We start from the raw sequence: 144,179 nt of genomic DNA, 5'->3' as shown, positions 1-144,179 counted from the left end.
TGCCAATGAACTTTCTCAAAGAGCCATAGGTAACGTTTTCCCTGTTTCATAAAATGCTAACTTTCTCTTTGTTCTTCCAACATATTGAAGACCACTGAGTTTTCCTGTATGCCCCATTTGGCAAATACTTCTTTGCAAATAAAACATTACATTTAGAGACTCATCTCTACATTTTATTTAGACTTCAGTAGTTTACTCTAATTCTCTGTATTAAGACAATTCCTGCTTTGAATATCCATAGTGTCTTTTTCTTTGTTATATGAAGTCCAACTGAAGCCATAAACTAGACTCCTCAGGTGTCATGATCTCTGTTTTTATTAAATCAGGAGAGTCATTGCTATGTGTGTGCAGTTGGGGCTGAGAAAGAGAAACGAATTAGGGTGCAGAGGTGACTTCATGTCCCCATCTACCAACACCATCAGAGTGTGGCTGCATTGAGGAACACTCTCAGGCGATGGAGGCATCAGGAGGAGCATCTGGGGCAGCCCAGCCTCACACATCTGCTTCCCTGGGGGTTTTTGTTCAGGTGTGTAACACTGTGGGAGGGTAACTATTATACTGTTGACAGTAATAAGTTGCAAAATCTTCAGGCGCAGGCTGCTGATGGTGAGAGTGAATTCTGTCCCAGATTCACTGCCGCTGAACCTTGATGGGACCCCACTTTGCAAACTGGATGCAGCATAGATCAGGAGCTTAGGGGCTTTCCCCGGTTTCTGCTGATGCCAAGCTAAATCATCACTAATGCCCTGACTGGCTCGGCAAGTGATGGTGACTCTGTCTCCTACAGATGCAGACAGGGAAGATGGAGACTGGGTCATCTGGATGTCACATCTGGCACCTGGGATTGGAAACATAAAACATAAAAACAAAACATAAAAACAAATTCCACACAATTAATCATGTAGTAAGAGAACTCTGAATAGCCATGTAGTACTGAGCACCCTGGGCTGAGTAAACTGCTAGTGTTCTCCATCCTCACCTGGGAGCCAGAGCAGCAGCAGCCCCAGGAGCTGAGCGGGGACCCTCTTGTCCATGCTGTGTCCTGACTGGGTCTGACTTCTGCATGAAGTGTGACCAGCCTATTAAGATGTCTTCAGGGCAGGAGGATGTGCTCTGGGAACATGCAAATGAGCAGGGGGCGGGGCAGATTCAGCAAAACTGCAGGGCTGGCTTATCTCAGTAACTCAGCACTGGTTCAGTGTCCCCAGGTGTCCCAGGTAAGATCAGGGTAGCACAAATTTGTCTGCAGAGAATGTGTTTCTACTGGGGACTATTCGGTTATGAGAAACATTTTTTAGGTATTTTCTGACAATTTGAAATATTCCTCAGGAATCGATGGAGAAATGTATTTTATTGGTGTATGGGGATTATTTAGGGGAATATTTCATTTGTAGGAAACACATAGTAAATGTTAGACGGTACAATTCTCAGGTCTTCAAATGGCTCTCACATGATTCCGGTTAGGGAAGGGGGTACTTTGTCCTATACTTGCAACATTTCTGTGAGTTTAACATTGTTCCTTTCTAAAAGAATTAAAAATAAAATTACTTTTATGATGCTATATATATTCGTAAGTATTAGGTAATAGTGTTACGCCATTTTTCTTATGAGTATAAGATCAAACAATTTACTTCAGATACACAAAGATGATACCATGTTTCTTCAATGCGTGCAGCACTCACAGATCCACCATTATCAAGAGTGACAGGTCTCTTTAATACCCAGAGACTAAATGAGCTGCACCTGTCTAGAACTTTTGCATTTCTAAGTTAAGTACTAATAGATTACTTTTGACTGGAAGACTTAGTGATAAAATAAATAGTTGATTAACACTTTTTTTACATTATATATATTATATACTCTATTCTTCCAATAAAGTATACTAAAGAAAAAAATGTTATTAAGAAAATCATAAAAGTGAGAATATACATTTACTACTTATTGAGTGCGTGCTCACAGGTGACACGCACAAAAGAAAATATAAGTGGATCTGCAAATTTCAAACCCAAGTTATTCAAGGGTTAACTGTACCAGGATGAATGTAGCAGTCCCCATCTGTAGTCTAGGGCTTTCCTCTTTGCTGTACCTCTGCTGACTTCCAATGGCCATGTATACGTCTTATGTTCTTTATGCTCTTGGGCAGAGAACTCAGTCTGCATTCATTGCTGGCCAGATGGCCTGGAATATGTATCTCTTAGGAAAGTGCTATGGTTTGACTGTGTCCTCCAGCATCCATCTGTTGTAAAGTTAATTCTCAGTGTAATAGTATATTGCCAGGTGGGGCCTACTGGGATGTGTTTAGGTCATGAGGGTGGAGCCCTCTAGTGGAATACATTAATGCCACTATAAACAGGGATTATAGGGCTGGGATCTCTCTTTCTCCTGCTCTTTTGTTGTGATAAGACACGGCCTTCCTTCCTTTGAAGGACTCAATGCTCTAGGCATCATCTTGAAAGCAGAGAAAGTGGACATTAACCTGCCCGTGCCTTGATCCTAAATTTCCCATTTGCCTGAAGTGTGAGAAAATAAATTTCTGTGCTTTATGAATTACACAGTGACAAGGAATCTGTTACAGCAGCTTGAAAGAGAATAAGAGAGACAGCTCACAATCAGTGAGGACAGGATGAGGTGTATACATACCCCATTTTCCTCATCTCTCAGGTGGAACAGCCCAGAGGAATTTAGTCCATGTTTCCATATGTGGTTGACCTTCAGTTATCATGAGTCAGGTGGGTTGTTGATGTGTCTTTTACCATTCATCTTCTGTTCTCTCCCTCAATTTCTTCCTTTCCTCCCAGTGTAAATTTGCTGCCTAAACAGGAATCCTCGTTGTGGGTGGACCCAAACTAAGATAGTAAAATAAATCATTCATCTTTTGTATGAGGGGTATTTCTCATTTGAATTCTTAACACTTCTCTTTCTTTGATATGTAGGAATATTCAGGAAGCATCTAAATTTTTTTTACCAATCTATTTTAGATTGAATTTATGCTGATTTTTTTTCTGCGTGTTAAAACAAAAAAAATTAAGTTGTAAGCCACAAACCAGCTGAATGGACTCCTCTTTTGGCAGAGAGAACGTCAAAGAAATCTGAAAAAACTAGGTTAGGCCATGACTGGCAGGTGGGTTTCGATGTGCCTCATTATACTCTCCTCCCTTTGGAGTTCAGACACAACTGACCAGCATTATCACTACTACAGAGATCTTTGGACTGACAAAACAGACGATTTGTAGCAATAAGATACTATATTCCAACATGACAGATAATAGGCCCTGAAGAAAATCTAAATATTTTACCCTAAAAGTATTTCTTTGACATATTCTGAAGTGGCCCTGCAAAGCTGCCTGTTGTGGGGGAAATTTACATTCTGCAGAGAATCTTCTCCCCTTGCTATGTTTTTTCTAAAGAGTTTGACATTTTTTTAAAGGTTGGATAAGCAACATTCACCATCTAGTTTGTCTGTTACCCGTAGGATTCATCTATATGAGAACCTTGACTTCCACACCCCCTTATCTAAACTCAAGTATTTCTTTATGATGAATTCAACCATTTAGGCAGAGCTTAACTCTTTCAACCAGTTGCTAATCAGGAAAGCTTTGAAGCCACCTATGACCTGGAAGTCCCTGCTTCACGACATCCCACCTTTCCAGGATAAACTAATTTGTATCTTATATGTATTGATTTGTGTCTTTTCCTGTAATTTCTGTGTCTCCTGAAGTGTTTAAAATCAATGTGTAATCCAGCCACCTTGGGCACATGTTTGGAGGGCCTCCTAAGGCTGTGTCACAGGCCATAAGCCTTATCTTTGGCCAAATAAACCTATAAATTGATTGATACCTGTCTCAGATACTGTTGTGTTTACACTGGGTCACAAAATTTAACAATCCTCTAAAACTACCTACACAATAATAAATCTACATTAAGACAGTGAAGTCAGCATACCTCAACAGTTAAAACTCACAAGTTAGAGGAACCTGAGTCTAAGATTTTGTCCAGCTCTCTTGCTTCATAAAAATACTTTGTGATTTTTTAAATTTTACTTTAGAGAAGGACAATTTGGGGGAATATATTTATTGTTGGTGGAATGAATAATGGCCCCACCCCAAAAGATGTCCATGTCCTAGTCTCTGTAACCTAAGTGTTACAGGAGTTATTAAGAAATTATTTAAGGCAGATAGAGAGGAAAAGGGGTCCTTAGGATGGTTTTGTTTCTTTTAAAGCAGCTCCAGAAAGTTTCTTTTCTAGCAGGAAAGCCCTGGCTGTTAGAGCCAGGCTTGCAAGCTTTGATATGCAAATGCTGGCCAATAGAAACTAGGTTTGCCCAAACATGGCGATTCCCACCATTTTCTTCCTTGCTCCCACATGTGCCTGGCAAATGGCTGCCCCCACATATCCCCATGTACATAGGACATTTTGGCACCCAACATTTGCATTTGCATACTAAAAGGCTAGGATGGGAAGGCCAGTTATTTCCCAGGCTACATGAATGACATTGCATTGTGGAGCTAATCACATGTGTCCTTAATCCCTGCTCCTGTCCCGGGCTGGGAGAGGCTCGCTGTCCTCACCATACCCAGCAGGACATAGTTGATGCACTAGGCACTAAAGAAGAGGAGAATGGTTTTTGTGCTGCTGTTGTTGGTAAGAGCTTTACTGCATTTTATATTTCACTATAACTCTAAGTAAAGTTGTGTGGGGAGAAGAGAACATATGGACAACTTTATCTGGTGGAGTTGGAAGAGGCCAGACTCTGAGAATGACAATGACTTCATGTTTCTAATTTTCCAGGTGGCAAATGCTAGCTTTAGCAATTGTGGAAATGTGGACTTTGAGTTTAAGAATAAGACAGACTTTCAGGTACTGCAGTAAATGAGGAGACATTTGGAATAGGGTCCTTAGCCCAGGGCTAAGGTCACGCTGGCAGTGCCTGAGAACTTCCAGGTGCTCTCCCTGGGCTATGGAGGAAGCAGCTGCTCTCCTGAGCCACAGGGCTGAGGACCTGGGAAGAACCACAGGCCCTGCCCACAGGGCTGCCTGTCAGGGGCTTCAGGGAAGGAAACTGCTCACAAATTCAGGGGAGCTGCATTAAGCATATATCCCCCAGCCTGGCAAGAATGAAAGTCTCAGAGACCCAGACCTTAGGGCTGGGGCTGTGTTCCTGGGCTGGCTGCTATCAGCTCTGTCCTCCCTTGTCCTGAATGATTGGGACCCTGCTGGAGCCAAAGACGGAGTGTCAGCAAATGTCCTCAAAGTCTTTACTCAGCCAGACTCTGTTCTGCTCGGAAAGAAAAGGAATACAACACATGCTACACAAATGAACATAAAATTATGTGTATTTGTAATATGAATTTCTAATACAAACTTTACATATTGAATACATATATTATTTTAAAAATAAGTTGTATTTATATATTTGTATATACTATGTATCTATGAATAAATATGTGATGCACATTTATATATAAAGAGATATAACTTTGATTTCTAGTATAAGGTATAGTTTTAAACTTTAATAAATTGAACGTGAACATTGAAAACGAGCACTGGGTGGCTCATTTTCAGTGAGCTCGTTTCGGTGGCTCGTTTCCATCTCATGCCCCCTTCTTCACTACAGGGCCTGAGGGTCATAAAGCTCAGGACCCTCTTCCATGTGGCCCCTGGACCAACAGCAGCAAGCTGCCCATTGCCGAGGATCATGAATGACCTGAGGGGAGTCTGCGGAATCACAGAGCAGCAGATGCCTAGGAGATGGATAGTGGGTCTGGGTCCTGAATGGAGGGAGGTTTTGTCACCAGAGCTCAGCATAGATAAGTCCTCTTTTGGTCATTTCCATCAAACAAAGCAGCACATGTAGCTCAGAGGCTGCGTGGTTACAGGATGAAGTCCCTCCATGGCTCATTCCCAACTTCCCCTCTGACTGGGTTGATGTGAGATCTCTCTGCCCAGCTTTCATGGCTCACCAGCTGCTGAGACTCTGTTGACAATGGCCTATGTCTGCTCCATGCACAAGCTTCTCAATAGTTGCCATTTTACCTTCTGGTCTCCAATAACCACAACTTGCCAACCATGACTTTTCCACAAAGATTCATGGAGTGGGGTCAGAACTATGGGTTCAACAATGGGCTGGGGCATGCATGTAAGAGAAACAAGGCATGGACAGCCCATGTCTGAAGTGGGGATGAATTTGCAACATGAATTCGGAGTAGGAGGTGGGAGAAAACATCCTGACGTGCTCCGTGCAGTGATGCCCACAAGATACACTAGAGGTGCCCATAGAGGAGGTGGGAAGGGGGTGTGAGGCAAAGAGGGTATGTGAATTCAGAGGTATCCCCCAGCCTGTTTCCCTGAGAAGATTTCAGCCCCTTAGCAGCCCCTGGGCACTTTGAGGGAAACGAAGGATCATGTAAGGACAAGAATTTGTTCACACACACACACACACACACACACACACACACAATTTGTTAAAATGTGTGAACAATGGCATCACAAAGTGATTATGTATGAACATTTGCTCAGAAAATTAGAAAACAAAGCAATGTCTCCTGAGCTAACAATAAAGATGTTAATTTTTTAACTATAGTAAATACAGAGAACATGAAATTATCTTTTTTTTTTTTTGGCGGGGGGAAGAAGTCAGTTTATTTGATGTGTTTCTTAGTAATGGAATTGTGGGGAAGAACAAAAGCGGGCTCTGGGACTCACATTGCTTTGGGGGAGGCTCAAGCTTCCCAGAATCCCTTGTCCCTCCCCACTTTGGGCACTTAGGGGTGGGGCTGGGGAGTGAGAGGGACAAGGCAGGGCATGATTGATTAAAGCTAACGAGCAGACAGAAGGCACTGGTGGGTCATATCTCGGGCCTGGGAGAGGGAGGGCGTGGGCCAGGCCCCATGTGACACCAGGGGCTCCTTGGCATCCAGGCTTGGCGTTTAGTCCTTTCTCTTCCCTTTCTTGGCTTTGGCCTTTGCTTTGGTCTTGGGGGTGCAGGGCTTGGTGACGCGGATGGTCTCCTGGCACTGAGCATTGTAGCGCGCCTTCTTCAGGGTGCCTTGGCGGACTTTGGTGCCTGTGCCCCCATCACACGCACCCCAGTTCTCAAACTTATACTTGCAGTCGGCTCCAAACTCCTTCTTCCAGTTGCAAGGTACCCTGCACCGGATGCGCTGAGTCTGGGCCCCGCAGGTGCCCTCGCGGAAACCCACGCCGCAATCCTTGCTGCTGGGGGTGCAGGGCCCCCAGGCCCACTCAGCGCACTCGCTCCCCGGGCCGCCCTTCTTCACCTTATCTTTCTTTTTGGCCACCGCGGAGGTGAGCGCCAGCAGGGCGAGGAAGGTGAGGAGGAGGAAGCCTCGGTGCTGCATCTCGCTCGCTGCCCGCGCTGCTTCGCTCCGAAATTATCTTAACCATTTCTAAGAGTGCAGTGCAATGGCATTAAATATATTCACATTGTTCTGCTATTATTACTGATACGATCTTCAGAACTCTTTTCATCTGATGAAAATTAATATCTATACCCCTTACACAATACTCCCCCTCATTTCCTCTATCCCTACCCCCAGCAACCTCCATTCCAGTTCTGTCTCTGTGTCAGTGACATCTTTGAAACGGTTGCACTGTGCACTGATTACGAACGTACTTGAGCATGGGGAACAGAACACCCCCCACAGCAAGTTACATGAAGGGGGTTTATTATTACAGATAAGCAGCAAGGGAACACAAAAGTCTTGCACTTATTATGGGTCAGTCCCTCAAGGCACAGGAAAGCTATGTGGAGCTGATGGAGTCGACTGTGTGTACCCCACATGCACCACAGCTCAGGAACCCAGGAAAGCAGCCACTCCGGGTTTTATATCCTGGGGTAACAAGACACACAGGGCTAACGTGTTAAAGGACATTTCCATTCTATGGGAAACTGGTATAGAGCACAGGTAGGTTGTTCTGGCCAGTTCCTCTCTATCTCAGGATATTACAATTCCAGCACATTCTACAATTATTCTTGAGAACTCATAAAATAAGCAAGAAATTGGAGAGAACTAAGTCAGTCCAGGGTCATTGGAGAATTGTCTTGCAGTTACCCCACCACCTAGACATCCCCCTTAGCAAAGCTAGTGTACTTCATAGGCCCACCAACTTCCTCAAACTGGAGGCAAAAGTTTGTCTTTTCAGATTGATGAAGCACCTTGAGTTACACAATCTCAATGCAGATTATTAAGCCATAGTGAGAGTACATTTCACTGGGCCACGAAAAACTAGTGCCACTGGCAGGAGGATAAGACCCCTGAAAGCAGTGACTAAGATGCTAAAGAGGTGAAAGGGGGATCTTTCAGATGCCCCATTGTCTGCAGCCAGTGAGCCTGCTTTAGGATCACCTCTCCTTGTATTTCTAGGATACCTGAGGTGTTAATCTAGATACAGCAGGCAGTGTTGGGTGTTGATAATTGCATGGAAAGTCCATTGGTTTCCACGAGAATGTGCCCATTGTCATGTTGATTGGACAGTGAGACTGTTTCTTGGTCAGAGTTAAGTCTCATGGAATAACCAAAAACATGACATAAATTCCTCTCAAGGGTGGCCATGATAGCCCCAGTATCTAATTGAGTGACATACATTTAGCTGTCCAGGAAGCAAGCTATTGTCATAGTCCTTTTCTCCACACAGGTGATCCTTTAATAGTTCAGTCACTCAGTTTCTATTTTCCTGACCAGGTGGCTGGGTTGTTGGCAATGGCCCACGATTTAGTGGAAATGGAGTAAAATGTAGTGTTAGGGGCAGCCTGCATGGCTACTATCATTGCATGTAGTTTGTCCCATTGGGCAGAATGGCCATGTTCAGTGTCAGTCAAAAGATGCCATCCCCTGGCTGGATGGTGGCCACACCCAGTGGACCCACTGGCACGTGTTTTGTATAATCATCAGGGCCCCATGCCATACTGATATAGGCATGTAACTGAATCTTTGCTTTATTGTGGCCAAAGAAGCTAAATTGTCCCGTATGGGTCATTTGTTCCCTTCTCGCAAGCTTGCCATTTATTCATGGGGCACATGGGTATTGTGGTATCCTGGTTAGGGCTGATTCTGACTGTATCATTTCTATTTAATAATTTGGATCTGTTGGGCCTGTCCAGTTTTATTGATTGTGTTTGTAGGCACCAAAGTGAGAATGGGTAGTTAAGGTAGCAGCGTCCTGCCTGGTGCTCTGGCTCTGAGATACTCAGCCCCTATCAGTTTCCTACAGCAAGCAAGGAGTTGCCATTCAAAAGAGGCACAACTGTTGACTGCTTCAGGAAATTTTTGTGTCCAAAATCTGAGTCTGGTGCACAAAGTGAAAATTTTCTGTTGCCACAGGCTCCAGTCAGCATGCATAGAAATAGTGGACACCTGGATTTCCATCGAGCAAGCGGGCTCTAAAGGTCTTAAAGAAGTGCCTAGGCCATGCCTTGTTGAACAGATTCCAATTTTACTGTTGCAAAGGGCCCTGTTCAAGGATGGCAACTTCATTCATGATTTTGATTAAGGTGATCAAAGAACACCCAGGCAAGATTAGTACTGTCCCCGCTACCCAAAAATACCTACTAGCTTCTGGGTCTCCTTCTTTTCACTGGGTGCCACCAGGACCAACAGTGATTAACTCTATCTGGGATACTTCCTTGGTTTCCTGTTCAGGTGGCCTTGGCATTCATCCTTCAACAGTCTATCGTTAGTCTGCCAAACTGGGTCGTTCCATTGTGACACCAGGCTTTGTGACATTTTAATCTTTTTGTAGCAACTATGAAATTAACTAGGTAATGTTCCAATCTTCATTTAATATACAGTCCTGCTTTTGGTGAACAATGCTCTGGGGCTTGGGAAGCTTAGGTGATAGGCAGGAGTGGATATGCCCCAATGTCACGCCTTGAATACTTAGCTGTGAGTGGAGATAGCCCCTCAGGCAGCAGTGATGTTTTATGGCACAGCAGCAAAATGTCAATACCTCTATTGCACTCTGCAGTGAGAACCATGGTCACCAGCACCCAACATGGCCCAAAGGGAATGGTCCACATGCAGATAAGCACCCAAGCACATACTCACCATGGACTCCTTATTTGTCCTGACACCTTCTGATGTCATCAGTTTAAGTTTCTCTGAGGGAACCTGGAAATATTGTCATGTGGATTCCTGCATACGAAAATCCCAGAAAAGTCTGAATTCCTTTTTTGCACCTTTTATCTTGAGAGGAATATAGGGCCACTAGCCTCTGGTGGAGACCTTGGCCCTATTTCTAACTGTGCCATTCAGACAAAGACGTTTGGTTCTGCAATGTGGCTTAATGAGACAAACACACCAATCAGGCGGCACAAGACTTCCCTGGCATTTTTCCATGTCTCTTTTATAGAGAGTGAGCCTTCTTTTCTGGGAAGGCCCTTCTTGTTCATTTTGGTTCCTTCTCAGATGCTTCAGGGACCACTGAGAGTATCTTTCTTGTTTCATCCTGGGTGACTCAGGGTCCATCTGATTACCCATGTCCTGACCTCTCTTGCCCCAGGAATGAACAATCATATAAGTGTCACAAATGTCCCATTGATCCTCCCCTCCGCATTAAACATCCATCTGCATGTCCAGGCCTTGCATCCCCAGGCTGATGTCTCTGTCCTGGGCCAGGTACTGGAGAGTATTTTCCTCCAGCTTCACCAATAAGCCATGGATCCCTCGATCCAACCTTCTCACTGCATCAGTTTTGCCAAGAATATTTGCTGTGCACTGGTTGCCAACTTACCCAAATCTAGTGAGACAGAACGCCCATGTACAACCAGTTACATGAAGTAGATTACTACTTACAGACAGCCAGCAGAAAGAGAGAGCAGAAAGCTGCCTGGGCCTGATTGACGCTACACTGTGTGTACCACACAAGGAGTGCAGCTGAGGGACCCTGGAATGCAGCCCATCCTGGGTTTTATGTCTTAGAATCACATGACACACTGGGCTAGAGTGTTGAAGGAATTTCTGTTTCTAGTAGGGACAGAAACAGAGCCCAGCCTGTTCTGGCCAATCATAACGTATCTCAGAATGTTACATTTCCAGAACATTCTACAGTTATTCCTGAAAACTACAAGCAAGAAAAGGAAGGAGACTGGGTTGATTCATGACTAAATGGAAACTGTTTTGCAAATACCCTAGTGAAATCAAAATTCAGTATTTTTGTGACTAAGTTATTTCACTTAGTGTAATGTCCTCTTGTTTCATCCATGTTGTAGCATGTGTCAGAATTTCCCTTTTTAAAGCTAAATAATATGCTATTGTATGTATATACCACATTTGGGTTACCAGTTCCCTCCTTTGTGAACATTTGAGTTGCTTCTACCTTTTGTCTATTGTGAATAATTCAGTTCTGAATGTGAGTATACAAATATCTCAAGTTAATACCTTCAATTACTTGGGTATATGTCCAAAAGTAGAATTGCTGAATTATATATTATTTCCATCATTAATTTTTTGAGGAATCTCCATCTGGTTTCCCACAGCAGGTGGGCCATTTACATCACCACGACAGTGTCCACAGGAGTTCCAATTCCTTAAATTCTCACCAAGACTGGTCATTCTCTGTTGGAGAAAAAAAATCCTAATAGGTGTGAGGTGGGTTTTGTTTTTATTTTTCTAAGGATTAATAATATTGAGCATCTTTTCTTATGCTAGTTATCTCATTATCTCTAAAGAATCTTCTTTAGAGAAATGTTTATTCGTGTACTTTCCTCATTTTTAATCAGGTATTTTATTTTTACTGTTGACATGTAGGACTTATTTTTATATAGTAAATATTGTTAAGCCCTTACCACAAATATGATTTTCAAATATTTTCTTCTATTCCACATGTTGCATTTTCACTGTGTTGATTATGTCTTTTGATGCTCATTTTAAATTTTTATGTAGTCCAATTTATCTTCTTTTCTACTTTTGCTTGTATTTTGGTGTTAAATGTATTAGTATTTAAATGTCTATAAATACTGACTTACTATACTGAGAAGGTCACATTGCACCATCTCTCTGATGATGGAGCTAAGAGTGTTACACTCTCGCATTTTGTACCGGGGGACAGTGCAGCTAGGTGAGAACCCAGTGGCTTTCTCGAGCTTATTTGTCTTGCATTTTTGGTGACATGGATTGCTGTTCACATTGGCTTCCTCTGGCAGGTCCAACTGGAAAGCATTATATTTAGCAAGAAAAACTGAGGCTGTGAATGATGTCCCTGTGGACTGTGTATATTCCCTGTTGCAAATGTCAAATCCACGAAGCATAAAAGGATTTACTAGACGATATTACATTCATTACAAATTGTTGCAAAGCCTTAAGGAACAGGCTACAGGCAAAGCCTCTAAAACAATTCCAAGAATGGCACTGCTGGCGCAGGCTGGGGAGGAGCTCCTGCTGCCTGAGACTCCACATTCAAGCTGTCTCCTGCGGAAAAGAGAGCAGCTCTTCTCACTACTGCCCCTGGAAGGACAGCAGCTCTGCCATCTACTATCTACTACTAGAGATCTAACCCCTTTCTCTGACTGCTCATCAGCTGTGCTACTACAGAGTGGTTTTGGATTGAGATGAGGGAGAGGAAATGCCTGATTTCACTGAAATGTGCTCATTTTCCTGGTCTGGGTCACAGCCAGGCAGCACAGTCCTGTGGGCACAAAATCTTCACTCACCAGTTATCTGTCAAAATGAGAATATCTTCCTTCACTGTGGAAAACACAGGGATGGGAATGGTCAAGAAATAGGAAAAGGAGTACTTGGAGTTGCCTGAGCTGCCACTCTGGTTTCCCCAAATGTTTTCAATCCATTTCATTCATGATAATAAACACCTTTCTGCCTAACCAGACATAATCACTTTTCTTAGATCCAAATGATTCAGTGATAAAACTAAAGAGAAAAAATAAATACACTTTTCAACATTTAAGCTGACCAGGAGGCTGTCTCTGGTGTTTACCCCTCCACATCCCACTATGCATTTCATCTTCCCTTCACCTCACTGGAGATCCAAGTGCAGGGAATGCTTCACATGACTGTGATCCCTAGAACTTCATCCTGATGTCTTTGAAATCTTCTCTGAGTTTTACCAGTGGAAATGGCAATAAACAGAATGATTCCAGGAGGTCCCCTAGGTTCCATATTTTCTGTACTTCCTCTCTAAAACACGTAAAATCAATTCTATTTGATCTTGCTTTATATGGGCTAGATCTATGGCCCAGCACATGCCCTAACACCCTGTGTTGACAGCTTATTCAGTCTAAATGGTCACATGCTTATCATATCATTTCTTCCAATTTAATGAAACAATTGTCATGTCAACTCTTTGGATTAAGAACCATCAACCAGTTCATCCACAATTTGTGAGATAACTTGATATAATTCTAGGATTCACTTTGTCCACCACTGTTTACCAGTCTGAGCTTGCCTGAGTTTTCCTGTATGCCCCATTTAGCAAATATTTTTTTGCAAATAAAACATTAAATTTAGAGATTCATCTCTACATTTTATTTAGACTTCAGTAGTTTACTCTAATTCTCTGTATTAAGGCTATTCCTGCTTAGACATCTATAGTGGCTTCTTCTGTGTTATATGAATTCCAACTGAAGACATAAACTAGACTCCTCAGGTGTCATGATCTCTGTCTATTAAATCAGGAGAGGCATTGCTATGTCTGTGCAACTGGGGCTGAGAAAGAGAAAAGAATTAGGGTGCAGAGGTGACTTCATGTCCCCCTCTACCAGCACCATCAGAGTGTGGCTGCATCTGAGGACCACTCTCAGCTGATAGAGGCATCAGAAGGAGCAGCTGGGGCAGCCCAGCCTCACACATCTGCTTCCCTGGGGGGGTTTTTGTTCGGGTGTGTAACACTGTGGGAGGGACACTGTTATACTGTTGACAGTAATAAGTTGCAAAATCTTCAGGCTGCAGGCTGCTGATGGTGAGAGTGTAATCTGTCCCAGATCCACTGCCGCTGAACCTTGATGGGACCCCACTTTGTAAACTGGAGGCAGCATAGATCAGGAGCTTAGCGGGTTTCCCTGGTTTCTGCTGATACCAGGCTAAAGCACTGCTAATGCCCTGACTCGCCCGACAAGTGATGGTGACTCTGTCTCCCACAGATGCAGACACGGAAGATGGAGACTGGGTCATCTGGATGTCACATCTGGCACCTGAGATTGGAAACATGAAAACAAAGGGGCCACACAATTAATCATGTTGTAAGAGAATTTCCCTGAATAGTAAAGCAGTACTCAGCACACTGGGCTGAGTAAACTGCTAGTGTTCTCCTTCCTTACCTGGGAGCCAGAGCAGCACGAGCCCCAGGAGCTGAGCGGGGACCCTCATGTCCATGCTGTGTCCTGAGTGGGTCTGATTCCTGCATGAAGTGTGACCAGCCTATTAATAAGGCTTCAGGGCAGGAGGATGTGCTCTGGGAACATGCAAATTAGCAGGGGATGGGGCAGGCTGGGTACAGCTGCAGGGCTGGCTCATCTCAGTAACTCAGCACTGGCTCAGTGTCCCCAGATGTTCCAGGTAAGACCAGGGTAGCATAAATTTGTCTCCAGAGAATGTGTTTCTACTGGGAACTAGTTTGTTATGAGAAACATTTTTTGGTTTATTTTTGACAATTTGAAATATTCCTCAGGAGTCGATGGAACAATATATTTCATTGGGGTATGGGGAGTACTTAGGAGAGTATTCTTTTTTGTAGGAAACACAGTAAAATTTTAGATGGTACAATTCTCAGGTCTTCAAAAGACTCTTATATGTTTTGAATTAGGGAAGGGGGTACTTGTCATATACTTGCAACATTTCTATGAGTTTAACATTGTTCCTTTCTAAAAAAATTAAAAATAAAATTTATTGACATGATGCTACATATATTTGTAAGTATTAGGTAATGGTGTTATGCCATTGTTCTTACCAGTATAAGATCAAGCAATTTACTTCAGATACACTAAGTTGATACCATGTTTCCTCAATGCATGCAGCACTCACAGATCCACCATTATTAAGAGTGACAGGTCTCTTTAATACCCAGAGAATAAATGGGCTGCACCTTATTCTTGTTTTGGGCACCTTCATAGTCTACCTTCTTTTCTGCCATTGAGTATTATTTCCCAAAGTTCATCTCTCTTAGTGAGGGTGACCACTGCATGGAGCATGTCCGTGCCATGCACCATCAATGCCACTTTCTTCTACCACTTTTTATCAATGAGTGGGGACATCATCCTGACCCAGACACCAAGCTCCCTGTTAACATCTTTTGGAAAGAGACACTCAATCTTTTATCAAGCAACTGCCCATGTACATGGAGAAATCAGCTGGATCCAGATGAAACTGGACAGAGATTTGCACTGATTATATCTAATATATCTAATGTGCTCAAAAATGTCCCAGCCTGGTTCCGTGGCAGGGTAAGTGGATCCAACTACATCAACATTAGTGGGCTGCAGCCTAGGACTACATAAAATTTTACTGATGCCTGACTAGGGGAGCCAAATCACAGTGCTGTAGCCTGTGCAGAAACCTTCCTGCTGCTTTGTAAGCTGCCTGAATTTTAAGGGAATTTGCTTATATTGGGAAAAAGGAAGAAAGCTCCATTTGTCCTCTAAATGTTTGCTGAAAATAAACTGACAAAAGGAAGATTAATAAGAGAAAAGGCAGACAAAATGCACTTAAAGTACAGCAGGATGTCATAGCAGGATGATTACCCAGATAACTCAATGAGATCCAGTTGTTCATATTTCCTTTCTAGCGAAGAGGGAATTGGGAAACGTAGGCAACCTAGAGAGAATAGATGAGAATAGAAGTGCATCCTTAAAAGAACAGGTAATCACCTGCCTGGGTAAAGTATCAACTTCCAGTCTCTTCTATTTTTGATTCCTGTTTTGTGTTAATCTTCCCTGATATAAAAATTCTCGGGATGAATTTTCTTGAAAATTGGTTTCCTTCTGAAGAATTTGTTTTTAGGCAGATAAGGGATATTTAGGAAAAGCCTTTTTGTGTATTTGCTGCTTTCTAAATGCCTTTGGTTTTACACAATCATCATACAAATGCAGCACAGTTTGAGATGTTATTTTCTGGATTCCTTTACTTGCAACCCACCTGTCAAGATACTGTTCCAGAGAGATGCAGCTACAGACTGAAAGAGCAGTTGACCCTTGAACAATGTGGAGGTTGGGGCACTGACTACGGGTGCAGATGAAAACCTGTGTAGAACTTTTGCATCTCCAACTTAAGTACTAATATCTTACTTTTGACTGGAAGCCTTAGTGATAAAATAGTTGATTAACTATTTTTTATATTATGCATATTATATACTCTATTCTTCCAATAAAGTATGCTAAAGAAAAAAATGTTATTAAGAAAACCATAAAAGTGAGAAAATATATTTACTACTTATTAAGTGCTTGCTCACAGGTAACACACACAGAAGAAAATATACTTGGATCTGCAAATTTCAAACCCAAGTTATTCAAGGGTTAACTGTACTAGGATGAATGTAGCAGTTCCCAACTGTAATCTGGGGCTTTCCGCTTTGCTGTACCTCTGCTGACTTACAATGGCCGTATATATGTCTTATGTTCTTCATGATCTTGGGCAGAGACATCAGCCTGCATGCCTTGCTGGCCAGATGGCCTGCATGCCTTGCTGGCCAGATGGCCTGCAATGTGTATCTCTTAGGAAAGTGCTATGGTTTGACTGTGTCCTCCAGATTCCATCTGTTGTAAAGTTAAAGCTCAGTGTAATGGTATTGCCAGGTAGGGCCTATTGAGATGTGTTTAGGTCATGAGGGTGGAGCCCTCTAGTGGAATACATTAATGCCACTATAAACAGGGATTATGGGGCTGGAATCTCTCTCTTCTGCTGGTCTGTCATGTTAAGACATGGCCTTCCTTCCTTTGAAGGACTGAATGCTCCAGGCATCATCTTGAAAGCAGAGAAAGAGGACCTTAACCTGCCCATGACTTGATCTTAAATTTCCCATTCTCCAGAAGTGTGAGGAAATAAATTTCTGTTTTTTATGAATTACACAGTGACAAGGAAGCTGTTATAGTGGCTCGAAAGAGAGCAAGAGAGACAGCTCACAATCACTGAGGACAGGATGAGGAGTATACATACCTCTGCTTCCTCATCTCTGAGGTGGAACAGCCCAGAGGAATTTAGTCAATGTTTCCACATGTGGTTGATCTTCAGTTATCCTGAGTCAGGTGGGCTGTTGATGTGTCTTTTACCATTCATTTACTGCTCCCTTCCTCATTTTTTCCTTTCCTCCCAGTGTAGATTTGCTGCCTAAACAGGAATTTTCATTGCTGGTGGACCCAAACTGAGATAGTAAATACAATTGTTAATCTTTTGTATGAGGGGTATTTCTCATCTGAATTCTTATCATTTGTCTTTCTTTGACATGTAGGAATATTCAGGAAGCAGTTAATTTTTTTTAACAAATCTATTTTAGATTGAATTTATGCGGTGATTTTTTTTTTCTGTGTGTTGAAACAAAAAATTAAGTTGTAAGCCACTAACCAGCTGAACGGACTCCTCTTTTGGTAGACAGAACTTCAAAGAAATCGGAAAAACTAGGTTAGGCCATGACTGGCAGGTGGTTTCGATGTGCCTCATTATACTCTCCTCCCTTTGGAGTTCACACACAACTCACCAGCATTATCATTACAACAGAGACCTTTGGACTGACAAAACAGATGCTTGGTAGCAATAAGATACCATACTCCAACATGACAGATAATAGGCCCTGAAGAAGATCTAAATATTTTACCCTGAATATATTTCTTTGACATATTCTGAAGTGGCCCTGCAAAGCTGCCTGTTGTGGGGGAAATTTCCATTCTGCAGAGAATCTCCTCCCCTTACTAAGTCTTTTCCAAAGAGTCGGACATTTTTTTAAGGTCTGATAAACAACATTCGCCATCTACTTTGTTTGCTACCCATAGGATTCATCTATGTGACAAGAACCTTGGCTTCCACACCCCCTTTTCTAAACTCAAGCATTTCTTTATGATGAATTCAACTCTTTAGGCAGAGCTTAACTCTTTCAACCAGTTGCCAATCAGGAAATCTTTGAATCTACCTATGACCTGGAAGCCCCTGCTTCAAGCTATCCCACCTTTCCAGGACAAAGTAATGTATATCTTATATGTATTGATTTATGTCTTTCCCTGTAATTTCTGTCTCTCCAAAGTATTTAAATGTGTAATCTTATCATCTTGGGCACATGTTTGCGGGGCCTCCTAAGGCTGTGTCACAGGCCATAAGCCTTATCTTTGGCAAAATAAACCTACAAATTGATTGAGACCTGTCTCAGATACTGTTTTGTTTACACTGGGTCACAAAATTTAAAAATCCTCTAAAACTATCTACATCCATAAGTCTACAGTAGAGACAGTGAAGAGATCATACCTTAACAGTTAAAGCTCACAATTTAAAAGAACCTGAGTCTAAAATTTTGGCCAGCTCTCTTGCTTCATAAAAAATACTTCGTGATTTTTTAAATTTTATGTTAGAGAAAGGCAATTTTGAGGAATATATTTACTGTCAATGGAATGAATAATGTCCCCACCCCAAAAGATGTCCATGTCCTCATCTCTGGAACCTAAGTGTTATAGGAGTTATTAAGAAATTATTTTAGGCAGATAGAGAGGAAAAGTGGTCCTTGGTAAGGTTTTCTTTCTTTTAAAGCAGCTCCAGAAATGTTTCTTCTTTTTTTTAAAAATTTTATTATTATTATACTTTAAGTTTTAGGGTACATGTGACAATGTGCAGGTTTGTTACATACGTATACACGTGCCGTGTTGGTGTGCTGCACCCATTAACCCATCGTTTAGCATTAGGTATATCTCCTAATGCTATCCCTCCCCTCTAACCCCACCCCACAACAGTCCCCGGTGTGTGATGTTCCCCTTCCTGTGTCCATGTGTTCTCATTGTTCAATTTCCACCTGTGAGTGAGAACATGCGGTGTTTGGTTTTTTGCCCTTGTGATAGTTTGCTGAGAATGATGGTTTCCAGCTTCATCCATGACCCTACAAAGGACATGAACTCATCATTTTTTATGGCTGCATAGTATTCCATGGTGTATATGTGCCACATTTTCTTAATCCAGTCTATCATTGTTGGACATTTGGGTTGGTTCTTTTACACTGTTGGTGGGACTGTAAACTAGTTCAACCATTGTGGAAGTCAGTGTGGCGATTCCTCAGGGATTTAGAACTAGAAATACCATTTGACCCAGCCATCCCATTACTGGGTATATACCCAAAGGATTGTAAATCATGCTGCTATAAAGACACATGCACATGTATGTTTATTGCGGCACTATTCACAATAGCAGAAATGTTTCTTGTTTAGCAGGAAAGCCCTGGCTCTTAGAGCCAGGCTGGCAAGGTTTGTTATGCAAATGCAGGCCATTAGAAAAGGAGTCTAGCCAAACATGGCGATTCCCACCATCTTCTTCCTTGCCCCCACATGTGCCTGGCAACATGGCTGCCCCCACATGTCCCCATGTGTATAGAATATTTTGGTGCCCTGCATTTGCATGTTAAAAGTCTAGTGTGAGAAGCCCAGTAATTTTGCAGGCTACATGAATGACACGCCTGGTCAAACCAGTCCCCCGAGCCCTGTGCAAATCAGACACCACCTCCTCCAGCCTCCTCATGTAAGAGCTACTTTTCTGCTGCAAAGGAGTTTTGTCTTTGTTAGAATCCCCCCTCCCTCTGTCTCTGTATGGGGGAGCTGTTTTCTTCTTCCTTCCTTCTTGCATATTAAACCTTTCTCTTCTTAAAACCACTCCACGCGTGTCTGTGTTGTTTTATCCAAAGTGGTGTGAGACAAAGAACCCTGGTGTTCCTCCAGTCAATGAAGCCGTATCATAAAAATTCTACCTTACATAGCAAAAAGAGAACTTGACAGATATAAGTTAAGGACTTTGAGAATAAGCAACCCAGTTATCCAGATGAAACCAATATAATCACAAAGGTCCTGAAAATAAAGGAGGAGGCTGGCAGTCAGAGAGGAGCTGGGACAATGGGGAGGGATGTGGTTTGAGGAAGGAAGGGGCCATGGAACCAGCAATATGGGAGCACCTTGAAGATAAAAAGCAGAGGAACCAGTTCTCTCCTCTGGAGCCTCTAGAAGGATTACAGCCCTACTGACACCTTAACATTAGCTCAGCGAGACTTCTGACCCCCAGAACTACAGGGTAATACATTTATGTTGTGTGAAGCCAATAAGACTGTGGCAATTTAAGCAGCAGCGTTGGAAACTAATGCAAGGGGAAGAGATGTCCTTCACCTCACTGAGTGCATGGTTGTCCTCTATTCTTGGAAATATTTCCGCCTTGTTTTCTGGAGTCAGTTAAAACAAGAGACAGAGAAAATTTTTCTGAGAGAAGAGCTAGCACAAGGATTCTTTTTAGCTAGAAAATCTCTTTGGTAAAATCCCATGATTATCTCTTGTACGATCTGGGTATCATAGAGTTTAGAGTTCAGATCTCAAAGCACACAATAGGAGGAAGAGGCTTTTGTTTGTTGGTTTGTTTTCATATTAGGAGAGATAATTAGATTTTCAGGATACAATCTGAGAGGGAGACTGAGTCAGAGATATTTTAAGAGAAAGAGGAGATGTGGAAGGAGTCAGGGCAATGAAACATGTGTCCCTGCTCCTAAATCTAAAATAAAGTCATTGATTTTAGAAGATGAAGCAAAGCTCTTCACTTCCACCATCTCATGAAGGATCAATCTTTTCCCAGAGTTTCTGCTCCTCCTTCACTCCCCTGACATTGCATTGTGGAGCTAATCACATGTGCCCTTAATCCCTGCTCCTTTCCCGGGCTGGGAGAGGCTTATTGTCCTCACGGTGCCCTGCAAATACAGCTGGTGCGCTAGGCACCAAAGGAGAAGACGATGGTTTCTGTGCAAGCCATTACCACATGTTACATTTCACTATAACTCTAAGTAAAGTTTTGTGGAGTGAAGAGAACATATGGGCAACTTTATCTGGTGGGCTTGGAAGAGGCCAGGCTCTGAGAATGACAATGAATTCACATGTCTAATTTTCCAAATAGCTAATGCGAGCTTTAGCAATTGTGGCAATGTGGACTTGTGTACACATGTGCAACATGTTGGCGGCAAGCCACCCAGGTGCCAAGGCAAGAGACCGAGGGCATGAGCTGTTCCAGTATAATAAAATATATAAAATAACAGGAGTTATACTAGATATACATCATAGATATGATTATATACGAATATCATTAATCATTAGTTTGTAGCAATTACTCTTTATTCCAATATTATAATAATCCTTGCTCTACAGTCATAACCTAGGAAAAACCAGGCCATACAGAGATAGTAGCTGAAGGGGCACGGTGAGAAGTGACCAGAAGACAAGAGTGTGAGCCCTCTGTCACTCCCAGACAGGGCCATGAGAGGGCTCCTTGGTCTAGCGGTAACGCCAGCGTCTGGGAAGACGCCTGTTACCAAGCGGACCGTGGTCTAGCAGTAGCGTCAGTGCCAAGAAAAAGCACCCACTACTTAGCAGACTGGAAAGGGAGTTTCCCTTTCCCCGGGGGAATTGAGAGAAGACTCTACTCCACCACCTCTTGTGGAGGGCCTGACATCAGTTATCCCTGTGATGCTGTGCTTCAGCAGTCACACTCCTGTTTCACTTTCATGTTCCACTCTGTACACCTGGCTCCGCCCTCTAGATGGCAGAAGTAAAATTAGTGAAAGTATTAAATTCTTTGATCTTTCTAGCAACAGCATAGAAGACATAATGACATAAGCTGTCCTCTCTTTCTCTCTGCCTCGACTACCTAACAGGGAAGGACCCCCTGTCTGGTGGACACGTGACTCACGTGACCTTATCAATCATTGGAGATGACTCACACCCTTTACCCTGCCCCTCTTGCCTTGTATCCAATAAATAACAGTGCAGCCAGGCATTCGGGGCCATTACCGGTCTCCGAGTCTTGGTGGTAGTGGTCCCTCAGGCCCAGCAGTCTTTTCTTTTATCTCTTTGTCTTGTGTCTTTATTTCTACAATCTCTCATCTCTGAACACGGGGAGAAAAACACACCGACCCTGTGGGGCTGGACCCTACAGCAACACATGAGCCATGTCGTACCATTAACATCTGCACCAGTGCTGATTCAACTATTGCCACTTCTGGGTACCTGACTCCCCACAGCAGAGACAAATACCATCAGAAATTTGATGATAATCTGCAATATTAGATCAATTTCTCTGGAGGTGGTTGTAACACATTTGTACTAGTATTCTTCTGTATTCTCGATAAATGTTTGCTTTTTCTACTCACCTATAATTGACTACAATGGTTCTCAGAGACTGTAAGTTTTACTGATATGGGAATCTTTCAGAATCAGGGCATTACTACGTGGGGAAGGAAACAAAATAATAGACACATGGTAATGGCATCTATTGGTCCTATCAAATACTTCACCCAAAGAAGTCCACGTGGGTATGACATTCTACTGACTTCAGACATTCTTCCTCAATATGTACTGAATCTTTAAACTGATTACCATGTTAACGTGAAGCAATGGTTTAGGAAGCCCTAGGGCGAAGTAGGAGCAACCTCTCTTATGATTCACAGGAACACAGCTGTGTTACATGGGTTCCCAGTCATGCAGTTTTAGACCCTGCTGACAACAGGGCCTGATACACAGGAGTGGGTGCCTTTACTTGTATCCTCAAATAGAATATATAGAATAATCTAATGTGAAACCTAAAGCTATGTTGATGCAGGGTTACCCAATGTCAATACACACAAGGGCAACCACATAAGAACCTATTTCAGCAAAGTTAAACAGTGAAGCGATCATGAAGTGATAGTTCTCTGTTCTTTATTTGGTGACAGGAGTATGTCAGGGAATATGTCTGGACTGAAAGACAGTGAAGAACACATGTCAAAATCAGGTGATGATTATTCTCAAATTAATATAAAGTAAAACTAGGAGTCATTAAAACAAAACAGATAAAAGAAAACATTTTTAAATAAATCCAAGACTGATATGTGACCCAGCTTTGGCTCTAGCTCTTCCAGAAGATAACAGGCTCCAGGGCTCAACAAATGCATGCACATTTTTTTAGTTTTGTACCAGCAATATGTGTCATGTGTGCTCATTTTCTGTTTCAGACCTTAAGCTACAAATCAAGCTTTTCAAAGTAACCCTAACCATATATTGGAATCAAACAGGAATAATTTAAATTATTGATGTCTGCTCTTACCCTTGCCTATTTGATTAAAAATATTTCACTGGAATTCAGGCAGCCACATGTTGAAAAATTTTCACAAGATACGTATAGGTATAAGTTGGATAATCAACCACTGCTTTAACTGGGTCTCCGCCTCTCTGCAGGCCAGCAGCCACAGCATTGGCATGAACTGGGAGCGTGTTAGACATTCAAAATGTCAGACTCCACACCATAATACAGCACCCAGAAGGTCCACATATCAATCAAAACACACTCTTCATACCAGAAACCAGGAAGATCTCAACTGGAAAAAGAAAAGACTATAATTAGATAGTAATTCATGTGTACTAACTTAAAATTATCTTAAAATGATTTTAAGGCAACTATTATAAAAATGCATCAAGGAACAATTGCAAACATGCTTGAAACACATGAAATAATATAAAACATCAAGAAGGCAATGCAAAATATAAAAAAGGAAAAATATGGAAATTTTAGAAGTGAAAGATAAAATCACCATAATGAACAGCTCAGCGGGTGGCCTAATGGCAGAATTGTGTAGGCAGAGGAAAGAATCCATGAAGTGGAAAGTGAAATAATAGTAACTACCCCATTTAAACAATACTGAGAGAATAGACTAAAAAGAAAATGAGCACAGAATAACACAAATAAATCTGTACCAGGACGTATCACAGTTAAACCTCTAAAACTAAAAACGACAAAATAATCTTATAAGCAAGATGAGAAAAATTATTCCTTACTTTGAGCAGAAAAATAATGACAGTTTCTCTTCAGAAACTGGAGGTCAGAAGGAAATACCACATTTTCTAGTTTTTAAAGAAAAGATCTGATACCCTAAAATTCTATGTTCAGTAAAAGTATTATTTAGAAATGAAGGACAAATTGAGGAGTCCTCAGTTGTAGAAAAACTAAGAGTGTTTGTTGCCAGCAGATCCACTTTAAACATGGCCAAAATGAGCCCTAGAAAGTAATATCTCCTAAAAATAAAGAGGGGATATTAAATAAAATTAGGGACAAAAGGCTACAATAATGAAAAGATAGATGAATATAATGCATTTCTAAATCATGTGTGATAGTTGTGTCAAAGTTGTAACACTTTTGTTTCTGCAGAGAAATTACTTTTTAAAAACTATTACTAATGGGAGAGGAAAAATGACATAAAAGAAGGTAAAATTCTATATTTAATTTAAATGGTAATATATTGACACCAACATACTGTGAGAAGCTATGTATATAAAGGAAATAACCATGACTACAAATTTAAAAATCACTATAGAAAGAGATACCAAAAAATTAGGTAAATTAGAATGTAATTGTAAATATGTTCATGTAACCCAAAGGAAGGCAGCAAAAAGAAAACAGAGAAGCAAAAAAAGATACAGCAAAAAAGTAGAGTGCAGACTTAAATCTTAATATACCAATAATTATTAATATATTAAGTATGTAAATTATGAAATTTACAAAAAGACAGAAATTGATGAATCAGAAAGAAATGTCCCAACTGTATGTTGTCTATAAGACACTCACATCAAATATAACAGTTTAAGTAGATTGAATATAAAAGGAAGGGAAGTGGTACACTATGCAAACAACAATAAAAAGAAAGAATCAGCAGCAAATACTAATATCAGATAAAGTAGGATACAGAGGCAAAGAGTGTTACCAGGGACACAAAGGTACATTACATAATGAAGAAAGCCATTTCGGAAAGAAGACAGAGCAGTTCTAAGTGCGTAGACACCAAGCAACAGAGCAATACAGTACATGTGGCAGAAACTAACAGAACAATTACACTTAGAGATTTCAAAACCCCTTTTAATCTTTGATAGGACAACTCAATAGAAAATCGACAACGATAGAGAAGAACTCAACAAGGTCATCAACTCATGGGATCTAACTGACATTTATAGAAGACTCCAACCCATAACAATAGAAGTTCACACTTTTTCTTTCAAGCGCCCACAGAACATACACCAAGATAGGGCATATTCTGCCCTCATAACCTCTCAACACATTTGCAACAATTAAAGTCATAGTAAGTCTGTTCTCTGACCACAGAGGGATCAAACTAGAAATCAATATTGAAACTACAACCCCCAAATTTTCAAATATATGGGAACTGTACAACATTGTTTTTTCTGAAGAACCAGTCTTTGGTTTGCTTGGTGTTCAGTGTTGCTTTTTCTGTTTGCAATTTTATGGATTTCTGACCTAATATTTATTATTTATTTTCCTCATGTTCTACTTCAGATTTAAATTGCTTCTCTTTATGTAGTTTCATAAGGTGGAAGCTGAAATTATTGATTTTACGCCTTTTATTTTCTGAAAAACACTCATATGCATATGTTAATATATGTGATACACATGCATAAATATGTGCAGATGCAGATGCATACATGTGGTTTTAATACATAAATTACCCTGTAAGCACTGCTGAATACCTATGTGCATTTTCTTTCCTCTGAGCTCAAACTCGACTCACTTGCAAACCCGGCCACTTAATCTGCATGTTTATTGGCATCACAATCTAGAAATGAGCAATAATAACAAACTTTTATTTTATCCTGATGTTCTTGGCTGCTAATACATTTGACATCAGTAAATCAAAATCTATGTAACAGATTAACGCCAAAGCCTCCAGGTCACTCCTAATCTGACTCTTCTCATATCAAGGTGTGTAACTGACATTAATTAAAAAATATGGTCTCATCTGCTTATGTCTCCAATAATCTTCACTGCCCCAAATTTACTTTATGCCAGGATTCACTTTGTCCAGATAAGTATTTCTTCTGCTTCTCATAGCCCAGCTAGAGTCATTACTCTGCTAAAAAATACATAGGACCATGGGGGTACTTTGCTTAAAACATTTCCCAGAATGTCCTGCTGTACTTGAAAGCATTTGCTCCCCAAACAGAAAATGAAGGCCTTATTAATTTCATACCAGTCATATATGGTGATCTTTAAGACACTGAGAGAAAACGGCTCTGACCTGCTCCCTCTCTGACTTCCTTTTTTTTCCCCTGGTTAAGTCACTCTCCTCATAGTGACTTTCTCTGTCCTTCCCGTGTTCGTACTGTGTTCCTTCTAAGAGCCTTGATTGTCATGAACCTCAATGCCCTTCAGAAACTTCTCTTCAGGTCAGTTGTTCTCCTCATTCAGGTAAGTCCCCTCCTCAGAGGAAGCAGTTTCTGCCTTCCCAAATAACTGACTCCATTTCGGCATTAACCACTTCCTCTCCCCTTGTCATTTTTTTTTTTCCTTTATGACCCTTATCTTTTCCTAGAATCTTCCTGTTGATTTATGTTTAATTAAACATGGCCTTTTGTTCACCAGTAAAGATATAGGTAAATGAGAATCAGACACTGACTTTCTCAGGGGTGCAGCCTACACACATTCCTGGTCCAGCATTGTTGCTCAATTAACACTGTATTGAATAACTGAAAAGTGAATGAGCAAGAAACTCTCCAAGACATAATCAACAGTAGTGACCTATACACATTGAAAACAGCCCACTGAATGTAAAACATGGATTATTCTGGGTAATGAGAAGTATGATTAGAGGAAATAGAGGGAAGGAATTGTTTTCTCAGCTGCATTTTTCATTTGCTGGGGAGATAAGAAAGACATCCAAAGTCCATGATAATCAGGTATGAGTATTCTGATCTGGTTTAAAAAACAAGTGAATACGCTTTGCAATCACACAAAAAAATTACAATAAATATGACTACTCTATCACTGAACTCTATTCCCTCCTGTTCATAAAAAGTTTGTATTAGTTAGCTCTTCTTCCAAAATAAACCAACCCCAAACACAATGCCATAAAATAAACATGTACAGTCCTCCCTCAGTATCCATGGAAAATAGGTTCCAGGACACCCTACAGATACTTAAATTTTTGGAGACTCAAAACCTTTATGTAAAATGCACAATATTTGTGTATAACATACACATATCCTCCTGTACAGTTCACACCATCTCTAGCATACTTATAATACCTAGTACGATGTCTACACATGACTTAACTTGTGTGGATTCACCCAAGTGGTACTCAGCACATGGCAAAGTCAAGTTTTGCTTTTTGGAATTTTGTGGATATTTTTTTCTAAATATTTTTGATCCAGGTTTAGTTGAATCGATGGGTGCAGGTCCCATGGATAGAGGGCTGACTGTACTGCTTCTTGTAACTCTGAGGGTCACCTCTGTGGTTCCTCCATTCTAGGCTGGCTGGACTGATCTCTGCTGAACCCACTCATGTGACTGCAGTTAGCCTGTGGTTCAGTTGTGACTGGATGGTCTGATGTGACTTCTTTAACGTATCTCGAGGCTGGTTTGATGTGCCAGTTGGACAACATTTGGTTTCAGTTTTCATGGGTCAGGGACATGGGTCCTGTTCTCCAACCTTTATTAGGTTTGTTCCCAGATCAACTCTGGGATTTGAGTTTCTTCATTGTGGGTTGTGTGGGAGAAATTCTACACAGACCATCTGTAATGAAGAAGCTGAACTGCTGTCATTTATTGCTGTCAGCAGTTATTGTCATCCTCTGAAATGTATCTCATATAACCAAGGTCTCCCCAGGGTGGCCGAACAGTGCAGCCCAGCTCACCCCATCCAATTGCTTCCCTGGATGCCTGCAGGTGTGAGAAAGGCAACGCACTCAGTCACAGGAAAGGCAGGGGCCCACCCTGGTGCTGAAACCTGCAGACACCTTTCACACAGTTTCGTTCCAAAATACAAAGACTTCATTTTCTTCATACTTAAAATAGTTATACATTTTCTTTCTATAATATCCCCATGCTTTTTAACTAATTTGAATGTTCACAACTGGACATATTTATTATTTCTGTGTTAGGTGATCTTACTCACTTATGGCAAGAGTGAGTTAATAGAGACAGGATGTGGATTAGCCATGGAACAATAGAGAAGTGTGTGGATTCAGATAGGATAAAGATCAAAAGGGTGACAAATACATTCTTTTGCAGAAGCAGATTCTCATAGATCACCAGCAGCCAAAGTCCACAATCAAGGAGCAATGGCATGTCAGCCACATTGGACAAATTGTAGCTCTGCAGAGTAAACTTGGCCAGCACATTTTAGGACCAAAATTATATGTAAAGTTTTGGGGAAAACAAACTGTCATAGAAGTGATAGTTTGAAAGAGTTCTCAGTTATTTATACTTGGATATAAAGCAGAACACTATAATGAATGAAGCTACAACCTAGAAACTTTTAGCCCTTTAAAGAGGCTTCCCTTTTCGCAGGGTATTTCTTAACAAATAATAATAAAAAAATTATGGATAAACTACTTGCACAATTAGCTGCAATAAATCCCTTCCCTGCACTCATGCTTTGGTCGGCCTCATTCTAAATGGATGCAGGTGTTGCCCATGTGTCTTGCTCAGGCCAATAGGATAATAGCAGATGTGAACAAGTGGAATATTGGAAACAGCTTGCACATCGAAGCTTTCCTCTCTCTCGCAGTGCTTGGAAACCCTAAGGTCACAAAGAGAATAAGGCTGTGCCCATCTCCATTCAATGTCAGTGGCATGGCTGCTCTTAGGTCTATTTGTTCTTAAAATGTGTGTTAAGTTTGTTACGGCCACAATGGGTATAGCTTAAGACTATACCCATTTATCATCTCTCAATTTCTGAGTCAGCAATTGGCACATGGCTTTGTTGGGTCCTGCCTATTGGGTTTCACAAGACTGTGCCACAGTGTAGACTGGGCTTCATTCTCACCTGTGAGTCCCCTGAGAACATAGATACTTTAGAGCTCTTTCAGGTAGCTGCAGAGCTCATTCCTTAGCACTTCTATGACTTAGGGCTTCAACTTCTTACTGGCTCTTGGATCAAGGCTGCTCTCAGGTCCAAGAGGCTGTGGACAATTCCCTGCCATGTGATGCTCACACGGGCAATGCCCACATGGCTGTTTGCTTGTTCAAGGCCAGCAGAAGATTTTCTCTTTCCAGTGTGCTATGACAGAGGCTTATAGAGTACAATACAATCATTGGAAAGACATCTATTAACCTCTGCCATGCCATATGGATTAGAAGCAAGTCCAGGTTCTGCCTGTTCTCTGAGGAAGCAGATCATGCAATTCTGTGACTCAGTGGGGAGAGTGTTCTGCTAGGGTGTTCTGGCATCTTTAGTTTCCTCAAATATCAGGGTACTTGTACTGAGTGTGAAATCTGTCCTGGTCTACTTCACCTTACTGTGTCTGACTAATCAGACATTTGACAAATTACTTTTGTTTTTAAGTAGATTTAACAAAGTCTATTTAGTAGCCAAAAGCTGAGAATGCCAATAGTTTTACCTGGCTACTCTCTGAAACAGTGGTGTAAAAAGGAGTCGTTCCAGCCCCTTTCCTGGAGACAGACAGAGGCTAAGAAACAGTGGAAGTGTGAAAGTGGGGGAAGGGAGAGAAACAGTCTTTATATACCTAAACTAACCCAGCTGCATGTAAACCAGTAACTATACCTCTAAATAAAATACAGAAAACATGTTAGTTTTGGTTTGGTGTGAACCAGCCTTAAATTAAAAGTTGTTACACTGAATGGGTTTAATTGAGCAAGATGTGTAGGGAAGGCAGAGAGGATTAGGATGCCCTTCTACTCAGCTTTATGTGCTGTCACATCTGGTTCCTCAGGGGACACTTGGATCCCCTCCATTATCCTGCAGGTTCTGCCAGGCCAAGGCTGTTAAATCTGGTGGGGTTTCCTGTGTGGACTTTTGGGTATATACAGGGAGGATATCAGAGAAAGGTTGATCAGACTTTACTGGATATAGTTAATCTGACTTGGACTTTTGGAGAAAAAAGGCTTTAGATAAAAAGTGTTTGACAAAGTCACACACAGATTTTTAAAGAGCAAAAAATCAAATACAACTTGAAAACTCTCGCTAGAAAAAGTAGATGACTTTACAAAAAGGTGAAGTGATACTTCAGTTTCCAAAATCACTCTTCTTCATACACTTTTGCTGAGCTCTTTTTCACCTTCTAGCTCCGAGGTCTTAGAAGGGCCTGGGCTTAAAAGAATTTGTTTCCATAGGAATCCAGCAAGTAAAAGAATATATAACATCAAATAAATGACGTCACTGGCATCACTGTCATAGAAGCATGTCAAAGAAACTGAGATTAAGTTGTGAGTTTTGGCACAAGCATTAGAGAAATAGTGAAAAGATTTAAAAGATAGAATAAGGCTTAAACAAGAAAGCAAGACAGCAATATGACAATTGAACCTATTATAGAATAATGATTTGAGAATTGATGGTGAGAAGAAATGCATTGGACAGATATGAATGGACATGATCGAAGGTCTGAGCAATTTAGCATAGATCAAGACAAAATCCTTAGGATTTAAAGAGTTGTGAGCTGGGTAGTGAAAACACCCATTTTAGCACCTACTGGGGCTGTAGATGAAATGAACTTGCATTTAATACTATTTCCAATAAGTTTTTGCTAAGTTAGTACAGTTATGATAATGATGGGCATTACAGTGCTAAGTGTTATAGCAATAATAATACTCAAATTAATAGCAGCATATATTATCTGTTGGATAATATTCTAAATGTTTTACTTTGTTCAAATTGTAAACAGACCTATGAGGTAGAACCTATTATTGTCACAGCATTGCAGGTATAGAAACTGAAACAAAGGGAGGTTAAGTCACTTTACTAATGTCACACAGTCTGTAAGCAGTAAAGCTCTGTCCCCAGCCCCAAGGGTTTGACTTCAGGGCTTCCTAAGATAATGTCTGTGTTGTTGCATGGATCTTGTCTGGCTGTACATGAAGCTCTAATTCCAGGATGGATGAAGATTCTGTTAGAACTTGGAGTAGCATTAATAAAATTGCTTCCTTGAGAGCAAGAGAAATGTCCAGAAAGAAAAGGAGTTTAACTGCTTAAAGGAAAGGAGCAGATTTATAGGAAATGAGGCTCTGAATTGTGAACACAGTTTTTCAAAACCATTAGGGAAAAGAGAAATTGACTCAGTTTGATAGATGTGTTGTGCAGAGTGAGTGTAGTGGAGATTAGAGAATCAGCCAAGGAATTGTCCCCTGCCTTCACGGATGGCATCAACACCTGTCTTCATGGCAATTGCATCAGTACCCTGAGGGTCAGAGCCTGCGTCCTGCTGATCCATGCAGCTGTGGTCATCTTTGCACCTGCACTGCTTGAGTTACTTGAGTGTTACTCTTTGAGGCAGCTTCAGGACACTTGGTAAAAATCACTACGCAGCAAGTGAAAGACATTCTTGGAAGAAAAGTTCTAATCAGCTCTCCATTCCCACCTGATGCAATTTTTCCTGCTGCTGAGACCTCCAGTTCCTTGGCCCCATTTTTTTTTTTTTTTTTTTTTTCTGAGACAGGGTTTTGCTCCTGTTGCCCAGGCTGGAGTGCAGTGGTGTGATCTCAGCTCACTGCAACCTCCATCTTCTGGGTTCAAGCTATTCTCCTACCTCAGCCTTCTGAGTAGCTGGGATTACAGGCACACACCACCATGCCCGGGTAATTTTGTATTTTTTGGTAGAGAAGGGATTTCACCATGTTGGTCAGCCTGGTCTTGATCTCCTGACCTCAGGTCATCCACCCGCCTCAGTCTCCCAAAGTGCTGAGACTACAGGCATGAGCCACCGCACCCAGCTCCTTGCCCCTTTTCTAAATAGAAACTAACACCAGACCAAACAGAAATTTTCTCAGGCAAGGTTTAATAGGTTTGTGGCATGAGCAAAGCAGGGGGGCAGCCCATGGGTAAGAGATCCCGGTGGCAATCCCCTGAAGTGCCCAGCTCTTATCATTTTAAGGAAGCTGAGGCAGAAAAAGGAATGACATTCAAGCATGTTTAGGCAGAGTTTTCTTTGCATTTCTGCAGTGGAGCATCATCTCTAACACGATATAACACGATTAGGAAATGGAGAATAAACTCTGCCTTCAGCGGATATTTCAGTGTTACAATAAGATTATAATGAGGAAAAATCAGTGAAAGGCCAGTGCTGGAGACCATCTCATCTTCAGTCGGCTAGATCTCATTTGGTTCTTTGGGGCAATGCCAGATCTTGCAGCAACCTTGCAAGATGACCAGGTTCTTATCAGGAACGTTAGAGTTCCACTTTAGAAACCTTGGGAGGCTGGGAGCAGTGGCTCACGCTTGTAATCCCAGCACTTTGGGAGGCTGAGGAGGGTAGATCACTTGAGGTCAGGAGTTTGAGACCAGCCTGGCAATCATGGGGAAACCCTGTCTTCACCAAAAATACAAAAAAAAAAAAAAAAAAAAAAATAGCCAGGCATGTAGGTGTGCACCTGTAGTCCTAGCTGCTTGGGAGGTTGAGGCAGGAGAATCCCTTGAACCTGGGAGGCAGAGGTTGCAGTAAGCAGAGATTGTGCCACTACACCCCATCCTGGGTGACAGAGTGAGACTTTGTCTCAAGAAAAAAAAAAAAATGAAACCTTGAGAGACATCACCGAAGGAGTAAATGGTTGGGATCTTCTTTTTGCGGATAGGATTTTGGCCTAGTCACCTTAGTTGGAAGGGAACAGCTTTTTGCTATGTAACTGGAGTCACTTTGTTAAGGGAGGCAAGAAGGTAGGAGTGGGAACATGCCTGGACATGTGAGGCCCATTGGGATCCTGAGAATCATGTCTTTTTTCTGCCACAACTGACTCTCTTCTCATAGTGTCTCACCTTCATGCACCAAGAGAGACAACGAGGCACATTTTGGGTAGAAAGAGAGAAATGAGGCCACAGGTTTCTACTTTGTTCCTAACAGTCTTGTGCCAAACACCATCTCAGTGACTCTAGACTGGTGAGACAGGAGAACACAGGCATTAAATTCTGTGACCAAGGACAGAAATTCTAAACTCAGGCTGAGCTAACAGCCTTTTCTGACCTGATCACCTGGGCAAAAGCTGATGTATATAATACATTTCTAACCATACAGATAGATTCATTTCATAAAAATTGATGATATAGATATGAATAGTTGGTAATCCATTTAGAAAAATATTAATAAGAGACTAAAACTAAATAATATTTGAGTAAAATGAGTGTAATTTGTGTCATTAAAGAAAAAATGTGCGTATGGTATATAACTACTAAAAACTCAGTGGCTAATAACACTAAGCATTTATTTTCCTATTCATGATAACAATCATCTGGTTGATCAAGGAAGGGCTTAGCAGGGTGGTTCTGCTGCAGGGCACTGAGATTATCACCAGCACTTGGATAGGGTTTGATCTGGGACCCAGGCAGGGTCTAAACAAGGTACAACATACCTAAGGCAAGCAGCAGGAGTGAATACAATCCCCAAACCAAGCTGCATAGGAAAATAATTTAAATCTAATTATTGAACTTAAATTATTTGCCTATTCAGCTTAAGTCTTATACTTATTATAAGTTCAATAATCTCTAACCCAGGTGCACACAATTTTAATTTATTCTTTCACTTTGGCAAATACTAAAGTTTCAAAAAATATTTACTGCATTTAATTATCAAGATATTTGATCTATTGATAAAAATGATTTTTTAACTTTTACAATGTTAAAAGTCTTCAAAAGTAATTTTTTATTAATTAGAATTAAAACTGAGTGTGTTTTTAACATGTGGCTTTAACATAAATGGCCTCATTGTAAAAAATATACATTTTTTTAGCTGAAGTAAATATCCTTTAGTACATAGCCCCTGAAAACTCCAGTAGATTACCTGTACACTTGTTGAAATGCAGATTGTCACACAATAGGTCTAAGATGGATTTGTTAGTTTGTATTTGTAACATGCTCACCGTGGTGCTGAGGAGGCAGTTGACATCTGGACAAATTTTGATTAGCAAAGTGTTTACACATTAAAGAAAAAATATACTTTGTGAACAATTAGGTTTCTTATTTGTTTTATCAAGAAAGGTTTTTCATTTGTTTGTCAAAGAATTGCTAGGTATGCTAAGAAATTTTCTCATTTTTCTTTTTACTTTATGGCTTAGGAAGTTTTTTGCAATGATCCTAGACTTGCTAATAAGATGTGGAAGCACAGACAAGGATATTCTGGGGTCAACCCAAATCTGAAAAATTGAGATTTGAGGTAAAATTGGCCTTACTTGGTTGTCAGCTCTCAGTTCCTCTTTATCACCATCATTTCTGGAAACACATTTCACAAAAATCCCTTTTCTCTTTATGATTTCTGGTAGAGTTGCTCAATAAGGCACCCTCATGTCCTACATAAAAGTTAGAAGAAGATGATTCAATATTCATTGACACCTGCAGGTAGACACATGGACTGAGGTGAGGACTGGAGAATCACCTAGTGAGGTGCTACACGCAGCTAAGAGAACCAGCACCCTAACATCTCTGCTTCCTAGACGGAGGAGAGGAACACATGGTCAAGCAGCCCATACTTTCAGGGGCAGATGCGTTCAGGTTTCTGGTGGACCACCAGAGAGTCCCGTGTTTCTAGTATCAGCTTCTCTGATTACCACACCCCAGGTTGGATGTTTGACTCTAATTTCTTGTTTTAAAACAATTCCTTCTTGAAATCTGTAGAGTGGTTTCTATTTTGATGTATGACCCCTGAAAGACGCCACAACACAGATTCCGCAGGTATCATAATTGTTCTCCATTACTAAATCAGGGAGACATTGTCATATCTGTACTGCTGGGACTGAGGATGAAGAAGGAGAGTGAGAATACGCAGGAGACTCCCTGACCCCTTCTGCCAAAAGCTTAAAAACTTGTATACATCTAAGAAATGCTTTCAGCAGATGGGGACACCAGGAGGAGCATCTGTACAGCCCAACTTCATACATTTGTTTCACTAAGGGGTTTATGTTCTGGCTTGTAACATTGTGGGAGGGTAACTGGACTTCTGTTCACAGTAATAAGCTGCAAAATCTTCAAGCTCAAGGCTGCTGATGGTGAGAATGAAATCTGTCCCAGATCCACTGCCACTGAACTTTGATGAGACCCCAGTGCACAAATCCTTTGCATCATAGAGGAAGAGCTTAGGGGATTTCCCTGGTTTCTGCTGATACCAGGCTAAATCACTGCTAATGCCCTCACTTGCCTGGCAAGTGATAGTGACTCTGTCTCCTACAGATGCAGACAGGAAGGATGGAGACTGGGTCATCTGGATGTCACGTCTGACACTGAGATTGGAAACATAAAAACAAATATCCACACTATGAATCATGGTATTAGAGAACTTCCCAGAAGTGCCAGACATATTGAGCACACTGGGCTAAGAAAATTCCTAATGTTCTCCTTTCTTACCTGGGAGCCAGAGCAGCAGGAGCCCCAGCAGCTGAGCGGGGACCCTCATGTCCATGCTGTGTCCTGACTGGGTCTGACTCCTGCACAGGGTGTGACTAATCTATTAAGAAGTCTTTAGGGCAGGGGGCTGTGTTCTGGGAACATGCAAATCAGCAGGGGGTGGTTCAGGCTGGGCACAGCTGCAGGGCTGGCTCATCTCAGTAACTCAGCACAGAGACAGTGTTCTCAGTATCCTAGGTCAGACCAGGGTAGCCCAGATTTGCCTGCGGAGAATGTTTCTTCCTAAAGAGCACTTTGTTACCAAGTACATTTTTGGGCATCTATTGGCAAAATTTGAAGTGGTTATGAGAACTAGATGGAGTAATGTATTTCAGGGCTGGATTGGGAATAAGCAGGAGAATATTCTAGTTTGTGGAGAGTGCTTAATAAAGTCTTAGAGGGTGGGGCTATCAGGTCTTCAATATACTGTGAAATTGTTCCAGTTGTGGGGAGGGACACTTTATGACATACATAATACATTTTTCTAAGTGTGAAATGGATTTTTCTTAAACAAAAAAGAACACTTAATCATGAGCAAGTTAAGTGTTGTCAAAATTATTTTGTAATGGCCCTAAACCAATGTTATTTCCAGTATAAGATCAAGAGGTTTACTGTGAATGAACAAAGAGGATAACATGATTTTTCAAAGCATCTGACATCCACAGATCCTGCATTGTCCAGAGGTACAGGTCTCTTTAGTAACCGAGTGTTAATGGGATTCACTTTATTCTTGGTTTGAGGACCCCCGTATTCTACCCCCTTTTTCTATCATTGGGTATTATTTTCCACAGTTCATCAGCATGAAGGTCTGCCTAAGAATGCTAAATCTGATTACTTTAAAACAACTATTTGTTTTTTCTTCTGCTATAGAAATCTTGATTAGTATAAATTTGAAGCTGTGTTAATTTGCTTAGGATAACAGCCTCCAGCACCATCCATGTTGCTGCAAAGGACATGAACTCATTTTTTATAGCTGTAAAGTAAGTATTCCATGTTGTGTATATACCACATTTTCTTTATCCAGTCTACCACTGATGGACATTTAGGTCGATTCTATGTCTTTGCTATTGGGAATAGTGCAGTGATAAACATAGATGTGCATGTGTCTTTATGGCAGAACAATTTATATTCCTTATGGTACATACCCAATAATGAGATTGCTGGGTCAAATGATATTTCTGTTTTAAGTTCTTTGAGAAATTGCCAAACTGCTTTTCATAATGGCTGAACTGACTTATATTCCTATGAGCATTGTATAAGCCTTCTCTTTTCTCTATAAACTCACTAGCATCTGTCATTTTTTGGCTTTTTAATAATGGCCATTTTAACTGGTATAAGATGGTATCTCACTGTGGTTTTGATTTACATTTTTCTAAAACCTAGTAATTCTTAGCACTTTTTCATATGATTTTGGCCTTTTATATCCTTTTTTTGAAAAGTGTTTGGTCATGTACTTCATCCCTTTTTAAAAGGGTTGTGTTGTTTCTTTGTTTGTTTGTTGGCTTGTTAATTTGCTTAAGTTCACTATAGATTTTTTAATGAAAAAACAAGAATAAGAGTATAAGAGGAAATATAATACAACAGAAAACACAGACTGTGGTTAAGTATTGCCTCATGGATTTTAATGTATATATTAGATACATGCTGTGTTTATGTGTATAATGATCCACAAACTAAAGGGTGACTGGTTTAAGGAATGCCTATTTTATGCTGAGGCTTGCCTACCTTTCAAATTATGAACAAAAGGCTACAGCACTACTTGCATGATTCTCAAAACTTCTAGCTGCATAAGATAGAGGTAGAGAAGATTTACTCAGATAGACGCATTGGAAGCTGTAGAAGCTTGTCCTGCGGTGTTGTGGATGTTGCTGTGATTGTAGTAGTTATTAGTACAGTGGGAGTAAAAGCAGCTGGAAGATTTAAAATTTCTTCTCTTCCTCATACTTACAACTCCCTCTAGAGTTAGATCAATGATAGTCCAGGAATCTCTGACAGATTAGAAAAAAGGAGTGAAAAAAAGACACAAAACAGAGTACTATAAATAGAAAGGGGAAAATCATTGCAGAGCCTATGATGATAAAAATATAAAAGATGGATATTATGAGTATTTTTATGGCAACTAACTTGACAGAAGTAACAAGAAATCTGTACTATAAACTTACCCAGAATGAAAAATCCAATTTTACGTCTGCCTGACTGGTGACATGATACCTTATCAAAATTACACAAACTTTCAAGAGAATCAAAAAGAGCAAATACCCCAAACTTATCATATGAGATCACCATATCCTTCAGTCCAAAATCTAACAAGGACATAACAAAGGGAGAAATTAAATGCTGGTATCTGTTATGAACATAAACACAAAAATTCTGAAAAATAAGAAAAGAAGGAAAATAGAATCATTTTTATATCTATTCATTTGTGAATACACATGGTTGAGTGTACTATAGTTTTTTGTTTCTTTTTGAGACAGAGCATCGCTCTGTCACCTAGGCTGGAGTGCAATGGTGTGATCTTGGTTCACTGCAACCTCTGCTTCTCGAGTTCAAGCGGTTCTCCTGCCTTAGCCTCCCGAGTAGCAGGGATTACAGGCATGTGTCACCATGTGGTGCTAATATTTGTATTTTTAGTAAAGTTGGGATTTCACCATGTTGTCCAGGCTGGTCTCGAACTCCTGATCTCGTGATCTGCCTGCCTCAGCCTCCCAAAGTGCTGGGATTACAGGCTTGAGCCACCACACCTGGCCTGAGTATATTATAGTTTTTATGCTAGGAATACTTGATATGTAGTTATAAGTTCTTAAAAATTGATATGAAATAGATGTGACAGTTTTATTTTTCTAGCTTTTAAAATAATATTTCATCTTATTTAAATAATTTTTCCAATTTTGTGTGACTTTTCATTTTGCTCAGACTTTTAATTAAAATGAATAACCAATGTATTAAAAACCTACCATTTGGACTTAATCTATGAAGTATATTTAAATTCTCATTCTATGGAAGAAATGTCCAAAGTACCTAGAAAAGAGAGATCTTGCAAGAGATACACAGTTCTTCAGTTTCAGAGCTGAGATTATCTCTCAGATACTCTGGCTCATACAATTTTCAGTACACCGCAAGATAGAAGATGCAAAGACAACATTACCCAATTGGTCTTGCACTTACTTTATTCACTGTTAACTAAGTTTTTCGAAAAAAATTACAAAAATTACACTGTCAATGAACTGTCACAAATAAATACATCTTTAGAACCACCTCCAAAATCCAGACATAGAACATTTCTATAACTCCAAAATGTTTTGACCCACTCTTTTGGAATCAACTTACTTTCCACCACACAGATCAGGGAACTCTTGATCTGCTTATTGTCAGTACAGATTCCATTTTCTTTTTAAGAGTTTCACGTAAATGAAATATAGCATGTGCTCTTTTGTGTCTGGTGACTTTTGTGCAGCATATGTGTTTCTCAGATTCATTCAGATGTCCTGTGTTCCAATAATGTGCTCCTCTTTATTTTTGAGTATTATTTAACTGTTTGGTAATTTTATAATGGATCCCTTCACCTGTTGATTGCCATGTGTGTTGTTTCCACTTTGGGCTATTATGGATAAAGCTGCTATGAATGTTCTTGAACAAGACTTTGCATGAACATATCTCTTAATTTATTTTGGGCTAATACCTAGGTGTGTAGTTGCTGGGTCTTACAGTAAGTGTTTAATATTCTGTCCAACTTTTCCCAAAGTGGCTGTAACATTTTACATGTTCACCAATAACTTAGTATAGCTGCACACCTTCCAACTGCTGTTTTGATTTTTTTTAAGATTTCACCTAATTTTCACTCAACAGTAATCAGAATAGCTAGTGATTATTAAGCTATGTTTTTCTTACTATTTTCTTATCAATTTTGGGGATTGATGTGTTTCAGGGTATTAACAGAATCAATACTGTCCAAGCTCCCTTTCAAACACCTTTATCAAGCCATAATATTTAGTATGCTAACAGGATATATAAAGGGGGTGTTGGTAGTAGTAATAAGTATTTTCAATATTTATTATTATCATACTCCATAAGGCAATATATCTTCAATGAAATAGCGTTTGACCAGACTTAGGATAGAAAGGTTCTCATCTAAACCCTAGTATTCAATATTAGGAAAAGTTTGAGGAATTAAAAAAACCATCCAGGAAGGCAAGTCGGAGAGTGTTTTGCTAGTCAAGTAGCACTGCAACACTGATGCTCTTCTAATGCCAGGCCTTCACAATAATTTCCACTCAAAACATTTCGTTGCCTCCTTGCCTTGTTCTCCTTATGAGACTTCATGTTGAGGGCAAGTGGCATCACAGAGGGAGCAGTGCACTTGGGTGCAGAAATATGGCTGAGCAGATTGTCTGGTCTTAGAGGTGGCTGCAATGGAATAAACATTTTCAAGGAAGTTCCCTGTTAAAGCTGATAAATTGTTAGTTAAGGCCAGGTGCAGGGGCTTATGCCCATTATCCCAGATGTTTGCAAGGTCAACGAGGGAGGACAGCTGAAAGCCAGGAGTTCAAGACCAGCCTGGTAAACATAGGGAGACCCCCCCTCCCCGCCCCGCCATCTCTAGGAAAAAAAAGGATGTTTCTTAATATGTGGTGTGAACAGTGGCATTTCTAAGTGATTATTTATTAATATTTGCTCAGAAAATTAGAACATAGAATGATGTCTTCTGAACCAACAATACCATAATAAAGATGTTAAGTTTTTTAACTCTGGTAAATATAGAGAACATAGCATTGCCCATCTTAGCCATTTTTAAGTGTACAGGGCAATGACATTAAGTACAGTTACATTGTTGTGCTATCATCAATAATATCCATCTCCAGAACTCTTTCTATCTTCTAAAACTGAAACTCTATTCCAATTAAGTGACAACTCCTTCCCCATATCCCCTGCTCCCAGTTCCTGGCAACCTCCATTCAAATTTTGTCTCTATGACAGTGACTACTATGAAGCAGGTTCACTGTGCACTGGTTACCTACTTATCAGAGTCCAGGGAGACAGAACAGTCATACACAACAAGTTACAAGAATCTGGTGTAGTATTTACAGGTGGCCAGCAAGGGACTGCAGAAGCCTAGGATTTATTGTGGGTCTGTCCCCTTAGGCACAGGCATGTGGGGCTGATGGAATCTTGACTGTGTGTACCCGACCTGGACCACCGCTGAGGAACCCCAGAAAGAAGATGCTCTGTGTTTTTAATTCTAGTGTCACAGGACACATAGAGCTAATATATTGGAGGACTAAAGTACTGGAGGACAGTACTAGGAGAAGCTGGGACAGGGGCAGCCTATTCTGATTAGTTCCTCCCTATTTCAGAATGTTACATTTCCAGCACATTCTACAATTATTCTTGAGAAGTGTAAGAAAGAGAGTGGGGAGGACCAAGTGAGTCCAGGACCATCAGAGGACCGTACTGGAGTCACCCCCCAACCCAGACACCCCCTTAGAAAGCTATTCTGTTTTATATGCCTACCAACCACCCTGAACTGGAGGCAGAGGTGTGTCTTGTCAGACTGATGAAGCACCTTGACTAATACAATCTCAAAGCAACATCATTGAGCCAGATCCAGAATACATTTCACTGGGCCAGTGATCGGGTCCTCCTAAAGCAGTTATGTAGCCCAGGGTCCCATGATCCACAGAAGAAGTTGCTAAAAGGGCGAAAGAAGAATCCTTCAGGTGGGCCCATTTTCTGCAATTATGAGCCTGTTTCCAGATCTCCTCTACTTGAATTTCTAGGATACATGAGGTGTTTATCCAGGTATAGCAGGAGGTGTTGGAAATTGTATACAATCCTCCCAGTTGGGATTTTAAAAAGTCTAGAGCAACACTGTTATCTTAAACATCCTTGCCAAAGGAGTTAACGGATATCTGCTGGGCTACCAAGGCAGTGGCTATGGAGGAGGAGCAATATCTGCCATGGTCAGGGACAAGTTTCTTATCATTTCTCTCTTTCATGAGCACTGACTCCTATACATAGTAGCAAAAAGATCATAAAATACATAAACCCATAGTCTGTTATACCTTCTGGCAGGTCCCTCGTAAGTCTGAGGTACAGCTTTGGGCTGCAGGCTCAATGGCTCACCTAATTGCAAGGAATAATATCCAGAGACAACCCCAGCATGCCCAACATGCAGAATCTCACCATCCCACAATAATCCAGAGATGGCATCACACATCCTGCATTTTGGTCACTCCCAGACCGCTTACAGAGAAAGATGGAGCTCTTGGGTGCATACAGCCCCCTTTCTCCATTTTATTGTTCAATCGCCCAGTCATGGTTATGCTGGTATTGGTGTGTTCGTTAACCAAGTCTCACTGTTGGCAGAGTTGCATGAGCAAAGTTTTCCTCAGACGATATTGTTCATAGACAGAGGGTGGCATTAGTCTGGCCCTTGATTTTGCCATTCCCATGGGACATTTCTCATCTACAGAATCAGAGAAGTGTGGTAGATCAAAATATCAGTTCACCAAGGTTTTTTTAGTTGTGGTCATGACATTTTCCACAGAGTTGATTCATTTAAACAGGGGGCCTCCAGTTTCCTCCCATGTGGCAGGTGTGAGATCTTCACTTGGTAGGCCAGTGCTCAGGTCTTGTTAATGTACATCATGTTATTAGGAAAGTTGAGTGTTATTTAACTGTTTGGTAATTTTATAATGGATCCCTTCACCTGCTGATTGCCATGTAAGTTGTTTCCACTTTGGGCTATTATGGATAAAGCTGCTATGAATGTTCTTGAACGAGACTTTGCATGAACATGTGCCTTCATTTCTTTTGGGCTAACACCTAGGTGTGTAGTTGCTGGGTTTTACAGTAAGTGTTTACTACCCTGTCCAACTTTTTCCAAAGTGGCTATAACATTTTACATGTCCAACAATAACTTATGATAGCTCCACAGCCTCCAACTGCTGTTTTGAATTTTTTTAAGATTTCACCTTATGGTGCATCAAAATATCGGTCCACCAATGTTTTTTTTTAGTTGTGGTCGTGACATTTGCCACAGAGTCAATTCACTTAAACAGGGGCCTCTGGTTTCCCCCACATGTGGCGGGTGTCAGATCTTCACTTGGGAGGCCAGTGCTTGGGTCCTATTGATGTACACCATGGTATTAGGAATGTTGGTGTAGTTTACCTTTGGTAGAAGGAAAGGGAACCACGAGTTAGTGACAGTATGAGGAGAAGAATGGCAGATTCAGTATTTTGAAAGATCACCCTTGGTGACTGGGAAGAAGCTAACAAAGACGTTATGCTTCTAGGCCTTTGCTGCCTCATCCTGGCCAAAATGGAGCCTGACACGTTAGTGCATCATCTCTCACCCATCCCAGGGTCTCAGGTGTCCCCTCCCCATCTACAAGGGTTGGGCCATGTTGGTGTAGGAAACCGTTCTGGCTGTCCTTGCTCTGTGAACAATCCATTGCCTTTGTCACTTGAACCAGACATTTCAGTCCTGATTGTCCACTCCAGGAAGGGAGATCATGCCCTTCTCATAACATCACCAACACTAAAGGAAGGATAAGATGTCCCCGGCACCAGAAGAGAGCCCCTAGCTTCCTCATATTTCTTAGTCGTGTTATCCCCCTTTGTGGGGTCTTGTAGAAAGGAGGCACTCAGAGAAAACATAATCTCCATATCAGAGTTAGGGTATGATGATGGCCTGAATTGAAAATCACCCCAGGGCATGCATTCTAAAGGAAAAAAAGTAATACAATGGTTAGGAACACTGAAATGGCTCTCACAGTGTCTGCCTGGTCTACCTTCATTGTTATCCAGCTCGGTGTTTCTCAACATGCACTATTTCCCTTGTTCTGGAGAGCGATGTTTAATGTCCATATTGCTCTAGTCAAATGGCATACCACCCCATTAGCAGACTGTCTAGATGTCCTTTCTAGATGTTTCTGTGTGAGTCCACTGATGTAGCATTCACTAGATTCATTGGCCTGTGGATGCAGGGTGCATGGAAAGTTCATCGTGTTCCATGAGAGGAAAGTTCATCATGTTCCATGAGAGTGTGCCTATTGTCATGTTGCTTGGGCAGCGAAAGATGCTCCTTGGTCAGTGTGAAGTGTCATGGGGCATCCATAAATATGACATGTTTCTCTCAAAGGTGACCTTGGTAGTCGCAGCATCCAATTGATCATCATATCTCTTTTTCTTCCAGGTGGAAAGCTGTGGCCATAGTCCTTTTCTCCACATTGGGGATTCTTTAATAGTCCAGTCACTCAGTTGTCATTTTCCTGAACAGATGGTGAGGCTGTTGGCAATGCCCCAGGATTTAGTGGAAATGTGGCATGGTACGATGCTGGGACAGCCTGCATGGCCATTACCACTGAAAGTAGTTTGGTCCACTGGGTAGAGATCCCACGTTAAATTTCAGTTAAAAAAGTGGCCATCCACTGGCTGAAACGTGGCCACATTTAGTGGACCTGTCAGTTTGTGTTTTGCTCAGCCATCAGTGACTCCTGTCAAATGGAAATCTCTGAATCTTGGGCTCCACATGGGCAAATGAAGAGCCAAATTATCACCTACAAGTCATTTGGTCTCTTCTAGCAAGCTCCCCATTTTTTTCATGGAGCCACAGATCTTGTGGGGTCCTGATTAAGCCTGATCAAGAATGTGCCATTTCCATTTGATAACATGAATCTGTTGAGATTGTCCAGTTTTACTAATGGTGTTTGTAAGCATCCAAGTGAGAATGGACAGCTAAGGGAGCAGTGTCACAGTCACACATGGTGCTGATGCCTTAACATGTTCAGTCTCCATCAGTGCCTAATAGCAAGCAAGGAGTTGTCATTCAATAGAAGGACATCTGGTGGCTGCTTCAGGCAACTTGTGTGCCCAAAAATTGAGAGGCTAGTGCACTCAGTGACAATTTTCTGTTGCCACAGACTCCAATCAGTGTGTATAGAAGTTGTGGATACCTGGACTTCCATCTGGCTAGCAGGCTGTAAAAATCTTAAACAAGTGTCTGGGCCATGCCTTGTTGAACAGATTCCAAGGCTACTGTTGCAAAAGGCCTCCTTCAAAGTTGGCAACTTTGTTCATGATTTTGACTAAGGGAACCAGGAGAACACTCAGGTGAGGTTTATGCTGCCCTCCATATGCAAAGGACCCTACCAGCTGTTCAGTCTCCTTTTTATCAGTGGGCACCAAGGGGAACAATGTTTCAAGCTGTTCAGTTGGCATAATAATTAACTATGAGTACACAGCTCACTTTCAAGATACAAATATTCCTTGATGGAAGTAACAGCATCATACATGGCTAGTGTCTCAGAACCTTCACCACATCTGATAGAACATCAATTCAATTACCCGGGTTTGTGTGTCAGTTTTGCTTGACTGTGAATACGTTTTCTCATTTCTCTAAAGACAGCTGCACCTGTGCAGGTGATAAGATCACGAGCTGCATACTTTACCTCAGTTGTTGTTGTAAATAAGTTGCTTCACTTAGTGTCACATTATGGAAGAATTTCCTAACTGTGATGAAAGTCGTTGGAAAATCCTCAAATAATATTTCATGCTCAAATATAACTGACAAGAAAGACAAATGCATATACAGGGAAACAACCATTGCCCTCCTCATGTTGGATGAGGCCTGCTAAAAACACCTGACACCAGTAAGTCTGATCCTTGATGTGTGGTGCAATCTTGGGTTATTCTCCTTCGAAAGATGGATGCTCAGAAGTTCTGGTATCCCCATGAGTCCCCGTTAATTGAAATTCATATTGTTGAGCCCATGCATGGATAGTGATGATGTCGGTTCATGAGACTCCATGGGAAAGCTGGAAAAGGTGACTGCCTGAAATCAATGTTTTGAATTATTTCAATTATTTCGAGCCCTTGCTTCTAATGGCCTTTAGATAAGTATTCACTTGGAAAGCATTTATTTTTTCTAGTGGTCCATTTTTGGAAAGTCCAGTCATATCTCCTCCAGAATGACTTTGTGTCCAATCCTTCAGAAGTGTTTCTTCTAAAGCCTGATGCTCTGTCAAAACCAGTAGTCAATATTGTGATATTGTTTGTAATTTCCAGAGGGGGCAGAGGATAATAGTAATGGTAATAATGCGGGAGGTGTACACGCCCCCCTTGTGATATTGTTCATAACATCCAGGCGGAGAGGAGGAAATTACTTCCAATATCACGGGGGTGTACAACCCCCCTTATGATTTGTTCTTAGTATCAAGAAGGGGAGAGGACGATATTACCACCAATATCGTTGGGAGGATACACCCCTCTTGTGATATTGTCTGTAGTGTCCAGGGGGAGAGAGGACGATATTACTCCCAATATTGCGGGGGGTGTGCACACCCACCCCTTGTGATATTGTTCATAATATGCAGGAGGGGAGAGGACTATATTACTCCCAATATCGCTATAGGTGTACATGCCCAATTGTGATATTGTTCGTAATATCCAGGGGAGGAGAGTACAATATTACTCCCAATATCGCGGGGTGTGTACACCCCCCGTTGTGATATTGTTCGTCATATCCAGGGGGGAAGAAGAGATGACATTAATTTCAAAATCGTAAACACGTTGTGTGTACAACTCCCTGTCACATTGTTCATCCAGGGGCGGAGAGGATGATATTACTCTCAATATCGCGGGGGGTGTACATCCCCCGTTATATTGTTGGTAATATCCGGGGGAGAGAGGAGATAATATTACTTTCAATATTGTAAACAGCTTTTGCGTACAGCCGCCTGTGATATTGTTCGTAATATCCAGGGCGGGAGGGGATGATATTATTCCCAATATCGCAAAGGGTGTACACCCCTCTCTGATATCACTCGTAATATCCAGTGGGAGAGAGGAGATGATATTACTGTCAATATCATAGACAACTTGTGTGTACGCCCCCCTTTGATACTGATCGTAATATCCAGGGTGGGAGCGGATGATATTACTGTCAATATCGCGGGGGCTTTACACATCCCTGTGATATCATTCCTAATATCTAAATGGGGAGAAGATGATATTACTCCCAATATCGCGGGGGTGTAAACCCCCCCGTGATATTGTTCGTAATATTCAGAGGGGGAGAGGATGATGTTACTCCCAATATCGCAGGGGCGTACACCACCCTGCGATATTGTTCATAATATAGAGAGGGGAAGAGGATGATGTGATGCCCAATATCGCGGGGGGTGTACACCCCCCTGTGATATTGTTCATAATAACCAGGAGGGGAAGAAATGGCATTATTCCCAATATCATGAGGGGTCTACACCCCCTTAGATTTTTCGTAATATCCAGGGAGGGAGGTGATGATGTTAATCCCAACATCGCGGGGAGTGTACACCGCCCTGTGATATTGTTCGTAATATCCAGGGGGTAGAGAATGATAGCACTCCCAATATCACGGGGGGTGTAATATCCAGGTGAAGATTTGAGATATTACTTTCAACGTCATAAACACCTTGTGTCTACACCCCCCTGTGATATTGTTTTTAATATCCGGGGGAGAGAGGATGATATTACCCCCAATATAGTGAGTGGTGTACAACCTTCTGTGATATTGTTCATAATATACAGGGGGAAGAGAATGATATTACTCATATTGTGGAGGAGGTATGCCCTCCTGAGATATTGTTAGTAATATCCAGAAAGGAAGAGAATAATACTCCCAACTTCGTGGGGGTGCACACCCTCCTGTGATATTTTTTGTCATATTCAGAGGGAGAGAGGATGATATTACTCCAAACATCCCGGGGGGTGTACACCCCTCTGTGATATTGTTCGTGATATCCAGGGAGGGAGAGGATGATACGACTTCCAATATCGCGGGGGGTGTACACCCGCCTATGATATTGTTTGTAATATCCAGGGGGGAGAGGGTGATGCTACTCCCAATATCGCGGGGGGTATACAGCCCCCGTGATATTGTTCATAATATCCTTGAGGGATTGGAGATTATATTACTTTCAATATCGTACAAACCTTGTGTGTACACCTGCCTGTGATATTTTTCATGATATCCGGGGGGGGAGGAGTGGATGATATTCTTCCCAATATCGGGGGGTGGTGTACACCCCTCTGTGATATTGTTCACAGTATCCAGGGTGGGGGAGAGGATGATATTACTCCCAGTATGGCGGAGGTTGTAAACCCCCTGTAACCTTGTTCGTGATATTTAGGGGGAAAGAGGATAATATTACTCCCAATATAGCTGGGGGTGTACACCCCCCTGAGATATTCCTAATATCCTGGGGTGGAGAGGATGATATTACTCTCAATGTCGTGGGGGGTGTACACACCTCTGTGATATTGTTGGTAATATAAAGGGGGGGAGAGGATGATATTACTCTCAACATCTCCAGAGGTGTACACCTTTCTATGATGCTGTTAATAATATCCAAGAGGAGATTGGAGATGATATTTTCTTTTTTTAAATTATTATTATACTTTAAGTTTTAGGGTACATATGCACAGCGTGCAGGTTTGTTACATATGTATACATGTGCCATGTTGGTGTGCTGCACCGATTAACTCTTCGATATTACTTTCAACATCGCAAACATCTTGTGTGTACACCCCTCTGTGATATTGTTCATAATATCCAGCAGGGAGAGGATGATATTACTCCCAGTATCGCCGTGGGTGTACAGTCCCCGATGATATTGTTTGTCATATCCATGGGGGTAGAGGATTATATTATTCCCAGTATCATGGGGGGTGTACACCCCCCTGTGATATTGACCATAATATACAAGTGGGGAATGGATGATGTAACCCCCAGTGTCGCAGGGGCTTATTGTCCCCGGTGATATTGTTTGTATTATTCAGGGTGGGAGAGGATGATATTACTCTCAGTATGGGTGGTACACCCCCCTGTGATATTGCTTATAATATTTAGGGGGGAAGAGGATGATATTACTCCCAGTATCATCGTGGGTGTACACCCCCCTGGGATATTGTTCAGAATAACCGGGGGGAGATGATAATATTACTCCCAATATTGCAGGGGGTGCACACCCTTCTCTGGTATTGTTTGTAATATCCAGTGGGGGAGGGGATAATATTACTCTCAATATCGTAAGTAGTGTACACCCTTCTGTGATATTGTTTGTAATATTCAGGGGGCGATTGGAGATAATATTACTTTCGGTACTGTAAACACTTTTTCTTTACACCCCCTGTGATAATGTTTGTAATATCCAGGGGGGCAGTGTGTGTTATTACTTCCAATATTGTGGGGGATGTACACATGATATTGTTCATAATGTCTAAGGGGGAGAGGATGATATTACTCTCAGTATAGCAGGCAGTGTACTCCTCTTCCCCCATAATATTATTCATAATTCCCAGAGGGGGAGAAGATGATATTACTCCCAACATCTCAGGCGTTGTACCCCCACCATGTAATATTGTTCGTAATACCTGGTGAGGAGAGGATGATATTACTCCCAATATCACGTGTGGTGTATCCCCCACTTTGATATTGTTCATAATACCTGGGGGGGGGAGGATGATATTACTCACAATATTGCAAGTGATGTAGCCCCATCTTGTGATATTGTTCACAATATCCAGTGGGGGAGAGGATGATATTACTCCCAATATCGTGGGGAGTGTACCCCACCACGTGATATTGTTTGTAATACCCAGGGCAAGTCTTCCCTATGTTGTTCTCATGATAGTGAATAAGTCTCTTGAGTTCTGATGGTTTTATGAAGAGGTGTTCTTCTACACAAGCTCTCTCTCTTTGCCTTCTGCCATCCAGGTAAGATTCGATGTGCTCCTCCTTGCCTTCTGTCATGACTGTGAGGCCTCTCCAGCCATGTGGAACTGTAAGTCCATTAAACCTCTTTTTTTGTAAATTGCCTAGTCTTGGATATGTCTTTATCAGCAGTGTGTAAATGGACTAATACTGTAAATTGGCACCAGGAGAGTGGGGAAACATTGAAAAGATACCCAAAAATGTTGAAGTGACTTTGGAACTGGGTAACAGGCAGAGCTTGGAACAGTTTGGAGGGCTCAGAAGAAGACAGAAAAATGTGGGCAAGTTTGAAACTCCCTAAAGACTTGTTGAATGGCTTTGGCCAAAATGCTGATAATGGTATTGACAATGAAATTGAGGCTGAGGTGGTCTCAGATGAAGATGAGGAACTTGTTGGGAGCTGGAGCTAAGGTTATTCTTGTTATGTTTTAGCAAAGAGATTGGTGGCATTTTGCCCTGGTCCTCGAGATTTGTGGAACTTTGAATTTGAGAGAGATGATTTAGGGTATCTGGTGGGAGAAATTTCTAAGCAGTAAAGCATTCAAGAGATGATTTGGGTGCTGTTAAAGGCATTTAGTTTTATAAGAGAAGCAGAGCCTAAATATCCAGAAAATTTGCAGCCTGACAATGTGATAGAAAAGAAAATCCCATTTTCTGAGAAATTCAAGCCAGCTGCAGAAATTTTCATAAGTAACGAGGAGCCCAATGTTAATCCCCAAGACAATGGGGAAAATGTCTCCAGGGCATGTCAGAAGTCTTCACGGCAGCCGCTCCCATCACAGGCCCAGAGGCCTAGGAGGAAAAAGTAATTATGTGGGCCAGGCCCAGGGTTCTCATGCTGTGTGCAGTCTAAGGACTTGGTGGCCTGTGTCCCAGTTGTTCCAGCCATGGCACAAGGGGCCAATGTGGAGCTCAGGCTGTGGCTTCAGAGGGTGCAAACCCCAAGCCTTGGCAGCTTCCATGTGGTGTTGAGCTGCAAGTGCCCAGAAGTCAAGAATTTGGGTTTGGGAACCTCCACCTAGATTTCAGAGGATGTATGGAAACACCTGGGTGCCCAGGCCAAAGTTTGTGACAGGGGTGGGGTGCTCATGAATAGCTTCTGCTAGGCCAGTGCAAAAGAAAAATGTGGGGTTGGAGCCCCCACACAGAGTCCTTACTGGGATACTGCTTAGTGGAGCTATGAGAAGAGGGTCACTGTCCTCCAGACTCCAGAATGGTAGATCCACTGATAGTTTGCACTATTCACCTGGAAAAGCCGCAAACATCCAGTGCCAGCCCTTGTAAGCAGCCAGGAGGGAGACTGTACCTTGGAAAGCCACAGGGGCACAGTTACTCAAGACCGTGGGAACCCACCTCTTACATCAGTGTGACCTGGAAATGAGACATGGAATCAAAGGCAATCATTTTGGTACTTTAAGATTTAACTGCCCTGCTGGATTTCAGATTGCCTGGGGTCTGTAGCCCCTTTTTTTTTTGGCCAATTTCTCCCATTTGAAATGGCTACATTTACCCAATGCCTGTACCCGCATTGTCTAGGAAGTAACTAACTTGCTTTTGGTTTCACAGGCTCATAGGCAGAAAGGACTTGCCTTGTCTCAGATAAGACTTTGGACTGTGGACATTTGAGTTAATGTTGAGATGAGCTAAGATTGTGGGGGACTGCAGGAAAGGCATGATTGGTTTTGAAATGTGAGGACATGATATTTGTGAGGGGCCAGGGGTGGAATTATATGGTTTGGCTGTGTCACAGCCAAATCTCATCTTGAATTCCTACAAGTTGTAGGAGGGACTTGGTGGTTGGTAATTGTATCTTTGGGGCAGTTCTTCTCCATGCTGTTCTCAAGATAATGAATAAGTCTCATGAGATCTGATGGTTTCATAAAGAGGAGTTCTCCTGCACAAGCTCTCTCTCTTTGCCTGAGACCATCCACGTAAGATGTGACTTGCTGCTTCTTCTACCATGTTTGTAAGGCCTCCCCAGCCATGTGGAATTGTAAGACCATTAAATCTCTTTTTTTTTGTAAATTGCCCAGTCTCAGGTATGTCTTTATCAGTAGGGTGAAAACGTACTAATACAGGACTCAGGCAGATTTAGAATTTTAATGAAATATCCATTTTGTCTCTTGCATTAAAATCCCAATCTAGTTTCTTTTGCTCAGTTCTTGCATGATATGTGCGTTTCATCCTTTCATTTTTAAAGCCATTCTATATTCCTACTATGGTGTGTATTTAATGAGTGGCATACATCTTTGATTTTAATCCTGTCTGATAATTTTATGATTTACTTGGAAAAATTTGTTTATTTATAATGCAATTATTTGTAAAGTTAAGGTTAAACCTACCTTCTTGTTTCCTCCAATTTTCTTGATTCATGCTTTCATTTGAATTAATCAGTTTAATTATAGTTTTTTCTTATATTAACTTGTGAAATATGCAAGTTTATTATACAGCAGATATACTCAACTTATTACTGCCTAATACACATACAGGATATTATAATTTCTTTCTCAAATCATTCCTAGGTAAATGATGGAAGCAGAATCAACTTTTGGAGGCTCATCTATGGCCTGCTGGGTTGAACTTGAAAGTTTGAAATGACCTAAAGTATATTTGGACACAAACCTCCCTAACCTTTGAGTCGCTAATGACCTAGAGCTTAGTGAGATGCAGCACTTTCTCATGAGCTTGCAGTGGCATCAGGGCCCAGTCTTGAATGCCAGGCAGGGGTCTCTCAACTCTGTGATTCTTCCCAAGAAATACATGAGAACTTCCATCTAGGTTCAAATCTCGAACACAACCCACAAGTCTCTCACTTACTGCCCTCAGTTCAAAGTCTTCAGATGGTTATTTTTCAAGGGGTAAAAAGTTAGCTTGTATATTATCTTGTATTGAACCAGATTCCATTTCAGATGGCATACATATGTTTCTTTATTCTTTCAAATTTGGTCCTTATTGTTGAAACCCAGCCTTAGAGTTCAGAAAACTACTTTTTTACTTCAATATGCTGTGGCTGAGACTGTGCAAAGACTTTTGGCACTAGGTCTTTATTTTTGTATACATTTGCCACAACATATCTAGTAATTTAAAAATCTAGACTGTGAAGATTTTTATTTGGGTTCTTCCTGATAAAAGTAGGAAAAAATACAGTGCCTGGTGCTGTCCTGGTTAGCGGTCTGCCTTATGAAAAGTGGTGGGGGGAGGTGAAGGAGGGGAGGGAAAGAGTGTTTTAATATCACCAAACCTTATCAATGTACAAGTACTCTAGAAACTGCTAAACCAAATCTAAAGAATGTATTTTGCTGGTAATAATAAACCCCAACATCCTCAGCCTCCACCCTGCTGATTTTAAGCGTGAAATCTGTCTGCGACTCCCTCCACTGAATGTGTCTGGGACTCCAGGGTCCCAGTTGGAAACCAAATAAACTGGGAGCTGTGGAGGCTGGCCTGGCTTCTGTAGGTCCCAATTCAAATAGGTGTATCCATTACTGTGAAGGGGGCTGTGACTGGACCTGCATGACATGGATGCCGGCTCTCCAGGGATGATGGGCAGGGAGAGTGGAGGCTGGGTCATCACAGCATCTCCATCGGATCCTGAAATAATAAGAGAGAAGTGCAAGGTTATGTACAAACATTGTGAGTCATTTAAATCATTTTTTGTCTGTTATTTATGTTTTGCTCAATTATTTTTTGCGTGTGATTTTGGTTAATACTCCCAAAACATACAGGTATAAAAAGAACCAAGATTTGCAAGGCACAAAGGGGCCTCTAGAAGTCACCTACCCCATCCCCCTCTTTCTATGTCACAGCTCTCACTAAAGTACATGTCCTTGCTCCTTCTGGAATCTTCCTCACTCTCACAGATCTAGGCATCACATGCCCCATCCTGGAGGAGAAAACACATCTAACAGGAGGACAGAATACACATGGGAGGCAGTGGGTCCCCCAGAGTTCACACTCCCACCCCGTTATCCTCCCTTATTTCCCTTCTGCCCTTACCAGTGACCCAGATAATTAGCAGCCCTGGGAGTTGAGCAGGGAACCTCATTGTGAGAAGGTGAACTGAGGAGTCTTGATCAGTCAAGGCAAGGTTAGAGCTGAGCTTTTATCTCAGACTCACAAGGGAAGGTCCTCCCTAGGGGACAGTATGCAAATCCCCTGGTGGGTGCAGTGGGGTGGAAAGAGCCAAGGAGAAGTTGGGGGCCTCTCTCGTGAGCAAAATGACATAAATATATTTTATGTTTTAAGGAAATCAATACAGGAAAAATCTGTGTTGCCTGAGTGGCAGAAGGGCCATATGTAGATGTTTCCTGCTGTTTCCTCTACTAGACTTCTACTTCTTTAGGACTTTCTCAGGCATGTTTTCCATTTCTCTTTAATAAGGCTGATCTTTCATAAATATTTGGTGATTTTTATTTCTTTGTTCTGGTTTATTTAAAAGAGTCTAGGTTTATTTTATTTTATTTCATTTTATTTTATCTAAGGTAAAACACACAGTGCAAAGGGTGAAAATCTTAAGGGTGCAAATGAGTTTCAAGATCCAGATCATTTCATGTCATGATCCACATCAAAATAGCTAAGGTTTCCAATTCTCTCACTGCTTTCATTATGCACCTTCCCAGTCAAAAACTGCTGCTCAAAACACAATCAATATAACTGATATTCTGACATCTATTATAATTGTTTGTTTTTTTCCCTGGACTTAATCTTTATATCACGTAAAGTAAACATTTTTTGTAGCTTCTTTCTTATTTCTTTCATTTTTTTGAGGCCTTGATTCCTTCTTGTCAATTTGAATTGCTATCTGCTGTCATTCATTCCCTGTGATTCTGAAGAATTTTCTCTTGAATCTCTTGCAAGGCTTATATGCTATTAATGAATTAATCTTTGTATATAAAGGAATATTTCTACCTTGCCTTTATATTTAAATGGTTGTTTTGCTGGATATAGAATTTGTGGCTGACTTTTCTCCCCTAGTATTTAAATATGTCATTCCACTGTCTTCTCATCTCCATTGGTAATGATGAAAATTTAGCTGATGGCTTTATTATTACTTCCTAGTATAGAGTAAATTGGTATTTTAGTGATGCATTCCAAATTCTCTGTGTCTTTGTCTTTCAACGTTGGTACTATAATGTGTATAGTTCTGAATTGCATTGTGCTTATTCTGAAAAGGTTTCACTGAGTTTCTTTCACATATAGATTAATGTGTTTCATCACTTCGACAGATGATTTTCATTATTTCTCCTTTTTTATCTTTTGCAGTTTTTATTTTAGAATCAGAGCATACATGTACAGATATGTTACAGTTATTTTGCACGATGCTGAGGTTTGGTGTATGACTGAACTTATTAACCAGGTAGTGAAGATTGTACCCATAGGTAGTTTTTCAGCTTCTGCCCTTCCTGCCTCTCTCTCCCCTCTAGTAGTCCCCAATGTCTATTGTGCCCATCAACCATGGACTGGATAAAGAAACTGTGGTATATATACACTATCAGGGGAACCTGCCCCCAAAATTTCAATGTAGGTTCTTTCTATTTTCCATCAGTGTTGGCTGGCTGAGAAATAAAGAGAGAAAGTATAAAGAGAAGAATTTTACAGCTGGGCCACCAGGGGTGACATCACATATCGGTAGGACAGTGATGCCTACCTAAGCCTCAAAACCAGCAAGTTTTATTAAGGGTTTCAAAAGGGGAGGGGGGTGTAAAAACAGAGAGTAGGTACAAAGATCACATGCTTCAAAGGGCCAAAAGCAGAACTACTAATAAGGGTCTAACAAAGATCACATGCTTCTGAGGGAACAGGACAAAGGGCAAAAGCAGAACTACTGATAAAGGTCTATGTTCAGCAGTGCATGTATTGTCTTGATAAACATCTTAAACAACAGAAAACAGGGTTCGAGAGCAGAGAACTGGTCTGACCACAAATTTACCAGGGCAGAGTTTTTCCCCACCCCAGTAAGCCCAAGGGTACTGCAGGAGACCAGGGCGTATCTTAGTCCTCATCTCAACCGCATAAGACAGACATTCCCAGAGCACCCGTTTATAGACCTCCCCCAAGGAATGCACTCCTTTCCCAGGGTATTAATATTAATATTCCTTGCTAGGAAAAGAATTTAGTGATATCTTCCCTACTTGCATGTCTGTTTATAGGCTCTCAGAAAGAAGAAAAATATGGCCCTTTTTGCCCAACCCCGCAGGCAGTCAGACCTTATGGTTGTCTTCCCTTCCTCCCTAAAAATTGCTATTATTCTGCTCTTTTTCAAGGTGCACTGATTTCATATTGTTCAAACACACATGTTTTACAATCAATTTGGAAAGTTAACACAATTATCACAGTGGTCCTGAGGTGATGTACATCCTCAGCTTACAAAGATAACAGGATTAAGAGATTAAAGTAAAGACAGGCATAAGAAATTATAAAAGTATTATTTGGGAACTGATAAATGTCCATATTAAAATGAAATCTTCACAATTTATGTTCCTCTGCCATGGCTCCAGCCGGTCCCTCCGTTTGGGGTCCCTGACTTCCTGCAACAATACACCATGGAATTGTATGCAGCAATAAATAGGAACAAAATCATGTCCTTGCAGAAACTTGGATGCAGCTGGAAGCAATTTTCCTAAGTGAACTGATGCAGAAACCAAAAACTAAATACCACATGTTCTCACTTATAAGTGGGAGCTAAACATGGGGTACACATGGACATAAAGATGGGATCACGTTTTTTAGCCTCTTTCTATTTTTTCCTTTGTGATTCCTAATTCAAATTTGTTGGCATTGTTACACGGACCTATAATGTCTGAGGTTTTATTCATTCTTCTTTATAATTTTTCCCTTCTTTATATGAGATCATTTCTATTGACTTGTTTTTCAGTTTACTGATTCTTGTGTCATCTTAAATTGCTGTTGAGTCTATATAAGACATTTTTCAATTGAGTTATTGAACTTTTCATTTCTAGAATTTCCATTAGGTCTGTTTTCATAGTTTCTCTGTTTGAGAGTCTCTATTTGTTGAATCACTGTCTTTAAAAATTCCTTTTTAATTATTTTTTAAAGGTTAAAATAATTCTTTGAACATATATTTGATAAGGGTGGAGCGCATAGACACCATGGAGATGGACCACAATGCAGGGAGCTCAGAATTTGATTAGTTGAATTTGAAGTCTCTGACTAGATGATGCTCTTGTGGGATTTAATTATTTTCTATCTTTTATGTTTCTCATATTACAAATACCTTTTATTTTTAAGATAGTAACTATGTATAGAAATTCAGCTTATAAATCCCTGGAAATTTCTAACAGAAAAATTTTTGAAAAAAATAGTTTCTCTTAGGCCCCCAAACCAGCCTCTGCCTGGGACCTGACTTGGTCTTTGAGCCAGTGAAATCTGTGATGAGGTTTTGAGTTGGGCAGTGAAATGATGGCAGGGCAGGCTGTGTCCTGGGTGCTGTGGAGGACAGGAGGACAGTCCTTCAGGGTTGGTGATGCTGGGAGTTCAAGGGGAGACACTAAGCATGGAGCTGCCTGTGAGTTGCCCTAGTAATGCTGTCTGGACAGTGATCATCTCATAAGTGTACTTGGATGCCAGTGGATGGCCCAAACGTGGGCTCAGGTTGGACAAAGACAAAGCTTTAGGGATGAATATATGGGGCTTATTTGATACTCTGAAGTTTCAACACAAGCATAATGAATTATATGGGAAAAGTAAGGAGTCACAAGGTTGCAATTTTTCATTTGATATTAAAATATATTCCCTCTGCTCATTTTTCCCTCCAGAATATAACTACTGATATACATTTAACCAAAGTCACTGTTTTTAATTGTCGTTTTAGTAACTGACAGCCTGTGTACAGAGTTCCTAAATAACTGGGAAGCCAGACCATCATTCTTATGGGTGAATCCAGGAAGTGACTGTGGATATGAAGAAATGTGAGTTTCACGTACATGTCTCCAAAGTCATGGGCCACTGATCTGGGGAGAACCTGCAGTCAGTTCACTTTCCCATACCCAGCTGAGAGGACACCTCGATCTGTGTTCTTCTGATGAACTCTAAAAACTGGATCACATTCTGAAGGTCTAGTTCACACTTCTTTTCTGTGCTAGAGGGACTCTCTACTCACATGTATTGTACCCTGTGCATAGGACAATATGCGATACATAAAAGTTGTTTTCTGCTAATTACCCATCAAACATGTCATGTATGAGTCTTCTATAGTTGTTACCTGACCTATGGCTATGGGGTCTTCCAAAAGAATGGGCCAGAGGTGGAGCTGTGAAACTGTAGCTGGATAAAAAGTGTAAGTGTCAAGATAGGGGAAAGAAGTGGTGTTAATAATAATAATATTCCAGATTAGTCTGGGGTCTTGGCTGTGATTACTGGTAAGCGGGAAAGAGTCTAGGTTTGGTTTTTATTAGTTTTATTTCAATTGATAAAACAGCCAGAGTAAAGTGCACATATCTTGAGTGCATAACTGAATAAAGTTTATGTGTAATTCATTGTCCAGGTGGAATGACAGAATATTTCACATGCTCTTGTGCTTCCCTCATGGAAAATCTTTGTAAGGTTTCACCACTCTCATTCAGCAAAAGTAACTATCTTTCTGACATCTAACACAATCATTTAGGTTTCCCCGTCTTGAACTTCACATAAATAGCATGAAGTGTATTTTTATCTTTTTAGCCTTAGTATTGTTCTTTACTACTTTTGAAGCCTTCATTTCTTCCAGTGGACTCAAGGTCCTGTCTGATGTCATTTCCTGGGATTCTGAAGTGTTTTCTCTCAAGTGTCTTATAAGACATAGCTGCTACGAATGAACATATTTTGTTTACCAAAGAATTTTTTTGCTTTTTTGTTAGAGATGAAGGATATTTTCACTTGATATAGAATTCCTGGTTGCCTTCTTTTTTTTTTCTTTCAGCATTTAAATATGTCATTTCACAGCTTCTAGCCTCTATTGGTCCCAATGAAAATGAAACCAATAGCTATATTGTTGTGTCTCTGCATAAAGTGTCTGCTTTCATTCTTTATGCAATGAAGATTTTCTCTTTGTCTTTCAATATTTTAATATAATGTGTTCAGTTATTAATTTCTATTGAGTATCTAAAAGGTTTTTATTGAATTTTTTCATCTGAGAATATTTTTTCTTACTTTCGAGACGTTTTTGTCATTATTTCTCCAAATATTTTTTCAGCCACTTTCTCTGTCTCTCCTCCTTTGTGACTCTCATTATACATTTGTTGGTATCTTTCACTCTGAGCTATACATCTCTGAAGTTTTCTTCCTTTTTTTCTGAACATTTTCTTTAGACTCAATACTTTCTTGTCCTCTATTTTCAAGTTAACTGATTGTTCTGCCATCTCAAATTGCTATTAGACCTAGCTAATACATATTTAAATTGGATTATTGTACTTTTCATTTCTGGAGTTCCCATTTGGTCTTTTTTTATACTTTCCATTTCTTTTCTTGAGTCCCTACTTGCTGAATCTTTTTTTTTAAATATTGTCTTTTCTATGTCAATAATCATAGTTTTAAAAATAATTATTTTAACATCTGCATATTAACTGCTTTGTAGCCTTTGCTAAAGCCAACAATTAGGACAAGTTAGAATCAGCTTTCATTGACTGTTTTCTATTGTTGTTGTTGTAGTTTCTTTATTTTTATTCCTTCAATATCAATCATACTTCCCTGTTTTTTCCAGGATTTTTTAAACTGAAAACTGTACATTTTTGACAATATATTATAGTACCTCTCTTTAGATTGTGGGTTTTTTAATTTTAATTTTAATTTTCTTAGAAACAGAGTCTCACTCTGTCAGCCAGGCTGGAGCTTGGTGGTGTGATCATAGCTCGCTGCAGACTCGACCTCTTGGGCTCAAGCTATCCTCCAGTTTCTTCCTCCTGAGTAGCTGGGAATATAGGTGCATGTCACCGCTCTCTGCTTTTTTTAAAAAAAAAATTTTGTAGAGATAAGGGTGTCGCTATTTTTTCCAGCATGGTCTCAAACTCCTGGCCTCAAGTCATCCTTCTGCATCAGACTCTCAAAGTACTGGGATTACAGGCTTGAGCTATCATGTCAGGCCTTGAATTTGTTTCATTTTTCTGAGCATTTTTAAATTTTCTTCTTAGTTACTTGTCTGAACTTACTGACAGTACCTGACTTACGATAGTTGGACTTACAATTTTTTGACTTTCAAATGGTGTGTAAGTGACAGGCATTCAAGTAGAAATAGTACTTCTTGTATTCATACAACTATTTCTACCTCCTCTTTCAGTACAGTATTCAATCAATTATGTAAGGTATTCAACACTTTATTGTAAGATAACCTTTGTGTTAGATAATGTTGCCCAACTGTAAGCTAATATATGTGTTCTGAGCACATTTAGGATAGAATAGGCTGAGCTATAATGTTCAGTGGATTAGATGTATTCAAAGCATTTTCATTGCATGATATTGGAAAATCTGTATCTCATGTGGTGTTGGACCACTGATATCTCTGCTTCTTTTTATTCTTAATATTAATCTTTAGTTTGAATTTATAGGAACTGCACATGTATCTGCATAGCATAGTGGTCACCAACGATTTGAGACATTTTGCTCAAATATCTGGAGCTTTTAAATCTGTCTTCTGTGAATCCATCTGTGTGTAGTTTAAAAAGCAAACTGCATGCAAAATGCAGCGAGTTCTTACCTCCCTCTGGTTTTACTTTGCAACAGGAACTCTTGGGTCTCATCACTCATATCTATAGCTTCTAGGTCTCCAGGAATATGTGCAGAGAGTGTTTCAGCAATATGGGCCTATCTTATCCAGGAATCTGCTATTTACTGTCAGCAGATGTACTACTTGCCCCAAACAGGGCATCATCTTGCACTAGCAAAGCTGTGGGCTTTTTCTGTTCATTTCCTATGGAGTTCTCCATCTTTAGCTGGAAACACTGAAGAATTTTTTTCCACTCCTTGGCTTTACTCAAGTCCACCCCCTTTGGCAGCAAGCTTCCAGTTTTATTTGCTATCTTCACATTGGTAAAACTCCAGTTCTATAATTCATGTTGACTAGCTGGGGGTAGAAGGGTGCTGTCACAGGCAAAAGGCTACAGACTTTTTCTGTTCTTACTCAAAACACTAGTACTTTTTTTCTATAAAGAATATAAATGCTTAATTATTTTATGCTTTGCCAATTTTCAAAGTGCTGAAATATTTTGATATTTTAGCTTTATATTTATAGGTGTGTTTGTTGTTTATTCTTGCACAGAAGATTTATTAAACTCTTTGTGATGCCATAAACAGAGATGCCTTCTAAAATGCATTTAAATGAACAAAATAGCCATACTGAAATGGAATGAGGTAATGGACTAATATAAGTAATTTTGGACTTGAGAACTTGAACTCCAAAATGGCCATATATAGCAGAGATGCTAAAACTGAGTGGCCACCACACTAGCTATCTGTAAAGGAAGCAGCTGGAATAATCTAGTAAACACTGATGGTCTTGTTGAGGTTTTTGTTTCAAGTTGAAGCACTGTGGGTTCCTGCATTATACTGCTGACAGTAATAAACTGCAAAATCTTCAAGCTCCACGCTGCTGATGGTGAGAGTGAAGTCTGTCCCAGACCCACTGCCACTGAACCTGGCTGGGATGCCAGTGGCCCTGTTAGATGCACGATAGATGAGGAGCCTGGGCGACTGCCCAGGTTTCTGCTGGTACCAGGCTAAGTAGTTGCTAACACTCTGACTGGCCCTGCAGGAGATGGTGCCTCTTTCCCCTGGAGACACAGACAGGGTGGCTGGAGACTGCATCATCACAATTTCGCCGGTGGTATCTGAGATTGAAAATAAAACAGAAATGCATGATTGTAACCTATATCAAACCCACTGTCTTTAAGTAGAGCCAAAATTGTTGATCTACATTGAATTTTAATTATATTTCTATAGGTGTCAGGAGATTTCACTACTGTGAAAAACCACCTCATATTCCCCTCACCTGGGAGCCAGAGTAGCAGGAGGAAGAGAAGCTGTGCTGGGGCTTCCATGGTTCCCTCTGGGTCGTAACTGGGCAGTTCCTCCCCAGAGCTCTGACCCAGGCATTGATATGGGCTCTGGAAGGTAGGGCAGCTGGGAGAGACATGCAAAGCAGCTGGGGTGGGAGCTGAGCTTCCAGCTGCAGAGACCACCTGCTTCTTCCTCTCTGCACTGAGCATCCTGCGCCTCCCTGGTTGTCAGTTCAGAAAAGCCTGTTGGCTCAGCCTGAGTGTAGAACTCCTCCCTTGTGATCACAGAATTTCACTCCTGTGTCTTTCTTCTCCTCAATCACCTAAATTCACCCAGATAATGTTTGGCACAAGCCTGTTAAGAATAGTATAGAAGGCTGTGTTTTAATTTCTCTCTTCCTATCCTCAATATGCGCAGTCATCTCCTTAAGTGCATTATTGGATCTATTGAAATGAAGACTCTGTTAGAACTTAATCTTCTAGATACACCTTTCATTTGCTTGTTAGTAATGTTTTCTGAGGGTTCTGAAGATTTCCATTAACCCAGCCACATATCCTCTTTGAGTTAAAAAGTTAAAAACTTCTGTTTACAGTCACACGTCCTGGCAGGCCATGACATAGATGCTCCATGGCTTGCCAATTGCTTGAAACTGATCAAGTAACTTAACTTCCCTGTGTCTCGGTTTCCATATCTGTGTAACTGTGATAATAGTGGTACCTACCTTACAGTGCTGTAGACAGTTTAAATAAAATAAGACAAAACATTTGCAATAGTATTCAGGACATTATGTATGCAGCAATTAATTTTGTTTTTATTGTTTAAGTATTCAGCAGTACAGTCATCATCATTATAAATATACTTAGCATGGAAAATAGTCTTAAATCTAATCCAAGAATGTTTTATCCACAGTTAAATTAAATTCTAAGGCATTTTCTTCAGTACTGTACACAACTCCTAAAATCCTAATGATTTGGTCTTAATCTGTGCTAAAGTACTCAGACTTCAATCATTCCCGCCCATCCCTGTCTAATGCATTACTTCTCATCATCCATTATCAAAATGTTACCCTATAAAAGGTTCCCATGTCCTGTTGCTGTTCTTCTTTTTTATGTAATCTTTATTCCACCTTGTTATCTTTTGTGTTATTCTTGCCCCAGGACTGACAATAAGGAAAAGCTACTATCATTACTTGTGGGCTTGCTCCAGTATAATTTTGTCAGGCTTGTTATTTGGAAATGAGGACTGTGTCTTGCAAAGAAACATATTCATTGGAGCCATGTGTTATCAAAAAAAAAAGATTTTATCTACTTATGATCCAATAATTAATTTAGACTGTCTTCAACAGATTTTTTTTAATGATAAAAAGCAGAAGATGTTATAAGAGGAAAATACAATACAATAGAAAACACAAGCTATTATAACTCTTGCTTCATGGATTTTTACACATATTTAGACGTATGTTGGGTATATGTGTGCAATGATAATCTAAAAACTGAATGGCAACTGGCTTAAGGAATGCCTGCATTACACTGAGTCTTGCCCACTCTTCCAATTATGAAAAGAAAGCTACAACACTATTTGTATGGGTATCAAACCTTCTAGCTGCTGTGATGGAGGTAGAGAAGATTTACTGCGACAAAAGCCTTGGAAGTAGTAGAGGTTTGTCCTATGATGTTATGGCTGTTGCTGTTTCTGCTGGTGTTGTTGTTAGGAAATACAGTGGAAGTGAAAGCAAGTAGAAGATTTACAAGCTCTGCTCTTCCTCATCCTCACAACTCCCTTTAGAGATGGACAGATGTTGGTCCAGGAATCCCTGACACCCTTAGAAGTATTTTGCTCTTTCCAGAATGTTTCCTGACAAGTATTGTTTGGAGTCACAGATGAGGTGAAACTGGGTGTAGAAGAAAGGACTAGAGCAAGGGAAGGAGTTTTCCATCCCAAATAGTTGTTGTAGGAACAGGGAAATGGAATTTTTCATAGATTTATGCCACACTTCTATCATGTTGCGGAGAGAGGAGTCAAACCAGGCTAACTCCTGAAAGAATCATTACATTATTTTAGAGAGAAAGAACTATGATGTTTAAAATTCAAAGCTATTGATTTTTGTTATTGTTGTTGATTTTTATTTTTTTTTCTTTTTGAGATAGAGTCTCGCTCTGTCATCTGGGCTGGAGTACAGTGGCACGATCTTGGCTTACCACGACCTCTGTCTCTCTGGATAAAACAATTCTCCTGCCTCAGCCTCCCAAGTAGCTGGGATTACAGGTGCGTGCCAACATACCTGGATAATTTTCATATTTTTAGTAGAGATGGGGTTTTGCCATGTTGGCCAGGCTGGTCTCAAACTCTTGATCTCAGGTGATCTGCCTGCCTCGGCCTCCCAAAGTGCTGGGATTACAGGATTGAGCCACTGCGCCCGGCCCTACTGAGGTATTAATATTATTCATCTTCTTGAATACACCAAGTGGTAAAGTACAAATCCATAATTTAAACTTGAAATTTCTACTCCTATGTGAATTATACTAGTGAGGAACAAAAAAATTTTCTATTGGTTGGGAGATGATGTTTGACAGTGGTCAGTTTGTGAAGTGGAGGCTTATGTCACAGGACTTTTTACACTGCTACATATAAAAATGGTGAATGGCCTCATACCCAGAAGAATCAGCATTTCTCATGAGCCATATTACCACCAAGAAAGAAGTGAATTGAAGCCTGTGACTACTTGATGAAGGGTGTATAAAGAAGAGGGAAAGAAAAAGGATACAAAACACAATATTGTAAGTGGAAAGGAAGAAGTCATTACACAGCCTATAAGAGTAAAAAAATAAAGAGAGGATATTATGAGTAATTTTATGTCAACTAACTTGACAAAAGTGGTGCAGGGCAGGTTCTTGGCTTCACTCAGGAAGGAATGGAGCGTAAGCTGGTGGTAGAAGAAAACAGCTTTACTGAGGTGGCAGTATTACAGCTCTGTGACTGTTCTTGTGGAGCAGAGCTACCCCATAGGCCATATGCCAAGAGCAGCAGTGTAGGGGCAGTTTTGCAGTTATATTTATCCCCACTTATAATGACATGCTAATTAAGGAGTGGGTTATTCAGAAATAACGAGAAAATGGGCAGTAACTTTCAGGTGTTTCCATGGCAATGGTAAACTGATATGGCACTGGTGGGCATGTCTTATGGACAGGTGCTTCCAGTGTCTCTTCCTTGTGTCACCCACTCTTCAATCTGGTTCCGGGTTGAGTTCCACCTACCTCCTACCTCACTGCCCCTCAGAGATTAGACACTCCTTAATCTTAAGGAGACTGCAGAAGAGCAGAGACCATTTTCTGTAAGTGCTTCCTGCTGACTTTATGGGTGCAGGCCTTCCCTAGCCTTTGAGGAGTAAAAATCTTTGGTACCTGAACTAAGGGGCCCAATGGCAGGATGCTTTCATTTGTGGGGTCAGAAGACAGAATGGGTTGGAAGACTTGTAATGGACTGTATCATCTTTACATGAAATTTAGAAGACATAAACTTTACTAGGATGTTAAACAAGAAAATCATAATTGGAAGACAGAGAAAAATTATTGCTCCTATGTCCACCCACAGAACCATGTTATTAATCTATGTGTTTGCAAAACAACAGCCTTAGGTTTTCTAGGTTTTATAAATGGAGGTTGTGGTGTCCACCTTTTGTGCCTGCAGGACCTTGTAAGAAACAGATTTAATCCTGGACAGCTGTACCCAACTAGTGGCTTCCTGAAGCCTAACAGTAGTTGGAATAATTGAGAATATCTGATAAGGGCCCCTTTATTCCGGTTATTATTGATTCTTGGGGGATCATTTTGTTGTTGTTTTTTGAGACAGAGTCTCCCTCTGTTGCCCAAGCCTGAGTGCAGTGGCACAATCTCGGCTGGGCTCACTGTAACCTCTGCCTCCTGGTTTCAAGCTATTTTCATGCCTCAGCCTCCTGAGTAGCTGGATTACAGGCATGTAACCCCATGCTCAGGTAATTTTTTGTAATTTTAGTAGAGACATGGTTTCATGATGTTGGCAAGGCTGTTTCGAACTCCTGGCCTCAAGTGATCCACCCACCTCAGCCTCCCAAAATGTTGAGATTACATGTGTGAGCCACTGCACTCACCCAGAAGGAACCCAGCCAGTTCCTTCTTTTTAAGGTTTTAGTAAGACTAAGTCTTCTGGTTAAACAGAGGAGCTATTATTTTCTTTTGTGGAAAAGGACACTGTTTTATTTTCATAATTTTAAAAGGCCTTTTAAATCTGGCCTACATTTCAAATGGGGTACAGCGAGGTGTGTCTGACTCCCTGTTTCCCACCATGGCCTGAATTAGATTTTATTAGGTTTCTTTGGTAGTTCCTTTGGCCAAGGGGTTTGGAATCAAAACATTTATAGCCAATTAAATATTTTAGGCCAGACTGCATGGAGGTGGGCAGGCACTCATTAGCCCTTAAGCAAGCAGATCATGAGGTCAGGAGATAGAGGCCATCCTGGCTAACATGGTAAAACCCCAACTCTACTAAAAATAAAAAAAAAAGTAGCTGGGCGTGGTGGCACGTGCCTATGATCCCAGCTACTCAGGAGGCTGAGGCAGGAGAATCGCTTGAACCCAGGAGGTGGAGGCTGCAGTGAGCCGAGGTTGGACCACTGCACTGCAACCTGGGTGACAGAGTGAGACTCCATCTCAAAGAAGAATATAAATATTTTTAAAGCTGTATAAAAATAAAAAAGTAAAGCCCCAAATAAAGTTATATATGTTAAAAAACCAAGTACGTAGAATAATACTATGTTGGGGGAAAACATTGCTTCCACAGACCTCTAAGACGAAACACTTTAGCATCAAGGCCGCAACAACAGTCAGAACTGGAGGTGAAAAAGTCACAGGAGCTGGTGAAGAAGCAAAAGCAGACAGCAATCATCCCAGGCCTTTTTAAAGGGAGAATAAGCTGAAAGCAGCAAAATACAACAGTTGAATCCCTAAGACACTAATCTCAGAAGTTTTAAAAGGAACTTATTATCGTAACAAGGGCAAAATTTTCTGTTTTACTTTTTTTTTTTTTTTTTGAGATAGAGTCTCGCTCTATCACCCAGGCTGGAGTGCAGTGGTGCAATCTTGGCTCACTTTAACCTCCGCCTCCCAGGTTTCAGCCATTCTCCTGCCTCAGCCTCCCGAGTAGCTAGGATTACAGGTACATACCACTGCGCCTGGATAATTTTTGTATTTTTAGTAGAGACGAGGTTTTACCATGTTGGCCAGGCTGGTCTTGCACTTCTGACCTCAAATGATCCACCCTCTTCGGCCTCCCAAAGTGCTGGGATTACAGGCACGAGCCACTGCACCCGGCCTCAAAAACAAAATTTTCTATAATTTAGGAAATCAATAACTTAAGAAAACTGAGTTTCAATATGCAGACCATTTTCTAGAAAGTGACTGGGCCATCAATTGTTCTCATCTCAGATTTCCACTTCTTGCATAGAAGATGTAAGAAGAGGTAGGAAGACGTTATGAAAGTGGATTGTAAGCATTTGTTACTGAGCAAAATATGACTAAAGCACTATTTTTATTTTTTAACTTTTATTTATCATTATTTTTTGAGACAGGGTGTCACTCTGTTACCCAGGTTGGAGTGCAGTAGTGCGACCTTGGCTCACTGCAACCTTCGCCTCCTGGGTTCAAGCAATTCTCGTGCCTCAGCCTCTCAAGTAGCTGGGATTACAGGCATGCACCATCATGTCCACCTCTTTTTTTTTTTGTATTTTTAGTAGAGACAGGTTTCACCAGGTTGGCCAGGTTGGTCTTGAACTCCTGACCTCAAATGATCAGCCCACCTTGGCCTCCCAAAGTGCTGGGATTACAGGCTTGAGCCACCATGCCCGGCCTTAAAGCAGTATTTTAATTAAATAAAGAGTAGAAGAAAAAGCATAACAAAAGTGACAACAAGAAAACAAAATGCCATTATGGAAAATGATGACTTTAGGGCAGAACACAAGAAAAGACAAACCAAGATTCCCATAGGGTGAGGCTCCAATCCACAATCCTCGGACAAATGTCAATGCTGAAAACCCTGGAGCATCCAGGGAGTGACCAACAATACCAAATGCTGAAAACCCAGAGTACCCGAGTATCAGCCTACGATTGTCCCCACACCAAATGCCAGGAAACCCTGGAGTATCCAGGGGCTGACCAGTGCAGAAAATCCTGGAGCCTCAGTGGGGTGGCCAGCCCCAAAGGCCTGGTTGTGGCCATAGAACAATGTAACTCTGGCTTCATATAGTCAACAGAATAGGAGAATTCTTTCAACCAAGTGTCCTGCCTTAAACAACTGCACAAACATAATTAGTAGGGAGCCAAAGACAAAACTGCAAAGCAAACACATATATTGGGGCAGAAAATAAGACAAAATGGCTGATGGATAAATAAAATGGCATTAGAGGAGAAATGACTAAAACAAGGAGCAAGGAGGATGTAGTCAGGTGTGTTATGGGGGACTTCAAATGGACTATCTAGCCAAACGCCTTATTTCCTGGATCATCTGATATAGGGCAGGTGGACAGAGGGGAAACGTACAGGTGTGCAGGAGCGAAAATGGTGCCAGTCTCTAACGTGGGGCCTGCATGAAGATCTCTCCAGGCTCCCCAGCTTGGGTGTGTTGAATTTCCACGGGTGAACTGGTGAACAGAGCGGCTGGCCTGCATGAAGCAGTGACTCTGTGGCCACTTACTTATCTGCTCAGCTCCACTCCTGTCAGGAAAGATGATGGCTCTTCAAACAGCCTTTGGCTAGTATTAACAGCTCTGCAATGTTAGCAACTCTGTAGCTTTGATCGCTGTAGTGCTGATCACTGTCTCACCCTCTCTCACTGTCGCTCTCTGGCCATTTCTCCAATAGTTGTGTTGCCCATTGCTGATCGCTATGTCCATCTTCTCACAAAAGGCCATCTCTTGCTGTCTTCCTTCTCCGCTGCTTCCACTGTCTCACTGCCACATCAAATGCTGCCTCTCACCACGGCTCATTTATCCTCCCTCCTCATTAAACATCAATCTGCGTGTCCAGGCCTTGCATCCCCAGGCTGATGTCTCTGTCCTGGGCCAGGTACTGGAGAGTATTGTTCCTCCAGCTTCACCAATAAGCCATGGTTCTCTCGAATCCAACCTTCTCACTGCACCAATTTTGCCAAGAAGCTTTGCTGTGCACTGGTCCCCAACTTACCCAAATGTAGTGAGACACAACACTCATGCACAACCAGTTACATGAAGTGGATTACTACTTACAGAGAGTCAGCCACAGAGAGCACAAAGCTGCGGGGGCCTGATTGACTCTAGACTGTGCGTACCCCACAAGGACTGCAGCTGAGGGACTCTGGAATGCAGCCCACCCTGGGTTTTATGTCTTAGAATCACATGACACACTGGGCTACAGTGTTGAAGAAATTCCTGTTTCTAGTAGGGACAGAAACGGAACCCAGGCTGTTCTGGCCAATCATGCCCTATCTCAGAATGTTACAGTTCCAGAACATTCTAGAAAACTACAAGCAAGAAAAGGAAGAGGACTGGGTTGATTGAAGACAAAATGAAACTATTCTGCAAATACCATAATGAAATCACAACTCAGTAATCTTTTTGCGACTGGCTTATTTCACTTAGTGTAATGTCCTCTAGTTTCATCCATGTTATAGCATGTGTGAGAATTTCCCTTTTTAAAGGTAAATAATATGGTATTGTATGTATATACCACATTTGGATTACCAGTTCCCTCCTTTGTGAACATTTGAGTTGCTCTACCTGTTGGCTACTGTGAGTAATTTGGTTCTGAATGTGGGTATACAAATATCTCCTCAAGTTAATGTCTTCAATTACTTGGATATATGTCCAAAAGTGGAATTGCTGAATTATATAGTATTTCCATTATTAATTCTTTGAGGAATTGTCATCTGGTTTTCCACAGCAGGTGGGCCATTTTACATCACCACGACAGTGTCCACAGGAGTTCCAGTTCCCTAAGTTCTCACCAAGACTGGTCATTTTCTGTTGGAAAAAAAAATCCTAATAGGTGTGAGGTGGGTTTTGTTTTTATTTTTCTAAGGATTAATAATATTAAGCATCTTTTCCTATGCTAGTTATCTAATTATCTCTAAAGAATATTCTCCAGAGAAATGTCGATTCATATAATTTTCTTGTTTTTAATCAGGTATTTTATTTTAATGTTGACATGTAGGACTTATTTTTATATACTAGACATTATTAACCCCTTATCAGATATATGATTTACAAATATTTTCTTCTATTCCACATGTTGCATTTTCACTGTGTTGATTATGTCTTTTGATGTTCATTTTACATTTTTATGTAGTCCAATTTATCTTCTTTTCTACTTTTGCCTGTATTATGGTGTTAAAGGTGTTAGTATTCAAATGTCTATAAATACTGACTTACTGTGCTGAGAAGGTCACTCTAGACCATCTCTCTGATGGTGGAGCTAAGAATTTTACACTCTCACATTTTGTACCAGGGCACAGTGCAGCTACGTGAGAACCCAGTGGCATTCCCGAGCTTATTTGTCTTGCATTTTTGGCAACATGGATTGTTGTTCACATTGGCCTCCTCTGGCAGGTCCACCTGGAAAGCATTATATTTAGCAAGAAAAAAGGAGGCTGTGAATGATGTCAACTGTGTATATTCCCTGTTGCAGATGTCAAATCCATGAAGCATAAAAGGATTTACTAGAGGATATTAAATTCCTTGCAAAGTGTTGAAAAACCTGAAGGAATAGGCTCCAGGCAAAGCCTCTGGAACAATTCCAAGAATGGCACTGCTGATGCAGGCTGGGGAGGAGCTCCTGCTGCCTGAGACTCCACATTCAAGCTGTCTCCTGCAGAAAAGAGAGCAGCTCTTCTCACTACTGCCCCCAGAAGGACAGCCGCTCTGCTATCAACTGCTAGAGACCTGACCCCTTTCTCTGTAGCCCTGCCTGTGTTGATTACATCTTCATTTCAGTCTCATGTAGATTCATCTGTTTTCAAGGGTACAGGGGTTATTTCTGCCCAAGTCCACCCTGTGGCTTTCTATCATAAATACACGTTTCTACACTTGAATTTCCAGGAATTACTAGTAACAACAGCAAAATGCTACAACCCAACATAAAGATTTCCTTTACAAAGAACATCATGCTCCCCACGTAGCATTGTGCTCCCCAAAATGTGGGGAAACTCCAATCTGTTCATCCCAATACCATCTAGGAAAAAATGTTCTTCTCTCATGAGCCATTAATCTGTCTACTTATTATTTAATTTTTGGCCTAAATTGTAAAGGTGGCTAAAAATGGCACTTTGAATTTTTTTAAAGAAAGGGTATATAGAAAATATGAAATTATTTAAAATACATATATGCATGACACATTTAGTTATTGTCACCAGCTTCTTTCACATTTATTTTATTCTCTAGTTTCTGGCAATACTTTCTCTAGGGTAGAGTCTGGAAAGGCTATTCCTCATTTCCTTGGCTTCCTAAGTCCCAGATGTGGTGAAGAATGCCCATCAGCTGTGTTACTACAGAGTGCTTTTAGATTGAGATGAGGGAGGGGACGTGCCTGATCTCACTCAAATGTGCTCAATTTCCTGGTCTGGGTCACAGCCGGGCAGCACAGTCCTGTGGGCACAGTATCTTCACTCGCCAGGTTTCTATCAAAATGAGAGTGTCCTTCTTGACTGTGGAAAACACGGGGCAGGGAGAAGATCAAGAAATAGCAAAAGAAGTACTTGGAGTTTCCTGAGCTGCCACTCTGGTTTCCCCAAATGTTTTCATTCCATTTCATTCATGATAATAAACAGCTTTCTGCCTAACCAGCCATAATCGCTTTTCTTAGATCCAACTGATTCAGTGATAAAACTAAAGAGAAAAAATAAACACACCTTTCAACATTTAAGCTGACCAGTTGGCTGTCTCTGGTATTTACACCTCCATATCCCACTATGCATTTCATCTTCCCTTTGCCTCACTGGAGATCCAAGTGCAGGGAATGCTTCACATGACTGTGATCCCTAGAACTTCATCCTGATGACTGTTAAAATCTTCTCTGAGTTTTACCAGTGGAAATGGCAATAAATAGAAACATTCCAGAAGGTCCCCTAGGGTCCATATTTTCTGTACTTCCTCTCTAAGATATGTAAAATCAATTCCATTTGCTCTTGCTTTATATGGGCTAGATTTTTGTCCCCAGCACACACCCTAACGCCCTGTGTGGACAACTTATCCAGTATTGTATTAAGTCTAAATGGTCACATGCTTATCATATCATTTCTTCCAATTTCATGGAATAATTGTCATGTCAACTCTTTGGATTAAGAACCATGAACCAGATAACCACAGCCCTGAGTAAATAGAAATAGAATATTTCAAGCTGTTCAGTTGGCATAACAGTGATGAGTCTACAGCTCATTTTCAAGATATAAATATTCTATTTATGGGAGTAAAAGCACAAATCATGGTTAGTGTTTCAGAACCTCCACCACATCTGACAGCATAGCAATTCAACAGCACAAGGTTTGTGTGCCAGCTTTGCTTGACTAATAATGTTTTTTCCCCTGTCTATAGGGAAAGCTGCACCTGTGCACATGACAAGAGCGTGAGCTACACTTTTTTCACTTTTTTTTGAGGTAAATAAGTTGCTTGATCCAAAGCCATATTATGGAATAATGTTCTGACTCTGATGAAAGCATTTGGAAAATCCTGAAATAATATTTATGCAGAAATACAACCAAAAAGAAAGGCAAATTCATATATAGGAAAATAACCAGTGCCCTCCTCATGTTACATGAGGTCCACTAGTATCACCTGACCCCAGCTGTTCATCTGAGCCCTGATGTGTGGTATAATGTTAGGGGTTCAGGAGGGGTCATTCTTCTTGGCAAATGAGGTGTTCAGAAGAGCCAGTAGCCCTTTAAGTCTCAGTTAGTTGAAATTCATATTATTGAGTCCCCACAGGGACCTCCATAACATTGGTTCATGATACTCCCTGGGAAAGCTGGGAAAGTTGACTGACTGAAGTCCATGTGTTGAATCACCCTCATTATTAAAAGACCCTGCTCATTAATGGCATTTTGATTAATATTCACTGGGAAAGCATTTTGTTTTTTTATTTTGGCTCATCTTTGAAACGTCTAGTCATAGCTCTTCCAGAATCACTTTGTCTGCAATCATTTTGTTGCATTTCTTTGAAGGCCTGATGATCTGTCAAAACCAACAGCCAATATTATTACATTGCTGTTATGTTGGGAAAAGCTGAATGTTGGGAGAAGCTGAGGCAGGGCTTGCCTGTCTGACTTAATGTAAAAGAGTCTTGGAGCACATCTGGGGTCCAGGGTCTAAAACCCCTTGTGGCCTTTAGTACACCAAGCTCTGCGCTAAAGGGTGGAAGGCTACCCTGACGCACCATAATCTAAGCCCAGGGCATAAAATCCCTTGTGACTTGGATAGAATCCAGGGCTCGTGGCTCTGGAATGTGTCTAGACTTGCTGGCTCCTTTCTCCTTGCTCTCCCAGTATCGATTGTATCTTGAGTTAAAAGAACCTGCTCTCCATTATCTCAAGTAGCAGAGCAAATGCTAAACCATCACAGGTGTAAATCATGTGCTTAATACAATGCATCCTTTTGGCCTCCACATTCTTACCACCTGTTTCTTTGTTGGATTACCAATAAATAGCATGGGCTTCCAGGGCTCAGGGCCTTCTCAGCCTCCATACACTAGCGATGGTCCCTGGTGCCCACATTTCTCTCTCAAACTGTCTTTTTCTCAATCTTTGACTCCACCAGACTTTGTCACCCCCGTGACCTGGTGTTGGGTCTGATCACCTCAAAACTGTTATTGTTGCAATGTGATCATCAGATGTAACCCTTGCAGTTTACTCATTGTTATGATTTTTACATTTCCAGGGCTTCCTTGACAATGGCACTGACGTGACTCAACCCAGCATCCATTATAGTGAGAACTCTATTTGGAATATCATCACTGTGGGCATGAACGTAATGGAGACTTTCATAGGATGCAATGTTTAATATTCAACATTAGTCAAAATTTGTTCTAGTCCTACCCTTGGAGCTCTACTGAGTTGGAAAAATATAAATAAATTTATTTTAAATATAATATAAATATAAATAAATTTAAATATAAAATAAATATAATATAAATATAAATAAATTTAAATATAATATAAATATAAATATAAACAAATAAAAAAATTAAAAAATTTTCTGTAACAAGAGTAAGAACTATATGTGGTCCAGAATACCATTATTTTATGGAATGTTACAAAAAATTTTAAATGTATTTAATTCAGATAAGAATTTTATGAATATGCATATATTGCATATATGATAGAATAAATGTACTTAAATATGAATACTATATGTATAGCCAACATTTTATCAAAAACATATATATTCACTTCTATGTATCTTATATACATGTATGCATACTTTTCCATAAATAAGATAAATTTTAATTTTTTATTGAAATCCTAATTAGTTTTAATTTTGTCTTTAATTTTCTTTTAATAACTTCATAATTTGATTACTGAACATTCACATTTAAACCACCAATTTAATAAAAAATACATGTGTGTACATATAGGTAGAGGTGTAAATACTGTATCAGTAAGCTTTTATGAATTAATGATTGGTAACTGGTTAAATACACAACTCGGTGACTGATAACAGTAAACATTTGTTTTCGTGTTCATGGATGCTCATATTCACAATCATCTGACTGATCAAGGAAGGGCTCAGCTGAGTGGATCCTCTGCAGGACACAGAGCTCATATTCAACCTATAGATATCAATTGTCTGAGGACTAAGCTGAACAGCAGTGACTATACGTGATACAAGATTCTTGTGGCAGGTCACAGGAGTGAACATCCCAAACCAAACTGCACAGTTGAATTTAAGTCCAATAATTTTTAACATAGCTTCAGATATTTAAAATACATTCCTTTATTTCAGTGAGTACACATTTTCAAGAAAATGTTTACTCCATTTAATTGTAGAGGTGTTTGATCGTTCCATGGACAAGTAATTATGTTTTCAGCCTTTACAATCTTGAAAATATTTGCAAATGCAACTTTGCATTAATAAGAAAATAAAGCTGGATGTGTTTTCAACATGTGGCTTTAAATAAAATTTTTTAAAATGGCCTCATTGGGGGAATAATCATTTTAACTTATATGAATATCCTTTTTTGCCTCTCTCGTGTTCTACAGAGTGGTCCAATAAGAGGTCCTCCCATAAGATTTGGAATCAGAAAAGGATGGCTCAATATTCTCCACTGGTACCTAAGACAGACACAGGGACAGAGATGAGGACTGGAGAAACACCTGGAAAGATGCTGTAGGAAGCTGAGAACATCAACATCCCCACCCCTAAGCTTCCAGACAGGACTGAGGACCACATGGTTAGATAGCCCATACTTCAAGGGCAGATGCATTCTGTTTTCTGAGGGAGCACTAGACAATTCTGCTTCTAATATCAACTTTCCTGACTACTATATCCTTGGCTTTGAAAGGTTGTAGTGGGAAAGTTAATCGTGGGAATTGGGTCATTCTTGTCATACCCCACAGTGCCAAGAAACCAGGAGGGAAAGACACTCAGGGAACAAAATATTGTTGTTTCTAGAATGCAAGTTAAATAGGCCGTATTATCCCATGGAACTAATGTTTATGGTTTTTTGAAGAAATATAAAAATTGACTCCTCCAGTCTTAAAAACTCAAGATAGTTAAATTTTTCTTATCTGAGTTCTTTTGTCGGGAAACCAACCATCAGGCCTCCAGATACTATCAAAAGGAGCTGAAACTTACATATCACTGAATCGGGACAGTGAGACCTCAGACCCTTCACCCATTATGATTGCCTAGCTGACCTCCTGCTTCCTGTTGACCAAATTATCTTCCTTACCCCTCCCTAATTCCTGTTTTCCCACATTTCTTCCCTGCTATATATACCCCTCATTTTAGTAGTTCAGGGAGATGCATTTGAGAATGGTGTCGCATCTCCTTGGCTGCAGCACCTGATTAAAGCCTGTTCCTTGGCAACACTTGTTGTCTTGTTGCCTTAGTGATTGGCTTTCTGTGTGGTGAGCAGCAGGATCTACACTGAATCCCTGGCATTTCTGTAACAAAATTCTCGGTAAGCTTCACTTCTTTGGCTTATTGTAACCTGAAATCAAATTTATCCACAACTTCTGAGATAACTTGATATAATTCTAGGATTCACTTTGTCCACCACTGCTTACCAGTCTGAGCTTGCCAGCTCCCAACCCTTCCTAGTACCAATGAACTTTCTCAAAGAGCCATAGGTAACATTTTCCCTTTTTCATAAAACTCTGACTTTCTCTTTGTTCTTCCAACATATTGAAGACCACTGAGTTTTCCTGTATGCCCCATTTGGCAAATATTTCTTTGCACATAAAACATTAAATTTAGAGATTCATCTCTACATTTTATTTAGACTTCAGTAGTTTAGACTCTAATTCTCTGTATTAAGACAATTCCTGCTTTGAATATCCATAGTGGCCTCTTCTTTGTTATATGAATTCCAAGTGAAGCCATAAACTAGACTCCTCAGGTGTCATGATCTCTGTCTTTATTAAATCAGGAGAAGCATTGCTAGATCTGTGCAGTTGGGGCTGAGAAAGAGAAAAGAATTAGGGTGCAGAGGTGACTTCATGTCCCCCTCTACCAGTACCATCAGAGTGTGGCTGCATCTGAGGAACATTCTCAGCTGATAGAGGCATCAGGAGGAGCAGCTGGGGCAGCCCAACCTCACACATCTGCTTCCCTGGGGGTTTTTGTTCGGGTGTGTAACACTGTGGGAGGGGTACTGCTATGCTGTTGACAGTAATAAGTTGCAAAATCTTCAGGCTGCAGGCTGCTGATGGTAAGAGTGAAATCTGTCCCAGATCCACTGCCGCTGAACCTTGATGGGACCCCACTTTGCAAATTGGACGCCTTATAGATCAGGAGCTTAGGGGCTTTCCCTGGTTTTTGCTGATACCATGCTAACCAGCTGCTAATGCTCTGACTTGCCCGACAAGTGATGGTGACTCTGTCTCCTACAGATGCAGACACGGAGGATGGAGACTGGGTCATCTGGATGTCACCTCTGGCACCTGAGATTGGAAACATAAAAACAAATGTCCACACAATTAATCATGTTGTAAGAGAACTTCCCTGAAGGGCCAGGCTGTACAGAGCACACTGGGCTAGGTAAATTCCTAGTGTTCTCCTTCCTTACCTGGGAGCCAGAGCAGCAGGAGCCCCAGGAGCTGAGCAGGGACCCTCATGTCCATGCTGTGTCTTGAGTGGGTCTGACTCCTGCATGAAGTGTGACCAGCCTAGTAATAAATCTTCACGGCAGGAGGATGTGCTCTGAGAACATGCAAATGAGCAGGGTGTGGGGCAGGCTGGGCACACCTGCAGGGCTGGCTCATCTCAGTAACTCAGCACCAGCTCAGTGTCCCCAGGTGTCCCAGGTAAGACCAGGGTAGCACAAATTTGTCTCCAGAGAATGTGTTTCTACTGGGGACTATTTTATTAGGAGAAACAATTTTTAGGTATTTTTTTGAGAATTTTAAATATTCCTCAGGAGCCGATATAGTAATGTATTTCATTGGTGTATCAGGATTATTTAGGAGAATATTCTTGCTTGTAGGAAACACATAGTAAAATGTTAGACGGTAGGATTCTCAAGTCTTCAAAAGACTCTCATACGATTCCGGTTAGGGAAGGGGGTGATTGTGCTATACTTGCAATATTTCTGTGAGTTTAACATTGTTCCTTTCTAAAAAAATTAAAAATAAAATATATCGACGTGATGCTATATATATTTGTAAGTATTAGGTAATGGTGTTATGCCTTTTTTCTTGCTAGTATTAGATCAAGCAATTTATTACAGATATACAAAGATGATACCGTGTTGTCTCCATGCATGCAGCACTAACAGATCCGCCATTATCAAGACCTACAGGTCTCTTTAATACCCAGAGATTACATGAGGTTCACCTTATTCTTGTTTTGGGCACCTTCATAGTCTACCTTCTTTTCTGCCATTGGGTACTATTTCCCAAAGTTCATCTGTCTTAGTGAGGGTGGCCACTGCACGAAGCATGTCCCTGCCATGCACCATCAATGACACTTTCTTCTTATACTTTTTATCAGTGAGTGGGGACAACATTCTGACCCAGACACCAGCCTCCCTGTTAACGTCTTTAGGAAAAACATACTCAATCTCTCATCAAGCAATTGCCTATGTACATGGAGAAATCAGTTGGATCCAGATGAAACTGGACATGGATTTGCATTCATTATATCTCATATCTCTAATGTACCCTGAACGTCCCAGCCTGACTCAGTAGCAGCGGAAGTGGATCCAACCACATCAGCATCAGTGGGCTGCAGCTTCGGGCTCCACAAAATTTTACTGATGCCTGACTAGGGGAGCAAAATCACAGTGCTGCAGCCCATGCACAAACCTTCCTGCTGCTTTGTAAGCAGCCTGAATTTTAAGGGAAATTGCTTATATTGGAAGAAAGGAAGAAAGTTCCATTTGTCCTCTAAATGTTTGCTGAAAATGAACGGACAAAAGAATAATTAATAAGAGAAAAGGCAAACAAAATTCACTTAAAGTGCAGTGGGGTATCATAGTGGGGTGATTACCCAGATAACTCAATGAGATCTAGTTGTTCATATTTCCTTTCTAGGGAAGAGGGAATTGGGAAGAGTAGGCAACCTGGAGAGAATAGATGAGAAAAGAAATGCATCCTCAAAAGAACAGGCAATAGCCTGCCTGGATAAAGCATCAACCTCCAGTCTCTTCTATTTTTGATTCATGTTTTGTGTTAATCTTCCCTGATATAAAATTTCCCAGGAAGAATTTCCTTGACAATTGTTTTTCTTCTGGAGAATTTGCTTTTAGGCAGATAAGGGATATTTAGGAAAAGACTTTTTGTGCGTTTGCTGCTTTCTAAATGCCTTTGGTTTTACATAATCATCATACCAATGCAGCATGGTTTGAGATGTTATTTTCTGGATTCCTTTACTTGCAACCACCTGCCAAGATCCTGTTTCAGAGAGATGCAGCTACAGACTGAGTGAGCAGTTGACCCCTCAACAACATGGAGGTTGGGGCACTGACCACGGGTGCAGATGAAAACCTGTGTAGAACTTTTGCATTTCTAACTTAAGTACTAATAGCTTACTTTTGACTGGAAGCCTTAGTGATAAAATAAATAGTTGATTACACTTTTTTACATTTTATATATATTTTATACTCTATTCTTCCAATAAAGTATGGTAAAGAAAAAATGTTCTTAAGAAAACCATAAAAATGAGAAAATATATTTACTACTTATTAAGTGCTTGCTCCAGGTGACACACACAGAAGAAAATATAAGTGGATCTGCAAACTTCAAACCCAAGTTATTCAAGGGTTAACTGTACCATGATGAATGTAGCAGTCCCCATCTGTAGTGTAGGGCTTTCCTCTTTGCTGTACCTCTGCTCACTTCCAATGGCCATATATGTGTCTTATGTTCTTTATGATCTTGGGCAGAGAGGTCTGCCTGCACGCATTGCTGGCCAGATGTCTTGGAATGTGTATCTCTGAGGAAAGTGCTGTGGTTTGACTGTGTCCTCCAGAATCCATCTGTTGTAAAGTTCATTCTCAGTGAAATGGTTTTTGCCAGGTGGGGCCTATTGGAATGTGTTTAGGTCATGAGGGTGGAGCCCTCTAGTGGAATACATTAATGCCAGTAGAAACAGGGTTTGTGGGTCTGGAATCTCTCTCTTCTGCTGGTCTGTCGTGATAAGACATGGCCTTCCTTCCACTGAGGGACTCAATGCTCCAGGCATCGTCTTGAAAGCAGAGAAAGCTGACCTTAACCTGCCCATGCCTTGATCTCAAACTTTCCATTCTCCAGAAGTGTGAGAAAATATATTTCTGATTTTATGAATTACACAGTGACAAGCAATCTGTTATAGCAGCTTGAAAGAGAACAGGAGAGACAGCTCATAATCAGTGAGGATAGGATGAGGGGTATACATACCCCAGCTTTCTCATCTCTCAGGTGGAATAGCCCAGAGGAATTTAGTCCATGTTTCCACATGTAGTTGATCTTCAGTTATCCTGAGTCAGGTGGGTGGTTGATGTGTCTTTTACCATTCATCTTCTGTTCCTGCCTCACTTTCTTCCTTCCTCCCAGTGTAAATTTGCTGTCTAAACAGGAATCCTAATTGTGGGTGGACCCAAACTAAGATAGTAAAATAAATCATTAATCTTTTGTATGAGGGGTATTTCTCATCTGAATTCTTATCACTTCTCTTTCTTTGACATCTAGGAATATTCAGAAATCACTTTTTTTTAACCAATCTATTTTAGATTGAATTTATTGATTTTTTTTCTTTATGTTTTGTGAACCAAAAATTAAGTTATAAGCCACCAACGAGCTAAATGGACTCCTCTTTTGTCAGAGAGAACTTCAAAGAAATCTGAAAAACTAGGTTAGGCCATGACTGGCAGGTGGGTTTAGATGTGCCTCATTATGCTCTCCTCCCTTTGGAGTTCAGACACAACTGACCAGCATTATCATTATAACAGAGATCTTTGGACTGAGGAAACAGATGCTTGTAACAATAAGATATCATACTCCAACATGACAGATAACAGGCCCTGAAGAAAATCTAAAAATTTTACTCTAAAAATATTTCTTTTTCTTTTTTTTTTTTTCTTTTTTTTTTGAGTCTCGCTCTGTGCTCAGGCTGGAGTGCAGTGGTGCAATCTCGGCTCACTGCAAGCTCTGCCTCCTGAGTTCACACATTCTCCTGCCTCAGCCTTCCAAGCAGCTGGAACTACAGGTGCCCACCACCACGCCCTACTAATCTTTTCGTATTTTTAGTAGAGATGGGGTTTCACCCTGTTAGCCAGGATGGTCTCGATCTCCTGACCTCGTGATCCACCCACCTTGGCCTCCCAAAGTGCTGAGATTACAGTCATGAGCCACCACACCCAACCTATTTCTTTGAAATATTCTCAAGTGGCCCTGCAAAGCTGTGTGTTGTGGGAGAAATTTGCATTCTGTAAAGAATCTGCTATGCTTACTAATCATTTTCCAAAGATCTGCCTTTTTTTTAAGGTCTGACAAGCAACGTCTACTTTTTCTGCTACCCATAGGATTCATCTACATGAAAAGAACCTTGGCTTATCTAAACTCAAGCACACCCCTTTATCTAAACTCAAGCATTTCTTTAAGGTGAATTCGACTCTTTAGGCAGAGCTTAACTCTTTCAACCAGTTGCCAATCAGGAAAACTTTGAAGCCACCTGTGACCTGGAAGCCCCTGCTTCAAGATATCCCACCTTTCCAGTACAAACTAATGTATATCTTATATATGTTGGTTTATGTCTTTGCCTGTAATTTCTGTGTCTCCCTAAAATGTATAAAACCAACGTGTAATCCAACCACCTTGGGCACATGTTTACAGGATCCCCTAAGGCTGTGTCACAGGCCATAAGCCTTATCTTTGGCAAAATAAATCTATAACTTGATTGAGACCAGTCTCAGATACAGTTTTGTTTACACTGGGTCACAAAATTTAAAATCCTCTAAAACTGTCTACACATCCATATATCTACATTAGAGGGATTGGAGTGAGCACACTCTAACAGTCAAAACTCACAAGTTAGAGGAACCTGAGTCTAAGATTTTGTCCAGCTCTCTTGCTTCATAAAAATACTTTGTGATTTTTTAAATTTTACTCTAGATGACAATTTTGGGGAATATGTTTATGGTCGGTGGAATGAATAATGTCTCCACCCCAAAAGATGTCCATATCCTCGTCTCTGGAACCCGTGTTATACGAGTTATTAAGAAATTATTTTAGGCATATAAAGAGGAAACAGGGTCATTGGGAAGGTTTTGTTTCTTTTAAAGCAGCTCCAGAAATGTTTCTTGTTTAGTAGGAAAGCCCTGGCTCTTAGAGCTGGTCCGGCTAGCTTTTTTTTCTTTTTTTGAGAGGGAGTCTCGCTCTGTCGCCCAGGCTGGAGTGCAGTGGCACGATCTCGGCTCACTGCAAGCTCCGCCGTCTGGTTTCATGCCATTCTCCTGCCTCAGCCTCCCAAGTAGCTGGGACTACAGGTGCCCGCCACCATGCCCGGCTAATTTTTTGTATTTTTCAGTAGAGATGGGGTTTCACCGTTTTAGCCAGGATGGTCTAGATCTCCTGACCTCCTGATCCGCCTGCCTCGGCCTCCCAAAGTGCTGGGATTACAGGCGGCAAGCTTTGATATACAAATACTGGCCATTAGAAACTGGGTCCAGCCAAACATGGAGATTCCCACACTATTCTTCTTCTTTTTTTTTTTTTTTTGAGACGCAGTCTCGCTCTGTCATCCAGGCTGGAGTGCAGTGGATCGATCTCGGCTGACTGCAACCTCTGCCTCCTGGGTTCAAGCGATTCTCCTGCCTCAGTCTCCTGAGTAGCTGGGATTACAGGCACATGCCACCATGCCCAGCTAATTTTTGTGTTTTTGGTAGAGACGGGGTTTCACCATGTTGGCCAGGATGGTCTCCATCTCTTGACCTCATGATCCACCTTCCTTGGCCTCCCAAAGTGCTGAGATTACAGGTGTGAGCCACCACGTCCAGCTCCCACTGTCTTCTTCCTTGCCCCGACATGTGCCTGGCAACATGGTTGCCCCCCATATCCCCATGTGTGTAGAAATTTATGGCACCCCTGCATTTGCATATTAAAACGCTAGGGTGGGAGGGCCAGTTTTTTCTCAGGCCACATGAATGACATGCCTGGTAAAACCAATCCCCTAAGCCCTATGCAAATCAGACACCACCTTCTTCAGCCTCCTCATATAAGCAGCCACTTTTCCACCGCACATGGAGTTTTCTCTTAGTTCTAATCACCCCTCTCTCTGTCTCTGTACAGTGGAGCTGTTTTCTTCTTCTTTCCTTCTTGCGTATTAAACTTTTTGCTCCTTAAAACAACTCCACGCATGTCCGTTTCTTTTTAAACACACCCGGGTGAGACTAAGAACGGTGGTGTTCCTCCAGTCATCAGAGCCCAATCATAAATATTCTACCTTACATAGCAAAAGAAGAACTTGACAGGTGTAAGTTAAGGACTTTAAGAATAAGCAACCTGGTTATCCAGATGAAACCAATATAATCACAAAGGTTCTTAAAACAGAGGAGGAGGCTCCCAGTCAGAGAGGAGCTGGGACAATGGGGAGGGATGTGGTTTGAGGAGGGAAGGGGCCATAGAACCAGAAATGTGGGAGCACCTAGAAGATAAAAGCAGAGGAACCAGTTCTCTCCTCTGGAGCCTCCAGAAGGAGTGCAGCCCTACTGACACCTTAACATTAGCTCAGTGAGACTTCTGACCCCCAGAACTACAGGGTAGTACATTTATGTTGTGTGAAGCCAATAAGACTGAGGCAATTTAAACAGCAGCGTTGGAAACTAATGCAAGGGGAAGAGATGTCTTTCAGCTCACTGAGCACATGCTTGTCCCCTGTTCTTGGAAATATTTCCACCTTGTTTTCTGGTGTCAGTTATGACAAGAGACAGAGAAAATTTTTCCGAGAGAAGAGCTAGCACAAGAAATCGTTTTTAGCTAGAAAATCTCTTGGGTAAAATCTCATGATTATCTCTTGTACGATCTAGATATCACAGAGTTTGGGGTCAGATCTCACAGCATGTGATAGGAGGAAGAGGGTTTTGTTTGTTGGTTTGTTTTCATATTATGAGGGAAAATTAGATTTTCAGGACACAATCTGAGAGGGACAGACAGAGTCAGAGATATTTTAAGAGAAAGAGGAGATGTGGAAGGAGTCAGGGCAATGAAACACGTGTCCCAGCTCCCAAATCTAAAATAAAGTCATTGATTTTACAAGGTGAAGAAAAACTCTTCACCTTCCATCTTCTTAGGAAGGATCATATTCTTCCCAGAGTCCCTGCCCCTACTTCACTCCCCTGACATTGCACTGTGGAGCTAATCACATGTGCCCTTAATCCCTGCTCCTGTCCCAGGCTGGGAGAGGCTCACTGTCCTCACCATGCACAGCAGGATAGAGCTGGTGCCCTAGGCACCAAAGGAGAAGAGGATGGTTTCTGTGCAGGTGATAAGAGCTTTACCGCATTTTACATTTCACTAAAATTCTAAGTAAAGTTCTGTGGAGAGAAGAGAACATGGGGCAACTTTATCTGGTGGGGTTGGAGAGACCAGGCTCTGAGAATGACAATGAATTCACATTTCTACGTTTCCAGATGCCAAATGCTAACTTTAGCAATTGTGGAAATGTGGACTTTGAGTTTAAGAACAAGTTTCAGGTACTGCAATAAATGAGGAGACATTTGGAATAGGGTCCTTAGCCTAGGGCTAAAGTCAGGCTGGTAGTGCCTGGGAGCTGCCAGGTGCTGGCCCTGGGCTGTGGTAGAAGCAGCTGTTCTCCTGAGCCACAGGGCTGAGGACCTGGGAGGAGCCACAGGCCCTGGCCACAGGGCTGCCTGGCAGGGGCTTCAGGGAAGGAAACTGCTCACTAATTCAGGGGAGCTGCATTAAGCATATATCCTGCAGCCTGGACTCCCTGGTGCTGAATGACTTTGTCCCTGTTGGAGCCAAACAGGGAGGGTCAGCAAATGTCCTCAAAGTCTTTACTCAGCCAGACTCTGTTCTGCTTGGAAAGAAAAGGAACACATGCTACACAAACAAACACAAAATTATGTGTATCTGTAGTAAGAATTTCTAATATAATTTTTATATATTGAATACACATATTTTAGAAATAAATTGTATTTATATATTTGCATATACTATGTATCTATGGATAAACATGTGGCACACATTTATAAAGATCTATAACTTTGGTTGCTAGTATATGGTATAGTTTTAAACTTTAATAAATTGAATGTGAACATTGAAAATAAGCACTGGGTGCACCACCTCATGGCATCTTCCTCACTACAGGGCCTGAGGGTCATAAAGCTCAGGACCATGTTCCATGTCCCCCTGGGTGGACAGCAGTGAACTGCCCATTGCTGAGGATCATGAGTGACCTGAAGGGGGTCTGTGGAATCACAGAGCAGCAGATGCCCAAGAGATGGATATTGGGTCTGGGCCCTAAATGGAGGGCGGTTTTGTCCCCAGAGCTCAGCACAAAGTCCTCTTCTGGTCATTTCTGTTCACATGTGGCTCACAGGCTGCATGGACACAGGATGAAGCACCTCCATGGCTCATTCCCAGCTTCCCCTCTGACTGGGGTGATGTGGGATATCTCTGCCCAGCTTTCATGGCTCACCAGCTGCTGGGACTCTGTTGAGAATGGCCTATGTCTGCTCCATGCACAAGCTTCTCAATAGTTGCCATTTTACTTTCTGGTCTCCAATAACCACAAATTGCCAACCATGACCCTTCCACAAAGATTGATGGAGTGGGGTCGGAACTATGGGTTCAGCAATGTGCCAGGGCATGTATATAAGAGAAACAAGGTGTGGCCAGCCCATGTGTGAAGTGAGGATGAATTTGCATCATGAATTTGGAGTAGGAGGTGGGAGAAAACATCCTGACGTGCTCCAGGCAGTGATGCCCACAAGATACACTAGAGGTGCCCATAGAGGAGGTGGGAAGGGGGTGTGAGAAAAAGAGGAGATGTGCATTCAGAGGTGTCTCCCAGACTGTTCCCCTGAAAAGACTTCAGACCCTTAGCAACACCTGGGCCCCCGGGCAGAGCTGTTGCTAGGGAAGATTTGTGCAGGACAGGGACAGGAGGAGGGAGCACCTACATCTGAAGGCATCTTGGTTGCTGAAGGCCAGAATGACATCTGTTCAGGCCCACTGTCCCTGAGTCTGGCAGGCATCATGTCCAGGAAGGCAGCAGGAGCCAGCAGGAGCTCAGAGCCAGGCCCTGGTTCTGCTGGTGCCAGGCTAGGCTGTTCTTCACACTCTGGCCAGCCCTGCAGGTGACAGTGACCCTCTCACCTGAGATAAAAGGAAGGGGATGAAGATGGCTTCCACATAACATGTGCACTGTCATGCAAGTGGGGGAACAAACACGCAGATACCCAAATATTAATACCAAGTTTGTAGTTCCTCCAACTTGGTGCAATTCTGATCAGAAGGAAAAACAGGCTAACGACTTCATCATCAAAGGAAGTTCATGTTTAATACAAACTATCTGAGGATGTAGCCAGAATTCCCCTTCCTCACCAGGCAGTCAGGACAGCAAGAGCAAGAGGAGAAAAGCTGGGTCCCAAAGCCCACAAGGTGCCTCCTGAGGCTGATCCTGCTCAGAGAAGGTGTTGACAGTGGATGAGTCTGCGGAGACTCCCACATCAACATACCCTAAGCTGGATGGCTTGAGCCATAGACATTTATTGCTAATTTATTAATCGTTTATTGTGAATGTATTAGAACCCTGGAAGGTTCAAGATCAAGGTCCAGAAGGATTTGCTTTCTGGTGAGAACCCTGTTTCTTGTTTTCAGATGTCATCCCTGGATACATCCTCACGTGTGTTCAGCAACGTGCCGGGCATGTGTAAGTAGGAGAAGCAAGTACATGCTTTCCTCAGTGCATTCTTGGAGGCTGGTGAGGGGTTAAGGAACAGATCGATGATGTTTATTTTTACTAGGACACAAATCCTATTAAATCAGAGCCCCAAGGTTTTCACTTCATTTCACCCTAATTACCCCTTCATAACCTCTATGTCTAAATACAGTAATTTTGCAGGTTGGAGATTCAAAATATGAATTTGTGAAACACCATTCAGTTCATAGCAGGTGCGCTTTGAGGACGTGGCCAAGGCAGTAGGAAGGGCAAGGCGAGGCTTCCAGTCTCCGAGCACAGAGGGGGTTTTCCCACCACTCAGCACACTGGCAGCTCCTCCCAGGTGATCCAGGTCACACATGAGACCCCATTCCTGCCTTGGGGGCTGCCTGCTGATAATGAAACAATACCACCCTTAATTTTCACTATTTCTAAGATCAGACTTCTATTTTATGTTTATTATGGGGTTTGTCCAATGGCCAGGTTTGTGACATACCACCCAATGGCAGGTTTGTGACATAACATCTTATAGAATTTTAGATGCTGGTTTCCAATGAGACTTGATGGAGTTTTTTCATGGGTTTTCATGGAGTTGATCTTATTACATCCACCATTATGCTGCATTCTGTAGGGAACACAAAATGATTCCTCTCCTCAATAAACCAGTCACCTAGTTGAAGATAAAGGGTGTTCAGAAAAGATTGTCCCAAAACAATTAGGGGCTAGATTCTGTGATCCATGTGAGATGCCAATGATGTGATTCTGGAAAGCAGAAGGTGAGGTTGTGAGAGGACCTGCAGCACACAATGCCCAAGGCTAGGGTGGCGAGTAGAGGGCCCCTGGTCTGGATCCATCTACCCAGCTTCATTCCTCCCATTCTTGAAACAGTGGCTGCACCAGCCAGGAAGCATCTGAGACCACCTGATTCTCTGGAATAATAGCTGCTGAGGTTTGTGCTGTGAGCTAAAACACTGTGAGTGTCTAACTGTAACCATTTAGATTAGCACTAATGAAAATAATTTTTAAGATGGTGAAAATGTCTATATTTATGCTTTGCAAGTGTAGCCGTTATATGTCATATGTGACTCCTGAGCACTTGAAATGTAGTGAAAACAACTAAGGAACTACACTGTTAATTTTAATTAATTCCAATATACATGTTTGTGGCTGAGTACTGCTAATGTTGGCCATGTGAGACAGGGAAGTTTTAGATGGTAATAAACAGCAATGTCATCAGGACAACCAATCTGCTAAATGTTAAGCAAAGATGATCCCAGGACCATTGCACCAAGCTGGAGTGGACAAGGTGGAAAGAGCACATACGTGGATCTTTGGAACCCAGATTCTTCTTCCTCCAGGTGAGTGATGTAAACTCTCTGTCTTGAAGACACTGACATTGAAGCTAGCGACTGGGGAGCTGAGTGTTTCTCCTGGAAGCTGTGGTGGAAACAGAACATAGATCTTCCTTAGTATTACTCATGTCCCTCTCCGTAGGCTTCACAGCAGAGTGGTGCTGTCTGATCAAGTGGGAGGTGAATGCTGTGCTCCCTAATCAATAGTCTTTCTCAGTCCCATGGGACATATGAACCCTGTCACATGCAGCCCACGCAGTTGAAGCCAGAGCACCATGACCCAGAGGGCCAGAGCCCCATGTCCAGTGTCCAGTGTTGCCTCTGCCTTTGGTGGTCCCACCCTACAGGACTCAGTGATGAAGGCTTGAGTGGCAGGGAAGGGCTTTGGGGAGCCTGCCAACTAGCAATAAGGGTGCAGACCTGGGCTTCCAGCTTCTGAGCAAGGGAACATTCTATGTCCTAGGTGTGATCCAGGTCAAGGTGTTTGATAAAAGATATTACAATAAATTATATTCTTAAGCAAATAAAAACACGTAAGGCATCTGATTATTATAGGACTGTTTGGGTTTTACACCACTAAAGTGGTAAAGAATAAATTTTTCAATGCACAGTGGTTTATCAGGAATCTCCCAGCCCCTGCCCTTCCCGTGATGATTCTGTGGTCTTTGCAGGTCGTATGGTCACTTGGAGGCCTCCTTACCAATCAGATGCATCCTCAGTACAACCCTAAGATCTTCCCCGATCAACATAGATGAGCAGCTTCAATCTCCAGATACTACATACCATTGGCTGATTTTTATGTAATGTATCAACACTGAAAGTATTCTATTCCATTTCATTATGTAGTTATTGTTCTGTGCATGGCTCATTCCCCTACTGAATATCAGTACTTGTGATCAAAAATTGTTTTATTTACTTACATGTACTAAACCTTAAATGATAGCATTTATTGATTCTGAAAACTCTGACATTAAGTTAAAATCCCTTAAAAGCAACTATGTGCTTCTTCTTTTAATTAGAAGAAATATGGTGCAATCACCTCAACTAAGGATACTAAGCTACTTTTACTGTTGAAAATGATTAATTGGACATGGGGAAACATATTGACAAAAGTAACAAGCATTACTATGATGTTGAATAAACACAGTTTGCATGTAAATTGTACAGTTATGATTAATTGTATTCAACACAGGAGAAAGAAAGGCCCTCATGGTTGGTGGGGATTGCTGGATTGGTTGGTGATTCAGTCCTTAGAAGCAAGGGGGAGCTGATGAGTGATCTCAGGCAGGCATCCAATATAAGGTCCAAATATGCTTAATTACAATGTTCTTTTCCTTAAGGTTTGATATTTTAAGCTGGTCCTGCTGGGGAAGTTTTGAGCACATTCATGGAATATGTGGAATAAAGATTAAAAACAGTATATTTCAAAATACTCTTAAACAGCTCAGAAACACCCAAAGAAAACTATTTTATAAAAATATCATGCCTTCCTCACCCATTCTTGATATTTGTGTTTAACCAAGCATGACTCACAATTCGACTTTTCTCCACATCGTTGCCTAGAGTGTTGAAGAAATTCCTCTAATAGGACAGAAATGGAGTCAATCTTGCCGTATCTGGCCAATCTTGTTCTGGCCAGTCTTGCTTTATCTCAAAATGTTACATTTCCTGAACCTTCTACAGTTATTCCTGAAAACTACAAGCAAGAAAGGGAAGGGGACTGGGATCATTCACGGCAAAATGGAACCTGTTCTGCAAATACTGTAGTGAAATCGTAACTCAGTAATCATTTTGTGACTGGCTTATTTCACTTAGCGTAATGTCCTCTAGTTTCATCCAAGTTGTAACATGTGTCAGAATTTCCGTTTTTAAAGCTAATTTTGCCTTTTTAAAGCTACAGTATGCTACTGTATGTATATACCACATTTGGATTACCAGTTGCTTCCTTTGTGAACATTTGAATTGCTTCTACCTTTTGGCTATTGTGAATAATTTGGTTCTGAATGTGGGTATACAAATATCTCCTCAAGTTAATATCTTCAATTACTTGGGTATATGTCCAAAAGTGGAATTGCTGAATTATATAGTATTTCTATTTTTAATTCTTTGAGGAATTGCCTTCTGGTTTCCCACAGCAGGTGGGCCATTTACATCACCACGATAGTGTCCACGGGAGTTCCAGTTCCCTAAATTCTCACCAAGACTGGTAATTTTCTGTTGGAAAAAAAAAATTCCTAATAGGTATGAGGTGGGTTTTGTTTTTATTTTTCTAAGGATTAATAATGTTGACCATGTTTTCGTATGCTAGTTTTCTAATTATCTCTAAAGAATCTTCTTTAGAGAAACATCAATTCATGTACTTTTCTCATTTTTAATCAGGTATTTTATTTTAATGTTGACATGTAAGACTTATTTTTGTATAGTAGATATTATTAACCCCATATCAAATATAAGATTTACAAATATTTTCTTCTATTCCACATGTTACATTTTCACTGTGTTGATTATGTCTTTTGATGCACATTTTAAATTTTTATGTAGTCCAATTTATCCTCTTTTCTACTTTTGCCTGTATTTTGGTATTAAAACTGTTAGTATTTAAATGTCTGTAAATACTGACTTACTATGCTGAGAAGGTCACACTGCACCATCTCTCTGATGGTGGAGCTAAGAGTTTTACACTCTCCCATTTTGTACCGGGGGACAGTGCAGCTAGGTGAGAACCCAGTGGCTTTACCCAGCTTATTTGTCTTGCATTTTTGGTGACATGGATTGTTGTTCACATTGGCTTCCTCTGGCAGGTCCATCTGGAAAGCATTATATTTAGCAAGAAAAAAGGAGGCTGTGAATGATGTCACTGTGGACTGTGTATATTCCCTGTTGCAAATGTCAAATCCATGAAGCATAAAGAGATTTACTAGAGGATATTTAATTCCTTATAAATTGTTGAAAAGCCTTAAGGAACAGGCTCCAGGCAAAGCCTCTAGAACAATTCCAAGAATGGCACTGCTGGCGCAGGCTGGGGAGGAGCTCCTGCTGCCTGAGACTCCACATTCAAGCTGTCTCCTGCAGAAAAGAGAGCAGCTCTTCTCACTACTGCCCCCAGAGAGACAGCCGCTCTGCTATCAGCTACTAGAGATCTGACCCCTTTCTCTGACTGCCCATCAGATGTGTTACTACAGAGTGCTTTTGGATTGAGATGAGGGAGGGGAAATGCCTGATCTCACTCAAATGTGGTCATTTTCCTGGTCTGGGTCACAGCCAGGCAGCACAGTCCTGTGGGCACAATATCTTCACTTTCCAGGTTCCTATAAAATGAGAGTATCTTTCTTGACTGTGGAAAATATGGGGGTGGGGAGGGTCAAGGAATAGGAAAAGGAGTACGTGGAGTTGCCTGAGCTGCCACTCTGGTTTCCCCAAATGTTTTCAATCCATTAAATTCATGATAATAAACACCTTTCTGCCTAATCAGACTTAATGGCTTTTCTTAGATCCAAATGATTCTGTGATAAAACTAAAGAGAAAAAATAAATACACTTTTCAACATTTAAGCTGACCAGGAGGCTGTCCTTGGTATTTACCCCTCCACATCCCACTATACATTTCATCTTCCCTTCGCCTCACTGGTGATCCAAGTGCAGATAATGCTTCACATGACTGTGATCCCCAGAACTTCATCCTGATGACTGTTGAAATCTTCTCTGAGTTTTACCAGTGGAAATGGCAATAAATAGAAAGATCCCAGAAGGTCCCCTAGGGTCCATATTTTCTGTACTTCCTCTCTAAACTATGTAAAATTAATTATATTTGCTCTTGCTTTATATGGGCTACATCTATGTCCCCAGCACACACCCTAACGCCCTGTGTTGACAACTTATCCAGTATTGTATTAAGTCCAAATGGGCACATGTTTATTATATTATTTTTTCCAATTTAATGAAATAATTGTCATGTCAAATCTTTGGATTAAGAACCATCTACCAGACAACCACAGCCCTGAGAAAATAGAAATAGAGTATTTCAAGCTGTTCAGTTTGCATAACAATGATGATTCTATAGCTCATTTACAAGATATAAATATTCTGTTTATGGGAGTAAGAGCAACATTCACAGTGAGTGTTGCAGACCCTCGGCCACATCTGACAGCATAGGAATTCAATAGCACAAGGGTTTGTGTGCCAGCTGTGGTTGACTAATAATGGGTTTTTCTTTGTCTATAGGGAAAGTTGCACCTGTGCACATGACAGGATCATGAGCTACACTTTACTTCACTTTTTTTGAAGTCAGTTAGCTACTTGATCCAAAGCCATAGTATGGAAGAACTTCCTGACTCTGATGAAGGCACTGGGAAAATCCTCAAATAATATTTTATGCAGTATCATAACCGAAGACAAAGGAAAATCCATATATAGGATAATAACCACTGCTCTCCTCATGTTACATGAAGTCCACTTGAGTCACCTGACATCAGCTGTTACTATGAGCCCTGATGTGTGGTAGAATGTTAGGGGTTCAGGAAGGGTCAGTTTTCTTGGCAAATTAGGTGTTCAGAAGAGCCAGTAGCCCTGTACATCTCAGTTAGTTGAAACTCATATTATTGAGTCCCCACAGCAACCTACGTAACAGTGGTTCATGAGGCTACCTGGGAAAGTGGGCAAAGGTGACTGACTGAAGTCCATGTGTTCAATCATCCTCATTATGAAAAGCCCCCTGCTCATTAATGGCATTTGGATTAATATTCACTGAGAAAGCATGTTGTTTTTTGATTATGGCTCATTTTTGAAACATCTAGTCATAGCTCTTCCAAAATAACTTTGTCTGCAATCATCCTGTTGTGTTTCTTTTAAGGCCTGATGATCTGTCAAAACCAACAACCAATATTATTAAATTGCTGTTCTCTTTGCAATGAGATCATCAGATGTAACCCTTGCAGTTTATCCATGATTAGGATTTTTACATTTCCAGGGCTTCCTTGACGATGGCACTAATGTGACGCCATCCAGCATCCATTGTTGTGAGAACTCTATTTGGAATATCATCATTGTGGGCATTAACATAATGGAGACTTTCATAGGATGCAATGGTTAATATTCAACATTAGTCAAAATTTGCTGTAGTCCTACCCTTGGAGATCTACGGGTTGGAAAAATATTTTAGGTTAGGACAACCATTTGGTAAAGTTTTAAAAATAAAGGCTAAAAAGAAATTTTCTTTAGCAAGAGTATGAACTATATGTGGTCCAGAATACCATTTTTTTACAGATGCAACAAAAAATTATTTAAAATGTATATAATTTAGATAATAATTTTGTAAATTTGTATATATTGCATATATAATAGAATAAACATAATTAAATATGAATACTATATATACTTATAGCCAACATTTTATCAAATAAATATATATTAACTTTTATGTATCTTATATATATATGCACATTTTTCCATAAATGAGGTAAATTTTAATTTTTTAATGAAATACTAATTAGTTTTAATTTCATCTTTAATTTTCTCTTAATAACTTCATAATTTGATTACTTAATGTTCAGATTTATATCACCAATTTAAGAAAAAACGCATGTGTCTATGTATAGGCAGAGGTGTAAATACTGTATCAGTAAGCTTTTATGCGTTAATGATTGATAACTGGTTAAATATACAACTCAGTGGCTGATAACTATAAATACTTGTTTTCATCTTCATGGATGCTCATGTTCACAATCATCTGGCTGATTAAGGAAGGGCTCAGCTGAGTGATTCCTCTGCAGGGCACTGAGCTTGTCTTTAGCCTACAGGTATCAATTGTCTGAAGACGAAGCTGAACAGCAGTGACTACACGTGATACAAGATTCTTGTGGCAGGTCACAGGAGTGAACAACATCCCAAACCAAACTGCACAGTTGAATTTAAGTCCAATAATTTCTAATATAGCTTCACACATTTTAAATATTTTTTTATTTCAGTGAGTACAAATTTTCAAGAAAATGTTTACTCCATTTAATTATAGAGGTGTTTGATCATTCCATGGACAAGTAATTACGTTTTCAACCTTTACAATCCTGAAAATATTTGCAGATGCAAATTTGCATTAATAAGAAAATAAAGCTGGATGTGTTTTCAACATGTGCCTTTAAATATAATTTTTGAAATGGCCTCAAAGGGGGAAAATTATTTTAACTTATGTAAATATCCCTTTTTACCTCTCTTGTGTCCTATAGAGTTGCCCAATAAGAGGTCCTCCCATGAGATTTGGAAGTCAGAAAAGGATGACTCAATATTCTCCATTGGTACCTAAGGCAGACACAGGAACAGAGGTGAGGACTAGAGAAACACCTGAAAAGATGCTGTAGGAAGCTGAGAGCATCAGCACCCCCACCCCTAAGCTTCCAGACAGGACTGAGGACCACATGGTTAGATAGCCCATACTTTAGGGGCAGATGCATTCTGTTTTCTGAGGGAGCACCAGAGAATCCTGCTTCTAATATCAGCTTTCCTGACTACTATATCCTTGGCTTTGAAAGGTCGTAGTGGGAAAGTTAATCATGGAATTCGGTCATTCTTGTTATACCCAACAGAGTCAAGAAACCAGGAGGGAAAGGCACTCAGGGTGCAAAATACTGTTTCTGGAATGCAATTGAAATAGGCCCTATTATCCCATGGAACTAAAGTTTATGGTTTTTTGAATAAACAGAAATTGACTCCCACAGTCTTAAAACTCAAGATAGTTACATTTATCTTACCTTTTTTTTTTTCTTTTTTTTAATTTCAGGAAAGCAACCATCAGGCCTCCCAGATACTATCAAGGAGCTGAAACTTACATATCACTGAATCAGGACAGTGAGACGTCAGACCCTTCACCCATTGTGATTGCCTAACTGACCTCCTGCTTCCTGTTGACCCAATTATCTTTCTTAACCCTCCCTAATTCCTGTTTTCCCACATTTCTTCCTTGTTATATAAACCCCGAATTTCAGTTGGTCAGGGAGATACATTTGAGAACGGTGTCCCATCTCCTCAGCTGCAGCATCTGATTAAAGCCTGTTCCTTGGCAACAATTGTGTTAGTGATTGGCTTTCTGTGTGATGAGCTGCAGATTCTACACCAAATCCCTGGCATTTCAGTAACAAAATTCTCGGTAAGCTTCACTGATTTGGTTTATTGTAACCTGAAATCAAATTTATCCACAACTTCTGAGATAACTTGATATAATTCTAGGATTCACTTTGTCCACCACTGCTTACCAGTCTGAGCTTGCCAGCTCCCAACCCTTCCTAGTGCCAATGAACTTTCTCAAAGAGCCATAGGTAACATTTTCCCTTTTTCATAAAATCCTAAATTTCTCTTTGTTTTTCCAACATACTGAAGACCACTGAGTTTTCCTGTATGCCCCATTTGGCAAATATTTCTTTGCAAATAAAACATTACATTTAGAGATTCATCTCTATATTTTATTTAGACTTCAGTAGTTTAATTCTCTGTATTAAGACTATATCTGCTTAGAATATCTATAGTGGCTTCTTCTCTGTTATATGAATTCCAAGTGAAGCCATAAACTAGACTCCTCAGGTGTCATGATCTCTGTCTTTATTAAATCAGGAGAGGCATTGCTAGATCTGTGCTGTTGGGGTTGAGAAAGAAAAAACAATTAGGGTGCAGAGGTGACTTCATGTCCCCCTCTACCAGCACCATCAGAGTGTGGCTGCATCTGAGGAACACCCTCAGCCGATGGAGGCATCAGGAGGAGCAGCTGGGGCAGCCCAGCCTCACACATCTGCTTCCCTGGGGGTTTATGTTCGGGTGTGTAACACTGTGGGAGAGTAACTATTATGCTGCGTACAGTAATAAGTTGCAAAATCTTCAGGCTGCAGGCTGCTGATGGTGAGAGTGAATTCTGTCCCAGATCCACTGCCGCTGAACCTTGATGGGACCCCACTTTGCAAACTGGACGCCTTATAGATCAGGAGCTTAGGGGCTTTCCCTGGTTTTTTCTGATACCATGCTAACCAGCTGCTAATGCTCTGACTTGCCCGACAAGTGATGGTGACTCTGTCTCCTACAGATGCAGACACGGAAGATGGAGACTGGGTCATCTGGATGTCACATCTGGCACCTGAGATTGGAAACATAAAAACAAATGGTCCACACAATTAATCATGTAGTAAGAGAATTTCCCTGAATAGCCAGGCTGTACTGACCACCCTGGGCTGAGTATACTGCCAGTGTTCTCCATCCTTACATGGGAGCCAGAGCAGCAGGAGCCCCAGGAGCTGAGCAGGGGCCCTCATGTCCATGCTGTGTCCTGAGTGGGTCTGATTCCTGCAAGAAGTGTGATCAGCCTGTTAATAAGTCTTCAGGGCAGGAGGTTGTACTCTGGGAACATGCAAATGAGGAGAGGATGGGGCAGGCTTGGCACAGCTGCAGGACTGGCTCATCTCAGTAACTCAGCACCAGCTCAGTGTCCCCAGGTGTCCCAGGTAAGACCAGGGTAGCATAAATTTGTCTCCAGAGAATGTGTTTCTACTGGAGACTATTTTGTTATGAGAAACATTTTTAAGGTATTTTTTGACAATTTGAAATATTCCTCAAGAGTCAATGGAGTAATGTATTTCATTGGTGTATGGGGATTATTTTGGAGAATATTTTCTTGTTTGTAAGAAACACACAGTAAATATCTGATGATATGATTCTCAGGTCTTCAAAAGACTGTTATAAGATTCCATTTAGGGAAGGGCGTAATTGTGCTATACTTGAAATATTTCTGTGAGTTTAACATTCTTCCTTTCTAAAAAATTAAAAATAAAATTTATTGACATGATGCTATATATATTTGTAAGTATTAGGTAATGGTGTTATGCCATTGTTCTTACCAGTATAAGATCAAATAATTTACTACGGATACACAAAGATGATGCCGTGCTTCTTCAACGCATGCAGCACTAACAGACCCACCATTATCAAGAGCTACAGGTCGTTTTAATACCCAGAGACTAAATGGACTGCACCTGTGTAGAACTTTTGCATCTCTAACTTAAGTACCAATAGATTACTTTTGACTGGAAGCCTTAGCAATAAAATAAATAGTTGATTAACACTTTTTTAATGTTTTATATATATTACATACTCTATTCTTCCAATAAAGTATGCTAAAGAAAAAAATGTTATTAAGGAAACCATAAAACAGAGAAAATATATTTACTACTTATTAAGTGTTTGCTTACAGGTGACACACACAGAACAAAATATAAGTGTATCTGCAAATTTCAAACCCAAGTTATTCAAGGGTTAACTGTACCATGATGAACGTAGCAGTCCCCATCTGTAATCTAGGGCTTTTCCCCTTTGCTGGACCTCTGCTCATTTCCAATGACCATATATATGTCTTACATTCTTTATGATCTTGGGCAGAGAACTCTGCCTGGATGCATTGCTGGCCAGATGGCCTGGAATGTGTATCTCTTAGGAAAGTGCTATGGTTTGACTGTGTCCTCCGGAATCCATCTATTGTAAAGTTAATTCTCAGCGTAATGGTTTTTGCCAGGTGGGGCCTATCGGGACGTGTTTAGGTCATGAGGGTGGAGCCCTCTAGTGGAATACATTAATGCCACTATAAACAGGAATTACAGGGCTGGGATCTCTCTCTTGCTCCTCTGACATGTTAAGACATGGCCTTCCTTCCTTTGAAGAACTCAACGCTCCAGGCATCATCTTGAAAGCAGAGAAAGCAGACCGTGTGGTTGATCTTCAGTTATCCTGAGTCAGGTAGGTTGTTGATGTGTCTTTTACCATTCATTTTCTGTTCCCTCCCTCACTTTCCTCCTTTCCTTCCAGTGTAAATTTGCTGCCTAACAGGAATCCTTATTGCTGGTGGATCCAAACTGAGATAGTAAAAAAAAAATCATTAATCTTTTGTATGAGGGATATTTCTCATCTGAAATCTTACCATTTCTCTTTCTTTGATATTTAGAAATACTCAGGAAGCACCTTTTTTTTTTTTTTTTTTTTTTTTTTTTTTTTTTTTTTTTTTTTACCAATCTATCTTAGATTGAATTTACGCTGTGATTTTTTTTTCTGTGTGTTAAAACAAAAAATTAAGTTGTAAGCCACCAACCTACTGAATGGGCTCCTCTTTTGGCAGAGAGAACGTCAAAGAAATCTGAAAAACTAGGTTAGGCCATGACTGGCAGGTGGGTTTAGATGTACCTCATCATACTCTCCTCCCTTTGGAGTTCAGACACAACGGACCAGTGTTATCATTACAACAGAGTTCTTTAGACTGACAAATCAGATGCTTGTAGCAATAAGACACCATACTCCAACATGACAGATAATAGGCCCCAAAGAAAATCTAAATATTGTACCCTAAAAATATTTTTTTGACGTATTCTGAAGTGGCCCTGCAAAGCTGCCTGTTGTGGGGGAAATTTGCATTCTGCAGAGAATCTCCTCCTCTTACTATGTCTTTTCCAAAGAGTCTGACATTTCTTTAAAGGTCTGATAAGCAACATTCACCATCTACTTTACTGTTACCTGCAAGGTTCATCTAAGTGACAAGAACCTTGACTTCCACACCCCCTTATCTAAACTCAAGGATTTCTTTATGATGAATTCAACTCTTTAGGCAGAGCTTAACTCTTTCAACCAGTTGCCAATCAGGAAAGCTTTGAAGCCACCTGTGACCTGGAAGCCCCTGCTTCAAGATATCCCACCTTTCCAGGACAAACTAATGTATATCTTTTATGTACTGACTTATGTCTTTTCCCTGTAATTTCTGTGTTTCCCTAAAATATATAAAACCAATGTGTAATCCAACCACCTTGGGCAGATATTTGCAGGGCCTCCTTAGGCTGTGTCACAGGCCATAAGCCTTATCTTTGGCAAAATAAACCTATACATTGATTGAGACCTGTGTCAGATACTGTTTCGTTTACACTGGGTCGCAAAATTTAAAAATCCTCTAGAACTCTCTACACATCCATAAATCTACATTAGAGACAGTGGAGTGAGTATACCTCAACTCAAGTCATACTTTGAGTTTAAGAACCAGGCAGACTTTCAGGTACTTTGATAAATGAGGAGACATTTGGAATAGGGTCCTTAGCCCAGGGCTAAGGTCAGGCTGGCAGTGCCTGAGAACTTCCAGGCGCTCTACCTGGGCTGTGGAGGAAGCAGCTGCTCTCCTGAGCCACAGGGCTGAGGAACTGGGAGGAACAACAGGCCCTGCCCACAGGGCTGCCTGGCAGGGGCTTCAGGGAAGGAAACTGCTCACAAATTCGTGGGAGCTGCATTAAGCATATGTCCCCCAGCCTGGCAAGAGTGAAAGTCTCAGAGACCCAGACCTTAGGGCTGGAGCTGGGATCCTGGGCTGGCTGCTGTCAGCTCTGTCCTCCCTGGTGCTGAATGACTGGGACCCTGCTGGAGCCAAAGAGGGAGGGTCAGCAAATGTCCTCAAAGTCTTTACTCAGCCAGACCCTGTTCTGCTTGGAAAGAAAAGGAACACATGCTACAAAAATAAACATAAAATTATGTGTATTTGTAATATGAATTTCTAATATAAACTTTACATATTAAATACATACATGTTAGAAATAAGCTATATTTATATTTTTGTATATACTATGTATCTGTGGATAAATATGTGATGCATGTTTATGTATAAAGAGATGCAACTTTCATTGCTAGTATAAGGTATAGTTTTAAACTTTAATAAATTGAACGTGAACATTGAAAACAAGCACTGGGTGCACCACATCATGGCCCCTCCTCACTCCAGGGCCTGAGGGTCATAAAGCTCAGGACTCTCTTCCATGTGTCCCCTGGGCGGATAGCAGCGAGCTACCCATTGCTGAGGATCATGAGTGACCTGAGAGGGATCTGCAGAATCACAGGGCAGCAGATGCCCAGGAGATGGATAGTGAATTTGGACCCTGAATGGAGGGAGGTTTTGTCCACAGGGCTCAGCATAGACAAGTCCTTTTCTGGTCATTTCTGTCAAACAAAGCAGCACACTTGGCTCAGAGGCTGCATGGTCAGAGGATGAAGCCCCTCAATGGCTCATTCCCAGCTTCCCCTCTGACTGGGGTGATGTGGGATATCTCTGCCCAGCTTTCATGACTGACCAGCTGCTGGGACCCTGTTGACAGTGGCCTATGTCAGTGCCATGCACAAGCTTCTTGATAGTTACCATTTTACTTTCTGGTCTCCAATAACCACAAATTGCCAACCATGACCCTTTCACAAAGATTCATGGAGAGGGGTCAGAATTATGGGTTGAGCAACGTGCCAGGGCATGTATGTAAGAAAAACAAGGTGTGGCCAGCCCATGTGGAAGTGAGGATGAATTTTCATCATGAATTCGGGGTAGGAGGTAGGAGAAAGCTTCTGACATGCTTCGGGCAGTGATGCCCACAAGATACATTAGAGGTGTTCATAGAAGAGGTGGCAAGCTGGTTTGAGATGAAAAGGGAATATGAATTCAGAGGTGTCCCCCAGCTTGTTCCCCTGAGAAGATTTCCGACCCTTAGCAACCCCTGGGCCCCCAGGCAGAGCTGTTGCTAGGGAAGATTTGTACATGATAGGGGACAGGAGGAGGGAGCACCTACCGTTGAAGGCATCTTGGTTGGTAATGGCCAGAGTGACATCTGTTCAGGCCCATTATTATCCCTGACCCAGGCAGGGATCATGTCCAGGAGGGCAGTAGGAGCCAGCAGGAGCTCAGAGCCATGCCCCAGTTCTGCTGGTGCCAGGCTAGGATGTTCTTCATACTCTAGCCAGCTCTACAGGTGACAGTGACCCTCTAACCTGAGAGACAAGGAAGGGGATGAAGATGGCATCCACATAACATGCTCACTGTCATCCAAGTGGGGGAACAAACATGCAGATTCCCAAATATTAATACCAAGCTTTTATTTCATCCAACTTGATGAAATGCTGATCAGAAGGAGAAAGAGTCTAACAAATTCATCATCAAGGAAAGTTCATGTTTAATACAAACTATCTGAGGCTGAAGCCTGGCTTCCCCTTCCTCACCAGGCAGTCAGGACAGCAGGAGCAAAAGGAGAAAATCTGGGTACCAAAGTCCACAAGGTGACTCCTGGGGCTGAACCTGCTCAGAGAAGGTGGCAACAGTGGATAAGTCTGCTGAGAATGCCACACCATCATACTCTGAGCTGGATGGCTTCAACCACAGACATTTATTGCTAATTTATTAGACATTTATTGCGAATATATTAGAACCATGGAAGGTTCAAGATCAAAGTCCAGAAGGATTTGCTTTCTGGTGAGAACCCTGTTTCTTGTTTCCAGATGTCCTCTCAGGATACATCCTCACATGTGTTCAGCAATGTGCCAGGCATGTGTAAGAGAAGCAAGTGCATGCTTTCCTCAGTACACGCTTGGAGGCTGGTGAGGGGTTCAGTAACAGCTCAATGACGTTTCTTTTATTAGGACACAAATCCTATTAAATCAGAACCCCAATGTTTTCACCTCATTTTGCCCTAATTACCTCTTCATAACCTCTATGTCTAAATGCAGTAATATTGGAGATTGGAGATTCAAAATATGAATTTGTGAAACACCATTCAGTTCATAGCAGGTGCAGTTTGAGGATATGGCCAAGGCAGTAGGAAGGGAAAGGCAAGGCTTCCAGTCTCAGAGCACAGAGAGCGTTTTCCCACCACTCAGCACACTGGCAGCTCCTCCCAGGTGATCCAGGTCACACATGAGACCCCATCCCTGCCTTGGGGGCAGTCTGCTGATAATGAAACAGTATCACCCTTAATTTCACTATTTCTAAGATCAGACTTCTATTTTATGTTTATTATGGGGTTTGTCCAATGGCCAGGTTTGTGACATACCACCCAATGGCAGGTTTGTGACATAACATCTTATAGAATATTAGATGCTGGTTTCCAGTGAGACTTGATGGAGTTTTTTCATGGGTTTTCATGGAGTTGATCTTATTACATCCATCAATAGGCTGCATTCTGTAGGGAACACAAAATGATTCCTCTCCTCAATAAACCAGTCACCTAGTTGAAGATAAAGGGTGTTCAGAATAGATGGTCACAAAACAATCAGGGGTTAAATTCTGTGATCCATGTGAGACGCCAACGATGTGGTTCTGGGAAAGACAGAGTGAGGTTGTGAGGGGCCCTGCAGAGCACAATGTCCAGGGCTAGGGTCGGGAGTAGAGGGCCCCTGGTCTGGATCTGTCTACTCAGCTCCATTCCTCCCATTGTTGAAACAGTGGCTGCACCAGCCAGGAACCATCTGAGACCACCTGATTCTCTGGACTAACAGCCGCTGAGGTTTGTGCTCTGAGCTATAACACTGTGAGTGTCTAACTGTAACCATTTAGATCAGCACTAATGAAAATAATTTTTTAATATGGTGAAAATGTCTGGAAATTTCTAACAGAAAAATTGATGAAAAGATGGTTTTTCTTAGGCCCCCACACCAGTCTCTGCCTGGGACCTGACTTTGTCTTTGAGCCAGTGGAATCTATGCTGAGATTGTAAGTTGGGCAGTGAAATCATGGCAGGGTAGGCTGTGCTCTGGGTGCTGTGGAGGACAGGAGGTCACTCTTTCAGGGTTAGTGATGCTGGGAGTTCGAGGGGAGAGACTCTGCATGGAGCTGCCTGTGAATCGCCCTAGCAATGCTCTCTGGACACTGGTCATCTCACAAGTGTACTTGGATGCCAGTGGATGGCCCAAACATGGGCTCAGGTTGGACAAGGACAAAGCTTTAGGGATGAATATATGGGGCTCATTTGATACTCTGAAGTTTCAGCACAAGCATAACGAATTATATGGGGAGAGAAAGAAGTCACAAGGTTGTGATTTTTCATTTGGTATTAAAATATATCCCCTCTGCTCATTTTTCCCTCCAGAATGTAACTACTGATACACATTTAACCAAAGTCACTGTTTTTAATTGTTTTAGTAACTGATAGCCTGTGTGCACAGTTCCTAAGTAACTGGGTAGGCAGACCATCATTCCTATGGTAAAGCCAGGAAGTGACTGTGGATGTGAACAAATGTGAGTTTAATGTACACGTCTCCAAAGCCATGGGCCACTGATCTAGGGAGAACCTGCAGTCAGTTCACTTTCCCATGCCCAGATGAGAGGACACCTTGATCTGTGTTCTTCTGATGAACTCTAAAAACTGGACCATATTCTGAAGGTCTAGTTCACACTTCTTTTCTTTGCTAGAGGGACTCTCTCACTCACATGTATTGTACTCTCTGCATAGGACAGTCTGTGATACATACAACTTGTTTTCTGCTAAATACCCATCAATCATGTCATTCATGAGTCTTCCATAGGTGTTACCCGCCCTATGGATCTGAGCTCTTCCAAAAGAATGGGCCAGAGGTGGAGCTGTGAAACTGTAGCTGGATGAAAAGCGTAAGCTTCAAAATAGGGTAAAAAAGTGGTGATAATAATAATATTCCAAATTAATCTGGGCTCTTGGCTGTGATTACTGGTAAGTGCGAAGGAGTTTAGGTTTGGTTTTTATTAGTTTTATTTCAATTGGTAAAACAGCCAAAGTATAGTGCACACATTTTGAATGTGAAACTGAATAAAGTTTATGTGTAATTCATTGTCCAGATGGAATGATAGAATATTCCTTCATGGACAATCTTTGCTAGTTGTCACCCTTCCCACCCAGCAAAAGTAACTGTCTTTCTGACATCTACACAATCATTTAGGTTTTCCTGTCTTAAACTTCATATAAATAGCATTAAGTGTATTTTTATCTTTTTAGACTTGGTGTTTCTCCTTACTACTTTTGAGGCCTTCATTTCTTCCAGTGGACTCGAGGTCCTGTCTGATGTCATTTCCTGGGATTCTGAAGGATTTTCTCTCAAATGTTTTATAAGACATAGCTGCTATGAATGAATGTATTTTGTTTACCAAAATTTTTTTTTGCTTTTTTGTTAGATTTGAAGGATATTTTCACTGGATAGATTTCCTGACTGCCTTCTTTTTTTTTTCTTTTTGGCATTTAAATATGTCATTTTACTGCTTCTAGCCTCTATTGGTCCTGATGAAAACTTAGCCAATGGCTACATTGTTGTGTCTCTGTATATAGTGTCTGCTTTTATCCTGATGCAATGAAGATTTTTTCTTGACTTTCAACATTTTAATATAATGTGTTCAGTTATTAATTTCTATTGACGATCTAAAATGGTTTTATTGAATTTTTTCATCTAAGAATATTTTTTATTACTTTTGAAAAGTTTTTGTCATTGTTTCTCCAAATATTTTTTCAGCCACTTTCTCTGTCTCTCCTCCTTTTTGACTCTCATTATACATTTGTTGGTATCCTTCACTCTGACCTATAAATCTCTGAAGTTTCTTCCTTTTTTTCTAAACATTTTCTTTATGCTCAATCATTTCCAATCCGCTATTTTCAAGTTAACTGATTGTTCTGTCATCTCAAATTGCTATTAGACCTAGCTAATAAATATTTAAATTGGATTATTGTACTTTTCATTTCTAGAGTTCCCATCTGGTCATTTTTTATACTTTCCATTTCTATTCTTGAGGTCCCACTTGCTGAATCTTCTTTTTTAAAATATTTTCTTTTTATGTCAATGATCATAATTTTAAAACTAATTATTTGAACATCTGCATATTAACTGCTTTGTAGTCTTTGCTAAAGCCAATAATGAGGACAAGTTAGAATCAGATTTCATTGGCTATTTTCTGTTGTCATTATTGTAGTTGCTTTACTTTGTTCTTTCATTATAGATCATACTCCTCTGTTTTTTTTTTCAGGATTTTTTAAAACTGAAAGCTGTACACTTTTGATAATATATTATAGTACCTCTCTTTAGATTGTGGGGTTTTTATTTTAATTTTAATTTTTTTAGAAACAGGGTCTCACTCTGTCACCCAGGCTGGAGTGTGGTGGTGTGATCATAGCTCGCTGCAGCCTCAACCTCTTGGGCTCCAGTGATCCTCCAGCTTCATCCTCCTGAGTAGCTGGGACTATAGGTGCATGCCACCACTCTCTGCTATTAAAAAAAAAAAATTTGTAGAGATAAGGGTGTCACTATTTTGGCCAGCCTGGTCTTGAACTCCTGGCCTCATGTAATCCTTCTGCATCAGGCTCTCAAGTACTGGGATTACAGGCTTGAGCTACCATGTCAGGCCTGGAATTGGTTTCATTTTTCTGAGCATTTAAAATTTTTTTTCTTAGTTACTTGTCAGAACTTACTTCTGGTACCTGACTTATGATAGTTGGAGTTATCATTTTTTTGACTTTCAGATGGTGTGAAAATGATATGCATTCAAGTAGAAATAGTACTTCTAGTATTCATACAACTATTCTATCTTCTCTTTCAATAGAGTATTCAATAAATTGCATGAGATATTCAACACTTTGTTGTAAGATAAGGTTTGTGTTAGATAATGTTGCCCTACTGTAAGCTAATGTAAGTGTACTGAGCACATTTAGGATAGGATAGGCTGAGCTAGTGGATGACATATATTAAATGTATTTTCAATGCGTGATATTGAAAAATCTGTATCTCATGTGGTGTTTGACCACTGATGTCTCTGCTTTTTATTCTTAATATTTAGTTTGAATTTATAAAAACTGCACATGTATCTGCACAGCTTAGTGGTCACCAATGATTTGAGAAGAAGTTTTGCTTAAATATCTGGAGGTTATAAATCTATCTCCTGTCAATCCATCTGTGTGTAGTTTAAAAAGCACCTGCAAAATGCAGCTAGTTCTTACCTCCCTCTGGTTTTACTTTGCACCGGGCACTCCTGGGTCTCATCACTCATATCTATAGCTTCTAAGTCACCAGGAATGTGTGCAGAGATTGTTTCAGCAATATGGCTCTATCTTACCCAGGAATCTGCTATTTACTGTTAGCAGTTGTACTACTTGCTCCAAACAGGGCATCATCTTTGACTAACAAAGCTGTGGACTTTTTCTGTTCATTCCCTATGGAGTTCTGCATGTTTAGCTGGAAACACTGAAGAATTTTACTTCATTCCTTGGCTTTACTCAAGTTCACCCCCTTTGACAGCGAGCTGCTAGTTTTATTTGCTATCCTCATATTGGTAAAACTCCAGTTCTGTATTTCATGCTGACTGAGCTGGGGGTAGAAGGGTGCTGTTACAGGCAAAAGGCTACAGACTTTTTCTGTCCTTACTCAAAGCACTAGTACTTTTTTTTCTATAAAGAATATACATCTTTAATTATTTTATGCTTCACCAATTTTCAGAGTGCTGAAATAGTTTTGAATTTTTAGCTTTATATTTATATGTGTGTTTGTTATTTATTTTTGCACAGAAGATTTATTAAACTCTTGGTGATGCCATAAACAGAGATGCCTTCTAAAATGCATTTAAATGAACATAATAGCCATGCTGAAATGGAATGAGGTTATTTACTAACATAAGTAATTTTGGACTTGAGAACTTGAACTCTGCACCCTCAGTTTAAAGAGAAACCAAGGACTTAAAAAATAGAGAATCCTGGTCCCTGGATTTCACATTCATGAAGAAATGCACAGTCAATTTTTAAGATGCCTTCTTTGTATTCTAGAACTGAGCAAATTAGTGATTACACTCTACATAATGGGAGCTATGATTGTCTTTAATAGAGATAAGAATTAGAAATAGGAAAATGTGGCTGGGTGCGGTGGCTCACGCCTATAATCCCAGCACTTTGGGAGGCTGAGGCGGGCGGATCACGAGGTCAGGAGATCGAGATCATCCTGGCTAACATGGTGAAACCCCATCTCTACTAAAAAAGTACAAAAAAATTAGTCAGGCATGGAGGCAGGTGCCTGTAGTCCCAGCCACTTGGGAGGCTGAGGCAGGAGAATGGCGTGAACCTGGGAGGCAGAGGTTGCAGTGAGCCGAGATCATCACACCTCTGCACTCCAGCCTGGGTGATAGAGCAACACTCCGTCTCAAAAAAAAAAAAAAAAAAAAAAAGAAAGAAAGAAATAGGAAAAGGTGCAAAATAGGAGGAAACTTGTGGAATTGTTTAAAAACCACCTTTTTCTTGTTTTTTAGTTACTTGTGTGTGTGTTTTAAATTCATGTGGAAATACTTTTAGACCTAAAATTTGAAAAATGTAGTAAAAATCATTCCCATATGCACCTCCGTCAGCTTGCTCTAATGTCAGCATCATAAATAACCACAGTATAAGTATCACAACCATGAAATGAACATAGATATAATGTTATTAGTTAACTCATTTAAAATACCATATGAATTTCACTAATTTTTCCCGTTGATGACTTTTTTATGTTACAAGATAAAATTCAGGTTTCTGTATTTTATTTGGTTATCCTGTACTTAATAGCTTTAAGTCTGTGACAGTTTCTCACTTTTGTTTCTCTTTCATGGTCTTCAAACATTTGAAGGCTACTGTCCAGGTATGTTGAAGAATGTCCTCCCAGTTGGGTTTGTATATGATGTTTACTACTGATTCAATTCACAGCATTAATTTTTGGCAAGAATAATATAGACAGGATGTATCCTCAGTGCTTCACATCAGATGTTACATAATGTCAACATGTCTTATAGGTGGTAATAAATGAATATGATCAATGAAATCTCTTTTGGAAGGAAGTCTTGGACAAAAATAATGAAAACAACTGCTTCCATCACTCTTTCTACTAGGTCATTGCAGACGTCATTAGGAATAGTCTATTTCTTCCTTATGTAATATGTACTTTATTTTAACAAACTTTAATCTGTTTACAGTCTACTGCATCACAGAGAAAATTCAAGAAATAATTTAGTTCACTTTTAAATGGCAAATGTTTCCATAGTAACCATTTGCCACTGAAATGTTGGTAGCCTGAAGAAAGAAAAAGAATGGGATTTATTCAGCCATGGTAGTATCTTCACATGAACAGCTTTTACTGAGTCAACCTACTTATTTATTTGGATAAATAAATAGAATTTTCCACTACTTAGAATGTTGCAGAATTCAAATGGAGCAGTGTAGCATGCACTGAGCTACCTCTACTGGGAAAGTTAAGAACCACTGGGGCTATATAAGGATTCACACAGTGAGTCACTATTTCTGGAAACCTGGGATTCTGGTGCCTCGGTTGAAGAGAGTCCAAGAATCAGAGTCCAAATTGTTCAATGATATTTTTTTTAGAACCACAAAATGTCCAAATAGAGCAGAGATGCTAAAACTGAGTGGCCACCATATTAGCTGTCTGTAAAGGAAGCAGCTGGTAAAATCTAGTAAACACTGATGGTCTTGTTGAGGTTTTTGTTTCACGTTGAATCACTGTGGGAGGTAAGTTATTACCCTGCTGACAGTAATAAACTGCAAAATCTTCAGGCTCCAGGCTGCTGATGGTGAGAGTGAAGTCTGTCCCAGACCCACTGCCACTGAACCTGGCTGGGATGCCAGTGGCCCTGTTGGATGCACCATAGATGAGGAGCCTGGGAGCCTGCCCAGGTTTCTGCTGGTACCAGGCTAAGTAGTTGCTAACACTCTGACTGGCCCTGCAGGAGAGGGTGGCTCTTTCCCCTGGAGACAAAGACAGGGTGGCTGGAGACTGTGTCATTACAATTTCTCCTGTGGTATCTGAGATTGGAAATAAAACAGAAATGCACTCATGTAATCTAGATCAAACCAACTGTCTTTGAGTAGAGCCAAAATTGTTGATCTACTTTGAATTTTAATTATATTTCTTGCTGAGCAGAGAAAACTCCTGATGGAGTTTTCACTAATGTGCAAAACCACCTCATATTCCCCTCACCTGGGAGCCAGAGTAGCAGGAGGAAGAGAAGCTGCCCTGGGGCTTCCATGGTTCCCTCTGGGTCGTAACTGAGCAGTTCCTCCCCAGAGCTCTGACCCAGGCATTGATATGGGCTCTGGAAGGTAGGGCAGCTGGGAGGGACATGCAAAGCAGCTGGGGTGGGAGCTGAGCTTCCAGCTGCAGAGACCACCTGCTTCTTCCTCTCTGCACTGAGCGTCCTGCACCACCCTGGTTGTCAGGTCAGAAAAGTTTGTTGGCTCGGTATGAGTGTAGAACTCCTCCCTTGTGCTCACAGAATTTCACTCCTGTGCCTTTCTTCTCCTCAATCACCTAAATACACCCATGTGATGTTTGGCACAAGTCTGTTAAGAACAATATAAAAGGCTGTGTTTTCATTTCTCTCTTCCTGTCCTCAATATGCCCAGTCATCTCCCTAAGTGCATTATTGGATCTATGGAAATGAAGAGTCTGTTAGAACTTAATCTTCCAGATACAGCTTTTTTTTTTTTTTTTTTGAGATGGAGTCTCGCTCTGTCGCCCAGGCTAGAGGGCAGTGGTGCAATCTCCACTCACTGTAAGCTCTGCCTCCCGGGTTTACGCCATTCTCCTGCCTCAGCCTCCCGAGTAGCTGGGACTACAGGCGCCTGCCACCACGCCCGGCTAATTTTTTGTATCTTTAGTAGAGACGGGGTTTCCCTGTGTTAGCCAGGATGGTCTCGATCTCCTGACCTGGTGATCCACCCGCCTCGGCCTCCCAAATGCTGGGATTACAGGCATGAGCCACCACACCCGGCCCAGATACACCTTTCATTTGCTTGTTAGTAATGTTTTCTGAGGGTCCTGAAGCTTTCCATTAACCCAGACACATACCCTCTTTGAGTTAAAAATTTCTGTTTATACTCATATGTCCTGGCAGGCCCTGACATGGATGCTCCATGGCTTGCCGATTGCTTGAAATTGATCAAGTAACTTAACTTCCCTGTGTCTCAGTTTCCATATCTGTGTAACTGTGACAATACTGGTACCTGTCTTACAGTGCTGTAGACAGTTTAAAGAAAATAAGACAAAACATTTACAATAGTATTCAGGACATTATGTATGTGGCAATTAATTTTGTTTTAATTGTTTAAATATTCAGCATTACAGTCATCATCATTATAAATATACTTAGCATGGAAAATAGTCTTAAATCTAATCCAAGAATGTTTTATCCACGGTCAAATTAAATTCTAAGGCATTTTCTTCAGTAACTGTACACAACTCTTAAAATCCTAATGATTTGATCTTAATCTGTACTAAAGTACTCAGACCTCAATCATTCCCGCCCATCCCTGTCTAACGCATTACTTCTCATCATCCATTATTTAAATGTTACCGTATAAAATTTCCCATGTCCTGTTGCTGTCCTTCTTTCTTATGTAATCTTTATTCTACCTTGTTATCTTTTGTGTTATTCTTGCCCCAGGGCAGACAATAAGGAAAAGCTACCATCATTACTTGTGGACTTGTTCCAGTATAATTTTTTCAGGCTTGTTATCTCGGAAATGAGGACTCTGTCTTGCAAAGAAACATATTCATTGGGTCAATGTGTTATAAAAAAAAAAGATTTTATCTAGTTATGATCCAATAATTAATTTAGACTGACTTGAACAGATTTTTTTTAATGACAAAAAGGAGAGGATGATATAAGAGAAAAATATAATACAATAGAAAACACAAGCTAATATAACGCTTGCTTCATGGATTTTTACATATATATTAGACATATGCTGGGTATATGTGTGCAATGGTAATCTAAAAACTGAATGATAACTAGCTTAAGGAATGCCTGCATTACACTGAGTCTTGCCCACTTTTCCAGTTATGAAAAGAAAGCTACAGCACTATTTATATGAGTATCAAACCTTCTAGATGCTGTGATAGAGGTAGAGAAGATTTACTGAGACAAAAGCCTTGGAAGTAGTAGATGCTCGTTCTATGATGTTATGTGGTTGTGGTTGTTGTTGTTAGGAAATACAGTGGGAGTGAAAGCAAGTAGAAGATTTACAAGCTCTGCTCTTCCTCATACTCACAACCCCTTCTAGAAATGGACAGATGTTTGTCCAGGAATCTCTGACACTCCTTAGAAGCCTTTTGCTCTTTCCAGAATGTTTCCTGACAAGTATTGTTTTGAGTCGCAGATTAGGTGAAACTGGGTGTAGAAGAAACGACTAGAGCAAGGGAGGAAGTTTTCAATCCAAGGTAGTTCTTGTAGACACAGGGAAATGGAGTTTTTCATAGATTTATGCGACACTTGTATCATGTTGGGGAGAGAGGCATCAAACCAGGCTCATTACTGAAAGAATTATTATGTTATTTAAGAGAGAAACAACTATGAATTTCTTGTCAAATAGATGTTTAAAATTCAAAGCTACTGATTTTTTTCTTTTTTTTTTTTTGGAGATAGAATCTCACTCTGTCACCCGGGCTGGAGTGCAGTGGCACAATCTTGGCTCACTGCAACCTCCATCTCTCCATTTAACCAATTCTCCTGCCTCAGCCTCCCAAGTAGCTGGGATTACAGGTGTGTGCCAACATACCCAGCTAATTTTCATATTTTTAGTAGAGACGCGGTTTTGCCATGTTGGCCCGGCTGGTCTCAAACTCCTGACCTCAGGTGATCTGCCTGCCTCGGCCTCCCAAAGTGCTGGGATTACAGGATTGAGCCACTGTGCCCAGCCCTACTGAGGTATTAATATTATTCATCTTCTTGAATACACCAAGTGGTAAAGTACAAATCCATAATTTAAACTTGAAATTTCTGCTCCTATGTGAATTACACTAGTGAGGAACAAAAAAATTCTCTATTGGTTGGGAGATGATGTTTGACAGTGGTCAGTTTGTGAAGCAGAGGCTTATGTCACAGTACTTTTTACAGTATTACATATAAACATGGTGAATGGCCTCAAACCCAGAAGAATCAGCTTTTTTCATGAGCCATACTACCACCAAGAAAGAACTGAATTGAAGCCTGTGACTGTTTGATGAAGGGTTTATAAAGAAGAGGGAAAGATTTGGGAGGCCAAGGCGGGCAGACCACAAGGTCAGGAGATCGAAACTATCCTGGCTAACACGGTAAAACCCAATCTCTAATAAAAATACAAAAAAATTAGCTGGGCGTGGTGGAGTCCCAGCTACTCGGGAGGCTGAGGCAGGAGAATGGCATGAACTGGGGAGTCGGAGGTTGCTGTGAGCCAAGATTGCACCACTGCACTCCAGCCTGGGTGACAGAACAAGAATCTGTCTCAAAAAAAAAAAAAAAAAGAGAGAAAGAAAAAGGACACAAAACACAATATCATAAATGGAAAGGAAGAAGTCATTACACAGCCTATAAGAGTAAAAAAATAAAGAGAGGATATTATGAGTAATTTTATGTCAACTAACTTGACAAAAGTGGTGCAGGGCAGGTTCTTGGCTTCACTCAGGAAGGAATGCAGCTTAAGCTGGTGGTAGAAGAAAACAGCTTTGCTGAGGTGGCAGTGTTACAGCTCTGTGACTGTTCTTATGGAACAGAGCGACCACATAGGCAGTGTGCCAAGAGCAGCAGCGTAGGGGCAGTTTTGCATTCATATTTATCCCCACTTTTAATGACATGCTAATAAAGGAGTGGGTTATTCAGAAATAGCTAGAAAATAGGCAGTAACTTTCAGGTGTTGCCGTGGCAATGGTAAACTGATATGGCACTGGTGGGCACGTCTTACGGATAGGTGCTTCCAGTGTCTCTTCCTTGTGTCACCCACTCTTCAATCTGGTTCCGGGTTGAGTCCCACCTACCTCCTATCTCATTGCTCCCTCAGAGATTAGATACTCCTCCTTAATCTTAAGGGGACTGCAGAAGAGCAGAGTCCATTTTCTGTAAGTGCTTCCTGCTGACTTTATGGGTGCAGGCCTTCCCTAGCATTTGAGGAACAAAAATCTTTGGTACCTGAACTAAGGGGCCCAATGGCAGGATGCTTTCATTTGTGGGGTCAGAAGACAGAATGGATTGGAAGACTTGTGACGGACCGTATCATCTTTACATGAAATTTAGAAGATATAGACTTTACTAGGATGTTAAACAAGAAAATTATAATTGGAAGAGAGAGAAAAATTAACGCACCTATGTCCACCCACAGAACCACGTTATTAATCTATGTGTTTGCAAAACAACAGCCTTAAGTTTTCTATGTTTTATAAATGGAGGTTGTGGTGTCCACCTTTTGTGCCTGCAGGACCTTGTAAGAAACAGATTTAATCCTGGACAGCTGTACCCAACTAGTGGCTTCCTGAAGCCTAACAGTAGTTGGAATAATTGAGAATATCTGATAAGGGCCCCTTTATTCCGGTTATTATTGATTCTTGGGGGATCATTTTGTTGTTGTTGTTGTTTCTTCTTTGAGATGGAGTCTCGCTCTGTTGCTCTGGCTAGAGTGCAGTGGCACAATCTCAGCTGGGCTCACTGCAATCTCTGCCTCCCCTTTTCAAGCTATTTTCATGCCTCAGCCTCCTGAGTGGCTGGGATTACAGGCATGTACCACCATGCCCAGCTAATTTTTTGTAATATTAGTAAAGATATGGTTTTGCTATGTTGGCAAGACTGGTTTCAAACTCCTGGCCTCGTGATCTGCCCACCTCAGCCTCCCAAAGTGTTGAGATGAAAAAGTCACAGGAGCTGATGAAAAAGCAAAAGGAGACAGCAATGATCCCAGGCCTTTTTAAAGGGAGAACAAGCTGAAAGCAGCAAAACACAACAGTTGAATCTCTAAGACACTAATCTCAGAAGTTTTAAAAGAAACTCATTATCGTATCACAGGCAAAATTTTTTGTTTTACTTTTTTTTTTTTTTTGAGATAAAGTCTCACTCTGTCACCCAGGCTGGAGTGCAATAGCGCGATCTTGGCTCACTGCAACCTCCACCTCCCGGGTTTCAGCCATTCTCCTGCCTCAGCCTCCTGAGTTGCTAGGATTACAGGTACATGCCACTGCGCCTGGCTAATTTTTGTATTTTTAGTAGAGAGGGGGTTTTACTATGTTTGCCAGGCTGGTCTTGTACTCCTGACCTCGAATGATCCACCCACCTCGGCCTCCCAAAGTGCTGGGATTACAGGCATGAGTCAATGCACCCGGCCTCAAAAACAAAATTTTCTATAATTTAGGAAATCAATAACTTAAGAAAACCCAGTTTCAATATGCAGACCACTTTCTAGAAAGTGAATGGGCCATCAATTGTTCTCATCTCAGATTTCCACTTCCTGCATAAAAGGTTTGAGAAGACGTAGCAAGATGTTATGAAAGTGGATGTAAGCATTTGTTAGTGAACAAAACATGACTAAAGCAGTATTTTTATTTTTTATTTTTTAAATTTTTATTTATTGTTATTATTTTTTGAGACAAGGTGTCACTCTTTTACCCAGGTTGGAGTGTAGTTGTGCAATGTCGGCTCACTGCAACCTTCGCCTCCTGGGTTCAAGCAATTCTCGTACCTCAGCCTCCCAAGTAGCTGAGATTACAGGCATGCACCACCACGTCTGGCTCATTTTTTGGATTTTTAGTAGAGACAACACTTCACAGTGTTGGCTATGTTGATCTTGAACTCCCGACCTCAAATGATCCTCCCACTTTAGCCTCCCAAGGTGCTGGGATTACAGGCATGAGCCACCATACCTGGCCTTAAAGCCATTTTTATTAAGTAAAGTATAGAAGAAAAAGAGTATATAAAGTGACAAAAAGAAAACACAAGGCCGTTATGAAAAATGATAACTTTAGGGCAGAAAACAAGAAAAGGCAAACCAAGATTCCCATAGGGTGAGGCTCCAATCCACAATCCTCAGACAAATGTCAATGCTGAAAACCCTGGAGCATCCAGGGAGTGACCAACAATACCAAATGCTGGAAACCCAGAGTACTCGAGTATCAGCCTATGAGTGTCCCACACCAAATGGCAGGAAACCCTGGAATATCCAGGGGCTGACCAGTGCAGAAAATCCTGGAGCCTCAGTGGGGTGGCCAACAGTGAGCCTCAAAGGCCTGGTTGTGGCCATAGAACAATGTGACTCTGGCTTCTTAAAGTCAACAGAACAGAATTCTTACATCCAAGTGTCCGGCCTTAAACAATTGCACAAACATAATTAGTAGGGAGCCAAAGACAAAACTGCAAAGCAAACACATATATCAGGGCAGAAAATAAGATAAAATGGCTGATGGATAAATAAAATGTCATTAGAGGAGAAATGACCAAGAGAAAGAGCAACGAGGATGTAGTCAGGTGTGCTATGGAGGACTTCAAATGGACTATCTAGTCAAAGGCCTTATTTCCTGGATCATCTGATATAGGCAGGTGGGTAGATGGGACACTTACAGGTGTGCAGGAGCCGAAATGGTGCCGAGCAGTCTCTAATGTGGGGCCTGCATGAAGATCTCTCCAGGCTCCCCAGCTTGGGTGGGTTGAGCTCCCGCAGGGGGACTGGAGCATGGAGTGGCTGGCCTGCATGAAGCAGTGGCTCTGTGGCCACTTGCCTATCTGCTCAGCTCTACCGCCTGTCAGGAAAGATGATGGCTCTTAAAACAGCCTTTGGCTAGTATTAACAGCTCTGCAATGTTAACAACTCTGTAGCTTTGATCGCTGTAGTGCTGATCACTGTCTCTCTCTCTCACTGATCACTGTCTTGCCACTTCTCCCATAGCTGTCTTGCCCATTGCTGATCACCGTGTCCATCTTCTCACAAAATGCCATCTCTTGCTGTCTTGCCTCTCCGCTGTTTCTGCTGTCTCACTGCCACATCAAATGCTGCCTCTCACCGTGTTCCATTTATCCTCCCTCCTCATTAAACATCCATTTGCATGTCCAGGCCTTGCATCACCAGGCTGATGTCTCTGTCCTGGGCCAGGTACTGGAGAGTATTGTTCCTCCAGCTTCACCAATAAGCCATGGTTCTCTCATATTAAAATATCTCACTGCACCAATTTTGCCAAGAAGGTTTGCTGTGTACTGGTCACCAACTTACCCAAATCTAGTAAGACACAATTCCCATGTACAACCAGTTACATGAGGTGGATTACTACCTACAGAGAGTCAGCCAGAGAGAGCACAAAGTTGCCAGGGCCTGATTGACACTAGACTGTCCCTACCCCTCAAGGACTGCAACAGAGGAACCCTGGAATGCAGCCCACCCTGGGTTTTATGTGTTAGAATCACATGACACACTGGGCTAGAGTGTTGAAGGAATTCCTGTTTCTAGTAGGGACAGAAACGCAGTGCAGGCTGTTCTGGCCAACCATGCCCTATCTCAGAATGTTACATTTCCAGAACATTCCACAGTTATTCCAGAAAACTACAATCAAGAAAGGGAAGGGGACTGGGTTGATTCAAGACAAAATGGAAACTGTTCTGCAAATACCAAAGTGAAATCATAACTCAGTAATCTTTTTGTGACTGGCTTATTTTACTCAGTGTAATGTCCTCTAGTTACATCCACGTTGTAGCATGTGTCAGAATTTCCCTTTTTAAAGCTAAATAATATGCTATTGTATGTATACACCACATTTGGATTACCAGTTCCCTCCTTTGTGCGCATTTGAGTTGCTTCTACCTCTTGGCTATTGTGAATAATTTGGTTCTGAATGTGGGTATACAAATATCTCCTCAAGTTAATATCTTAAATTACCTGGGTATATGTCCAAAAGTGGAATTGCTGAATTATATAGTATTTCCATTATTAATTCTTCAAGGAATCTCCCTCTGGCTTCCCACAGCAAGTGGGCCATTTCCATCACCACGACAGCGTCCACAGGAGTTCCAGTTCCCTAAATTCTCACCAAGACTGGTCACTCTCTATTTCAAAAAAAAAGTCCTAATAGGTGTGAGGTGGGTTTTGTTTTTATTTTTCTAAGTATTAATAATGTTGACCATGTTTTCCTATGCTAGTTATCTAATTATCTCTAAAGAATATTCTTTAGAGAAATGTTGATTCATGTTCTTTTCTCATTTTTAATCAGGTATTTTATTTTAATGTTGACATGTAGAACTTCTTTTTATATAGCATTGTTAACCCCTTATCAGATATGATTTACAAATATTTTCTTCTATTCCACATGTTGCATTTTCACTGTGTTGATTGTGTCTTTTGATGCCCATTTTTCATTTTTATGTAGTCCAATTTATTTTCTTTTCTATTTTGCCTGTATTATGGTGTTAAAGGTGTTAGTATTCAAATGTCTATAAATACTGACTTACTATGCTGAGGTCACACCCCTCCATCTCTCTGATGGTGGAGCTAAGAGTTTTACACTCTCCCATTTTGTACCAGGGGACAGTGCAGCTATGTGAGAACCCAGTGGCCTTCCTGAGCTTATTTGTCTTCTATGTTTGGTGACATGGATTGTTCACATCAGCTTCCTCTGGCAGGTCCACCTGGAAAGCATTATATTTATCAAGAAAAAAGGAGGCTGTGAATGATGTCACTGTAAACTGTGTATATTCCCTGTTGCAAATGTCAAATCCATGAAGCATAAAAGGATTTACTAGAGGATATTAAATTTCTTGCAAATTGTTGAAAAGCCTTAAGGAATAGCCTCCAGTCAAACCTCTAGAAACATTCCAAGAATGGCACTGCTGCTGCAGGCTGGGGAGGAGCTCCTGCTGCCTGAGACTCCACATTCAAGCTGTCTCCTGCAGAAAAGAGAGCAGCTCTTCTCACTACTGCCCCCAGAAGGACAGCAGCTCTGCTATCAACTACTAGAGATTGACCCCTTTCTGTGTAGCCCTGCCTGTGTTGATTACATCTTCATTTCAGTCTCATGTAGATTCTTCTGTTTTCACGAGTACAGGGGTTATTCCTGCCCAGGTCCACCCTGTGGCTTTCTATCGTAAATACACATCTTTCTACACTTGAATTTCCAGTCATTACTAGTATTAACAGCAAAATGCTACAACCGAACATAATGATTTCCTTTACAAAGAACATCATGCTACCCACGAAACATTGTGCTCCCAAAAATGTGGGGAAACTCCAATCTGTTCAGCTCAACACCATCTAGGAATAAATGATCTTCTCTCATGAGTCACTAATCTGTTTACTTATTATTTAATTTGTGGTCTAAATTGTAAAGGTGGCTAAAAATAGCACTTTGAATTTTATAGAAAAGATTAAATTATTTAAAATACATATATGCTTGACACATTTAGTTATTGTCACCAGCTTCTTTCATATTTATTTTATTCTCTAGTTTCTGGCAATACTTTCTCTAGGGTAGAGTCTGGAAGGTCTACTCCTTATGTCCTTGGCTTCCTAAGTCCCAGATGTGGTGAAGAATGCCCATCAGCTGTGTTACTACAGAGTGCTTTTGGATTGAGATGAGGGAGGGAAAGTGCCTGATCTCACTCAAATGTGCTCAATTTCCTGGTCTGGGTCACAGCCAGGCAGCACAGTCCTGTGGGCACAGTATCTTCACTTGCCAGGTTTCTATCAAAATGAGAGTGTCCTTCTTGACTGCGGAAAACATGGGGCACGGAGAGGATCAAGAACAGCAAAAGGAGTACTTGGAGTCGCCTGAGCTGCCACTCTGGTTTCCCCAAATGTTTTCAATCCATTTAATTCATGATAATAAACACCTTTCTGCCTAACTAGCCATAATGACTTTTCTCAGATCCAACAGATTCAGTGATAAATCTAAAGAGAAAAAATAAATTCACTTTTCCACATTTAAGCTGATCAGGATGCTGTCTCTGGTGTTTACACCTCCATATCCCACTATGCATTTCATCTTCCCTTTGCCTCACTGGAGATCCAAGTGCAGGGAATGCTTCACATGACTGTGATCCCTAGAACTTCATCCTGATGACTGTTGAAATCTTCTCTGAGTTTTACCAGTGGAAATGGCAATAAATAGAAACATTCCAGAAGGTCCCCTAGGTTCCATATTTTCTGTACTTCCTCTCTAAAATATGTAAAATCAATTCTATTGGCTATTGCTTTATATGGGCTAGATCTATGGCCCCAGCACATACCCTAATGCCCTGTGTTGACCACTTATCCAGTATTGTATAAAGTCTAAATGGTCACATGCTTATCATATAATTTCTTCCAATTTAGTGGAATAATTGCATGTCAGCTCTTTGGATTAAGAACCATCAAGCAGGTTCGGGAGTGGTGGCTCACACCCGTAATCCCAGGACTTTGGGGGGCTGATGTGCACAGATCAGGAGGTCAAGAGATCGAGACCATCTTGGCCAATATGGTGAAACCCCGTCTCTACTAAAAATACAAAAATTAGCTAGGCATGGTGGCACACACCTGTAGTCCCAGCTACTTGGGAGGCTGAGGCAGGAAAATAGCTTGAACCTGGGAGGTGGAGGTGGCAGTGAGCTGAGATCACAATACTGTACTCCAGCCTGGCGACAGAGCAAGACTATGTTTAAAAAAACATCAACTGGAAAACTGCAGCCCTGAGAAAATAGGAATAGAGTATTTCCAGCAGTTCAGCTGGCATAACAATGGTGAGTCTAGAGCTTATTTTCAAGATGTAAATATTCTGCTTATGAAAGTAACAGCACCATTCGTGGTTAGTGTTTCAGAGTGTCCACCACATCTGACAGCATAGCAATTCAATAGCACAAGGGTTTGTGTGCCAGCTTTGCTTGACTAATAATGGGGTTTTCCGTGTCTATAGGGAAAGCTGCACCTGTGCATATGACAAGATCATGAGCTACACTTTGCTTTACTTTTTTTGAGGTAAATAAGTTGCTTCATCCAAAGCCATATTATGGAAGAATTTCCTGAGTCTGATGAAAACACTTGGAAAATCCTCAAATAATATTTTATGCAGAAACATAACTGAAAGAAAGGCAAATTCATATATAGGAAAATAACCACTCCTCATGTTACATGAGGTCCACTAGAATCACCTGATACCAGCTGTTAGTCTGAGCCCTGATGTGTTGCACAAAGTTAGAGGTGTTAGGGGTTCTTCTTGGCAAATTAGGTGTTCAGAAGAGTCAGTAGCCCTGTATGTCTCAGTTAGTTGAAACTCATATTATTGAGTCCCCACAGGGACCTCCATAACTTTGGTTCATGATTCTCCCTGGGAAAGCGGGGAAAGGTGACTGACTGAAGTCCATCTGTTGAATCATCCTCATTATTAAAAGCCTCCTGCTCATTAATGGCATTTCGATTAATATTCGCTTGGAAAGCATGTTTTTATTTTGGCTCATTTTTGAAACGTCTAGTCATAGTTCTTCCTGAATCACTTTGTCTGCAATCATCCTGTTGCATTTCTTTTAAGGGCTGATGATCTGTCAAAAGCAACAGCCAATATTATTACATTGCTATTCTCTTTGCAATGTGATCATCAGATGTAACCCTTGCAGATTAACCACTGTTATGATTTTTACATTTCCAGGGATTCCTTGACAATGGCACTGAGGTGACTCCATCCCGCATCCATCATTGTGAGAATTCTATTTGACAAATCATCATTGTGGGCGTGAACATAATGGAGACATTTATAGGATGCAATGGTTAATATTCAACATTAGTCAAAATTGACTCTAGTCCTACCCTTGGAGCTCTACTGGGTTGGAAAAATATTTTAGATAAGGACAATCATTTCATAGAGTTTTAAAAATAAAGGCTAAAAGAAATTTTCTGTAGCAAGACTATGAACTATATGTAGCCAGAATACCCTTTTTAATGGAATATAACAAAATTATTTAAATGTATTTAATTTAAATAATTGTATAACTAAGCATATATAATAAATAAACATACTTAAATATAAATACTATACATGTATATTTGTAGCCAACATTTTATCAGTTAAATATATGTAACTTTTATGTATCTTATACACATATATGCACATTGTCCATAAATAAGGTAAATTTTAATTTTTTATTGAATACTAGTTTTAATTTTGTCTTTAATTTTCTCTTAATAACTTCACAATTTAATACTAAATATTCACATTTACACAACCAACTTAAAAAAAATCGTGTGTAGGTAGAGGTGTAAATACTGTATCAGTAAGCCTTTATGCATTAATAATTGGTAACTGGTTAAATATACAACTCAGTGGTTGATAACAGTAAACATTTGTTTTCGTGTTCATGGATGCTCATGTTCACAATCATCTGGCTGATCAAGAAAGGGCTCAGCTGAGTGGTTTCTCTGCAGGGCCCTGAGCTCATCTTCAGCCTACAGATATCAATTGTCTGAGGACAAGGCTGAACAGCAGTGACTACACATGACACAATATTCTTATGGCAGGTCACAGGAGTGAACAACGTCCCAAACAAAACTGCACAGTTGAATTTAAGTCCAATAATTTCTAACATAGCTTCACACATTTTAAATATATTCCTTTACTTCAATGAGTACAAATTTTCAAGAAAATGTTTACTCCATTTAATTATGGAGGTGTTTGATCATTCCATGGACAAATAATTATGTTTTCAACCTTTACAATCCTGAAAATGTTTGCAAATGTAAATTTGCATTAGTAAGAAAATAAAGCTTGATGTGTTTTTAACATGTGGCTTTAAATATATATATATTTTAATGGCCTCAGTGGGGGAAAATCATTTTAACTTATGTAAATATCCCTTTTTGCCTCTCTTGTGTCCTATAGAGTTGCCCAATAAGAGGTCCTCCCATGAGATTTGGAAATCAGAAAAGGATGGCTCAATATTCTCCATTGGTACCTAAAGCAGACACAGGAACAGAGGTGAGGACTGGTGAAACACCTGAAAAGATGCTGTAGGAAGCTGAGAGCATCAGCACCCCCGCCCCTAAGCTTCCAGACAGAACTGAGGACCACATGGTTAGATAGCCCATACTTCAAGGGCAGATGCATTCTGTTTTCTGAGGGAGCACCAGAGATTCCTGCTTCTAATATCAACTTTCCTGACTACTGTATCCTTGGCTTTGAAAGGTTGTAGTCTGAATGTTAATCGTAGGCATTGGTTCATTCTTGTTATACCCAACAGAACCAAGAAACCCAGTGGGGAAAGGCACTCAGGGTGTAAAATATTGTTTCTAGAATGCAATTGAAATAGGCTCTGTTATCCCATGGAACTAAGGTTTATGGTTTCTTGAATAAACAGAAATTGACTCCCCCAGTCTTAAAACGCAAGATAGTTATATTTGTCTTATCTGAGTTCTTTTTTCAGTAAACCAACCATCAGGTCTCCCAGATACTATCAAGGAGCTGAAACATACATATCACTGAATCGGGACAGTGAGACGTCAGACCCTTCACCCATTATGATTGCCTAACTGACCTCCTGCTTCCTGTTGACCAAATTATCTTCCTTACTCCTCCCAAATTCCTGTTTTCCCACATTTCATTCCTGTTATATAAACTCTTAATTTTAGTTGGTTAGGGAGATACATTTGCGAATGGCATCCCATCTCCTTGGCTGCAGCACCTGACTAAAGCCTGCTTCTTGGCAATACTTGTTTAGTGATTGGCTTTTTGTGTGGTGAGCAGCAGGGTCTACTCTGAATCCCTGGCATTTCAGTAAGAAAATTCTCTGCAACGTTCACTGCTTTGGCTTCTTGTAACCTGAATTCACATTTAACTGCAACTTCTGAGATAACTTGATATAATTCTAGGATTCACTTTGTCCACCACTGCTTACCAGCCTGAGCTTGCCAGCTCCCAACCCTTCCTAGTGCCAATGAACTTTCTCAAAGTGCAATAGGTAATATTTTCCCTTTTTCATAAAACGCTAACCTTCTCTTTGTTCTTCCAATATACTGAAGACCACTGAGTTTTCCTGTATGTCCAATTTGGCAAATATTTCTTTGCAAATAAAACATTACATTTAGAGATTCAGCTCTACATTTTATTTAGACTTCAGTAGTTTAGGCTCTAATTTTCTGTATTATGACAATTCCTGCTTAGAATATCTATAGTGGCTTCTTCTGTGTTACATGAATTCCAACTGAAGCCATAAACTAGACTCCTCAGGTGTCATGATCTCTGCCGTTGTTAAATCAGGAGAGGCATTGCTATGTCTGTGCAGCTGGAGCTTACAAAGAAAAAGGAATTGGGATGCAGAGGTGGCTTCATGTCCCCCTCTACCAACACCATCAGAGTGTGGCTGCATCCGAGGAACACTCTCAGCCGATGGAGGAATCAGGAGGAGCAGCTGGGGCAGCCCAGCCTCACACATCTGCTTCCCTGGGGGTTTATGTTCGGGTGTGTAACACTGTGGGAGGGTAACTATTATGCTGCGTACAGTAATAAGTTGCAAAATCTTCAGGCTGCAGGCTGCTGATGGTGAGAGTGAATTCTGTCCCAGATCCACTGCCGCTGAACCTTGATGGGACCCCACTTTGCAAACTGGACGCCTTATAGATCAGGAGCTTAGGGGCTTTCCCTGGTTTTTTCTGATACCATGCTAACCAGCTGCTAATGCTCTGACTTGCCCGACAAGAGATGGTGACTCTGTCTCCTACAGATGCAGACACGGAAGATGGAGACTGGGTCATCTGGATGTCACCTCTGGCACCTGAGATTGGAAACATAAAAACAAATGTCCACACAATTAATCATGTTGTAAGAGAAGTTCCCTGAAGGGCCAGGTTTTATAGAGCACACTGGGCTAGGTAAATTACTAGTGTTCTCCTTCCTTACCTGGGAGCCAGAGCAGCAGGAGCCCCAGGAGCTGAGCAGGGACCCTCATGTCCATGCTGTGTCCTGACTGGGTCTGATTCCTGCATGAAGTGTGACCAGCCTATTAATAAGTCTTCAGGGCAGGAGGTTGTGCTCTGGGAACATGCAAATGAGCAGGGGATGGGGCTGACTCGGCACAGCTACAGGGCTGTCTCATCTCAGTAACTCAGCACCAGCTCAGTGTCCCCAGGTGTCCCAGGTAAGACCAGGGTAGCACAAATTTGTCTTTAGTGAATGTGTTTCTACTGGAGAGTAGTTTGTTATGAGAAATATTTTTTATGTATTTTTTTGAAAATTTGAAACATTCCTCAGGAGTTGATGGAGTAATGTATTTCATTGGCACATGGGGATTATTTAGAATATCTTGTTTGTAGGAAATACATAGTAAAATGTTAAATAGTATGATTCTCAGGTCTTCAAAAGACTCTCATATGATTCTGGTTAGGGAAGTAGGTACTTTGTCCTATAATTGCAACATTTCTGTGAGTTTTAACATTGCTCCTTTCTAAAAATATTAAAAAGAAAATTTATTGACATGATGCTATTCATATTTGTAAGTATTAGGTAATGGTGTTATGCCATTGTTCTTACCACTATAAGATCAAGCAATTTACTGCAGATACACAGAGATGATACCGAGTTTCCTCAATGCATGCAGCACTCACACATCCACCATTATCAAGACCTACAGGTCTCTTTAATACCCAGAGACTAAATGCATTGCACCTTATTCTTGTTTTGGGCACCTTCATAGTCTACCTTCTTTTCTGTCATCGAGTATTATTTTCCAAAGTTCTTCTCTCTTATTGAGGGTGACCACTGCATGGAGAATGTCCCTGCCATGCACCGTCAATGCCACTTTCTTCTTTTACTTTTTATCAGGGACATCATCCTGACCCAGACACCAGCCTCCCTGTTAACATCTTTAGGAAAGAGACAGTCTCTTATCAAGCAATTGCCTACGTACATGGAGAAATCAGTTGGATCCAGATGAAACTGGACATGGATTTGCACTCATTATATCTCACATATCTACCGTGCCAAAAATGTCCCAGCCTGGATCAGTAGCAGGGGAAGTGGATCCAACTACATCAGCATCAGTGGGCTGCAGCCTCGGGCTCCACAAAATTTTACTGATGCCTGACTAGCGGAGACAAATCACAGTGCTGTAGCCTGTGCACAAACCTTCCTGCTGCTTTGTAAGCTGCCTGAATTTTAAGGGAACTTGCTTATATTGGGAGAGAGGAAGAAAGCTCCAGTTGTCCTCTAAATGTTTGCTGAAAATGAACCGACAAAAGAAAGACTAATAAGAGAAAAGACAAACAAAATTCACTTAAAGTGCAGTGAGATATCATAGCAGGGTGATTACTCAGATAACTCAATGAGATCCAGTTATTCATACTTCCTTTCTAGCAAAGAGGTAATTGGGAAGTGTAGGCAACCTGGAGAGAATAGATGAGGATAGAAGTGCATCCTCAAAAGAACAGGTAATAGCCTGTCTGGATAAAGTATCAACTTCTAATCTCTTCTATTTTTGATTCCTATTTTGTGTTAATCTTCTCTGATATAAAATTTCCCAGGAAGAATTTTCTTGACAATTGGTTTCCTTCTGGAGAAGCTGCTTTTAAGCAGATAAAGGAGTGGAGTGAGCATACCCCAACAGCTAAAACTCACAAGTTAGAGGACTCACAAGTCAGACTCTGACTAAGTCTAAGATTTTGTCCGGCTCTGTTGCTTCATAAAAGTACTTTGCTATTTTTTAAATTTTACTTTAGAGAAGGACAGTTTTGGGGAATATATTAATTTTTGGTGGAATGAATAATGTCCCCACCCCAGAAGATGTCTATGTCCTCGTCTCTGGAACCCAAGTGTTATAGGAGTTATTAAGAAATTATTTTAGGCAGATGGTGAGGAAAAGGCATCCTTGGTAAGGTTTTGTTTCTTTTAAAGCAACTCCAGAAATGTTTCTTGTCTAGTAGGAAAGCCCTGGCTCTTACAGCCAGGCTGGCAAGCTTTGATATGCAAATGAAGGTCATTAAGAAACTGGGTCCACACTAACATGGCTATTCCTACCTTCTTCTTCCTTGCCCCTGCATGTGCCTGGCAACATGGCTGCCCCCACATATCCCCATGTGCATAGAACATTGTGGTGCCCTACTTGTGCATATTAAAAGGCTAGGGTGGGAGGGCCAGTTTTTTTCAGGCTATGTGAATAACATGCCTGGTCAAACCAATCCCCTGAGCGCTATGCAAATCAGACACCACCTCCTTCATTCTCCTCATATAAGCAGCCACTTTTCCACCACACATGGAGTTTTCTCTTTGTTTGAATCCCCTGTCCCTCTGTCTCTGTACAGGGGAGCTGTCTAGCTGTTTTCTTCTTCCTTCCTTCTTGCATATTAAACTTTTCTCTCCTTAAATCCACTTCACGTTTTTCTGTGGCATTTTATCCAAAGCAGTGTAAGAGACCAAGAACACTAGTGTTCCTCCAGTCATAGGAGTCGTATCATAAGGATTCTACCTTATGATAGATAGCAAAAAAGGACCTAGATAGATGTAAGTAAAGGACTTTGCAAATAAGCAATCTGGTTATCCAGATGAAATCAATACAATCACAAAGGTCCTTAAAATAGAGGAGGAGGATTGCAGTCAGAGAGGAGATGGGACAATGGGGAGGGATGTCGTTTGAGGAAGGAAGGGGCCACGGAACCGGAAATATGGGAGTGCATTAAAGATAAGAAGCGGAGAATCCAGTTCTCTCCTCTGGAGCCTCCAGAAGGATTACAGCCCTACTGACACCTTAGCATTAGCTCAGTGAGACTTCTGACCCCCAGAACTACAGGGTAATACATTTATGTTGTGTGAAGCTAATAAGACTGTGGATTTAAACAGCAGCATTGGAAACTAATGCAAGGGGAAGAGATGTCTTTCAGCTCACTGAGCACATGGCTGTCCTCTGTTCTTGGAAATATTTCTACCTTGTTATCTGGTGTCAGACAAGAGACAGAGAAAATTTTTTTCTGAGAGAAGAGCTCATACAAAAATTCTTTTTAGCTAGAAAATCTCTTGGGAAAATCCCATGATTATCTCTTATACGATCTGGGTATCACAGAGTTTAGGGGTCAGAACTTACAGCACATGATAGGAGGAAGAGGATTTTGATAGTTTGTTTTCATACGAAGTGGGAACATTAGATTTTCAGGACACAATCTGAGAGGAACAGACTGAGTCAGAGCTATTGTAAGAGAAAGAGGAGATGTGGAAGGAGTCAGAGCAATGAAACATGTGTCACTGCTCCCAAATCTAAAAGAAAGTCATTGATTATTGAAGTTGAAGCAAAGCTCTTCACCTTCCATCTTCTTATGAAGGATCAAATTCTACCCAGAGTCTCTGCCCCTCCTTCGCCCCCCTGACATTGCACTGTGGAGCTAATCACATGTGCCCTTAACCCCTGCCCCTGTCCCGGGCTGGGAGAGGCTCACTGTCCTCACCATGCCCAGCAGGATAGAGCTGGTGCCCTAGGCACCAAAGGAGAAGAGGATGCTTTCCATGCAGTCGATAAGAGCTTTTCCACATTTTACATTTCACTATAATTCTAAGTAAAGTTGTGTGGAGAGAAGAGAACATGTGGGCAACTTTATCTGGTGGGGTTGGAAGAGGCCAGGCTCTGAGCATGACAATGAATTCACATTTCTAATTTTCAAGGTGGCAAATGCTAGCTTTAGTAATTGTGGAAATCTGGATTTTGAGTTTAAGAACAAGACAGACTTTCAGGTAGTGCAATAAATGAGGAAACATTTAGAATAGGGTCCTTAGCCCAAGGCGAAAGTCAGGCTGGCAGTGCCTGAGAGCTGCCAGGTGCTGGCCCTGGACTGTGGGGGAAGCAGCTGTTCTCCTGAGCCACAGGGCTGAGGACCTGGGAGGACCAACAGGCTCTGGCCACAGGGCTGCCTGGCAGTGGCTTCAGGGAAGGAAACTGCTCACTAATTTAGGGGAGCTGCATTAAGCATATATCCTGCACCCTAGCAAGAGTGAAAGTCTCAGAGACTTTAACTGGACTCCCTGGTCCTGAATGAGTTTGACCCTGTTGGAGCCAAAGAGAGAGGGTCAGCAAATGTCCTGAAAGTCTTTACTCAGCCAGACTCTGTTCTGCTTGGGAAGAAAAGGAACACACACTACACAAATAAACACAAAATTATGTGTATCTGTAATATGAATTTCTAATATAAATTTTACATATTGGATACATATTTAAGAAATAAGTTGTATTTATATATTTGCATATACTATGTATCCATTTATGGATAAATATGTGGTACACATTGATATATAAAGATATATAACTTTGATTGCTAGTATATGGTGCAGTTTTAAACTTGAATGAACTGAACGTGAACATTGAAAATGAGCACTGGGTGCACCACCTCATGGCCCCTTCCTCACTCCAGGGCCTGAGGGTCATAAAGCTCAGGACCATGTTCCATGTCCCCCTGGGCTGAGAGCAGTGAACTGCCCATTGCTGAGGCTCTTGAGTGACCTGAGGGGGGTCTGCGGAATCACAGAGTAGCAGATGCCCAGGAGATGGATAGTGGGTCTGGGCCCTGAATGGAGGGATGTTTTGTCCCCAGAGCTCAGCACAGACAAGTCCTCTTCGGGTCATTTGTGTCAAACAAAGCAGCACATGTGGCTCAGAGTTTGCATGGTCACAGGATGAAGTCCCTCCATGTCTCATTCCCAGCTTCCCCCTGACTGGGCTGATGTGGGATCTCTCTGCCCAGCTTCAGTGGCTCACCAGCTGCTGGGACTCTGTTGCTGGCCTATGTCTGTCCCATGCACAAGCTTCTCAATAGTTGCCATTTTATTTTCTGATCTCCAATAACCACAACTTGCCAACCATGACCCTTCCACAAAGATTCATGGAGTGGGTTCAGAACTATGGGTTCAGCAATATGCCGGGGCATGTATGTAAGAGAAACAAGGCGTGGACAGCCCATGTCTGAAGTGAGGATGAATTTTATCATGAATTCGAAGTAGGAGGTGGGAGAAAACATCCTGACATGCTCTATGCAGTGATGCCCACAAGATACACTAGAGGTGCCCATAGAGGAGGTGGGAAGCGGGTGAGAGGCAAAGAGGGGATGTGAATTCAGAGGTGTCCCCCAGCCTGTTTCCCTGAGAAGATTTCAGACGCTTAGTAGCCCCTGGGCACTTTGAGACACTGAGGAGGAAGGATCATGTAAGGCCAAGAATTTGATGCCCCACCCCCAACCCCACACATACAATTTGTTAAAATGTGTGAACAACGGCATCACAAAGTGATTATGTATGAACATTTGCTCAGAAAATTAGATAACAAAGCAATGTCTTCTGAGCTAACAATACTATAATAAAGATGTTATTTTTTTAACTATAGTAAATACAGAGAACATGAAATTGTCTATCTTAACCATTTCTAAGAGTGCAGTGCAGTGCTATTAAATACATTCACATTGTTCTGCTATTATTACTGATACTAAATCCAGAACTGTTTTCTTCTGATTAGAATTAATATCTATAACCTTTAAACAATACTCCTCCCCAGTTCCTCTATCCTTACCCCCAACAACCTCCATTCCAGTTCTGTCTCTATGTCATTGACATCTTTGAAGCAGGTTCACCCTGCACTGGTTACCAACGTACTTGAGCGTGGGTACAACACCCCCACAGCAAGTTACATGAAGCAGCAAGGGAACACAAAAGTCTTGGACTTATTATGGGTCAGTACCTCAAAGCACAGGAAAGCTATGTGGAGCTGATGGAGTTGACTATGTGTACCCCACATGCACCACAGCACAGGAACCCAAGAAAGCAGCCACTCTGGGTTTTATATCCTGAGGTAATAAGACACAAAGGCTAAAGTGCTAATGGATATTCTATTCTATGGGAAACTGTTATAGAGCACAGGTAGGTTGTTCTGCTCAGTTCCTCTCCATCTCAGGATGTTACAATTCTCACACATTCTACAATTATTCCTAAGAACTCTTAAAATAAGCAAGAAAGTGGAGAGAACTAAGTCAGTCTAGGGTCATTGGAGAACTGTCTTGCAATTACCCCACCACCTAGACATCCCCCTTAGCAAAGCTAGCATACTTCATAGGCCCACCAACTTCCCCGAAATGGAGGCAGAGGTTTATCTTTTCAGGTTGATGAGGCACCTTGACTAACGCAATCTCAATGCAGATTATTAACCCATAGTGAGAGTACATTTCTCTGGGCCACAAAAAACTAGTACCACTGGCAGGAGGATAAGACCCCCCAAAGCAGTGACTAAGATGCTAAAGAGGTGAAAGGTGGATCTTTCAGATGCCCCATTGTCTGCAGCCAGTGAGCCTACTTCAGGATCACCTCTACTTGTATTTCTAGGATGCCTGAGGTTTTTATCCAGGTACAGCAAGCAGTGTTGGGTGTTGGGTGTTGGTAATTGCATGAAAAGTACATTGGTTTCCATAAGAATGTGCCCATTGTCATGTTGATTGGGCAGTGAGACTGTTTCTTGGTCAGAGTGAAGTCTCATGGAATATCCAAAACCATGACAGAGTGACATATATTTAGCTGCCCAGGAAGCAAACTATGATCATAGTCCTTTTCCCTACACAGGGGATCCTTTAATAGTTCAGTCACTCAGTTGCTATTTTCCTGACCAGACGGCTGGGTTGTTGGCAATGGCCCATGATTTAGTGGAAATGGAGCAAAATATAGTGTTAGGGGCAGCCTGCATGGCTAGTATCATTGCATGTAGTTTGTCCCATTGGGCAGAATGGCCATGTTCAGTGTCAGACAAAAGATGCCATCCCCTGGCTGGATGGTGGCCACACCCTGTGGATCCAATGGCATGTGTTTTGTACAATCATCAGGGCCCCATGCCATACTGACATAGGCATGTCTCTGAATCTTTGACTCTATGTGGCCAAAGGAGAAGCAAATTGCCCGCTATGGGTCATTTGTTCCCTTCTAGCAAGCTTGCCATTAGTTCATGGGGAACATGGGTCCTGTGGGATCCTGGTTAGGGCTGATTCTGACTATTATTTCCATTTAATAATTCGCATCTGTTGGGCCTGTCCAGTTTTGTTGATTGTGTTTGTAGGCACCAAAGTGAGAATGGCTAGTTAAGGTAGCAGCATCATGCCTGGTGCTCTAGCTCTGAGATACTCAGCCCCTATCAGTTTCCTACAGCAAGCAAGGAGGGCCATTCAAAAGAGGCACAACTGTTGGCTGCTTCAGGAAACTTTTGTGTCCAAAATCTGATTCTGGTGCACCAAGTGAAAATTTTCTGTTGCCACAGGCTCCAGTCAGCATGCGCAGAAATAGTGGACACCTGGATTTCCATCGAGCAAGTGGGCTCTAAAGCTCTTAAAGAAGTGCCTCGGCCATGCCTTGTTGAACAGATTCCAAGTCTACTGTTGCAAAGGACCTGTTCAAGGATGACAACTTTGTTCCATGATTTTGACTAACGTGACCAGAAGAACACCCAGATAAGATTTCTGCTGTCGCCAGTACCCAAAAATATCTACTAGCTTGTAGGTCTCCTTCTTTTTAGTGGGTGCCACCAGGACCAACAGTGATTAACTATTTCTGGGATACTGCCTTGATTTCCTTTTCAGGTGGCCTTGGCATTCATCCTTCAACAGTCCATCATTAGTCTGGCCAAACTGGGTCATTCCATTGTGACACCAGACTTTGTGACATTTTAATTTTTTGTAGCAACTATTAAATTAACAAGGTAGTGTTCCCATCTTCATTGAATATGCAGTCCTGCTTTTGCTGAACAACACTCTGGGACATGGGAAGCTTAGGTGGCAGGCAGGAGTGGATATGCCCCACTGTCATGCCTTGAATACTTAGCTATGAGTATGGATAGCCCCTCAGGCAGCAGTGATGTTTTGTGGCACAGCAGCAAAAATGTCGGTACCTCTATTGCACTCAGCAGTGAGAACCATGGTCACCAGCACCCAACATGGCCCAAAGGGAATGGTCCACATGCAGATCAGCACACAAGCACATACTCACCATGGGGTCCTCATTTGTCCTGACACCTTCTGATATTATCAGTTTAATTTTTTTTGAGGGGACCTGGAAATATTGTCAGGTGGATTACAGCATACAAAAATCTCAGAAAAGTCTGAATTCCTTTTTTTCACCTTTTATCTTGAGAGAAATATAGAGCCACTAGCCTCTGATGGAGACCTTGGCCCTGTTCCTAACTGCCTTTCAGACAAAGACAGTTCGGTCTGTAATGTGGCTTAACCAGATAAACACCCCAACCAGGCTGCATAAGACTTCCCTGGCATTTTTCCATGTCTCTTTTATAGAGAGTGAGCCTCCTTTTCTGTGAAGGCCCTTTTTGTTCATTTTGGTTCCTTCTCAGATGCTTCAGGGACCACTGAGATTATCTTTCTTGTTTCATCTTGGGTGACTCAGGGTCCATCTGATTATCCATGTCCTGAGCTCTCTTGCCCCAGGAATGAGCAATCAAATAAGTGTCACGGATGTCTTATTCATCCTCCCTCCTCATTAAAAATCCCTCTGCATGTCCAGCCCTTGCATCACCAGGCTGATGTCTCTGTCCTGAGAGTATTGTTCCTCCAACTTCACCAATAAGCCATGGTTCTCTCAAATCGAACCTTCTTAGTGTGCCAATTTTGCCAAGAAGATTTGCTGTGCACTGGTTGCCAACTTACCCAAATATAGTGAGACAGAACACCCATGCACAACCAGTTACATGAAGTGGATTACTACTTACAGGGTCAGCATGAGAGAGCACAAAGCTGTCAGGGCCTGATTGACTCTAGACCTTGCATACCCTACAAGGACTGCAGCTGAGGGACCCTGGAATGCAGCCCACCCTGGGTTTTATATGTTAGAATCACATGACACACTGGGCTAGAGTGTTGAAGGAATTCCTGTTTCTAGTAGGGACAGAAACAGAGCCCAGGCTGTTCTGGCCATTCTTGCCCTATCTCAGAATGTTACATTTCCAGAACATTCTACAGTTATTCCTGAAAACTACAAGCAAGAAAAGGAAGGAGACAGACTGGGTTGATTCATGACTAAATGGAAACTGTTCTGCAAATACCATAGTGAAATCATAACTCAGTATTTTTGAGACTGGGTTATTTCACTTAGTGTAATGTCCTCTAGTTTCATCCATGTTGTAGCATGTGTCAGAATTTCCCTTTTTAAAACTAAATAATATGGAATAGTATGTATATACCACATTTGGATTACCATTTCCCTCCTTTGTGAACATTTGAGTTGCTTCTACATTTGGCTACTGTGAATAATTTGCTTCTGAATGTGGGTATACAAATATCTCCTCAATTTAATGTCTTCAATTACTTGGGTATATGTCCAAAAGTGGAATTGCTGAGTTATATAGTATTTCTATTTTTAATCCTTCGAGGAATTGCCATCTGGTTTCCCACAGCAGGTGGGCCATTTACATCACCACGACAGTGTCCACAGGAGTTCCAGTTCCCTAAATTCTCACCAAGACTGGTCATTCTCTGTTGGAAAAAAACATTCTAACAGGCATTAGGTAGGTTTTGTTTTTATTTTTCTAAGAATTAATAATATTAAGCATCGTTTCCTATGCTAGTTATCTAAATATCTCTAAAGAATCTTCTTTAGGGAATTGTCTATTCATATACTTTTCTCATTTTTAATGAGTTATTTTATTTTTACTGTTGACATGTAGAACTTATTTTTGTGTAGTAGATATTATTAACCTCTTATCAGATATATGATTTTCAAATATTTTCTTGTATTCCACATGTTGCATTTTCACTGTGTAGGTTTTATCTTTTGATGCCCATTTTAAATTTTTACGTAGTCCAATTTATTTTTTTTCTACTTTTGCCTGTATTTTGGTGTTAAAGGTGTTAGTATTTAAATGTCTGTAAATATTCACTTACTACTCTGAGAAGGTCACACTTCACCTTCTCTCTCTGATGGTGGAGCTAAGAGTTTTACACTCTCCCATTTTGTCCCAGGGGACAGTGCAGCTAGGTGAGAACCCAGTGGCTTTTCCGAGTTCATTTGTCTTGCATTTTTGGTGACATGGATTGTTGTTCATATTGGTTTCCTCTGGCAGGTCCACCTGGAAAGCATTATATTTATCAAGAAAAAAGGAGGCTGTGAATGATGTCACTGTAAACTGTTTATATTCCCTGTTGCAAATGTCAAATCCGTGAAGCATAAAGGGATTTACTAGAGGATATTAAATTCCTTACAAATTGTTGAAAAGCCTTAAGGAATAGGCTCCAGGCAAGGCCTCTAGAACAATTCCAAGAACGGCACTGCTGGTGCAGGCTGGGGAGGAGCTCCTACTGCCTGAGACTCCACATTCAAGCTGTCTCCTGCAGAAAAGAGACCAGCTCTTCGCACTACTGCCCCCAGAAGGACAGCCGCTCTGCTATCAGCTACTAGAGATCTGACCCCTTTCTGTGTAGACCTGCCTGTGTTGATTACATCTTCATTTCAGTCTCATGTAGATTCATCTGTTTTCATGGGTACAGGGGCTATTTCTGCCCAAGTCCACCCTGTGGCTTTCTATCATAAATACACATCTTTCTACACTTGAATTTCTAGTCATTACTGGTATCAACAGCAACATGCTAGAATCTCACATAAAGATTTTCTTTACAAAGAACATCATGCTCCCCACGTAGCATTGTGCTCCCCAAAATGTGGGGAAAATCCAATCTGTTCAGCCCAACACCTAGAGAAGATCCTAGGAAAAAAGGATCTTCTCTCATGAGCCATTAATCTGTGTACTTATTTAATTTGTGGTCTAAATTATAAAGATTGGTAATAATAGCACTTTGAATTCTTTTAACAAAAGGGTGTAAAGAAATGATTAAATTATTTAACATGCATATATGCATGACTCATTTAGTTATTGTCACCAGCTTCTTTCATATTTATTTTATTCTCTAGTTTTTGGCAATACTTTCTCTATGGTAGAGTCTGGAAAGGCTACTCCTCATGTCGTTGTCTTCCTAAGTCCCAGATGTGGTGAAGAATGCTCATCAGATGTGTTACTACAGAGTGCTTTTGGATTGAGATGAGGGAGGGAAAACTGCTGAACTCACTCAAATGTGGTCATTTTCCTGGTCTAGGTCACAGCCAGGCAGCACAGTCCTATGGGCACAATATCTTCACTTGCCACGTTTCTATCAAAATGAGAGTATCTTTCTTGACTGTGGAAAACATGGGGGTGGGGGAGGGGAGGGTCAAGTAATAGCAAAAGGAGTACTGAGAGTTGCCTGAGCTTCCAGTCTGGTTTCCCCAAATGTTTTCAATCCATTTAATTTATGATAGTAAACACCTTTCTGCCTAACCAGCCATAATGACTTTTCTCAGATCCAACTGATTCAGTGATAAACCTATAGAGAAAAAATAAATACACTTTTCCATGTTTGAGCTTACCAGGATGCTGTCCCTGGTGTTTACACCTCCATATCCCACTATGCATTTCATCTTCCCTTTGCCTCACTGGCGATCCAAGTGCAGGTAATGCTTCACATGACTGTGATCCCTAGAACTTCATCCCGATGACTGTTGAAATCTCTGAGTTTTACCAGTGGAAATGGCAATAAATAGAAACATTCCAGAAGGTCCCCTAGGTTCCATATTTTCTGTACTTCCTCTCTAAAATATGTAAAATCAATTATGTTTGCTCTTGCTTTTATGGACTATATCTATGGCCCCAGCACACACCCTAATGCCCTGTGTTGACAGTTTATCCAGTATTTTATTAAATGTAAATGGTCACATGCTTATCGTATAATTTCTTCCAATTTCATGGAATAATTTCACATCAAGTCTTTGGATTAAGAGCCATCAACCAGAAAACCACAGCCCTGAGTAAATAGAAACAGAATATTTCAAGCTGTTCATTTGACGTAACAATGATAAGTCTGCAGCTCATTTTCAAGATATAAATATTCTGTTTACGGGAGTAAAAGCACCATTCACACAGTTACTGTTTCAGAGCCTCCACCACATCTGACAGCACAGCAATTCAATAGCACAAGGGTTTGTGTGCCAGCTTTGCTTGACTAATAATGGGTTTTTCTCTGTCTATAGGGAAAGCACATGACAAGAGCATGAGCTACACTTCACTTCACTTTTTTTGAGGTTAATAAGTTGCTTGATCCAAACCTATATTATGGAAGAACTTCCTGACTCTGATGAAAGCACTTGGAAAATCCTCAAATAATATTTTATGCAGAAATATAACTGAAAAGAAAGGCAAATTCATATATAGGAAAATAACCAGTGCCCTCCTCATGTTACATGAGGTCTACTAGTATCACCCGACACCAGCTGTTAGTCTGAACCCTGATGTGTGGTGCAATGTTAGGGGTTCAGGAGATGTCATTCTTCTTGACAAATTAGGTGTTCAGAAGAGCCAGTAGCCCTGTATGTCTCAGTTAGTTGAAACTCATATTATTGAGTCCCCACAGGGACCTCCATAACATTGGTTCAGGAGACACCTTGGAAACCTGGGAAAGGTGATTGACTGAAGTCCATCTGTTGAATCATCCTCATTATTAAAAGCCTCCTGCTCATTAATGGCATTTCGATTAATATTCGCTTGGAAAGCATGTTTTTATTTTGGCTCATTTTTGAAACGTCTAGTCATAGTTCTTCCTAAATCACTTTGTCTGCAATCATCCTGTTGCATTTCTTTTAAGGGCTGATGATCTGTCAAAAGCAACAGCCAATATTATTACATTGCTATTCTCTTTGCAACGTGATCATCAGATGTAACCCTTGCAGATTAACCACTGTTATGATTTTTACATTTCCAGGGATTCCTTGACAATGGCACTGATGTGACTCCATCCCGCATCCATCATTGTGAGAATTCTATTTGACAAATCATCATTGTGGGCGTGAACATAATGGAGACATTTATAGGATGCAATGGTTAATATTCAACATTAGTCAAAATTGACTCTAGTCCTACCCTTGGAGCTCTACTGAGTTGGAAAATATTTTAGATAGGGACAATCATTTCAGAGTTTTAAAAATAAAGGGTAAAAGAAATTTTCTGTAGCAAGACTATGAACTATATGTAGCCAGAATACCCTTTTTAATGGAATACAACAAAAATTATTTAAACGTATTTAATTTAAATAAGTGTATAACTATGCATATATAATAAACATACTTAAATATAAATATTATACATATATATTTGTAGCCAACATTTTATCAGATAAATATATGTAACTTATATGTATCTTATACACATATGTGCACATTGTCCATAAATAAGGTAAATTTTAATTTTTATTGAATACTAGTTTTAATTTTGTCTTTTTCTCTTAATAACTTCATAATTTAATACTAAATATTCACATTTACACAACCAACTTAAAAAAAAATCATGTGTGTAGGTAGATGTGTAAATACTGTATCAGTAAGTCTTTATGCATTAATAATTGGTAACTGGTTAAATACACAACTCAGTGGTTGATAACAGTAAACATTTGTTTTCGTGTTCATGGATGCTCATGTTCACAATCATCTGGCTGATCAAGAAAGGGCTCAGCTGAGTGGTTTCTCTGCAGGGCCCTGAGCTCATCTTCAGCCTACAGATATCAATTGTCTGAGGACAAGGCTGAACAGCAGTGACTACACATGACACAATATTCTTATGGCAGGTCACAGGAATGAGCAACGTCCCAAACAAAACTGCACAGTTGAATTTAAGTCCAATAATTTCTAACATAGCTTCACATATTTTAAATATATTCCTTTACTTCAATGAGTACAAATTTTCAAGTAAATGTTTACTCCATTTAATTATGGAGGTGTTTGATCATTCCATGGACAAATAATTATGTTTTCAACCTTTACAATCCTGTAAATATTTGCAAATGTAAATTTGCATTAGTAAGAAAATAAAGCTTGATGTGTTTTCAACACGTGGCTTTAAATTTATATATATTTTAATGGCCTCAGTGGGGGAAAATCATTTTAACTTATGTAAATATCCCTTTTTGCCTCTCTTGTGTCCTACAGAGTTGCCCAATAAGAGATCCTTCCATGAGATTTGGAAATCAGAAAAGAATGACTCAATATTCTCCATTGGTACCTAAGGCAGACACAGGAACAGAGGTGAGGACTGGTGAAACACTTGGAAAGATGCCATAGGAAGATGAGAACAACACCCCCACCCCTAAGCTTCCAGACAGGACTGAGGACCACATGGTTAGATAGCCCATACTTCAAGGGCAGAGGCATTCTGTTTTCTGAGGGAGCGCCATTGAATCCTGCTTCTAATATCAACTTTCCTGACTACTGTATCCTTGGCTTTGAAAGGTTGCAGTCTGAATGTTAATCATAGGCATTGGTTCATTCTTGTTATACCCAACAGAGCCAAGAAACCCAGTGGAGAAAGGCACTCAGGGTGTAAAATATTGTTTCTAGAATGCAATTGAAATAGGCCCTGTTATCCCATGGGTCTAAGGTTTGTGGTTTTTTTAATAAACAGAAATTGACTCCCCTAGTCTTCAAACTCAAGATAGTTACATTCGTCTTATCTGAGTTCTTTTTTCAGTAAACCAACCATCAAGCCTCCCAGACACTATCAAGGAGCTGAAACATACATATCACTGAATCCGGACAGTGAGACATCAGAACCTTCACCCATTATGATTGCATAACTGACCTCTTGCTTCCTGTTGATCAAATTATCTTCCTTACTCCTCCCAAATTCCTGTTTTCCCACATTTCATCCATGTTATATAAACTCTTAGTTTTAGTTGGTTAGGGAGATACATTCGCAAATGGTGTCCCATCTCCTCGGCTGCAGCACCTGATTAAAGCCTGTTTCTTGGCAATACTTGTTTTAATGATTGGCTTTATGTGTGGTGAGCTGCAGGATCTACACTGAATCCCCGGCATTTCAGTAAGAAAATTCTCTGCAACGTTCACTGCTTTGGCTTCTTGTAACCTGAATTCACATTTAACTGCAACTTCTGAGATAACTTGATATAATTCTAGGATTCACTTTGTCCACCACTGCTTACCAGTCTGAGCTTGCCAGCTCCCAACCCTTCCTAGTGCCAATGAACTTTCTCAAAGTGCAATAGGTAATATTTTCCCTTTTTCATAAAACGCTAACCTTCTCTTTGTTCTTCCAATGTATTGAAGACCACTGAGTTTTCCTGTATGTCCAATTTGGCAAATATTTCTTTGCAAATAAAACATTAAATTTAGAGATTCAGCTCTACATTTTATTTAGACTTCAGTAGTTTAGGCTCTAATTTTCTGTATTACGACAATTCCTGCTTAGAATATCTATAGTGGCTTCTTCTGTGTTACATGAATTCCAACTGAAGCCCTAAACTAGACTCCTCAGGTGTCATGATCTCTGCCTTTATTAAATCACGAGAGGCATTCTATGTCTGTGAGGCTGGGGCTTAGAAAGAAAAAGGAATTGGGAAGCAGAGGTGGCTTCATGTCCCCCTCTACCAACACCATCAGAGTGTGGCTGCGTCTGAGGAACACTGTCAGCTGGTAGAGGCATCAGGAGGAGCAGCTCGGGCAGCCCAGCCTCACACATGTGCTTCCCTGGGGGTTTTTGTTCGGGTGTGTAACACTGTGGGAGGGTCACTCTTATATTGTTGACAGTAATAGGTTGCAAAATCTTCAGGCTGCAGGCTGCTGATGGTGAGAGTGAATTCTGTCCCAGATCCACTGCCGCTGAACCTCGAGGGAACCCCACTTTGCAAATTGGATGCAGCATAGATCAGGGGCTTAGGGGCTTTCCCTGGTTTTTGCTGATACCAGGCTAAATAACTGCTAATGCTCTGACTTGCCCGACAAGTGATGGTGACTCTGTCTCCTACAGATGCAGACACGGAAGATGGAGACTGGGTCATCTGGATGTCACCTCTGGCACCTGAGAGTGGAAACATAAAAACAAATGTCCACACAATTAATCATGTTGTAAGAGAAGTTCCCTGAAGGGCCAGGTTGTATAGAGCACACTGGGCTAGGTAAATTCCTAGTGTTCTCCTTCCTTACCTGGGAGCCAGAGCAGCAGGAGCCCCAGGAGCTGAGCAGGAACCCTCATGTCCATGATGTGTACTGACTGGGTCTGATTCCTGCATGAAGTGTGACCAGCCTATTAATAAGTCTTCAGGGCAGGAGGTTGTGCTCTGGGAACATGCAAATGAGCAGGGGATGGGGCAGACTGAGCACAGCTGCAGGACTGGCTCATCTCAGTAACTCAGCACCAGCTCAGTATCCCCAGGTGTCCCAGGTAAGACCAGGGTAGCACAAATTTGTCTGCAGCAAATGTGTTTCTACTGGAGAGTAGTTTGTTATGAGAAACATTTTTTATGTATTTTTTTGAAAATTTGAAATATTCCTCAGGAGTCGATGGAGTAATGTATTTCATTGGCACATGGGGATTATCTAGGAGAATATTCTTGTTTGTAGGAAATACATAGTAAAATGTTAAATGGTACGATTCTCAGGTCTTGAAAAGACTCTCATTAGATTCTGGTTACAGAAGGAGGTACTTTATCCTGTACTTGCAACATTTCTGTGAGTTTTAACATTGTTCCTTTCTAAAAATATTAAAAATAAAATTTATTGACAAGATGCTATACATATTTTTCAGTATTAGGTAATGGTGTTATGCCGTTGTTCTTACCACTATAAGATCAAGCAATTTACTACAGATACACAGAGATGATACTGTGCTTCCTCAATGCAGGCTGCATTGAGGAACTCACACATCCACCATTATCAAGACCTACAGGTCTCTTTAATACCCAGATACTAAGTGCACTGCACCTTATTCTTGTTTGGGCACCTTCATAGTCTACCTTCTTTTCTGTCATTGAATATTATTTTCCAAAGTTCTTCTCTCTTATTGAGGGTGGCAAATGCATGGAGAATGTCCCTGCCATGCACCATCAATGCCAGTTTCTTCTTTCAATTTTTATCAGGGACATCATCCTGACCCAGACACCAGCCTCCCTGTTAACATCTTTAGGAAAGAGACAAACTCTTATCAAGCAATTGCCTATGGAGAAACTGGTTGGATCCAGATGAAACTGGACACAATTTGCACTCGTTATATCTCACATCTCTAATGTGCCAAAAATGTTTCAGCCTGGCTCAGTAGCAGGGGAAGTGGATCCAACTACATCAGCATCAGTGGACTGCAGCCTAGGGCTCCACAAAATTTTACTGATGCCTGAGTAAAGGAGCAAAATCACAGTGCTGTAGCCCATGCAGAAACCTTGCTGCTGCTTTGTAAGCAGCCTGAATTTTAAGGGAACTTGCTTATATTGGAATAAAGGAAGAAAGTTCCAATTGTCCTCTAAATGTTTGCTGAAAATGAACTGACAAAAGAAAGACTAATAAGAGAAAAGTCAAACAAAATTCACTTAAAGTGCAGTGGGATATCATAGTGGGGTGATTACCCAGATAACTCAATGAGATTCAGTTGTTCATATTTCCTTTCTAGCAAAGAGGGAATTGGGAAGTGTAGGCAACCTGGAGAGAATAGATGAGAATAGAAGTGCATCCTCAAAAGAACAGGTAATAGCCTGTCTGGATAAAGCATCAACTTCAGTCTCTTCTAATTTGATTCCTATTTTGTGTTAATCTTCCCTGACATAAAATTTCCCAGGAAGAATTTTCTTGACAATCAGTTTCCTTCTGGAGAAGCTGCTTATAAGCAGATAAAGGAGTGAGATAAAGGAGTGGAGTGAGCATACCCCAACAGCTAAAACTCACAAGTTAGAGGACTCACAAGTCAGACTCCGACTAAGTCTAAGGTTTTGTCCAGCTCTCTTGCTTCACAAAAATACTTTGTTATTTTTTAAATTTTACTTTAGAGAAGGACAGTTTTGGGGAATATATTAATTTTTGGTGGAATGAATAATGTCCCCACCCCAAAAGATGTCCATGTCCTCGTCTCTGGAACCCGTGTTATAGGAGTTATTAAGAAATTATTTTAGGCAGATGGAGAGGAAAAGGCATCCTTGGTAAGGTTTTGTTTCTTTTAAAGCAACTCCAGAAATGTTTCTTGTCTAATAGGAAAGCCCTGGCTCTTACAGCCAGGCTGGCAAGCTTTGATATGCAAATGAAGGCCATGAGAAACTGGATCCACCCTAACATGGCTATTCCTACCTTCTTCTTCCTTGCCCCTACATGTGCCTGGCAACATGGCTGCCCCCACATATCCCCATGTGCATAGAACATTGTGGTGCCCTACTTGTGCATATTAAAAGGCTAGGGTGGGAAGGCCAGTTTTTTCTCAGGCTATGTGAATAACATGCCTGGTCAAACCAACCCCTTGAGCCCTATGCAAATCAGACACCACCTTCTTCATTGTCCTCATATAAGCAGCCACTTTTCCACCACACATGGAGTTTTCTCTTTGTTCGAATCCCCTATCCCTCTGTCTCTGTACAGGGGAACTGTTTAGCTGTTTTCTTCTTCCTTCCTTCTTGCATATTAAACTTTTCTCTCCTTAAAACCACTCCACGTTTTTCTGTGGCATTTTATCCAAAGCAGTGTGAGAGAGCAAGAACCCTGGTGTTCCTCCAGTCATTGGAGCTGTATTATAAGGATTCTACTTTATGATAGATAGCAAAAAAGGACCTAGATAGATGTAAGTTAAGGACTTTGCAAATTAGCATCCTGGTTATCCAGATGAAATCAATACAATCACAAAGGTCCTTAAAATAGAGGAGGAGGATTGCAGTCAGAGAGAAGATGGGACAATGGGGAGGGATGTTGTTTGAGGAAGGAAGGGGCCATGGAACCGGAAATATGGGAGCACATTGAAGATAAGAAGCAGAGAATCCAGTTCTCTCCTCTGGAGCCTCCAGAAGGATTACAGCCCTACTGACACCTTAGCATTAGCTCAGTGAGACTTCTGACCCCCAGAACTACAGGGTAATACATTTATGTTGTGTGAAGCCAATAAGACTGTGGCAATTTAAACAGCAGCGTTGGAAACTAATGCAAGGGGAAGAGATGTCTTTCAGCTCACTGAGCGCATGGTTGTCCTCTGTTCTTGGAAATATTTCCACCTTGTTATCTGGTGTCAGACAAGAGACAGAGAAAATTTTTTTCTGAGAGAAGGACTCATACAAAAATTCTTTTTAGCTAGAAAATCTCTTGGGAAAATCTCATGATTATCTCTTATATGATCTGGGTATCACAGAGTTTAGGGCTCAGAACTCACAGCACATGATAGGAGGAAGAGGGTTTTGTTAGTTTGTTTTCATATTAGGAGAGAACATTAGATTTTCAGGACACAATCTGAGAGGGACAGATTGAGTCAGAGCTATTGTAAGAGAAAGAGGAGATGTAGAAGGAGTCAGAGCAATGAAACATGTGTCCGTGCTTCCAAATCTAAAATAAAGTCATTGATTTTAGAAGGTGAAGTAAAGCTCTTCACCTTCCATCCTCTTAGGAAGGATCAAATTCTTCCCAGAGTCCCTGCCCCTCCTTCGCTCCCCTGACATTGCACTGTGGAGCTAATCACATGTGCTCTTAATCCCTGCTCCTGTCCCGGGCTGGGAGAGACTCACTGTCCTCACCATGCCCAGCAGGATAGAGCTGGTGCCCTAGACACCAAAGGAGAAGAGGATGGTTTCTGTGCAGGCGTTAAGAGCTTTACCACACGTTACATTTCACTATAATTCTAAGTAAAGTTGTGCGGAGAGAAGAGAACATATGGGCAACTTTATCTGGTGGAGTTGGAAGAGGGCAGTTTCTGAGAATGACAATGAATTCACATTTCTAAATTTTCAGATGGCAAATGCTAGCTTTAGTATTGTGGAAATGTGGACTTTGAGTTTAAGAACAGACAGACTTTCAGATACTGCAATAAACGAGGAGACATTTGGAATAGGGTCCTTAGCCCAGGGCTAAGGTCAGGCTGGCAGTGCCTGAGAGCTGCCAGGCACTGGCCCTGGGCTGTGGAGGAAGCAGCTGCTCTCCTGAGCCACAGAGCTGAGAACCTGGGAGGAACCACACACCCTGGCCGCAGGGCTGCCTGGCAGGGGCTTCAGGGAAGGAAACTGCTCACAAATTCAGAGGAGCTGCATTAAGCATATATCCCCCAGCCTGGCAAGAATGAAAGTCTCAGAGACCCAGACCTTAGGGCTGGCGCTGGGTTCCTGGGCTGGCTGCTGTTAGCTCTGTCCTCCCTGGTGCTGAATGACTGGGACCCTGCTGGAGCCAAAGATGGAGGGTCAGCAAATGTCCTTAAAGTCTTTACTCAGCCAGACTCTATTCTGCTTGGAAAGAAAAGAAACACACGCTACACAAATAAACATAAAATTATGTGTATCTGTAATATGAATTTCTATTGTTAACTTTACATATTGGATACATATTTAAGAAATAAGTTGTATTTATATATTTGTGTATACTATGTATTTATGAATAAATATGTGATGCATGTTTATATATAAAGAGATATAACTTTGGTTGCTAGTATAAGGTATAGTTTTAAACTTTAATAAATTGAACATGAACATTGAAAACGAGCACTGGATGCACCACCACATGGCCCCTTCTCACTCCAGTGCCTGAGGGTCATAAAGCTCAGGACCCTCTTCCATGTTCCCCCTGGGCTGAGAGAAGTGAACTGCCCATTGCTGAGGATCATGAGTGACCTGAGGGGGGTCTGTGGAATCACAGAGCAGCAGATGCCCAGGAAATGGATAGTGGGTCTGGGCCCTGAATGGAGGGACGTTTTGTTTCCAGAGCTCAGCATAGACAAGTCCTCCCCTGGTCATTTCTGTCAAACAAAGCAGCACATATGGCTCAGCGGCTGCATGATCACAGGATGAAGCCCCTCCATGGCTCATTCCCAGCTTCCCTTCTGACTGGGGTGATGTGGGATCTCTCTGCCCAGCTTTCATGGCTCACCAGCTGCTGGTACTCTGTTGACAATGGCCTGTGTCTGCCCCATGCACAAGCTTCTCAATAGTTGCCATTTTACTTTCTGGTCTCCAATAACCACAACTTGCCAACCATGACCCTTCCACAGAGATTCGTAGAGTGGGGTCAGAACTATGGGTTCAGCAATGTGCCAGGGCATGTGTGTAAGAGACACAAGGCGTGGACAGCCCATGTCTGAAGTGAGGATGAATTTTCATCATGAATTGGGAGTAGGAGGTGGGAGAAAACATCCTGACATGCTCCATGCAGTGATGCCCACAAGATACACTAGAGGTGCCCATAGAGGAGGTAGGAAGGGGATTTCAAGCAAAGAGGGGATGTGAATTCGGAGGTGTCCCCCAGCCTGTTCCCCTGAGAAGATTTCAGACATTTAGTAGCCCCTGGGCACTTTGAGAGACCAAGGAGAAAGGACCATGTAAGGCCAAGAATTTGATGCCAGCCTGGGCAACACAGGGAGACCCCATGTCTCCAAAACACACACACACACAATTTGTTAAAATGTGTGAAAA

At 41.1% G+C, this 144,179-nt stretch overlaps 2 protein-coding genes, 2 long non-coding RNA genes, 3 pseudogenes and 5 gene segments (V, D, J or C); 2 read left to right on the top strand and 10 right to left on the bottom strand.

The window, feature by feature from the left end:
* Positions 1-160: 160 nt before the first annotated feature.
* On the bottom strand, positions 161-1,034 carry LOC129047221 (immunoglobulin kappa variable 1-9-like; annotated as a pseudogene).
* Positions 1,035-6,611: 5,577 nt separating this feature from the next.
* On the bottom strand, positions 6,612-7,382 carry LOC100438930 (midkine). Its single transcript, XM_002811801.6, has one exon. The coding sequence runs from the start codon at positions 7,356-7,358 to the stop codon at positions 6,927-6,929; it is 432 nt and encodes a 143-aa protein (XP_002811847.2). The 5' UTR covers positions 7,359-7,382; the 3' UTR covers positions 6,612-6,926.
* Positions 7,383-13,694: 6,312 nt separating this feature from the next.
* Positions 13,695-14,383, bottom strand: LOC103889798 (immunoglobulin kappa variable 1D-13-like). The segment is given in 2 exon segments: positions 13,695-14,161; positions 14,288-14,383. Coding segments are annotated over 2 exon segments (522 nt in total).
* A 20,664-nt stretch (positions 14,384-35,047) lies between these two features.
* LOC100939897 (probable non-functional immunoglobulin kappa variable 1D-42) lies at positions 35,048-35,548 on the bottom strand. The segment is given in 2 exon segments: positions 35,048-35,370; positions 35,494-35,548. Coding segments are annotated over 2 exon segments (378 nt in total).
* A 16,982-nt stretch (positions 35,549-52,530) lies between these two features.
* On the bottom strand, positions 52,531-53,330 carry LOC112131991 (immunoglobulin kappa variable 2-28-like; annotated as a pseudogene).
* Positions 53,331-60,662: 7,332 nt separating this feature from the next.
* On the bottom strand, positions 60,663-61,339 carry LOC129057530 (immunoglobulin kappa variable 3-11-like). The segment is given in 2 exon segments: positions 60,663-61,101; positions 61,263-61,339. Coding segments are annotated over 2 exon segments (363 nt in total).
* Positions 61,340-68,805: 7,466 nt separating this feature from the next.
* Positions 68,806-73,402, top strand: LOC129057529 (uncharacterized). Its single transcript, XR_008522107.1, has 4 exons — positions 68,806-68,974; positions 69,217-69,328; positions 71,862-71,923; positions 73,200-73,402. It is a non-coding gene; the product is annotated as an uncharacterized LOC129057529 (long non-coding RNA).
* A 2,677-nt stretch (positions 73,403-76,079) lies between these two features.
* LOC100937427 (immunoglobulin kappa variable 1-12) lies at positions 76,080-76,694 on the bottom strand. The gene is made up of 2 exons (XM_054547441.1): positions 76,552-76,694; positions 76,080-76,426 (listed from the first exon to the last, which is right to left on the bottom strand). Exons 1-2 carry the CDS (start codon positions 76,604-76,606, stop codon positions 76,080-76,082), a joined length of 402 nt encoding a protein of 133 aa, XP_054403416.1. The 5' UTR covers positions 76,607-76,694.
* Positions 76,695-86,441: 9,747 nt separating this feature from the next.
* Positions 86,442-94,271, top strand: LOC129057528 (uncharacterized). 2 transcript variants are annotated; one of them, XR_008522106.1, is made up of 5 exons: positions 86,442-86,641; positions 86,754-87,223; positions 87,889-88,017; positions 93,435-93,530; positions 93,986-94,271. It is a non-coding gene; the product is annotated as an uncharacterized LOC129057528 (long non-coding RNA). The 2 variants fall into 2 exon arrangements; XR_008522105.1 differs by having other exon boundaries at positions 86,444-87,223.
* Positions 94,272-95,003: 732 nt separating this feature from the next.
* LOC100940169 (immunoglobulin kappa variable 1-5-like) lies at positions 95,004-95,507 on the bottom strand. The segment is given in 2 exon segments: positions 95,004-95,326; positions 95,453-95,507. Coding segments are annotated over 2 exon segments (378 nt in total).
* Positions 95,508-107,394: 11,887 nt separating this feature from the next.
* On the bottom strand, positions 107,395-122,717 carry LOC103889799 (uncharacterized; annotated as a pseudogene).
* A 15,564-nt stretch (positions 122,718-138,281) lies between these two features.
* Positions 138,282-138,829, bottom strand: LOC100940117 (immunoglobulin kappa variable 1-9-like). The segment is given in 2 exon segments: positions 138,282-138,628; positions 138,754-138,829. Coding segments are annotated over 2 exon segments (402 nt in total).
* Positions 138,830-144,179: the final 5,350 nt, after the last annotated feature.

The sequence above is a fragment of the Pongo abelii genome, chromosome 12 (assembly GCF_028885655.2).
Source record: "Pongo abelii isolate AG06213 chromosome 12, NHGRI_mPonAbe1-v2.0_pri, whole genome shotgun sequence".
Classification (NCBI taxonomy): Eukaryota; Metazoa; Chordata; class Mammalia; order Primates; family Hominidae; genus Pongo; species Pongo abelii.
Note: the sequence above shows the minus strand (reverse complement) of the source record. Positions and strands in the feature narration are given on the sequence as shown.

What these genes read in the sequence shown, in the direction of transcription:
- LOC100438930 (XM_002811801.6), bottom strand. Translation starts at nt 7,358, where the DNA reads ATGCAGCACCGAGGCTTCCTCCTCCTCACCTTCCTCGCCCTGCTGGCG.
- LOC100937427 (XM_054547441.1), bottom strand. Translation starts at nt 76,606, where the DNA reads ATGGACATGAGGGTCCCTGCTCAGCTCCTGGGGCTCCTGCTGCTCTGG. An exon ending in CCTGCTGCTCTGGCTCCCAG is followed by an intron (nt 76,427 to 76,551) that starts GTAAGGAAGGAG and finishes TTCCAATCTCAG; the next exon opens with GTGCCAGAGGTGACATCCAG.